The sequence below is a fragment of the Pteronotus mesoamericanus genome, unplaced genomic scaffold (genome assembly GCF_021234165.1).
Source record: "Pteronotus mesoamericanus isolate MK-2021 breed Mesoamerican mustached bat unplaced genomic scaffold, CSHL_Meso_final contig_347, whole genome shotgun sequence".
Lineage (NCBI taxonomy): Eukaryota > Metazoa > Chordata > Mammalia > Chiroptera > Mormoopidae > Pteronotus > Pteronotus mesoamericanus.
The window spans coordinates 11,387,821-11,529,920 of NW_026555137.1; the positions used below are offsets into that span (position 1 = coordinate 11,387,821).

The window sequence follows — 142,100 nt, forward strand, 5'->3', positions numbered from 1 at the left end:
GTCTCAGTGGGGGCTGCCCCTGCAGCGAGAGAGGAGAGAGAGGAGGATGTCATTTTCCTGGCTGGGCTGGGGGTGGCTGCTGAGGGGGGAGAGAAGAGATAGCGATTTATGTCGCATGTTTAGTGACACAATCCAGACACAGGAGGGACTGTTGTTTTTGAGTGACAGATGTCACCGTGAGTCCCAGTGTAGAATGGCTTAATTCGGAGAGGTGTGGACTTGGAAGGACATCTGCACACTTGAGAAGACATTAGGCCCAGGAGGGAGCCCCTTGTCAGGTAGCTGAGGTGTGGCAGACGCCAAGAGGACCCCGCCAGCCTTGAGCAGGGGAGCCTGTGAGCATCAGCACGTGGGCGGAATCAGCTCAAAACAGTGTCATGTCATTAGCCCATATCCTCGGCATTGTCGTCTTCATCAGCTCAGGAGCGCGGCTGGTGCGCTCCCAGTAACCTGAGCTGGCCGCTCGGGCTGTGAGGCGGCCAGAATTCATTGATTAAACCCCAGCCAGCGGAAACTTGGGGTTCTCGTGCCTGCACGCGCTTGGTGGACACCTAGCCCTTTGGGGACAGAGCTGATGGTACAGCACGAAGACGATGGTCCGGAAGTCACAGGGTACATTTCAGGTTTGGTCTTTCATCGGTCAGAATCCCATAGGACATTCCCTGGCCATGGGTGTTGGGGGGCTCACAGGGGTGCCGAGAGCTTCCTAGTGAATGAGGCAACCCCAGGCTTAGAGCGGCGGCCCCTGGGGCCAGAGCGGAACCTGGGGTAGAAAGGAGCCTCCCGGGCGTTTGGGCATGTCCTGTGGGTACAGGGGCTGTGGCTCTGGACCGTAAGCTCGGAGTCTGTTCCAGAGCCGGGCTCCAGGCTGGGAAGGCCAGGCTCTCCGCGGAGCCCCAGGAGGCAGACGGCTCCTGGTCCTGCTCCTGGCCCCCCCACCCCCGACCCTGTGCTGGGGGCTGCAGGTGGGAGCTCCGCGGCCTGACAGCAGCAGGCTGGCCTGGAGCCGGTCTTTGGATGCACTAGAGGGGAGGAAGGGACACAGAGCAAGACGCTTCCTTCGGTGGCCCCGACCCATGCGTCAGCCTCTGTATTAAGGACGGCCTCCCGACGCGGGGCCCTGCCTGCGCGCAGTGCGAGCATTTGGTCTCCTGTGACCGCACACACAGGGTGGGTTTGTGAGGGTCGCGCGGTCGTGCCTGGACCCAGCTCCTCCCAGGCCCGCCGCAGGCTTTAAGGACGCTGGTTGCTTTTATCTGTTAGTGATGTTGGCAAAGAAAGCCCCCTTTCCTGGGTAAACTCCTTGGGCTACCACTTAAAGTTAAACGCAGATCAACCGGGCGGTGGTTTCAGGCCTTGTTTACTGTTCTTATTTTTCCTCCCTCTTGTAGGTTTGTTCGGAGGGCTTTCAACAGAGGGGCTGGAGTGGGGGGAGCAGTTTTAAAGCACCCCTAGCTGTACTGACCCTCTCCCGAGACCTTGGCCTTGTATGAGGTTGGGGGCATCAGGCTCGGGGAATCGTTTGGAGAGGATGCTGACCGTGCGCCATGCGGCCTCCCAACTCCTGGAGCCTGGGCCCAAGGCTGAGCGGCAGCAGGGCTTCCCCTGTGGCTCCTGGCGCTGGCTCACCCCGTGGCCTCCTGGTTTTGCGATTAGGCCTTCCAGCAGGGAAGTAAAGCTGGGGTCAGCCTGAGTGGCGTGGACGTCACTTGGGGTCCTGTGTTTTGTCTGTTTTCTTCCTGTTAGATTCTTAGAGCTTCAGAAGGTTCCCAGGTTCCCAGGGGGGTGGAAGTTCATGCTCAGAATCCAGCCTAAATCCCATCAGAGGAGTGAGCCCGTTTGGTGACAGCTGGGGAACCCCAACCCGTGACCCCGGATGCCCCCGCAAGCCCTGGACAGGAGTTTCAGCCTCAGTGCTCTTTGTCTCTCCTACTGCTTCCTGCCTCAGTTTGACCATCTGTAGGCGGGGAACAAGGAGGGGCCTGAGCAGCCATTATTTTTTCCATTTCTCTCAGAGCGAGGGGCTGGGAGGGGCCCATCCAGTGGAGGGAGAGGGAGGGAGAGGGAGGGGGAGAGGGAGGCGCTGTCTCCTGCACAGGCCTTATGGGCTCGGGCTGGCAGCCTTGCCGTGGGGACTTTTTCTAGTAAAACAGAAACACTGTCCTCCAGCTCCGCGCTCCCTTCCTGATCCTGTGCCACTCGGGTCCCACTTGTATGCATGTGTCTGAGTTTCGGGAACATGCTGTCTCGCACTTTGACTTAGCTGTACAATCTCTGTCCCCCATCCCCTTCCCTCCCTCCTGCCTGGATTTGCCAAAATGCCAGCCACCCCAGCTGGCCTGGACTCCCTCGTGCCCCCCACCGCACGTTCACCCTGAAATGGGCAGAAGCACAGACGCACACTCGTGCACGTGCGCACCCTCGCACGTGCGCACCCCCAGCCCTCTGAGTGCGGCGGAAGGCAGACAGGGTCTGTCTGGAGGCTCAGGGTCGGGACTCTGTCTCCAAAGGGAGCCCAGGCCCCCCCTCCCCGGAAGCCGTCTTCTTCCAGCCTGACCTCTGGCTGGTGGCACCTTTTGCACTTGTCACTCCTGCCCAGCAGCCCAGATTTGCACAGTGTCTCCTCTGCAGGACACCTGGTCTTGGATCTCTCCTTCCCGGGCCCATGGGCTCAGCACCGCCCACGTGCCCGCCCCTCCCGCTGTGGTCACACCCCCCCCCCCCCCCCGCACCCCAGCTTGGCCTTCTGCAGGAGGCGAGTCTGCCCAGAGAACGGGGCAGGGGTGGTTGCTCCCTGGGCTCGTCCTGGGCTGCAGACAAGCCTCTCGTTGGAGGCCCTTTCTGTTCCCACAGCCTCCCACCTGCCCCAGTTAGGAACCGGTGAGGCAAGAAGGGTCACGTCCACAGCACTTCCTGGGTTGTGCTGGGCCCGCATTTCGAGCAGGGAGAGTGTGGTGTTGGCTGTCGCAGGCCTGGGCGCCCTGTGGGAGCCCTTGGCTGGCCCTGTCCACAGGCCGAGTTCCGTGCTGTTGTACGTGGTGCCAATTTTTTTTTTTTAATAACATACATGAAAACAAGACTGGTTCTGTGCGTATATGGATGAGTGTTGTGTCGTGAACTGCAGTGTTTTGATACCGTGACTGGCTTTGTTTGGGTCTTTTTGCTGTTACATTAATCATTGTACATTTCTATCGTCTTCTGACAAAACTGTGCTCTCTGATCTCCCAGGGCTTCTGTGACTCAATTCTGCCCAGACCCACTGGGAGGCGACCCCCCCACCCCCCAGCTTTCCCTGGGAGCCAATCCAGTCCCATCCCAATGACTGGAGCCTTTCTGGTTCCAAGAGAGGAAGAAACCTCTAACGTCAGGGGCCTAGGGAAGCTTCCAGACTTGCCCTGGTCCGAACTTTGCAGCCTGGATCCAGGTCTACCTGCAGCTTTGCTTGCCCAGCGCCCTCAGAACCAGGGCCCCGGCAGACTCGCCACTGCTCCTGGGGTCCCTACGGTGCCCCATGGGCGCTCAGCAGGGTTCCAGTTCCTTCCGCCTTCTGCCAGCTTTGAAATTCATAACTCAAGCACCATTACTGTACATGTCATAAAAAAATACCATGTATGACAATAAAAGCCTTTGTACATACCTCCATGTACATATTTATATACACACACACCTTCCTGTTATAAATATATTCAGCATGGCGTCTCTGGCATCCCAAGTTTGTGGTTTTTTTTAAGTCCTGGAAATATGGTTTTGGAAACCTTTTCTTCCTTTCCCTCTTTTCTATGTAATAAACATTCATGTGACCTTTACAGCTGGCTTCTCAAATCTCTGTATCCTTTCATTTTTGTAATTGAACAGATCTCTGACTGGTCCTGTAATGGCTCCCTCCCTCCCTCTCGGCAGTGTTTGCTATTGCTGTCTTTTCCATTACGAACACCGCCTTTCCCCACGATGGGCCTTGCCTTCATTTAGACCTTCTTATCCACATTCCTGTCCTCCTGGGGGGCTTATACGAGTTGCTCCTCCGGAAATTTGCCCATTAAACTGAGCATCAGGACCCAGACTGGGTTTAGCCAGAATAAGGGTACAGATGAAACTCATTTCCTTGTCTTGATTGCTCGACGGGTTGATGAGGCAAGTGTGTGTGATGTACACATCTGTCGAAGTCTCCCGCGTAAAGAAAGTAGGCGAGAGTGATTAGGAGGATTTATAACTAGCTGCTCAGCTGCGACAGGGGCTGGCTGGACTGGCGTTCCCTTGGAGTAAATGGACCGGGCGTACCTCATGGCCCAGCCAACGTCTCCCTTGGTGACTGGGTGAAGGCCTAGGCAGCTTGTCACATTTGTGGGTGAAGGGAACTAAATATAGGAGAACACATCAGAATTCAGAAAGCTCTTGACAGGCAGAGGCGATCTAACCAGAGGAAATCTAATAACCAAATCTAATAGTAAATGAAACAGTGGTGCTTGGGATTGAGAACCCGCCACGCTTCTCACGTCCAGGGAGGTGCGTGACTGGCGCTCAGTGTTCATCAGCTCCGCGGTGCAGCTGACAGAGCAGGTCACCTGACTTCGGATGCATCAGGAGCAGCAGGCGGGGGTCCAGAACGAGGCTACGTCGGCCGCCTTGCATTCAGCTCTGGGTACTGTGAGGGGTCGGGTCTCACTCCCCGAGGGAAAGGCCCTGCCTCTTGCTGCTTCCTCATGTCAGCCCAGAACCCTTGGGGACTGGCCATCGCGACCCACGTGCTGGTGGTGTCCTGGTCTGTCCATTGAGAGATGCTGCCATGTCAAAGGCCTTGATGGGACCACTGGCCAAAAGAGTGACTCACTTCCAAGGGCAACCTTTCCGTGAGATTCGACGCTCAACCACCAGGGCCCTTTCAAGACCCCAGAAGTGGCCCCTGTGCCCAGACTTGACTTTAGTCACTGGACCAAACCAGGACTCAAAGCCTGAGGCAGCATAACGGCCCCAGGCATTCTCAAGGACAGTGCATTTCTTGATTTTGTGCATCTTCCACACTCTTCCTGTGCTCACATTGTGCCAGAGAGTTCTTTCTGCACAGGCGTCCGGCTCCAGAGCGGCTGGGGGGAAGGCACAGCGGGTGCGCAGGTAGCCCTGCTCTGGAGTCCTGCCCGCGAGGGGAAGGGCCCTCGGGCACCTGAGGTCTCTCCTCTCCCAGCCCCAGTTTGCTTGTCCTCAGGAAGGGTGACGTGGTAGAGCCAGCCAGTGCCTCTCTCCTGGAGGGTGACTGACAGTGTCCTCCCCACCGCCAAAGAGTTTCCTTCAGACCCGCAGGGCAGGGGCCAAGACAAACACGAAGACACCTGCTCCCCAGGACACCCCCAGGCGCTGGGAGAGGCTGGTGCTTGCCTGTGACCCGCCACAGGAAGGGACTCGTGAGGATGGGGGGGAGGGGCGGTGATGGGAGGAAGGTCGGGGGGAGGGCCAGGGTTGGGTCTGTGGGGGACCCATCCTGAAGGAGGGCGGCCGCCAGGGACATGGAGCACACACCTGGGGCAAAGAGGGTCCCCGAGCAGGTGCTCGGCTGGGACGTGCTGCAGTTACTAGTGAGAGGACCTCAGCTCGGGTCGGGCTGGGGAGAGGAAGAAGGACCGGAGTGGGGGAGGGAGGCCGGGTGCAGAGGGAGCCGGGGTGCCTGGGCAGCTCCTTGAACAGGATGGGATGTCCCGTCCCCGTGGCTCCTCCCCTGCGGCCACGTGACTGTCCCTCCACCCCAGGAAGCCGATGCTCCGGGAGATGCTGAAGTGGAAAGCTCCCAAAGTGGAGGATGCCTGCCAGCAAGTCGAGGAGTCCTCACAGGGGCCTAAACCGGGAACTCATGACATGGCCGCCTGGCCGATAGCAGGGGGGAAGGGGGCACCTCAGAGAAAAAAAAGAGGAGCCAGCGATGGCTGGTCACGTGAATGGGGTCACGTTCAAGGCTCAGGGGCAGCAGCATCTACTGGCTAGTGCCCGCCCACTTTGGGGTTCCTGGGAGGCACTGCTTTGCAGCGGCTCCTGTGGCCCGTGGCCCGAGTGGCCTTGTGGTAAACCTGGAGGCCTGAATGGCCCTCCATGTATGCCTTCTCCGCCCACCACCAGTGGCTGAGTTCAGGTCCCCCGGTGGGACGGGCTCTGCGGAGAGGGATTAGAGCAGGAGCCTGCAGCTGTGTCTGGAGTCTGAGCAGTAGCTATTTATATTTCCACCCAAAATAGCTACGTTTTAAAAACAACAACAACAACTCTAGAGAGCAAAGAAACTTTTAAAACTTGGAATGTCGGCGGGGGTGGCGGGGGGGAATGGAGGGAATAAACACTTTCCGAACACTTAGAAGTTGTGCCCCGCTCCTGAGGTTCCGGGACGGCCGGGGAGCCCAGAAGTCTGGGACGGAGGATTTGCCTCCACCGTTGCCTTCTGGGAAACTTGAAACACATCCAGAATCTCTTGAAGAAGCTGAAGTGGTGAGGTACGGATTTTATGACCAAGAAATCAGCGCTGGCGCTTTGGGTCCCCTGTCACCCCGCACGGCCATGACCCTGGGGTCTGCGCGGGGGCCCACCTGAGCGGAGGGCCGCCCTCCGCCCCTCCACATCAAACGCTCCCTGGCTCCCAGGCCCAGCTCAGGTCCGCCAGGCGAGACAGGACGGTGCGGCCCCGTGGCTCTGCTCCTCACCCTGCTTTCCTGGGGCCAGTCTCTTCCCCTACTCAACCCATGTGATTCTGGGGGCACTTGCCAATCACAGAATCCCGCCCCCCCACCCCAGCCAGGCCAATAGCAGGGTCCTCTTGCGGAGCCAACCTGCAAGGATGGGACTTCCCTGAGACCTTTCTAACTGGAGTTATGGGAAAGCTATTTTCCTCCTTGGCCCGGAGGCTATAGCGTGTAAGCCTGAAGCTACCCAGGACCAAAGTTCCCACCTCATGGGCACCTGAGGATGGAGCGAGACGCAGGCACACAGAGAAAGCAGAGATGGGAGATGGAGGGGGAATGTCGTTGCCGTTGTCCCCAAGGCCACCGCTGGCCCTGCCCGCGCCCCGGTTCCACTGTGCAAGCCCTCTGTGCTTCTCCTTCCATCCCTCCCTCTAGTTCCTTTCTACACACTTGTTCAAGAGGAGCTTCTCTCACTAATAACAAGAAAAAATCCTGACTATGTGCTCCCAAAGCCTCCGCTGACTTACTGTTTTCACTATTCTTCCAGCCAAGTACAATAGCCACCACGCACTCAGCTTCTGCAAAGAGCCAGACACAGACCAGACCTTTACGTCTATGACACACACACAGAGGCATACATGCATGCACACACATGAGCACACGTCAGGCCTGGGCACCGTGTACTGTGACAAGCGATGGAGTTGGTGCTTACAGGTGACAAGTGTTCATTCCTTCCGACCCCATCCCCCCACCTCCCCACTCTCCCTGACCTCTCCTGTCTCAAACAATATTGGAGAACAGCATTTAAGGGGAAAAAAAAATGCACCTGTTATACATGCTCGATGATTTCAATTGGAACTGTTGTTAATATTAAAAATTCCAGAAAAGGTTAACGTACTCGGGCTCTTTCTTTTCCCATCAAGCCCAGGCGAGGCAGAGTCTTCGGGCCGCTTGGCGAGGCACCTCAGGCCTGCTGGGACTTAGCTGGTTCGTGGCAGCCAGTTAAGGGAAACGGAGCCTGAAGCCTCAATGCCCACTTGTAAATCTCTCGTCTCTGAGCCCTTGTGAAACCTGGACCCGAGGCTGGCATTCCAGCTCTGCTTCTGGGCTCAGCCAGGGTCCTTCTGCCCAACCTGCCCAGCTCTTCACTCAGCCAGCCCTGTGGCCCAAATCACTTCCCAGAAGGCACTGGGTTTCTCAGACATGAAACTCTCCCCCAGACAGTGCCACCTCCTATAATACTTTTATTCTCCTTGTGCCACCCCTGGCTCTGTTCCGGGCCAATTCACTGCGTGGCAAAGGTGCTATTGGAAACGGCGAGTTGCTGCTGATTGATATGAAGCACACCTGTTTGTTGGCCCCCTCTGCCCACCTCCCACCCTCTCTCCGAAATGGAAAATATTTTACGCAGAATCCTCCTGTACCTACTGTAGAAGCAGACTTTATTTCCATTGGCTTCCTGCCCATCTGAAAGGTTGGCTCCTTAGACATGCAAATAAGCACAAGCCAGCAGGCCTGGGGGCTCCCAAAATTTCATTCGGGCCCAAAAGAAGCCAGACAGAAAGAGAGCAAACATCTGGAAGAAGATGAACAGCCAAGTCTCAGGAAGAGCGGGGGTGTGGGGCACTTCGGTGGCCTGGCAAGGATTTCCAAAATGACTTCGCATTTTAGAGAAAGCATTTCACTTACAGGCTTTGTTCTCTGTTGTGAGGCCCAAGAGGCATTGTTCAATGTGGCTGCATGGCAGCTCCCGGTCACTGTGCAGGGGGTGGCGGGGGGGCAAGTCTGGAAGCATCGCAGAGCTGGAAAATGCCGTCTTCGCCAATGTCCGCAGTGTGAGGACAGAAGTGGCGGCCGGTCCCTGGCCTCGCCTTCTGCCTTGGCCTGGGGGGCCGGCTGCGGAAGATCGCCCGGGGCGTGGGGCCGGGCCGGTGCAGCCTGCGCCTGCCGGGGGACTTCAATCACAGCTATAACACACCTTCACAGCAACACCAGGTTGACAGATAGCAGCGACCGTGACGCTTGGTTTCCGTAAATAATAGCTGTGTTTTAGGATTATGAAGATACCTGCACAACGTCTTCTAGAGCTGATACAGAGCCGACAGAGGATAAACGATGTTGCCCAAGCAAGAGGTGCGGAAAGAATTACTCCCAGACGCGGATGGTGACTGTGGCTGATTTTTCTCTTCTTTATGTTCCAGGCCTTTAAAATTCACATTGAGGGGCCCATTGATCTTTTAGTTAGGTTTTTTTGAGGAGTGATTTATACACAGTAAAATTCACCCTTTATAGTTCTACGCACAGCCCTGTGCACAAGTTGCCAAACACACGCAGCTGTAGACCCATGGCCACAGTGACGACATGGAAGGTGTCCTTCAGACCAGAGTTTCCCGGGGTCCCTCTGTATTCAGACCACCTGGGGCGTTATCCGTGGGGGTGTAAGACTGGTTCCTGATTTGAAAATTAATCAATGCAAGTCATCCTATCAACAGATTGTCAGGCCAAAGATGTAGCTGGGCTGGGAAAAGGCAGGAAAGGAAGGGAACTCTCTTTCCCTTGACATTCCTGGGGGGCAGGGGACGAGCCTCGCTGGGCAATGGGGCTTCCAGACCTGTAAGTTAAATGACCTTCTTACCTCCCTTCTTTTTTTCAGGTACCTTGTAATATACATGACCGTCCAGAAGGGGGCAGCCTCCCCTGACGGGGCCCCCGTGTCTGGATTTCTCTCCAGCACATGTTCTCAGAAAACATAACTAAAACTGGTCATTTTTTCCTCATGGAAATTAGACAGGGCTGCTGGCGGCAGCACATTGTCTCAGTCTGATACCATGTGCCCATGATTTGCAGAAACTATTTTTAAAATAACCCAAATACATGTTGCCACATAGAAAACCACAGAAATTAGCATTGTACCCCACCCCCACCTCCACACCCCAAAACCGCTTTACTCATTCACAAGTTTGGAAGAAGTTACAGGAGAGAAGGTGGAGTTGCAAACAGCCTATGATGTTAGTTAGCAAAGGGGGCGCTGTTAGGGGCTGAATGTGTGCCCCGCCCCCATCACTGCCCAAATTTGCATGTTGAAGCCCTAACCCCCAAAGTGATGGTATTTGCAGGTGGGGCCGGGAGGGCCTGATAAAGGTTAAGTGAGGTCACAGTGATGGGGCGCTAACTGGGTAGGGCTGGGCCCTTTGGAGGTGAAGGAAAGACACCAAGGTTCCTCTCTCCCTGCCACCCAAGGAGAGGGTGGCCGTCTGCAAGCCAGAAAGGGGGTCTCACCAGGAACCAAACCCTGCCAGAGCTTGATCTTGGACCTCCAGCCTCCAGAACTGTGAGGAATGCATTTCTGCTGTTCGAGCCACCAGTCTGGGGCATTTTGCTAAGACCGCCCACGCCGACTGAGACAGGCAGGCACCTGCGCAGGGAAGTGCTTCTCTTTTTTCTATTATTGTTGTTCGCATCATGGCGAACTAGTTTTTTTGTTTGTTTAAAAAATACCTGCGAGCCCTCACATCCTGCTGAAGTGTGAAATTCCTCTTCTCTGGCTGGGGCCTTGGCATTCCCTTCCTCGCTTCTCTGTTGAATTTGTCATCTCAGGCCTGCACAGGGGGCGCACTAAATGCCAGGAGCAGGCCACAGCTGTCACAGCGCAGAGGGGAAAATGACAGGCACGCTGTTTCTGGGTGTTCGCGAGAACTGGGGTGTGCTGTCTGTCCCTCTGTGGAGGGGTATGTGAACCAGCCTGTGAGCTGCCAAGTGAACTTGGTTCTGTAGTCTGTGGAGGGGTTGGGGGGGCGGGGGTGGGAGGGGAATAGTGAATCTGGGTGTCTGTGTGTCACAGGGCTCTGAGGGAACAGAGGGCTGCGTGGGCTGCACTTCCCTGCAGGGTCACACGGAGCCTGGAACAGGCTGTGCTGAGAGCTCCTGATCCAGGGTCCCCGCCCTGCCCCGATGCCCCCGCACTGGCTGTTGGTCTTGGGGGCCAGAGCCAAGGCGGGGCTCCGCCGCTCAGCCCGCACCCCCAGCAGAGGGCTGTGGTTGGGATCAACATTCCCAGGGACTGGTCAGGGTTACAGTCACCAACACCAAGACGCAAGGCTTGACAATGGGCTGTCCCCCCAATCCTGGGACGCGGCTGTGTGCCCCATGTGCTGGGGCCAGCCCTGCTCTCAGACGACTCAGTCCTGCAGGGTCTGGGAAGATCTTGAGCTTTGGTTCAAAGCCAGGGGTTGATGCTTACTGGCTGTGTGACCTCAGATAACTTACTCACCCTCACTGTGCCCCTGCTTTCTGACATACTGAATGTGGCGAACACAGCTCATCCGACAGAGTTTTTATAGGGACTAAACTCCTTAGCCTTAAGTCGCCTGGTATGTGCCTGACAGGTGGTAATTCTTCATCAGTGGCTGCCATAATTCTAAGGCAGGGGCTGGGATACTTTTCTATAAAAGGCCAGAGAGTAAATATCTCAGGCTTTGCAGCTGGTCGTCTCTGGCAGCTCCTCAGCTCTGCTCTTTCAGTCGAAAGCAGCCATGGAAATGGGCATGGTTTTCCAAGTGAAGTTCTATTTTAAACACAGGTGGGCCCCAGTTCAAAGGTGGCACCTGTTCCCAAAGCTGGGTGGTTCGGGGGGCGAGAGGAGGGCAGAGATGCCGGGGAGGTGGGGGGAGGCTCGAAGCACTGCCAGTCAGCCTGGCGAGCGGGCGCAGGAGGCTGGGCCGAGAAGCCCGGGCGAACCTGAGGGACCCCGTTAGGTGAGCCCAGCGGCTGCCCATGGTGGCGGGGGCGGGGGGGGGGTGATCGCAAAGCCTGGAGTCAGGGGGTAACCACAGAGGAAAGGATCGTGAAGTGCAGAGGGACAAGACTCGCCCAGTTAAGTATTTGCGGAGTACCTGTCTCCATCAGTCATCGGTAACGACACTGTCTAGGTGAGACAGAGGGAAGGGACGGCCGCAGGATGAGATCGCTGGAGGAGAGGCCGGGAGCCCACACCGACTGGGGGCTGACCTCCTGCCGAAGAAGAGGCGCCTACGCACCCCAACTGCCATAGTCACCGAGGGTGCTCCGCCACCCCTGCCCAACAGCATTTACTAAGCATCTGTCACATGCGTGGCACTGCTGGACGCTGCAGGAACAAGTTACAGGATCAAGCCCTCGCCTCTGGGGACAACATCCCAGGGGAGGACACAGACCCGAGTCCTGCAGATGGCTGTGGACACCGAGAAGGCCTGTGACAAATAAATAAGATGGGGCAGTGGGGGAGAGCGGCGGGGGTGGCCTTGCTCTGGCTGGGGAGTCAGAGGCCTTTCTATGGCGCCAGCCTCTGAGCCAAGACCGAAAGGGTGGTAACCTCTGTGTTCCCCAGCGAGCCAGCGGCGGGGAGGCTTATTTCCTGCTGCTTTGCTGGAGTGCAGCCCCAAGTGGTGGCAAGGTACAAGGCCAGGGAGCCCTGAAACAAGGACAGCGATCTAAGAGGGGTGGCACCAAGTGCAGCTGGCTGCTCGATCTCCTGGGACCGTCCCCTGGGAAGCCAGCAGGGACGCATCCACCTGGGGGCTGGGAGGTGAAGGAGGGAAGGCCTATCAACCAGCTCCTGCCCGCCATTGGTGCCCGGTTTGCAACAGGCGCTTTAATAAAATCCCCAGACTTCAGGGTCACACAGGCATGAGCCTGGCTGGGTCCCAGGGTGAGCCTGGTGGGAGCCCACCCAGCTGGTTGCGGGGGCACCGACAGGCAAGATACTGACGGGAGAAGCGAAGTTCCCATGGTTACCGCGTGATAACCTGGGGAGCACGCCCCAGGCGGGAGGAACAGAAGGCGCACAGGCCTTGTGGCTTTTCTGTAACTTTTTAAAATGACAAGGATGCACCCACCCCCAGAATTCCGTGCGTGCAGCCCCCAGCCTTGCAGAGCAGGGCGGGGCCTGCTGGGAAGTGTCCAGGGGACATCCTTCAGGTGTTGCGGGCGTGCCTGCTTTCAACTGTCTCCTGGAGAGCCCGGCCAGACGCCGGTCGTGAGGGCGGTGGACCCTCTCCGGGCGGCTGCATGGTGCCAAGCCCATGCTCGGTGCCTGGGACCCGGGCAAAGAGAACACAAGCACCGGCCCTCCCCACGCTTCCCAGGTCGGGCAGGAGGCAGAATTGTTTTGAAATCCAGGCAATTTCTGGATTTAATCCCTGCTTCCTACTTTGATTACCCAGGCGAAGGTGCTTGATTGTTCTAAGCCCCAGCTTCCCCACCTCTAAAACGGAGAAAACACAGCCTTGCTCATTGAGTTGATGTGGGGATAAAAGGGGACTACGGGCCCTGGCCAGGTGGCTCAACGGGCTGGAGTGTCGCCCCCTCCACCAAAGGGTTGCGGGTTCAATCTTGGGTCGGGGCACACACCGAGGTTGCAGGTTCAATCCCAGGTCTGGGCATGTACAGGAGGCAACCCATCGATGTTTCTCCCACATCAGTGTTTCTCTCCCTCCCTTTCTCTCTACAGTCAGTAAATATATCCTTGAATGTGCATTACATAAAAAGGGGGGCTACAGATGTGAGCTCCCCGAAAGGCCGCAGGGGCTCCCCCAGCCGGGGGTGGGGGTGGGAGAGGAAGCGCCTCTTTGTGGCTGTTCAATGTCCCTGAACGACTACGTAAAGGTTTTGAGGAGAGGCAGAAAAGGCTAGCTTTGAAGTGTGCTTTAAATCTTTTGCAAATTAAAACGTGATCCAATCTGATCCCCTTCCCTGGAGTGGGGGGGAGGTCATGACAGCCCCAACTTGGTCCTCCAGCTTCCAAGGAGGCCCCCCCCCCCCGACCCCCGAGCCATGTCTCTGGGGCTGGGGTGTAAGGACCACACTGCAGCCAGCACTGTGGTCTCCAGGGCCTTTATTCAGGAAGGTACAGCGCGTCTGCAGGCTGACAGGCACCGTGCAGGGTTTGTTAACAGTTCAGTTGTCTCCAAGGTGTCGCGGGGAGAGAAGAGCAGAGGGCAGGAGGACCCTCTGGGGATCCTCTCCCACCAAAACAAAGGCACTGGCTCAGGGTGAACGCTCTGCTTCTTCCCAAGGGCCCTGGGTTATGTACACGCAAGGGTTCACCGGATGGATGCGGAGAAACTCAAAGCTAAATACAGCCGAGGAAAGAGTCCATCTGGGGGTAGGGGGTGGGGGGCACCAGGGCTGCCTCCAGGCTCCTTCCACTGGACAGGACAGGAAGTTCCGAAAGAGGGCAGAACTTCAGAGGAGAAACAGGATCCAGCCTCTCAGTCTTAGTGTTTTGTGCAATTTAAAAAACCAACAAAATAAATATAACTTAAAAACTTCTTACACGACACTAAAGGCAAGTCTGGGACGAGCAGTTGAGCAAACTTCCTTGAAGGCTAAGCAGTACTGAACACCAGGATTGCACAGGGGCGGGGGGCGCAAGGACAGGGCAGGAAGGACGCCCACCCTGCTGGCACCGGCATGGCCGGGCCCCTGGAAGTCCCTGCCTGGACTGGGGCTGGGCGGGGGGGGGGGGGGGGGGGCCTTTCAGACAGCTTTCGGGGGCCGGGGGGGGGGTTAGAAAATTCCATTCCAGGATCCATACGAGGCGGCGGGAGGTCAAAGGGGAAAAGGGATTGAGAGAGTCGGCGTGGAGGAAGGGAACTAGCACAGTAAATACAAAACCCAAAACCTTAATAGAATAACCCTACAAAGATGCCACTTTATGTCACTTTCACATACAAAGGTAACCCAAGGCAAAGAATTGCCAATAAGAGGCCCCACGGGTCTCCTTCAATAAACAAATTGTTTGCTTATTAGCACATTGTTTGCAAACAACTGGTGCTTGCTTAAAGTGCTTGTTTGTTCTCTTAAGTAGCTGAAGCTGGTCCCATGTAACTTTTGTTCATAGCATTAATTTGCTTTAGCAAACTTTTTTCATAGAGAGGAGGAAGGTAACTTTTGGCCAGTGCATAGTTGTGGGACCTTGACATCTAAATGAATGGTGTCCCTTCCCACAGGGAGCCGCACACAGGCCACCGCGGTGGGGTCCCTCTGGCCCACAAGTGCATACAGCTCCCGGGCTCCTGCCCTCCAGGATCACATGCTGTCACGCGGCCTCCCGTGCTCCTCGGGGGCGGGGGTGTGACCTTTAGCAAGTCAGCCCACACAGGAGTTCGCCACTGTTTTGAACAAGAGCCAGGAAGTTGAAACGTGATTTCCTTTTAAAAATCTGAACTTGCGCATCCTCGTGTCCCACCCTCCGCCCCCATCAACCGTCACTCACCCGGCATGAAAGGGGAAACAAATGTGTCACATGGGTGAGTTGACAGTTCCCCCAGACCCTGGGGTGATGGGGGAGTGGGGTGGCCCAGGAAGACCTCCCTCTGGATTGGTCCCTCTAGGCATACACACCGGGGCACACACTGTCTGCACAGTGTCCCTGAAGCAGCTCCCTATGGAGCAACTGGCCCCAGTGCCTGCCGGCCTGGTCCCCAACTCTCTTCCAACCACAAAGCGGGGACACCGGGGGGGGCACCGCTCCAAATGGCCATAGCTGGGATTGTCTTTAAAAGTCATGCAAATTTTGCATTCTTCTCAATAATATAAACCTACTTGCTTTACAAGGAGACTAAGTCTCACAAATGGTTTCCCATGAATCTTCGAGCAACCTAGAGGCTGCAGAAGGGAGGCCTGGGCAACCCCGGCGGCCCCCATGTTCCCTGGAGGCTGCCCACACCGCATCGGGAAACACGGGCTTGAGCCCTTCAGGCCGTAAGGCTTATTTCGGGGGAAACCCTGATGCCGGGAAGCCAGCCTCCACCTCCTTCCTCGCTGCGCAGCGCTGGCCTGGAGCCCTGCCTGCAACCGAGCGTCACCAGGGAGGCGGGAGAGGTGCGGCTGCGTGAGAGGAGTGTCCCGCGTAGGTTCTGTCTTTCTTACGTTGGGGGCTGCCTGTGCCCTGGCCCACCCCCATGCAACCCCTGGCCTTGTCACAGCAAGGTCAAGATGGGGCGTGGGGGGCTCACGTGGCTCTGGGGGTGGCTGCAGCCCTGGCAGCTCGGGCCTGCAGAGTCCCCCTGGATTCGGGGGCAATAGTCACAGATCAAAGAACACAGCTCCTGTCCCCCACTAGGGAGGCCAACACCAGAGATCACAGCCAAGTCGGCTCTGGCCTCCTCCCGGCTCTGGGGTCTGGTCCGAAGCTGGAGGGTTTCAATACCAGACCCTAAAGAGTCCACAAAGGCCGCCACACATCCCTGGACCCCTTGGGCTGCTAATCAGAGGGTGCTTTACTCATGGCCAACATGCATCTGCCAGTGATTTTGTGCCCCAACCATGAGAAAGCCTGGCACCAGGCACCTGCTGGAACATGGGCTCTGAACACAGTCCCTGGCCAGGCTGAGGATGGATGGGGCTGAAAACCGCTGAGCGGGGCGGCAGCGCTAACAGCACTGGCCAGCAGGGGGCAGCAGGCCCCCACAGGGAGCCCACCCAGGGGCTCTGGGCTGGACCCCAGGGCCACCTGCGTCCCCATCCAGGTCTGAACACAGCCAACATGCCCCCAGCCCCCGCCCCGGTAGGCAGCCGTGCTTGGCTTGGGCATTCCTCTTCTAGAAGGAGATCCTATTTACAGAGAGACGTGGAAGCCCCAGCGCTAAAGCCCTTCAATCAGGAAAACGAGAAAATCTCGCCTCCTCTTCTACAAAGTGTCTTGTAGTGCAGTTTGGGAGGGTCAGTTCTGGGGCTTGCACCCAGGAAGAAGTCAAAGAAGAATTAAGAAGGAGAAGGAAGAAAAGGGGGAGGGAGGAGGCCAGGGACGGGGCGAGGTGGGCACAGGGGCCGCAGTCTAGGGGGCGCCGGGGCCTTGGCACATTTCTGACAGGATGTCGATGAGGTTGTTGAGGCCCGAGAGGTAGCCGTCCTCCCGGTTGCCTTCCTGCCAGGGGACGTCGTGCTGCAGGGTCTGGCCCTCAGGCAGGGGGGTGGTCTTCCCGAAGTCGATCATCCACACCTTGGCCTGTTCCTTCTTGTCGTGGATGAAGAGGAGCGAGCTGCCGATGACCTGCGGGGAGGTGGGGAAATGAGGAGGGGGTCGCCCGGGCCCCTGCCCCCACCCGCCACATGGCAGCCGGGCTCCTGAGGGCACCCTCACAACTCAGGGGGCGTGCCCCAAGGGCGGGCCCTGCCACGCAGCGTGCAGCCCTCTGCCCAGGGGGGCAGCAGCTGGACACGTACCTCGTGGCCCTTGAAGAAGGGAGAAACTTCGAGGGTGGCCCGAATGTCCTTCAGCCGGTCCCGGTAGGCGATCTGGGAAGAGAAAGAGGACGACTTTTATTTAAACACCTGGGCCTGGGGGGGGTGCGGATTTTAAGTGCCATTTGGTCCATTAGAGTCACTAAGTGTCAAGAGGAGGGAGCTTATGCCCTGACAGTGCACTCCAACTTCTTCATCTTAGAAGTGAGGCCACTGAGGCGCAGGGAAGGCAGGGTGGCCGGGCTCCTGGGCCCATGCCCTGCCCAGTCCGCGTTGCTCCGTGAGCAGGGCGCCGGGGCGGGGGCAGCTCCAGAGCATCGTGCAGCCTCCAGGAGCTCCTCCCCAAGGGTTAAGTTTATTCCGGAAGGCAGTGGAGAGGCAGGCGGCATCCTGGGAGCCCCGTTGCCATGGTACCTTCCCGAATACAAACCTCAGTGCCCTGAGATCTCTGCCAGGGGTCTCTCTGCGGAGCCCTCCAAACCCGGGTTAACCGTGCTGGCTCTGGGGGTGCCCGCCTCCCCTGGGGACTGCTGGGGAAGCCCAGCGCACAGGGCACACACGGTTCCTCCGTGCCCATCTGTAGCAGGGCCAGCCCGGAGCCCAGCACCAAGAATAAACCCCTCTCATGGGGCACCGGAAGCACGCGTTCTGAGCAGGCTTTGATGAGCAGCTGGCAACCCGGCGCCCACAGGCGCAGGCTGCGGAAGAGTCAGGGGGCGTGCCCCACGACTGAAGCCTCGCGCTTGCCAGGGCCCAAGGGAAGCTCCCCAGTGGAAAAGGAAGGGAGGGAGAGGCCCTAGCCCCAGCCAGCGCCGGGTCTCCTTGGAGGAAGCATGTCTGGTCCGCCGCTCCCTGCTCGGCAGCCCCGGGAGCCCGTCCGGGAGAAGGTGCCAGTCTGGGTGCACAAGTGCGTGGTGTGCCCAGGCGCTCTCCGCCCATGGGGTGCAGAGGCACGACACACCCTACATCCGCTGGGGGGTACGGGTCCTGATCCCAGAGGTCAGAGCATCTGTTCAGCCTGTCTGCTGCCGCAGCAGTAAAGCGAGTCCCTTTGTCGTAAACTTCTGCCACTCACGTCTCTAGGCTCAGAGACAGCTGGCAGGTTCTTCCCAGGGACGGTGCTATGACCGCACCCTCCTCCCCCGCCCGCCCCGACCCCAGCCAGGCACGCTCCCCTCACTCAGCCTCACGGCCTGGTAGAGGCCCGGCCAGGCCTGGGAGGATCGGGGCGCAGGGACCAGCAGGCCCCCGGCCCGTGTGGGTGAATCCCGGCTCCGCCCTGTCCTAGCTGTGTCCTTGACCTCGCACAGTTTCCTCATCTGTGGAATGGGGACAAGAGCGTCCACCCCCCGCCACCAGAGGCTGCTGTGAGGACGGGCTGAGCACGTGCACAGTACGTGGCAGGCGGGGGGTGTTAAGGAAACCCAGCGACGGAAAGGGCTGCTCTAAGGACGGAAACTGCTTTCAGGAGCCGGGAAGTTGACGGTGAGGGAAAGAGTGAGCGAGCGTTCGCCGTGCTTCCCTGTTGGCCTGCAGAACGGGCTGACAACCGTATCACCTTCCTCTGCACCTTCCAAGCAGAAGTGGGGGGCCAGGGCTTTGTGTGGGCGCTGTGGTCATGGCTGCTGTGGCCTGGCTCTCCAGAGTGGGCACAAGCGGCCGCCCAAGACCCCGTGGTCGGCTCCCCGTCGGGGGCCCTGACTCACCAGGATGTTCTGGTTTCCTTTAGTGAATTCCCTGAAGGCCTCGATGACCTGCTCCCGCGTTTTGGTTTTCTTGAAGTCCCGGTTCACAGAGCCGTCTTCCTTCTGAGAAGGCGAATCCAGGAGGGGTCAGCAGAGGACCAGTGGCAGGCGCTCTGCTCCTCGCCCCGACTCCCAGGGGTCTGAGACAGCCACCTGGAGCCCGGGCCTGACCTGGGTGCTCCATGCCCGCACGACCAGGCTCAGGGTGGCTCATCGGGCAGCACAGCGGAGGGCAGCCTGTCCTGGGCCCCGGGAGAGTGGCCCCAGCGCCCCAGGCAGAGGGAAGGTGTAGGAAAGGCTTGGAGGTCAGAGGGCCACTTGGGCCAACAGTACAGGGGTGAGGCTGGGGAAGGGAGCACCTGCCCTGCGTGTGAGCAGCGGGGGCTGAAGGGGGTGGACACGCGACGGCTCCCCTGCGGGGCCTGGCCCTGGAACCGAGAGTCGGGAGGCCCCTGCCACCCAGGGCACCCTCACACACCAGGGGAGAGCAGCACTCCTAACCCCAAGTTCAGCTCCAGTCCCCTTACAGCTTGAGACCTTTTATTGCAGGGTCCCTGAAAGCCACGGAATGACGCTGCCCGCCCGCCGCCCGCCCGCCTCTGCCGCCTGGTCCTGCCCAGGGCGCGAGACGGCGTGGTTTTTTTCAGCCCACGCTGTTCCAGGCTGTTCCGGGGCGGCACAGGGAACTCCCTCTCCTCTAAGAGGAAACCAGTTCTTTGGGACAAAGGGTGACAGAGAATGGCTGCTCTGGGGGCCCCACACCAGGGCCTGTGCTAGACCAGCGTGGGGGTTAGGGAAAGCCCGTGGCTGCCTCTGAGAAAACAGGCGGGGCCCGGCCCTAGGCGGGGCACGGGTGGCCTGTCCCACAGGGCCTTTGTGGGGTGTTTCCTGGACTGAGGGAGGGGAGCGGCCGGGTGGCCTGCTGGGGAGACTGCGGCTGCTGTCACAGCTGGTGGCCTTCAGCCCAAGGAGGTGGGCTGCAGGCTGTTCCGCGGCCGGACGAGGGACAGAGCAGAACATCCAGCCTGCGCAGAGATGTGCAGGGAAAGGAGGATAACGGAAAATGAGCAAGAGGAGGAGGAGGAGGCGCATGTAGCTGGCATCCAGTCTGAGGGCTGCGTGTGAAAAGGAAAAGCTGGTTTTGGAAGACAGGTTGGGGGGTGGGGGGGGGCAAATGGCTTTCTCAGCCCAGAGCTCAAAGAGCAGCTGTCCCGGGGGAGGGCGAACACTTTGCTGGGCAGCGAGGCCCCACCGCTGCCGACGGCAGAACCTTACACCTAAATGCCAGCTGAACGAGGCTGCGGAGGCTGCCTGGCTGCGGCCCGCCCGAGTCAGGGCTCCAGCCCTGCCCAGCCCTGACTCTGCGGCTGGACAATGAAGGCCGAGAGTGAATGAACAGACAACAGAAACCTAAGAATGCTGGAGCGGCCGCGGCCACCAGCTCTGGAGGGATGGCTGCCTGAGAGCCGGGCGCCTGGGCCTCACCGCCCTGCTCCCTGGGGTGGGTGCATGTCTGAGCGTGCTCTTCAAATCTCACAGCAAGGGGGGTGGAGGCAGGAAAGGTGTGCGAGGCCCTTCTGGGGAGGCTCAAGGGGGAAGAAGAGAGAACGAGGGGGCCCTGAGGCTGGGGGCGGGGCTTCAGTGCAGCCGCCCCAGGGCTATCTGGGGACGGAGGAGCAGCGCTCGGCCCTCCCTGCCTGGGCAGAGGGCCGCACCCCGGTCTGCCTCTCACCGCCCGCCCCAGGTTTCCAGGCTGTGGGCATCCTCTAGCCTGGCTCCTGGGTGGTTCTCTCGGTGCCTGGTATGGTCTGGGCTAAGGGTAGAGTCCTTAGCAGGGGGCTGTGAGCTGGAAGAAGTAGAAGGCACACCACACCTGCTCTCAGGGCCCAGACCCTGACATGGCCATCCTGCCTGTCCCCAGACTGAGGAATAGGACAGTTTCTCCGTATGTCTGTCCCTGGGGCTGGCTGCCCTCACCCTGGGCCTGTGCAGGGAGCTTGGAGGTCCTGAGACTCCTGAGGTGGATGCTGGAGGAGCCCAAGCCCCCCCCTCCTCTGCGTGGGGGCTGGGTGGCCCAGGGAGCCGCAGGTGGCAGCCGGTCGGCCTCACCTTGATGCCTTCGATCCTGAACCCGAGGGTGGCGGTGGAGCTGATGGTCTCCCTCCACTGCATGTACCGCGGCTTGGTCACAGCCCGCTGGGCCTTCTCCTCCTCCGTCGGGGCCTCCGGGTCCACCTCAATCATCTTCAGGTACATGTCCTTCCGGAGGCTGGGCTTCTTCCGGGCCTTGGTGAGCTCCTCTTCCAGGTAGGTCCTGCGTGGGAGGGGAAGCCGTGTGAGGGCCGTGGGCTGGACCGGCCCCCTTCCCTCCACTGCCGGCCCGGGAGGCTCCGCCAGGCTTTCCGGGTGGTCTTGGAATGAAGCTGCTCCCACCCAGCGGGGCCGCCCCTGCTCTCCGCTGGGAGCCAGCCGCGGCCCCAGCCGCGTGTGCGCCCACCCTGGGAGAGCCGGCTGACGGCAGCACCAGTGGGCCAAGGGCAGGGTCCATCCAGGGCCCCGGCTGCCCCCGCCCAGCTGCCTGGGCCCCGTCCACCAAGTGAGCGCTTCTGCAGCCGGCACCTGAGCTGGCAGGGCAGCTCGCTCTGTGCCCGCACCCCAGCCGCCCTCCCCATTCGCAGGCAGCCCGAGGGGCTGAAAGGTCCCTGGCTCTCTCTGGACAGACGGGGCGGGAGGGGGGATCTTGAGTACAAAGGTCAGGCCAGAAGGCGGCCTCTCGAGGGGCCACAGTCTGGAAGGAGAGGCCCACGGCAGGAGGGAGAGCCTGGGGCTCCGTGGCCTCTCTGTTCTACCGAAGACGCGCCCGGCCCATCCTGCCCTGTGGACGCCAGCCTTAGGCCCAGCCCACGCCTCCTCACACCTGAGCCCCCCGCCCGAAAAGCCAGAAGAAATGTGTCCAGCTGAATAGCTCCCTGCCCTGCCCTCCGCACAAGCAGGCTGGGCCCACCGGCTGTCCCCTAGACGCTGGTGGGGTAACAGGCGCAGGGACGGTACGGGACATAAGCAGCCTGAGGCGGAAGCGCTGGCCCTGGTGGCTTCCCCGACCCCGCCACGTGCCCCTCTTCACCCACATGGCCTCCGTCCCTGCTCCATTTTAAACTCCCCTCCTCCCCTGCTGCACGGTGGGCTCAGCTGCCACCTGTGACCCTTCATGAGACAGAAATGAACAGCGTGACTTGCAGGAGAGGGAAGTTTTGTTCCCCCCGCCCTGCGTGGGTGGGAGCTGCCCACAGGCAGCCCGCTGTGACAACAGGCCGGTCCCCACTCACTGCCTGTCCCCAGGGCCTCGCTCCATACTTCCCCCCAATACTTCTACGCTGCTGGTTTGGGACCCAGAACAGGCTGCATGTCAAAATCACGACATCTTTAAAAGATGCCGGTTTCAGAAACCACTGTATTAACTGACAGAAAAAAAAACTCTAAATCCTTGCGTGTGAACTTGGGCCTGGTCCCTAAGGACCTTCCAGGTGATAAGGAACATCGGGAGCCCCGTTGGCCCTTGGCTGGGCGCTTGCACACACCCCCGCGCCCACGCCCACATGCGTGCTCACACTACGGTGGGTGCAGAGCCAAGTCCCTGGGGGCGAGCTTGAGGGCAGGCCCCGCAAGGTAGAGGCAACCCAGGGAGAGGCGCGTGTGGATCTGGGCGCACGTGACCCGGCTGGGCGGGGGGCCGGCCGCCCGGGGCTCCCCGGGGGCTGCAGGGAGCTGGGCAGCCACACTTCTGCAGAGTCTCGGTCGCTCCTTACACAGGAAGCAGGCCTCCCTGTCAAATCGCTCTTCACACAGGGCTTTTCCAGAAAGGGTGCCTGCAGCTCAGTCTGAGCAGAGCTGCCCTGGCTCCGGAGGGGAGAGGGGCTGGGCAGGGATGCCCACAGCAGGCACCAGCGGGACAGCGGGACGGGACCAGCGGGGACAGACCCACGCCGCCCCAGGGAAACCTCCCTGTCCTGTGGTGGTGGGGGTGAGGCTATGCCGTGGGGGGCGTGGGGGGCGTGGGGGGCGGAGAGCCCGCGGGCGGCACACCTGAGCCATCGGCACACCTGAGCCATCGGCATTGTCCAGCGGGGCGGGGGTCCTGGAGACGGTGCCGGCCTCCACCCCCGGGCCGTGGCCTGGGCGTCAGAAGGACACTTCTGACATTTAGCGCCAGGTCACATACCATAGGTTTACAGTGTCGCATCTGAGAAAACTCCCCAGAGTAGTGGGAGCATGTGTCCACGTGGAACCGGGGTCCCACGCCACCTCCAGTTTGGGACACTGCAGTTTCCCACTGTGCCGGACGCTGGGTTTGCCTCTAGGCCCTCCCACCTCTGCTCTGGGGCAAGTCCCCGCTCCACAGGCCCGGGCTTGGTCTGTGGGCTCCCGCCTCCTCCCTCTGCCACGCACAGGCCACCTCTGGGGGTACCTACGGACTGCTGGTCTCAGGAGGGGCCCTGAGGCCAAGGCTCCTGGACAGATGCAGGTGGAAACGTCACAGCCCCGGCTTGGACGCAGGGCCCGCAGCGCCCCTGTGCTAAGTGCAGGGCGAAGCCCAGGCTGGATCTGCGGGTGGGGCCTGAGGCAAATACGGGCTGTGCGGCTTCTGGCCCCGTGGCCCTGACCTCAGGTATCAAAGCTCAGTCGCCGGGAAGCCCTGAGGAGCACCCAGCCCGCACTCGGAGCCCAGAAGGACCCACCTTGAGGCAGGGAGGGTGGAGCTGGCGGGGGCTGGTTCTGGGGAGGCCTATGCCTTCTCTCCACAAGGGCCCCTCCCTCACCCCACTGCTCTGCCTCCCGCCCCTGGCCAGGACGGGCTCAAAGGTCAGCCAGCCTCGCTGGTCCACTCTGGGTCCCTCCTGAGAGCCCTTGGGTGCAGTGGGGCGGATACTGCAGGCGGCAGTGGGGCGGGGCAGCCCTGGGCAGAGGGCAGGCTCCTGTCCCCGGCGGCCTCCCAGGCACAGACAGGTACCCAGTGCAGCCTTTCAGGACTGACCGGCTACGCGTTCTTCCCATAGGGTGTGCTTTTTTCGGCCACGGTCTGAGTGCACACCAACCAGGTTATTTATATGTTCCCCCTTGAGGGCGCATCCTGGTGCACCCGGTGGGGGGGCGGTGCTTCCTGGGACAGAAATAAGACTCTGGGGAAGAGCAGTGGCCAAGTGGTGGCTGGAGGGACGTTCTGTTTCCTCCCTGTGGCCTGGGGCTGGGGCTGGGGAGGGCCCTGGAGGGAGGCAGGGACAGTGTAAGTGCAAATAGTGGGACCTGTACTCCCTGTCCCCTGTCCTTGGGGGCAACGCCAAGGAATTGGGAGTCAGCCTGCAGCGTCAGAATTTAGGACACAGTTCCCAGGAGTAAGGAGAGAAGGCAAATGGTTGGCTTGGCCTCCTGGCTTCTCTCTGCATCTGTCTCTCGCTCTTTCTTCTTCCCCAATTTCCTTTTGTAAGAAATCAGACTGCTTAAACCATCCAAAGCAAACAAGCCCCCGCTCCAAGCTCTGCTTCTGAAGCCTGGCCTGCCGGAGAGGGGCCGGGGAGCCCCGCGTCTGTCTGGCCCTCCGGTCCCGGCACCTGCAGCCAGGCGGTCCTCCCAGGGGAGCACGGCGCGCAGGGCACCACGGGGCTGGCAGCCCCAGAGGGCTCCTCTACGCAGCCCAGCCGGGGAGGGGGCCCCGTGGTGACTCCTGGGATGGAGTGGTCCACGTTCGGGAGGGGTGAGAAAACTGTGCAGCCAAAACAGGGACCCGCGCTGAGGTGGGTGGGGTCTCGGGGCCTCCACTTCCCATCGCCTTGCACCCCGTTTCCCTCCCCTCCTTCCCTCCTGGGTCCTGGCCTGCCTACGTCTCAGGGCAGACACCAGGGAGCCCGGAGTCTGGGGTGGGGTCCCCATTCTACACGCAAGCCCAAGCACCCCTTCCAGCCAATGTGCTTCAATGTGTGCCGAGTGGGGGTCCCCTTCAGCCTCAGTCTCCACTGGGGACCCACCAGTGCATGTGGTCAGGGCCTCTTAAGGTCCTGGGCTCCCTCCTCCATCGCGTTCTTACGCAGGCCAAGTCTTTTCTGGCAAACCGACATGTCCCACTAACCAGCCCTCTCTCTGCTCCCTGGCACAGGGCCAGGGGTGGGGGAATGGGAAGAGCCTTTATTCCAGTCTCCCCCTCGAAGCTCACATAACAGGAAGCCACCTTCTTGTTACCCCAGCAATGCTCGGTGCTGTGTGCCCCCCCCACCCCGGCCGGCTAACAGGATGGGCTGTTTCCTCTGCCCTCTCCCTGGGGACACACAGCACCAAGCCAGGCCCGACCAGCTACTGGCTCCTGCCCCACCCCAGCTCGCTGGAGAAGGGAGGGGGCCACAGGGGGCAAAACCCACGTCCCTGTCCCCTCTGCAAGGAATGCGAGATGGCCAGGGCGGGGATGGGGGTCCAGGAGTCCCCCCAGGTGCCCCGGCCCGCCCTCGCACATGCAAGGCCTCAGGGGCGGCCCGGATGCCGTCCCGGTCTCTGCCGCGTGGCTGAGCGCCGTTCGAGGCAACGGCACCGCGCCGGGGCCTGGCTCACCTGACGCCCATCTTGCAGTCCATCACGCACGGCGAGTCGAAGTCAGCCAGCAGGTCGTCCATCTGGTTGTAGCGCTCGCCGTCCTTCACCACGTCGCCGTGGTAGGCCGGCACGTAGGGCCTCAGCACGTCGGCCATCAGCCGGTCCAGGCAGCGCTGCTCCGACTCGCAGTGCTTCTTCAGGATCCGGCCGTTGGCCGCCGCCTTGAAACTCCCTGCAAAGCAAGGGGCGGGAGGCCCTTGGTCCTCAGCCGAGGCCCTCCCCACGCCGACCTCCCCACCGGGGACAGCCCCCTGGTGACAGTGCCCGGGCCCCTCGGGGATGCTGCGGGCTTGCTAAGCACAGGGCTGAAGGGGGGCCCAGGTCTCCACTGTGGACCATGCGCTTTAACGAGTGGGTGCAAGTTCTAGCCCCCCACACACTGCCTGCGACGCCGAGGCGGCCCCCCAACCTCCCTGACCCCGGCCCCTCCTCTGGAGATGGAGGAGCACCAGGCCCGCTGCCGGGGGCTGAGCAGGGCTCAGTGAGCGCCTGTGCGAAGACGGGCTCACCCTCTGTGTTACCATTACCACCCCCGCCCGCCTGCATCCTCAGTCCTGCTTCTCGGGCAACAAAGGTGTCTGGTCTCAGGAGAGGCCCCAAGCGGCCCTGGCTCAGGGCCAGGACAGGGAGACTGGCTGAGACACGGGGGTCCCAGACTCGACCCCCCTGGCCACGCTCCTTGTGAGCCATGCCCCTTGTGAGCCACGCCCTCAGGTAAGTGTTTAGGAAGCGTGTCCTTCCACGTCCCTTGGGCTGGGCCAGCGTGGATGGGGATGTAAAAGAAATGTTGGACCCTGTGCTGGCCCGCAGTGGCAAAGGCCAAGTCCATGGGCAGCCGCTGGAATGGCCCTCGGGGACAATGCGCACCGAAGGGCACCTGCATGTGTGCGCTGGGGCTAGACAGCTCTGGGGCTTTGGCTCCAGGGGCCCCGCCTCCCCCGTCACTAAGGGAGCTAGAGGCCCCATGGCTGGCCTGGCGCCCTGGGACCGGCACCCGGCACTCCACCCTGCCTCCCACCTACGAGCCACTTTGGGGCGGATACTACGTTTTCATTAATGTTGTGAGCCCTGGCGATGGGGGTATACAGTAGATGCTCAGTGAAGGAGTTAACGTTGCCTCTTTGTCCAGGATGACAAATGGCTTTCAAGCTCTAAGATCTACGACTTCATCTGTTTTATTGAGTTAAACTAGAAGAGGCAGAGAAAGAGAGGGAAAGAGAGTGACGGGGGGGGGGGGCGCTGTGTGTTTTAGGGAAGAGCTGGCAGTTATCTGTGTGCATTTTCAAGGCAGCATTAGGGCCGCATTTCAAAAGAAGGGCTGCGATTGTCATTGTCAATTCTCGGAGAGAGCTCGTTCTGGGCACTTTCGTCACCAAGGGTCTCCAGAGCCAGGTCGGCCCTCCGCCACCCCCACCAACTCCCCAGAGAGCCAAATGTCCCCACGGTAAGCCCCGGAGGGCCGCGCTACCTGCGTGTCCTGCCAGCTGGATCCAGGGGTACTTCTTCTTGAAGGACATGACAAAGGGAGACCAGTGCACCATGTTTTTTATTTTCCTCCATGATTTGCTCTAGAAATAAGTAAACAGAAAGTTCTACGTTAGAAAGAGAGCTGCTTTCTGGTTAAGGTGAATTCAAAGCAGGGCGACGCGCTGCCGCGGCTGCAGGAGGGGCCACACCCACGCGCAGGTGCCTGGCGTGGGGCCTCACCTCTGCAGAGGGTCTTTGCAAAGGCTGAGCACAGCGTCCAGAAGCAACGGGGTCTTTGGGGATGAGGGTCTCACAGGTTTCGGGGGGCGGGGGGAGTGTTCTCAATGAGGGGCTGGCCCAGTCCCACGCCACCCTGTCTGGGAACAACCAAACCCACACCGCCCTGCTTTATGCCCCTTCCCGGGGACTCGGTTTCTTCATCTCTCCGGTGAGGGGTGGACGGCTGGTCCACTGGGCTCCTTGGGCGGACAGACACCCTAGGACCCTGAAAATGACCTCCCACACCCCAACAGCCACGGCTCCTCAGAAGAAGACGAGGGCTGCTGCACCAGGCTGCAACGTGTCGTTTCACATTTTATTTGTAGACGCGGAACAACAGAGGCACCTCCTGCCTGCGAGTGGTTAGAAGAGCATTTTTAAAGGGAGCTCCCCAGGGACAGCACCTCCCGCCCTCCCCATGGGCACACGGGGTGGGCAGGCCGGCAGGTCTCTCTGTTTCACTGCACTTCTCCTTCTGGGGGCGGGGGCGGGACGGGGGGTGTGTGTGTGTGTCCGTCCATCCTTAGGCAGAAAGGAGAACATTCACTGAGCACCTTCTTTTCCCAAGAAGCATGCAAGGCAGTTGGGGTCATTTATACAACCCGAGCTTCAGAGAAGCAAGCAATAAAATGCATTTACACCCTCACTTATACGACTGTTTTTTTAAAAAACCCCTTTTTGCCCGCTAGCATGGCTCAGTTTGTTGGGTGTCGTCCCATAAACTGAAAGGTCACGGGTTCGATCCCCAGTCAGGAAGTGTGCAAAAGGCAAGCGATCAATATTTCTCTCACATCGATGATTCTCTCCCTTTCTCTCTCCCTCCCTTCCCCTCTCTCTAGAGTCAATAAAAGAAAAAAAATTTTTTAAATCCCTCTTTCCCTCAGCAATAAACTTTGCTCTAGAAAAAACACCCTGAAGTTAACTTTAATCAAAACAGGCTATAGAGATGAAGTTTAAGCACCACCCCCAAAAGATTAAGTGTCCCCAAACACATGAGCCCCTGACGGGGGTGAGGAGAACCTGAACCGAGGAAGATGTGGAATTTCTGATAAAGTGGATCCCTGACCACCAACCCGAGTCAAAGCGGCGAGGCCCCGTGCCAGCAGGAAGGGGAATCCTGCGGAGGTCGTGAGGAGGTCCTGCTTTGACAGGGGACCCTACAGATGCCCCCTCACTCCCTGTCCCACCGGGGGTCAGCAGCTGCCCTGAGGGGCCTGGACAGACTCGGCTGTGGGGGCTGCGGAGCCTAAGGCTGTGTCAAGGTTAAATGAGCCTCCTTTGTTTTTTCTCTGCGGCGCCTCATCATGCCTGTCAACAAGTCTGCAAGTCCAATTCTGTTTGAAGGAAGAATTCTTCCGTCCTGAACCCAGCGATTTTTATCCCCATCCCAGAAGCCCTTGTCCTACTGCCATGACCTGGTCTATCTGAAGCGAGGGCCCCGCTGCGAGGGCATGTGACAGAAGGGCCGGGCCTTTACTGACATGGGTGTTTTTCCTAGATCCTTCTGGTGGCGATCACCAGAGAAGGCTAAGGAAGTCGAGGTATTTCTCATCCAAGCGCCCAGAAGGCTGCATAAACAATCAGGGCAGACAATGCGGAGGCAACAATGGAAAAACCTGATCACATGAGATGAGCCTGGCAGCGCTGGTGGAAGGCGAGGGGGAGACAGCGAGGTAGGTCCAGAGGCAAAGTGCGCAGCTGGCCACTACCTGCCGGTCACGTACGGGCAGCAGCGGATGAGGGTCTCGCGGGTCCAGGGCTGGGGTGGGGGCAGGGCAGAGTGCTTTCAGTGCAGGGCTGACCTCACCCCACACCACCCCGTCGGGGAAGAGCCACACCCACTGTGCCTTTCTTCATGCCTCAGTTTCCTCACCTGTCTAGAGAGGGATGGACAGCTGGTCCACCAGGCTCCTTGGACTGGTTGGTAGACACTCGAGGACTCTGGACAATAACCTCCCACATCCCCACAGCCGTGGCCACTCAGAGGAAGATTAGAGAGGGCCCCCTGTCCCCCGCTGCCGTGTGTCATTTCACATTTCACTTGTAGACACGGTGGCAGCAGAGGAGCCGAGAAGATGTGTCCCAGGGCCAGGGAGGGGCCCAGCCAAGACAGACAGATGGGAAGGAAGGCCCTGAGGCTGCACTCAATGTTGGGGAAAGACTTGGGAGAAGAGAGAAGACATTACTGGCACGTGGCGGGAGAGGAACTATTGGGGACAGAGGGCTGGGACAGGGATTTGGGGCAGTTGGGACCAGATCTGCTGAGGAGGGGAGCTGGGAGCAATGGGAGATGAGGCTGAGCAGGTGAGTGCAGTGCGCAGGCAGCGGGCCCGCCTGGGCCTGAGTCCGGAGTCCATCCGCTCCCACCGACTGCCCTCGCGCACCCCCTGACCCTCCGCGAGGCACTATCCTCTTACCAGGAAAATGGGACTAACACAGGTTCCCCCGAGAGCAGGAGGCAAAGCCCTCAGCAGACCCTGGGGTGTCTGTGGAAGAGTCTTAACTCTGTGATCAGGGAAGAGGGGTCTCTAAGGCTATCCCGGGGGCTGCCAGCCTGTGGCTGGGCAGCGGGGCCTCTGCAGTTACTGGAAGAAAGACCATGGTGCCCTGGGCTGGGCCAGGCCCACCCTGTCGGCATGCAGCTCTCCAGAGACCTGTGGGGACACACTGAGCCTATAACCTGCAACCCCGGGAGGCAGGAGAGAAAGGAGCTGCGTGAGAACAGGAAGGCTGCAGCCCAGCACGGGCACGGGCAGCCACAAAGCCACTGGATGCCGGACGCTCTTCAGAGACTAAAGGCCGGGGTCCAGCAAGGACAGAGGTGCTGGGGGGCCCTCTGATAGTTCACGGGACCCAAGACCCTCCCTTCATCACTGAGCTTGGAGTAAACAGGCATTTTCTGCTTAGCGTGCCCTTTCCCCACCTCCTCCACATGGAAGTATTTCTGCAACATGCAAAGGGGCCCCACATGGCCGAGGCCACGACAGCCTCTGTCCCATGGCCGCCCTGCGCAGTGCAGGGCGATGGAATATTCCCCTGGGGAGGTGGGCTTGCACCAGGGGACTTCGCTGCTGGCAGCGGCAGCACGCAGGGGTTTTTCCCATGGGCTTTAAATAGCGGCGCCCAGGCAGTGCCTCATGGCCGCCGAACATTGCAGGAGAGGCGCTGCCAGGGCCAGGCCTGCGGAAGGAGCCGGCGGGGCGTCGCCCTCGCCCCGTGTCCAGTCCATGGCAGCAGAGACGCGTGAGAGGAGGCCCTGCCCCCGCTGCCGTGTGTCATTTTGCATTTCATTTGTAGACACAGTGGCAGCAGAGGATCCGAGAAGTGTCCCAGGGCCAGGGAGGGTGACTTGGTTTCAGATGATCAGTTCCTTTCTGATGGCCCTGTTCAGGCAACAAACCTGCTCCAGGTGGAAGCTGCTTTCTAGGTGGCGGGCGCGGGCTGGTCGGGCCAACAGTCTCTCTCCAAGACCCTCGCTGGGGGAAGCCACGGTCCTCGGAAATGGATGCGCCCCCACTCCCCACCAGCCAGGACAGGTGACGAGGGTAGCCCAACAACCTGGAGGAACCCCATGTGAAGAATTGATCCCTCTCAGCTCTGGCTTTCTAACACCCTCCCCAGGAGGCTCTCAAGGGCCTCGATCGCTTCTGTGAAACAGGATCACTATCTCAGGTCTCCAGCTTTTCAAGCTGAACTTTGAGAAACATGAGAGCAGCCCTTGGGTGCCTTGAACGTGGCGAAGCTGGCCGCCTGGCTCCCTCCCCTGGGGCAGCGCTGGCCCCTACGGATGGCACTGGCCCTGTTCCTTCGTCGTCCCCATCACCAGGGGCACCTGGCCCCCTCTGCTAACCCTTCTCGGAATGTCCCCAAGGCTCCCTATGTCTGACAGGTCCGTGCGGGCATCTTGCTGGAAGCTGGGGCGGGGGCTCATTTTCCCAGAGGCGAAGCATGGCTGCCGGCCCGCCTGCCGGCCCGAGCCTGGTGTTTGTGTTCAGGACTCTTATCGCTTCTGGAACTCTTACTACGTCACAGGCGCGGGCCCGGGGGCCCCGTATGGCCTTGCTGCTGATCTTCACAACCACCTGATAAGGAGAAGTATCTTCTCAGTAAGAGGAGGACTCCAAGGCCCAGCAAGTTTTGCTGCTTCCCCAAAGTCATTCTGTTCTCCGCCCTTGCCAGTAGGCGGAGGCTCACACGGGGAGTCTCAAACCAATTCGCCAATTGCCTAACCTATTGGCAAGCAAGGGCACCCATCTGTGAGGGCTCCTTGCCTTTGGGGAAGCTCCACAGCTGACCAGTCATGACCCCAGGTACGCCCGTGCTGGGGCCGGGCGAGAGCTGCTTTCAGCTTACTTCCCAGGTAACATGCGGTTCTCCCACGGGTCAGAACAGGCCAGTGAAAAAAACGCTTCTAGACTCTGTGGGAATTCTGCTCTTGGGATGTTCTTGAGAGCACGTCAAAGGAAAGCAAAGCGCCGCCAAGCTGATTACCTGCCAAGCATGCAAGGGGCCTCAGGGTGGGCCAGAGACGCATGGTGTTCACCTTGATTCTGTGCCAGGTGGTTAAGCCCACTGGAGACCAGAGTGAAGGTTTTTGGGGGTAGCACCTCAGGTTTATAGGCTTGGAGGAAACCCAGCTACACAAATCCCGAGGTGGTGGCGCTTTTGGGTCAATAAGCGCTAGTTTTGGCTTTGCTTTAACTTCTACCCGAGTGCAGCACAGTGATTTCTACTGATGTCTGGGAGCATCCTGACCTCATCCTATAAGAGGTACGGGGTCTCCTGCGATCCTCGGGCTGCCCAGCTCGCTCCGAGTGCTTTGGGAGGAAAGAACCAGAAAAATAGCCAGAGTGGGGCTGGGCGCGGGAGGGCTGGTCCTTGAAGACCCAGAGTGGCCCGGAGATGTCTGGGGTCCTGCAGCTGCTCCAGACAGTTCCCCCCGGCCCCCCACCCCGCCCCACTGTCCCTGAGTCGACAGGTGCTCAAATATCCAGAGACCGTGGGGAGAGATTTGTGGTGGGAGAAAAAACCCTTCAACAATGACACGCCAGCCCTCTTCCTGCTTGAGGTGACAGAAGGCACAGAGCAAGGGAATTTCTGAACCACGCAAATGTCTGCCGAGGTGTCTCTTGCCACAGCCGGCTTGTCCCCGCGGCCCACACCCCTCGCACCCCGCGTAACCCGCCAGGAGGGTCGGCACCTTGGGTGGCGCTGGGCAGAAGTGACCCACTGGCCAGGGAGGAGCCCAGCAGCGTCTTGGACGCTGTGTGTGCGTCCGAACCAGATTCCGAGCCTCCCCTCGCACGTGACGCTCATGGCTCTTGGGTCAACGCCGTCCCTGGGCTGCCTCTTCGAGGCAGGTGTCCCCACTCAGGCTGCAGGGAGATGCTGCCTGAGACAAATGAAAGGACGGATGGGGGTCATAACCTCCAGTTTGGCCTTTGTCTGCTATAAAACAGGCCCAAAGGGCTGGAGGAGGAAGAGGAGGAAAGAGAGGACCCAGGGCAGAGGCTGGGGGCTGAGGGGGCTTCTGGCCTCCCATCTCTCATTTTTAGTGGGGTGTGTAAAATGAAACGCGTGCCCCTTGTCCAAAACTCAGTAGGAATATCAGGGTGTCTCGGCATAGCGTAAGGCTGCGCGTGGGGTCCCTTCAAGGGCCCGTGGTGGCTGCCCAGCCCATGCACCCAGGGACTCGGCCCCGGCTCCTGGGTGGGAAATAGCTCTGCTGTTTGGGGGTGACAGGTGACCCTGGGCCTGCCGGGCCTTCTGGGACCTGGCCCGCTGGCTCTCGGCGATGACCACAGGCTGCTCCGTCGCTCTTTAGTGCTGGGGACAGGCGAGGGCCGGAGGCCGCCGGCACCAGAGGCTCCCCTTGGGGGTTCCCAGCAGCCCTCCAACAAGCCGCCTGGCAGGAGGGACAAGGATGGTCACCGGTCTTGAGACCTCCCCTTACTCATCTTCACATGTTCTGCAGGGTCTGGCCTTGCTTCTCGTCCGCCGAGCGGTGGGGGAGCCCCGCGGTGGTGACTGAGCCGGGCCAGCCCAGCCGCCCCCACAGGACGGCGAGCCACCCAGAACCAGCGCCACCTCCTCCTCGGCTCAGCCCACAGTGCCCTGTGAGGTCCGCGTCCCGCCTTCTGTCTAGCCACCACCTGCCCCTCTAAACCAGATGTGTGTCTCTCCACGTAGTTTGGGGTGTGGGGCGGGGAAGAAAGGGAGTGACGCTGGGGACAGATGTCTCTGCTGTGAGCACGGCTTCACGCGCTGCAGATGCTGAGCAGGCCCGGTGCCCTGCCCCTGCCCCACTGTTTGCAGCTCGACACACCCGTTCCCTCAGGCCCCTGCGAATCTGCGGGCGGCTTCTGGCTTGGTTGCCTCCCCCCGCCCACCCTCGGGTGCCTCCCAGGGTGTGGGGGCCTCCGTCAGGGATTTCCACAAGAACGGCCACAGAGGCACAGGGCTCAGCCGCCCCCGACCGGCTCAGGTCCCCCTTCCCCCAGATCCTTCCTCTGCTCGCGCTGCCCGACCTGGGTGCTCCCAACGCGCCGGGCACACCTGCACTGCAGTTCTTATCTGGGTGAGCGAGGCCTCTCCAGAGCCGGGACCGCCCCCCGCCCCGCACCTGGCCCACCAGGCACTCGGCAAACCCGTGCCGGGCGTCCCTGCGAGGACGCCACAGCCAGCCAAGCGGCACGACAGGTGCGCGAGGGGCTGCGCCTGCCCAGCGCGCAGCTGGTCAGAGCCTCCTGCGGCTCATTCCAGGCGGGCGGGGCTCTGCTCAGTGTCTCATCGGGGCCCCTGCCGCTCCTGTCCTGTCAGCCACAGCGACGCCGGGGCCGCCTCCCGGAAGCAGGCCCCCTGAGGACAGCTACTCACAGTCCCACGGTCACCCCCAGGCAGCGGCCCTTCCTCCGGCTCCCTTTCCCACTGACTTGGCCAGGCCAGCCCCCCCACCCCCCACAGTTAAGGCCGAAGCAGCACATGCCTCCCCCTCCGTCTGGATTCTGTCTAAAATCCCCCGCCTCTGAGCCGGAGTGGCAGACCACAGCGTTGGAGTGGATATCCCGATCTAGGGCGTGTGCAGTCCTGGTTTTGCCTTCCCACCTCAGTGTTCCCATCTGTAAATTGGGCGCAACAGTGAGACCTGATGAATACTAACCCACACAGGTGCTGTGGACACTGTCACGGGACAGGCCAGCCTTCTGTGCTCACTCTGCTTTGACTTCTCTGTCTGTTTTGCTTTAAGTGAAACAGTTTTTCTCCTCCAAGCCGCCACGGCCAGGCAAGGATCCAACTGGGCACTTGCAAAGGGTCAGACTGTTGCCTGGTGGCAGGAAGACGAGAGAACTGTGTGATTAATTACTCGCAAAGCTTTCCCTCGGACGCTCGGGGCCTCGGGGAACCCACGGGGCAGCTGCTGTGACTCAGGGAGTCAGCGCCGGCCAGAGTCCAGGTGTCTTCACACCAGTTTGTGGGTCAGAAGGTCAGCAAAGTTGCCAGAAGGAGAAGAGTTTCACAAATAACCCCGTTTTGCAATGGGGAACTCCGTTAGGCGCCACTCAAGAACTGCATTTTGGGGATAAATAGGGAGATTGGTGAACAAATTTCATTTTATAAAGGGTATTTACATACTCTTCTTCACCTCTTTTCCACCTGACTTCTTCCCTCAATTTGCTACTTTTTCTCCCAGCACTTCCCTTTTTATTTAAATAGTGTGATCACTTGGCTCACTTTCATTTTTAGATCATTATAAAAACCTTTTTTTTTTTTTTTTTTTTTTTTTTGAGTAAAATAGGTGAGGGGAAATCTCTAAAATGTCAGAAAAGGGAAATGATCTCTGGACCCTGGGACTCTCCTAAGCAACGGTGCCAGAATTCTTCGCTTTGCTGCACATGTGTGCACAGGGATGGTGAGAGCCTGCCCGACGGGGAAAGAGGCAAAGACACCACCCTTGAGGCATCTGACTATGCTAAGATCTCCTGTAACCCTCACTCACTGAAACTCTCGCCTCCATTCTGCAAACGATCAACGCGCCCAGAGAGGTCAAGCGAGTCGCCTGAGGCCACACAGCTTTCTGGGTCACCATTTAATTCAGAGGACCGTGTTTTCTTTCAGCCAGTGAACTCACTGGGCCCCCATCCTCTCTCCCTGTCCCGGGGCTACCCACCTCTCCCCCAGTTAGAAAATAGCCTCAGATAAACAGCAAGTGCTTTGTCAAAGGGGTGACCTTTCAGATGGGGAGGCCTAAATAAAGACCTGCCCTACCCTCCTTTCAAGTCGGCTTTCAAGTCGCCTCCCAGCAAGCCTGTGACACCCACTCAGGAGAGGCACATTCATCAAAGCCCTAAGAGTGGATGGCAGATGCCCCTGCCCAAGAAGGTTCACGCTGTCTCGGTGCCTTTGTGCTGCTCTTGCAAAAGTCTGAGCAAAAGTCATTGAGTTACCCATGTTTGGAAAAAATGCTTTTTTTTCCTCCCTCCTTCTTCTTCTTTTGGTCTTTCTAAACAGCAGTTAGGGTTTCCCTGGTGACGGGTTCTTCCCTTCGCTCGGGCAGGGCCTTGCCTCTCTCCGGCCCAGGCCAGCCAGCTTTGTTCATTGTGTGCGCCCTGGCAGAGCCTCCTGTGACGGCAGCGGGGTGCAAGCCCCGGCAGGTAGGGGGCCCTGGCTCAGCGGCTCCCTCCCGGTTAGAAGCCTGCCGCTGCCAAAAGCGAGCTGCGGGCTTGGACCGGAGGAGGGAAGGCCTTTCAAAGCCAAGACGCCAAGGATCGGAAAAATGAAGCCCAAGGACTTGGCAGGGCAGGTAGCCCTGGCTAAAAATAGCAGTCTGGATTTGCGGGCAAACCATCTGCCCCCTTTAACAAACAAGAAAACTCCCCTAAAGACCAAATGCAGAAATGTTTTTTGAAGAAGACCCGAGTGATGTGTGATTTAACTGCCACCCCTTCCCGGCCCCGTCACCCCACGATGGTTCCACCAGCAGGCTGGGCCAGAGCGCCTTCTGCAGGGCTTATGGCCAGGCACCGGCTTTTCCTCCTCGGTGTTTCTGAGGGCCAGCGGAGGGGTGAGTGAGGAGCTCCCTCGGGGTCGACGGCTGGCCTAGGGCAGGGCAAGGGCTGTCAGCCCTCAGCTCCGCGGGCGTGGGAGGGACCTGCTCTTCATCCTCAGGGCGAGCCCTGCGTCCCCTCCACCCTTGACTGACCGAAAGGGCTGCTAGGCTCCACGTGGGCCACGGTCGGCACCCATGGCTACAGTTTTAAAATGGCAGCCACCTTTGTCACTCAGCTCCTGGCAGCGACTCTGGCCAAAGCCAGGAAAACCCTGAGCAGCTGTCCAGCTGTCCTGTCTTGATTAGCTGCCTTCTTCCTGTTGCAACCAGAGGCCCAGTTTCTAAGCCCAGGGCAGCATCCAGGCCGCACACAAGGGTCCTCACCGTGGCCACTTGTTCCCCTGCGACCTTCGGCCAGAATCCCCGCCTGCCCGACAAAGCCGCCCCAGGGCCCCACCGAGCGCTCCCTGCCGACCCGGGGGAGCACATGGTGAGCCCCCCCCCCCCGGTGAACACAGGGCCGCCCCAGACCCCTCCGCATCCTCACTCCCCACACTCACTCTCTCTTGAGCCAGCAGGACTGGCCCTCCCCCAGGCCCCCACGCACGCAGGTGCTCTGCCTATAGTGTCCTCCCCATTCATCCCATTGACCCACATCCCACCCACCCCTGCAGGGGCCCCGCTGGAATGTGGGCGCTGGCCCGACCTTCCTTGTACACCGGACCACTCCAGCCGCATGCCCTTCCCAGCATCCTCCCCGCAGCAGGACAGGGTTCGAGCGCTTTGTGGGTCTTCTGCACTGTGTTGTGTCTCCCGGCAGAGGGTAAACTTCTGGGGAACTGGTAATTTGGCCTAACACCGCAGTAGGAGCCCCAGGCCGGACACACAGTGGGTACACGTTACCATCAGCGCCAGACCTGCACGGGGCCAGCAAACAGCAAGCGTGCGAGCCCCACACCCCAGCTCCACGACCCCCCCGATTTCTCCTTATGCTCACCTGCTCCAGCCTGGATTTTTCCAGAGACCTCTCCAGGGAGCAGAGGGAGCCTACTTGTGGGAACTTCCTGTTCCACCTGCCTGGGGTTCTCTCCACGCCCCCATGGCTCCGCGGCAGCTGGCAGGCTGGCTGGCCCTAGGACTCTCTTGACATGCACACATGAGGGTATGGAAGATGCCCCTTTCATTCCGGTTAGCCAGCCCAGCAAAGAGAGTGCTTCCAGTACAGACAGTTCCAGATCCACCCTTCTTCCTCACTTTACAGGAGCTGGCATCAAAGGGCCCCCTCTTGCCAAATCATCTTTTTTTTTTTTTTTTTTTTTGGTTACCCAAGAAGAGAGGTATCCTTTGCCCGAAGTGGAAATGCTTCTAACACTCCCTGGTGCGCAGGGCCCAGCAAATGCTCCCTCTCTGCTCCAGAAGGTTACTCCCCTCCCGGATTCCACCCTCTGCAGAACTAAAAATAATGGAGGTCCGGAGGAAAGAGGCAAGGGAGAGGAAGCAGCAGAAGGCAGAGGAAATGCTCTGGTGCACACAGAGGCCCGGCAAGCCCCCCACGCCAGGAGCCTGTCCTGGCCTCGGAACCTGCTGAGACTAGAGGCTGCGCGACCAACAATAGCAGGAAACCGGGAGTGGCCGGGGCCGGGGAAGAGCCCTGGGAGCGGGGGGTGGCCAGTCGCAGCTGGCTTCCTAGTGGACGAAGCTCACAGGACAGGCAGGCTCGGCCTTTCCTCTGGGAAAGGGCATCCGGGGCTCTGCCCAGCTGGTGGGGGCCACCCCTGCAACACCCAGCAGGCCCCTTCCCTCCCCAGAGGTTTTATTTTTACTTTGGTGAAATGCAAAAACACAAAGCCGAGTCACAGAGCGTGGAAATTTACTGGAGGTCCGCGCTGGGGTGCAGACAACTGGCACCGAGTCTGGGGTTCCCGAGCACCCCCGGGCCCGCGCAGGCCAATGCCTGAGGAGGGCTCCCCACCCCCACGCCCACCCCTCCTTCAGCTTCCCTGGTTTGCGCAGCTAGAGGCTCCCCACGCCTCCTTCTCAGCGCTCCTGGAGACGCCAGGGTGAGGCCAGGCGGGCGGCGGGTGGCGCTGCTCTAGAATCGGTAATAACCAGCTAACACACGTTGTGCACTCACTAGGCAGACACAGCGCTGAGTGCTTGAGAAGGATTATGTATGCATGATACGCGCGACCTATCACCCAGTGTCGCGTAGGCACTCTCATCCCATTTTACAGACGGGGACACCGAGGTGCACAGAGGTTCAACAACGTGCCCAAGGTTCAACAGATGGCAAGTGGCAAAGCCAGGATTTGAACCCAGCCAGTCTGGCTCCAGGGTCCAAACTCTTCGTCACTCGGCTCAGCTGCCAGGTTTCTTATTTCTAACGTGTTAGCTTATAGCCAGATAAACCCAGGCTCAGATCCTGGATGGTGGTATCGGGCAAGTCACCAGATCCCTCGGAGCTGCGGTTGCCTCTTTACCTGTGAAATGGGAACGTCACCCACCCCGCCAGGCTGTTTTCAGTGCCTCCTGCACAGGGAGAAGGGCTCAGCAAAGCCGAGCCTTGCGCACCTCTCCTGTGTCCCGCCTGGCGGCTACGCCCGCTGAGCGCAAGGGCCTGCGTGCACGCGGGATGAATGCGTGGGGCAGGGCCCTGGGTTGGCTCGGAATGTGTCCGCGGCAGGTCAGACCTCTTCCTCTACACCCCGGCCCTGGCCTTCGCATCCCACCTTCCCATGAGGAAAGCGCAGAGGCAGAGGTCATGGCCGGCAGGAAGTGGGTCTCCAACAACTGTCCTCGTCCTGCCATGGAAGGAGCTGTGAGCTTGCCTGAACGGCCTTTCTGGAAAGTCCAGAATACCCAGGAGCCACTTTAAAGGGGGGTGTGAAAGACAGTGGGGGAGGGGGCAGCCTCGAACACAAGCCACCAGCCTGTGCCCGGTGGCTCTTCTATTTCCTGCAGACTCTCCCTTCCACCCCACCCTCATCTTCCCCAGGGACCTGTGGTCTGAAACAAGTCACTCAGCTTGTTTCCTGGGAGACTGGCCCAAGCAACAGGACCCAGGCAGCTCTGCCCAGTGGCCCACGTGGAAAGGGACCTCTTTATTCCATGCTAGAGGGTGACATTTAGAAAGCCAGGAAGCTGAAAGGACATTTTCTACCAAACGGTGAAGGATCTAAAATGTCACCTCCTTTCCCCGTGGCTCTCCCCAGCACAGCCCCGCTTAGGAAGCAGATCCTCCCCTGTCAGTGGCTCAGGGATTTTCCCTCTTATTTCTGGAGGTATTGGCTCAGACTGAAGGCCTTCAGGTTATACATTAAAAAGCCTAAGGTTACGACCAAATGTAGCACAAGGGACAAGATTTCCTCTGCAAGCTTGCTCTGAGTTTACTTCTCTAGGCCAAAAACAAACAGACAAAATACTGCTTTTTAAGTAGTTTCTGAGAACGCGGAAAGCGCTAGAAGAACTTTGGGTAAGGGGGTTACTCTGGACTAACTCCAAAGCCAGGTTTCTGCAAACTCCCACGTAAGGAATTTCTATCAAGGAAACTTTTCAGGAAGCGCCTGAAAACCACATGCGAACTTACAAGCAGTATCAAATATTTCCCTATATTTAGAAAATATTTCCAAGCAAGATACTGCTTGGTGCGATTCAGATTTCTGACAGGCGACACTGATTTGCCTGTGGTGAAACGGTGCTCAGCGAATGGGAACGCGGACGGGCAGAGAGAGGGCCGGGGGCCGGGGCCGGGGGCCGCTCCCCGGAGAGGCAGCTGCAGGCCTGCCCGGCAGAGGCTGAGGCAGAGTCAAGCTTTCTGCTGTGAGTCACCCAGCCGCCCTCTCCCGACCAGAGCTGTGCAGTTAAGCAGTCATGCATCTGTTCACGTGCAGACAGCCAGAGGCACAGGAAACAGGCTGCCGAAAAGACACTCCAGTGAACCCCTAAGACTCGTCAGCTCTCAGAGCACGGCTGTCCCCCGGGTCATCTTGACGTTTGTGTCGGTACGTGTGATTTTCATAAACAGATTGACTCATCGCCCTTCCCCGTGCATCTGTGTCAACTGGGGCCCCGAGCGCTTACGTAGCACTTTCCCATGCAGCAGGAGCCGCGGGGCCCCCAGGGGCAGGCTGCGGACTCAGCTCCCATTCCCGGAGAAGCAAGAGCAGACGAAGGGGCTCACCCAGGCTTGTGTCCTGATCGGGGGACAGGCCAGGGGGTCCTGCTCCAACACCCACCCTGGGCAGCCTGTATACCCAGCAGGGGGGAGGGGTCTCCCAGCCACTGGAAGCAGGGTCCCCCCCAGCCCCCACCACGGCTGTTTCCTTTGCTTTTTGCTTCAGGCACCCATGAATGAGTATTTATTTTATACTGAGGTATTTCACGGTAGTTTTTGGGATAATTATGAACAGGATGGGTTTTTACCAAACTGCAGTGGGACACAGTGCCTTCTGTCTTCTCAGGTTCACAGAGACGCTAACCCACAAAGGCAGCATCAGCATCTGTGCAGGGTGGCCAGGTTTCTATCTGTCTCAGGTGCCTCAAAGCCTGACCCACACAAACCGCCCCGCCCCCCGCCCCGCCCCATGCCTGCACAGCTCACAGAGCGCTTCTGGTTCCCTTAGACGCGTTTGGTCTCTTTCCCACTGAGTTATGGGAAATGAAACGTCATTGAGAGCTGTGGGTGGGTTATCTGAAAAATGCATTCTGGAATGACAGACATGAGCTTAATGACCTTGGAGAGCCCTTCTAGCCTGTGGTCGTGGACCAAAGGAACTAGAGAGGCACTGGGAGGGCTGGGCTGCTCAAGGCTGGCCTCCAGGCACCAGGGAACAGCAGGGGCTGGGGAAGGCCCTTAGTCTGCCGACCTGTGGAGAGGGCGGCGGCTTGGGCCGGCATCTGAACGAGGCAAGAGAGCTGCGCTCCCAGGTGAAGAGAGAACAGCAGGGACTCGGTCTCACGGTGACCATAGCTCTCTCGCGGGCCTGGCCCCTCGGAGTCTCTGGGGACGACCCACATTTAGGAACTGGAACATCACTTCTAGGGAACGGGCCCAGCTGTCTGACTTCTCCCCCTTAACTTTCAATGTTATTATTAGGGCGCATCTGTCTCTGAGTGAGGTCACCCAGGAAAAACCCGGCTGAAGAAAATACTTTCAAGCAGTCGCCATGTCATTCTTTGGAAAAGGAAGCAAGGTGACGATGAACTGCCCAAGGAACCCCGGAATTCAGGGTGGTCCAGGCGGAAAATGGAGAGTATCTGCCTGGGAAATGCAGGTGGCTAAACCATTTCTTTACATAGGACGGGGCCAGCGGAACGCGACGGGGCCAGCAGCTTCTGAAACTGTTTCCTCTCCCCTTTCCCCAGAGTCAGCCAGAAGTTCCCCCTGAACCCAGAATCAGACCCCGAGGAAAGCCAGCTAATGGTAAGCGACCCAGTGATGCAGGGCAGGGATTCCAGCTATCAGCCAGCCAACTTTTTTCTTTGGCTACAACTTTTTTCTTTTCTAAATTAGTTGCCAACATTTACAAATCAGAACATCTTACACACACACACACACACACAACACCTTTTTGGAACTGCTGGGCCCCCATCCCGAGCGGCACCCTCTGCGGGCTGGAGCTGGACAGCACGCCTTGAAAATGGGCCTCCCCTCCCCTGTCACCGAGTCCTGCGCGCCCTCGTCACTTGCTGGGCCCTGCACAGCATTTGTCCTGAGCCCCTGCTCTGTTTAGAGACAGAGGAAAGCGTGCCAAAGTCAGCCTTGGACTTCTGCCGTCTACTCGCGGGCCAGGTAAAGGTGGACAAGTCACCTATTTCTCTGAGCTTCTGCTTCTCCATATACAGAGAAGACAAGGCACAGCACGGCCTGTCCCTCTCAGGCGGTAGGGAGGATTATGCAGAAAAACAGGGGGAGTTCTTGGAACACCCGATTGCATCATCTGTGCAAGGTAAGACATGATCATTCAGGTCTACAGGATCAAATAAAATGCCCGGAGAAAGCTGGCCTCTGATTAGATTAGTAGCTGGGGAGGCGGGAGTGAGGGAACGGAAGCACCAGAGATAGCTCAGTGGTCACTTACTTACAGACTCGGGAATGGAGGCTGGGATTTCTGAACCACCCAATTACGCCACCTTGCCCCGCCTGCTCCATTGCCTGCTCGCTGGAGAAGTGGAATGTCACTTGGTCACGGCCAAACAGAAGGGGCTCCCACTGGCCTCTGCCTCCCATCAGAGCAGTATTTAGAGCTGGGGGTGCGTCGCATTTGAGGCGGCCAGCCGTGACCCCGCCTGGGACAGGAGACACTCCGGTGGCACCTGCGCGGGGCCGGAGGAAGCCTGACATCGCTGGCTGTAAAGCCCAGCACTGTTGAGCTCGCTAGGGAGCAACCAGAGGGCACGGTGGCCTCGGAGCTATTTCACAGTGCAGACTCCAACTGCACTTTCAGCGTTGACTTGCAGAGACCCAGAGGCCCTCGGCCGCCCTCTCGGCTCCCCCACAGCCTGCCAAAAGTGAGGACGCACTGACAGAAACGACTACCAAGGGCGAGCTGGCAACGGGCTTCATGCAGACAAGGAGAGGTTTAAATGATAATGTCTCAGTCCCCTACTTGCTCTAAAGTCTTCTAGAAAACAAGGCACGAGGGCTCAGGCTTTCTGCAGGGAGGCCCAGCGTGTGAGTCCCTGTGATACAAGAAGAGAAGGGAGCATGTGACCGTGTGCCCGTGGCCCGCGGTTGGGGCGGCAGCGGTGACGCAGGCCACCCAATCGGGGCACCTTCCACAGAGCTCTCAGGACCCAGAGGCCGTCGCTCTGCTCACAAGCTCCTTGGCTAAGCATCGCAGATGGCAGGGACTCCATCCACGGCCAGCGTCACACCCAAGTGTGGTCTCTTGGTGGCTAGGAGCTCACGGGGCACCCAACCCGTGAGCCCCTGACCCGCAGGTCTGACGGGACCGTGCTGATCTAATTGAAGATCACAAACTTTATGGGCAACCCTGAGGGCTCCTCTCAGGGGACAGCTAAGGGGACTGTAGCACGGTGTTTCCAGAACGTGCAGCAGGTCACCAAAGTCACACGATCCTACCTCCCGGACAACTCCCTTGTCCTTGCCCCTATCCCCATCGCCCTTGCTCTTTTTGTCTCTCTCTCTCTCCCAGTGTCGGAGCCGTGCCAGACTCCGCGCTTGCCCTCCTGCAGGCCCTCTCTGCGCCTCAGCCTCGGAGACCTTGCTAAAGCAACAGCTCATCACGCCAACTCCAGCAGGACCGTCCCTCTCTGCTTTAAACCTCCCATGGCTCCCCAAAGCCTCTGGGTCAAGACCCAGCTCCTTCAGGGGGGCTCCCAGGGCCCCGGCCCCACCACACCCCTCACCCCTGCGCTGCAGCAAGAGCGGCCTATTTGCCAAGACACTCCTTTGTGTTCCGGGCCTCACGTGCCCTTCCCTCCGCCTGGATACCCCGCCCCTAACGCACCCAGTGGATTAGGCTTCGTTCTCTAAAGCTTTGCTCAGTGACCGCCACCCCCTCCTTGCCCGGTCCCCAGACCCCAAGGCCACGGAATGCTAACTGCTTCCTCCTGGGGCACTCTCCCTCCATACCTTGCACATCCAGTCCGTCCTCCGCTTAGAATGCAAATGATCGGGGGGTAGCTCAGTGTCACCCCCACTAGAGTGAGTGTCCTTGAGGACAGCAAATGGCCAATTCATGGCTGGATCCCCAGCCCCTAGCGCATTACTTTCCCCGGGTCAGGGATCAGCAAATGCCTGTTAAACTAGGCAGCTGGGAGCCCCACAAGACTCAGAGTCCAGCTGGAGAGGCAGAAAAGGCGACTTGCTCAGAACTCCAGTCCTCACCGTGGAGTCTGGGGTTCCAGAACCACAAAGGGAAGCCTTACACACACCCAGAGGACCAGAGGCAGCGGCCTCTGAGGCTCTGTGGGAGGTCCCCGCGCAGGGCCTGCCCCTCAGCGGCAGAGGCAGAAAGAGAGCGCCGGAGCCTGACCTGGCTGCCGGCCCTCCCTGGGATGGCTCCTTGGCCTCCTCCCAAAAGCAGGCTGCCCAGAACTTCGGACGTCCACGTTGTCTGCACGCAACACATGCTGGGCCTGCTTTCTCCCACGGACCTGGGGTGGAGCCAGCAGGGGCTTGGGCCCATGAGAAAGGCAGAGGCCCCCAAGGCAGCTGTGTGAGGCCCGGAGCAAGATGCAGCTGGGGCTCGGATCCCTCTCAGGTCCCACAGGCAGACAAGGCCGCCAGGCCAATGCTGCTCCTTAGACACGTCTCCTTCCTTCATCAGCCCCACCCCCCTCCAGAGGGGCCCATCCTCTTGTTGAGAGCAAACCGGTCTTCCTCTGCTCTCTCCAGGCCCCGGGGCCTTTTCTGCCTGAAACAGCCTCCATTCATCTCTCCTGTCACTGAAACCCCACATCTGGTGGCCCCTGCTGCGTAATTCCCTGTTTGCACTCACCACCTAGGATAACCTGCACCCATCGAAATCCTACAACACGTACTGGATACTATGTACTAAGTTCGGGGCTAAGTCCTGGGGAGCCCGCCGTCCATGACGGGGGACGAGGACGGGCCTGAATAACTACAACAGAGGGTAGGAAAAGGCCGGCGACCTTACAGAGGCACAGATACTGGGCAACAGGGAGTTCCTTTCCTTTGGAGACGGAGGAAAAACACTAAGGAAATGTCATGGAAAAGGTGGCATTTCAGCTAAACATTGAAGGACAAGGAAAATGAGTGTGTGTGTGTGTGTGTGTGTGTGTGTGTGTGTGAGAGATAGAGAGAGAGAGAGAGAAGGGTAGGATTTCAGGTTCTGTAAAAAGCATAAGTAAAAGCAAAGAAACAGAAAAAGTACCAAAAGCTCAGCTAACCTTGGTTCCAAGGGCTGGGCTATGGGTATGGCTTAGAGGCAAGCAACTTAATTAATAAGTAGCCAACGTAAAAGGGTGGGTTGTCTGCAGGGAATTGCAAACAGTAATAAAATCGATCAGCTTTTAAGTATCACCAAGAGCTGGTGATTCTGACTGAACGTAATTCCTACCACCCATTCCCCACAGTTTTTGTCTAATTTTACTAAACAGTTGCTGCATTACTGTTTCATTTACTAGTATACAAGAGCTTCCGACTCACTTACGACTTATCCTCTCCTAAACACTGTATTCTGCATGGAAGTTCATTCGGAGAACGTCCCGTTACGAGGTCAGCTCCCGACACAGAGAGACTCAGCCCCACACGTCTCCAGAGCTAGTTCACAGGACTCAGAGTCATTGAGGCCCAATCCGGAGCACAGTGTGTCGTTGCAGTACAAACTCCTGTGGACTACACGTTCCTGGACTTCAAGAGCAGACCAGAAATAAACTTCGGACCAGAAATAAACAACGGTAGCCCAGCAAGAAGACAAGGAAACAGAACTTCGCTACTTCCATCCTGGCATTCTGTGAGACCACTTGAAGTTTTTATTTGTTTAAAGTTTTTCAACAGCAGAGACATGGAATCAGTCCCAAAGGCATACAGATGGAGACAGTATTACAGTTTCTGAATCTGCTGTGAAATGGGAAAACTGTGAATTTTTGACAAATTTATCTTTGTGTTTAAGATTTTTTTCTCCCTGTTGCTTTACTTGAACCTTTTCAAAGTTAGGGAAGATAGACAAATCTGTCCCCGTCTACTGAACCTGTATATGAAAAGGAGATCCGTTTTTATGAAGTCTGACACATTTATACAAGATCAAAAATAGAAACGATCATGTTATTATTCATTACAGCGATAGACGAATACATAATTATAATTTTCCCCTTTTTCCAAAACATGCATTAATGCAAGTATTAGATCCATTACTACTCCCCCATCTTTTTTTACTGCTATGATCATACACACAAAATTCAATAAAAAAAGTTTCACTGCCTGCTTTTCTGGCCATTTTCATTATTTATTTCTTGATTAGTAGTGCAAATAATTTTTTGTCATACAGAAGAGAAGACTGTTAAAACAACGACACACACTCATCCACGCCAAGTGCCAAATATGCTAGATGCGCCGATGGCTCAAGTTCCTGACCAGCTCTCCAGAGGGGAACAGGTGAAGCTTCTGGAAAGGAGAACTGCGCCGAAACCACCAGGGCCCTGACTTCCAGGCTGACGCACTCAGACTAGCGTCTCTGGGTAAATGGGGAGAAATGACAGAGGAAACTACCAAGAACTTTGACTATACAAAATAGAATATTTTTAAGTACCAAAGACAAAGAGACCTCCAAATTAAATTCAAAGTCAAATAAGCTGGAGAAAATAGTTTACCGACTATATTATGGTTGGGACGGTTAATCCATTTGGTATATAAAGAACTCAAACAAATAGGCGGAAAAAATGCTGACATGTCAATAGACACCAACCGACACATAATAAAGATGGCTATATACTATTTCCTTACTAGCAAAACACGGAAAAATGATCAATAACAGTGTTCTTGAGTCACGCCAAAATGCTGCTGGAGACATCCCAAATGCACATGACCCTTGGGGAAAGCAGCCCAGAGATATATTTCAAAGGCCTTAGGAATGTCTGAACCTTTCATAAATTATTTTACCTCTGGAAAGCTACTTTAGGAAATGTGGAAAAAGTTACAAGCACAAAGATGTTAATTACGCCATTGTTTATTTAACAATAGCATTGAAAATAACCCAACATCCAACAATGGAGGAATGGTTAAATAAATTAGGTGCACATCCTTACGGCTGATCATTCAGTCCGGAACAATAGGGTTAGAGAGAGACATATGCACCTAAGCCATAAAAAAAAAAAAAAAAAAAAAAAAAAAGAGAGAGAGAGAGAGAAAGAAAAAGAAAGAAAGAAACATGGACATTTTTTACTATGTGGCGGGAGGGGAAGCATGATAGGCTTTAAAAATGTACAAACTTTCAAAGGCTAGGAGGAAACACACCCATTTATAAAAATAGCTATATCACTATGCATTTCTGCATTTTAAGTTTACACTGATTTTCACAAAACTATTTGACCTTTTGCTCTGATTTCTTAGCTATTTATTATATTCTAAGGCACTGCATATGTTTGTAAGCATCCTCAAGCCCTCCTCAAAGACAGAATATAAATTAACCAATTAATTAATCATCAACAGAATCAATATGTTTAGTTACAAGGGTAGGGTTATGATGACATAGATCATTATTCATTATTTTCCAAATATCAGGAATGTGGCCAGTTTGCTTTTATGATTTAAAATGTGTACAGGTCACCAGATCAACAGATTACAGTTAGAACTTGCTGCTTGGTCTTCCCCAGCACCTTGGGTTCCTCTCCCTGCGTTGACCTGGAACACAACCCCTCCAGCGTGCGCATTCACCTGGGGGAGAAACAGCGCTTCCTGCTTCTCCGTGGACGTTCCACGAGGTCAAGACTGTCCCCTCAACGGGACCCCATGGAACTCTAGGGTCCCGATGGCCATTTTGCTAACAAGCAGTGAGGATGGTAACAGCGGAGGGGCCTTCCTCATATTCAAAAAGCCATTCAAGGACAGAAGTGGTAAAGGGAGTGTGGGAAACCTTGCACAGGGAGGAGATCAAAACACTCGTGAGCTCCTGGAGAGAGGGTCCTTGAGAGCCATCTTTCCAGCCTTGCTCTCAACTCGATGCCCAACAAATAGCTCCGTCCATGCTGTTGCTAATGGATTCATCTGTTGGTTCACTGTTGGGCAAATATTTACAGAGTTCCCGCCATGTGCCCCGTCCCAGGTGCAGGTGAACGAAGCACAGTCCCTGCCCTTGAAGGAGCTTAGGTCCTATGCGAAGGATGCAAACAATGAACAGATGAATGCAGAGGACATCAGTAACAGCAGGTGTTTTGAAGAAAAATACAGCAAGGTGGAGAGAGGAGTGGTCCAGGGCAAGGGAGGCAGCTGCGCTCCTTGAGGAAGGCCTTGCCTCAGGACCAAGGGGCGAGCCCCCCACTCTCCCAGGAACAGCCAGGAGCGCAGGCCCGAGGCGGCGCACTGGGCAGGCACAAGGCCAGGCAGAGCCGCAGCGAGGCTGGAACCCGGTGAGCAAAGGGGGGTGCGGGATGAAGCGAGGCCCCGTCACACTGAGCTCCTCAGGCTCCGCACGTAGCATTTTGGATTTGATGTGAGTCTCAGGAGTGTCATGGCCTGGCTTCTGTGCTAAAAGGGTAACTCAGTCTGTGTGTAGAGCAGGCCTGAGAGTAGAAAGTACCTGAGAAAAACTAAAACCAAAAAAGATCACTTTCGAGGCCACTGTCAGTGTCTGCGTAAGAGGAAGGTGGATTAGGTAAAAGACACAGCTCTTCGCTGCAGACCATGACTGTCTTTCGGCTGCTTCCCATTCCCGCCGGAACCTGCAGGTGTGATCCCTGTGGAGAGAAGGTGCCTCCCAAGGGCTGGGACAATGGGGAAGTGGGAGGGATCTGGTGCGGAGAGGAAGGGCCTGTCAGTGGCCTGGGGGCGCGGGGGTGGCCTCAGGTGAGCCCCAGTGGGAGGCGGGGCCTGGAAGGAACTCCAGCTTTGAGCAGGTGGTCTAGCCACCTCACTCATTTCAGGAGCTCCTAAGAGAGGTATGAACTAAGGCAGACAAACAGGAAGAAGGTTCCAGAAACCTAGCCTGCACTTGGTTTCTGTACCCCAATTCTAGTGATTGAGAAAACCTGCCCCACTCAGAAGAGTGCCTCTTCCTAACCAGGGTCCTGTCTCCGACGAGCAGAGAACACGTGCTGCACTGTGCCAAGTGCATGAGAAGGGCATTTTTCTGGCTATTCCCGTTTCATGCAGGGACGCACTGGACAAGTTGTGGACACGTAGTTCTGCCTTGCCTCGGAGTGGGGCGGATTGGAGGAAGGCCAACACCAGGCTGCCAGAGCTGCAGGAGGCGCTTGCTCACTCTGCCCAGAGAGCTCTGCCAGCGGCCAGGGGTGGAATCAGCACCAACCAGTTGGGCTGCCCCACAAGTTCTCCTCAATTTCCTAGACATATGGAAATCTGACAGGCCTTTTGGAGTCTGTAGACATAGATCAATACATAATACCCATTACACACATTAGACAGATGCTATATATTTAGATTTCTTGGCCTTGCAGCTTTATCACCTAGCTGCACAAAGTAGGAAACATGACAAGCCTGTTTGCAATATAAGCCTCTATATCTGGAACGTCTTGCAAATCTGCCAGAGCTGCAGGAAGCTCCTGCTTATTCTGCCTAGAGATCTCCACCAGATAGGCTCAGAGACCTGCTCTTTCATTGTTCTGTTTAATAATGCATAAAGGTTAAGCACAAAGAGTGGCTTTACTTTTTCCCCTTTTCTGGCTCAGCCAGGCATGGCTGGGGCAGGGAGTCGAGAGGCTGTACAGCCATCCGTGCCTCCAAGCACGTCTCACTGGGTCTCAGCGCCCCCCCAGAGTCGGGGTGACCAGCTCCCCAGAATAATTCTTCTCATGATGAAATCCCATGGTCTCAAAGACTCTAAGAAAAACTGAGGAGGATTCAGAAGACACTCTTATAACTGCAAAACCAGCAATGACCAAAAAGGTGTTAAAGTATTTTTAAAACATCTAACTAAAACGAATGCCTCTCTCCGGCGCTTCGCTCCACCTTTGCTTCTTTCCCCACGCCCTTTCAGTCTCTGGAGAATCGCGATTTGCTGCCTCTGCCCTGTCACCTAACCACCAAGTCCTGATCTACCTGCCTCGCCACTATCAGAATCACTACTGCGAGGTCTATTCTCTATCATCCCGATGACCCCCAGCCCTGCCACCAGGCTGCCCACCCATATGCTTGGCCTCTGGCTCATCCAGCACCTCCAATAATTAACGACTCTGTATTCCTCCTCAGTTGACTACAACCCAAGTCCCCCCAGAACGAGACAGGATGACAAAGGACCTCAGGAGAACCGCCTGTGACCTATGCGTGGGTTTTCTCTTTTAAAGGCCCCTGCAGGTACTGTGGGAACTGCCCGTCAGCCGGGAAGGAGACCTGTCCATAAGAACCCTGCATGTGTGTGTTCACACTTGAAGACAGGAGAGGAAAGAAAAAGGAACTCACCACGGCTCTCAGAAGGGAATACTCGACTGTAACTGGTGTTTACCACGTTCCACTGGGTGCTGAGGAGGAAGTGGTTACTGTAACCCCAAGGGGGAAATGTTCGCTTGAAACAGGAAAATGGAACTCTTACTACTTTCCACTAGCAGCGTGCAAGAAGCCAGCTGCACTTGGAAACACTTGTACAAGCACTCTCCGGAGGCGAACGTCTAAGACTCCCAAACCCTAAAGCGCAGGTCAGGACAGAGATACAGGTCCCCTTTTTTTCTAGCCACAACTCAGGCACTGGAAAAGTCCTCAGGATCACTACCCTTGCCTCTGAGCGAAGGGGACAGCCAGGAGCCCCCTGGGGGTGCTCAGGGGAGGGGTGGAAGGGAAAGAAGGCTGGAGGGCAGGCTAGAAAGAACGCCGCGTTGGTCGTCCCAGCCCTGCCATGGACTAGCTGTGGAACTTAGGGCAAATTACTCAACCTTCCTGCTTCTCGGTTTCTACTTCCTCTATAAAACGGGGATATTATTAACTGTTCTGCTCACGTCCTGGGCTGCTGTGAGACTCATACGCAATAAGGCAAAAAGATGAAGGTTTTCTTGAAACTCCAATGTGCTCTACAAATGCAGGTTGTTCCTATCAACAAGATTAAAGTCTGCCTGAAACTTTCTTGAGCGCTGAACTTTGGCTTCTCAAACTCATCACCTCAGCCACATTTCCACTTGACTACTTCCCCAACCCGCCCTTTGGAGCCTTGTTATAATTCTATCCCCATTTCTGCAGAATTTTGGTAGACTATTCAATACAGTCTGGGGAGAGGAGGATAAACAAGGTCGAATAGAAGTGAGAAGAAATAAATGAGACTCTCTGAGCCCAGGCCCCCTGCTCCCACATTCTCTACAATCCAGAGACACAGACATCACCCTGAAGGGCTTCATTTGCCTGCCTGGAGGCTCAGATTGGCCCCCATTCTGAGTCATATTTTCCATTTATTAAAATGAACATCTGGCTGCTGCCTGATGCCTTCTGTGAACCGTCTTTTAACTCACGTTTGATTACCTGCAAGGAGATTCTGACGTTTAAAGCAATGCAGAAGGAATGACTGCGGACACCCCCATGCCAACCCAGGCCAGTGGGGCCCATGCAGAAGCAGGTGGGGGTGGGCCCCGGGGAAGTCAGCCATCTTGCTTTCAATCTAGACCCGCCAGGGCTAAGGCAGAAAAGAAAGCAAGGATTCAGGACAGCAAGGACCAGCCGGTTCACACACAATATGAAGAGCTTGTGAGTGAGTTTAAGTTCAAAGGGACCTTGGGCCTCAGGAACCCTTGTGCTGTTTCATCTTAGTGGAGGCAGAAGGGTTAAAGAAAGGCTGAGCTTAGTTAGATGCTCTCTACCTCCCCCTCTCCCCCTGCGACCTTGAACAGACCACTCAACATTCCAAAGCCTTGGCTTCCTCATTTGTAAAACAGGGATAATAACAAGACAGGCCCTGCCCAGTTCCCAAGGTTATTGTGACAACCAAGTGAGAAAACAGATGTGAAAGTGCTTTGTAAACCACAAAACATCGTCCAAGTGCAAGGTATTATCTAGCAAAAGTGCCTGGAAAATAACCCCCAAATCTGGAAGTGTTTCATTTTAATCCCTTAATAGACACATATCCTATCTTGATTTAAAAGGAATTTAAGGTAGCTGTCCAGAGAAATTCTTCAATAATTTCTAAATAAGTTTATCCAGGCATGTTCCCAAACAACCCACTAAATTGGACAGAAGGCTTTTGGAAAAAAAAAAAAAAATTTTTTTTTTTAAAGCAGGAAAACTGAAGGTTTCACTTGTCTTCTTTTATTTTGCAAGGGGCTAAGAGAAGCCTATGGCGTTGCCTTTTACGTAGCACGCAACGCAGGCAGCTCACACTTACCACCCTCCTTCCTCTCAGTTCCCGCTTCTTCCCCCGAGCGCCTTGGCAGGCCCTTGGCCGTGCCAATAAACCCCCCTCCTCCTGGGCCCCCAGGCTGGTCTGGAAGCCTAGAGCTACTTGAATCCATGTTTTCCTAAGATCTGGAGGCCAGAGGCATCCCCATCCTCCTTCCAGGCCTGTGTGGCCCTCAGGCAGGGACAGCAGGAGATCCCCGGACACACAAATGACACACAAAGGCTCATTCTGCTCATAAAAGTTCCTACAAGTCAGCCCGGCCAGAGCCTCCCAGGGCCTCAGAGGAGAGCACGCTGCCTTCTGATTCACTGCCTGGCAGATCTACCCGCCTCTATTATTAGCGTCCCAGGCGAGGTGCCACCAGGCTGGGGACTTGTGTCAAGGTAGAGAAAGCAGGAAGAGGTGTGTGTGCAGGAGGCAAGCAGAAGGAGCTGTTTGAGGTTTCCTTCAGAGAGAGAGAGAGGGGAGGGGAGGGATGGGGTTTAGGGCAGTCTCCTTCCTCCTCCGTTCTCTGACCTCGTTTGAACCTCAGACAAGCCCAGTGCCAGGATCAGAAGCCTGGGACTCAGACCCACACCAGCTGTGGTCCCAGGTGGGGAGGGGAGGCGCGCTCCCACAGGGCCTTCTAAGTCTTCTTCGACTCCGCTGGGCTCTGGGCTGTCCCGGAGGCTGCAAGATGCTGGAGCCCATCAGAAAGAGAGTGGGGAAGTTGGAGAACCCCTCCTTCCATGGCCAAAAGGCGACCTATGCAGCCCTAACTGTGTATGTCCCCTCCACTTAACAGCTGCTATTTAAAGAGCACCTTCTACGGCCATCATCCTCAGTCCTTCAGAAGGGGTGTCACCCTGGATTAGAGACAAGAAAACAACCGTGGAGAGGCGAAGGAAGGTGCCCAGAGGAAGAACGTGGCTTACACCGACTGAGAGAGGGGGACAGGGCCGAGGGGCAGGCGGGTGACTAGCTTCACCTTTAGACATCTTGTAATGTTTATTCCACCCATACAAGTATTTCTTTAGTTGTATTATTTCACTTGCTATATCAATCTTGGACAGGCATTATGTGAATACTCTGAAACATACCAAATAAAAGAATTTTAAAAAAAAGAGAGACACTGCCAGTCAGTAATGGAGTCTGTATTTTAAGAGAGTGGTCGGATCCTGGACTGCACCCTCTCCGGCCACCTTCGTCCAGGACCCAAACCAGGACGTGGGCGCTGATAAGACTATTTCTCTCATATTATTCATATGAAAACTTTTACAAAAGAACCAGGAACTAAATTACAAATAGTTTTTAAACACGACGAAAGTGCCCACCGGACAGTAAGATGACACAGAATGAACACTGGCTGCCACGACTACTCAGGACAGTAAGGCCACTGCCGAGCGGGGACGGGGCTGAGCCCCCTGTAGGGAACCAACTCGTCTAGTCTAGTGGTTGGACACGTGGTCTTTGTGTGAATTCGGGCTCCGCCACTTACCAGCCGCGGGACTGTGGGCAAGCCCTTGTGTGCCCCGTCCACCTCTGCATCTAAAAGTGAGCGCGGGACACTGAGATGGCATGACACCCTCGCTAGCCGTTCCTTTTTATTGTGATTATCAGTCCCACTCAGAGAGCCAGCGTGGGCTAAGACTTTGGTCAGGCTCTTCCATGCTCTTGAACAGACTTATGCTAGGCTGCGCAGAGGCAGGCAGCTTCCTGAGTGATGAGCCATGCTTCCCAGGAAGCGCTGCGCGGAGGTGTCAGTGAAGACTCCCAGCAGGTGAAAAAGGGCAGGCACTGAGCAGTAGTGAGAGAAACGGGGGCACGCCCAGGGGGCAGGCCCCAGCAGACGTGCTGTTGACACAGGAAGAGAGAATGTGGCTGGCCAGGGGAAGGCTCAGCTGTCAAGACTTGGGCTGGGGGTTCATGGGGCCAACTTCTCTAGGATGGGTCCGCACGTCCCCAAGAAAGGGATGCCTCCTCTCTTGTTGGTGTTTTCTTCCCACGGGAACAGCATCTATTTAGAGTTTTAGAAAATGTCCCCTGGTTTCCATTTGTAGAAAGGTACGAGAATGTACCAGAATTTCAAAGAAAACTATCCCTTTCTGTTGTTTCCCATCTCCCCTTTCCTGCCTTGATTTTAAATTTCCAACCTGCAAATGAGTGGACGCGTTCTGTGCTCCTGGAGTTTTGGTGGGACCTCACTTCCCAGGCAGAACGCCTGGTCTGGCTCCAGGGAGTCCACTCATTAATGAGGCAATCCCTAGCAAGTCATGTCACTTCTGAGGCTCAGTCCACAAAACGGAAGGATTAACCACATAAACTCAAAAATAATACCCAGCGCTGAAATTCCGTGGTCTTGGGATAGTCTCAAAAAAAGCTGAATTGTGGGGACTGACCTGTGTTCATATTCCACTTCCCTTTTGAAGTGGTTTTTAAGGGAGAAGGCAGATAAGAGAATGGAAGTTTTCTTCTTTATCAGAGTAGCCCAAAAGGGTATGTTTAAATAGCATTTTGACAGCATGAAAGCAATTTTTAAAACGTGCTTAGCGGAAAAAATGGCCAACTAGCTGAGTATAGGTGGTTTTCATTTCGTTAGCATTTTCTGGATTTATCCAATCTACAATGGACGTCTAAGTGGATGTATGAATAAACTTAAAAGTTATTGTTTTAAACTGTATTTTGCTGACGAGGGGGTTAAGAAAGGGTCTGGCTCCTGAAATCCCCCTTTTCACCGATGTTAACTGCCCTCCCTCCAGACAGGAGAAACTAGAGGAGAGTTCATCAGAGCGATGCCCAGAGCGGTAGAAAGGGAAATGCGGAAAGTCCCCAAAACCCACTGTTTTTCTCTTGATAGTGGCACGTCTGCCCTGCGCTGCACCCTGACGGGCTCACGGAGACCAGCCCCCTCTGGCCTGACACCGCGCACCGGCAGCGGTCACCTCTCGGGCACCCGCAGGCAGGCCCTGGGCCCGAATTTTCAACCCTAAAGGCGGCGGTGCTCGCAGCCGCCTTCTCCCCTCTCTTCGCCTTTTTGGGGCTGAGCGCCAGCTGGGCGTGGCCGAGGGAGGGGACGTGCGTTAAGGGCCCCGCAACCGTGGCCCAAATCAGCGTGGCCCCCAAAGCGCCCAGCTTCTTGAAATTTAATTCGCATCCTTTTAGACTGGAAGGGCAGCACGGAGGCTCTAAGTCCTTTTTGGCAGAGGTGGCCTGTAGGAAAGCCGAGGGCAGCCGGGCACTGGAAGAGGGCCGGCAGCTCTTCGCCTGCAAGTGCTGTTTCGGACCCTGGTCCAGAGCATCCGGTGAAGGGGTTCCTGCGGAGGTGCCTTTATCATCGTGAATTGTATTAATTTACCCGCAATTCTTATTTAAAAGGAAAGCAACATCTCCCAGTTTGGGGAGGAAGAAAAAGGGCACACAGCAAGGACAGCTGCAAAGAGGCTCCCATCGGGGACAGCAGCGTCTCAGAGAACAGGCGCCGCTTAGTTGGGATGTGAGTTAGGATGGCACCGAGCCAGGGAGACGCGTCCACATGCCATTTCCAAGGCCTCCTCTCGCCAGGACTCCTGCTGCCCTCTTGCCTTGAAGCCCACTGGGCCCAAGAGAGCGAGCCTGTCCCTGGGACAGCCAGAGAGGGACAATGCTCCACCCCATCGTGAGTGAATGCAAGACCTCACCCCACCCCAACACATACCCACCGCGACACACACTTTTGTGGATAAGCTAAGTGTGGGTATGTCCCTTCCTATTGCGAAGAAAAAGTCCTAAATGGGAAATGGTCAGCCTGTGAGGTGAAGTCACTGCACGAGACAGTACCCACGAGAAGCACTGCCTCGCAAAACCAAAATTCACCAAGGGCGGCAAAGCTACGCATGCCATCCTGGCGGTCTTGCGGCTGGGCCCCTGTGTCAGACATGGGACCACCCGCCTCCTCTCGGCACATCAGACGGCATCGTCTAGAGAGGAGATCTACGGCCAGTACCTCTCTGCCCAGGGACCGCTGCTGGTCCCCAGGGAGGAGCCAGATGGTTTCTTTCAGGGCCTGTTGAAAGCACTCCCTCCTAAACCTGCCTTTCTGTTCTTGAGGGGTTTTCCTTTCCCTGGGTTCACTAGCAAGTTTACTATTGCAGAGAGAGAAGCCGACACCCCCATCCTTAACACGGGGCAGGGGAGGAAGGGAAGGCGGTTCGCATGCGCTGGGCCCACGCTCTGCGCCTGGCACTATGAGAGAGGTCGACTCCGCTCTCTTTCGCCTTCACAGCCACCCCGGTGAGGGCACGGGGGTGGGGGGCAAGTGTTGCAACTTCGGTAAATCCAGCACCTGATCCAACCCAGGCCCGCCAGATGCCTGGCTGCCTTCCTGCCGTTGCCTGGGGCAACAAGGGAACACCTAGTCCACGTAAGAAGATTTGATTTAAAAGTTAGTAGTCTTTTATTTTAAAACCCGATTTTCATATTTTTGCATTGGGCAGATTTGGATCTGTGCTTTTTCCTTCCCCACCTGCAACATTTAAATGTCCCCACCTGAGCACTGAAGGGCGGTCCAGCTGGCCATCTTTTTGGCAACTCTGCAGACCCAGCTCTCTTGATAACACCCCACCTCTCCCTTCAAAACAAACACCTGTATTCCAGCGTCCATCTCTGAGAAGCCCAAGCTGGGAGTTCGGGTGCTACTTATAAGGTTGTAGGGTGATCGACACCATTAAATAAGAAGTCAGCTGCAGAGCTATCTGGAAACTGTGGCAGCCATGGAGGTGGCCCCCTAAGGGGCTGGTTGAAGGATTTTTTTTGCCTCCTGAAGGATCCCTGGCAGCGGCCACTGCCTCACCTCCATACCACAGTGGGCCCTTAACGCTGGCTTCCCATCAGCCTCACCCGGGAGCTTTACCGTTGTCGGGGCCCAAGTCCCAGGGCTTCTGACTTACGTGGTTTGGACTGGAGTCTGGAGAGGGACTGGCTAGAACTCCCACGTTTCTAGGGGGCAGCCCAGCAGAGAACCCCTGGGCTGCTGCGTGGTCACATTAGCCCGAGAGAGCTAGAAAGCATAAATATATTTAGTGAGGTCATCAGGGTTCTGGGGAACAGGTAAAGCCCAAAGGGACTTCTGTCGATCAGCAGCGAGAGGTGAGGTGGCAAGGTGGAACAAAGGTTTTGGGGCCAAGCAAGCAGCAACGTGAACCCCAGCTCCAGCCCTCTGCCCAGTGGGTGACACAGGCTAAGCCACTTAATTGTTCTGAGCTTTAGTTTCCTCGTCTGCAAAATGGGGATGATGATAATGCTTCCCTCGCCGGGCTGTTTTAAGCACAACCTGTACCGGGACAATGCCTGGCACGCAGGTGTTCAGTGGGTGATGCCTACGACTGCCGAGGAGCCACTGCACCTGGGATCAACCTGTAGGCGGCCTGAAGAGAAGACAGGCTGCGGGCCGACGGTCCCCTTCGAGGGGGACTCTTTGGGACAGCGAGAGTCATACCTCCTTGGGGAGGAGCTGTGGGAGCCACTCAAAGCTAAAAGCCCTGTGGGAACCAGGCGGGGCAGCAGTTCCAGCTTCCAGGGTCCCTCCCGCTCTTGTTCCCACCACCACGCCCTTTTTGCCGCTTCCAAGTTCAGCTTCAGGAGGGGGTGTACTTTTCGAGGGAGAGTCCACAAGCATTTGGTCACAACTCTACCTCCCTAGGTGGGTGGCAATCAGAGTGGATTGTGTCACTCTGGATTGTGTCATCCCAAGCAGCTCTGCCCATGACAAGTCTGTCCGCCCAAGGACCCACGCCTACCCTCTCCCTCCTACTTTAAACCGCGATGCTCTGAGGGGAGCCAGGCCCTGGGGGAGAGGGGGGCGCGGCAGCGCTGGAACCTGTCACCTGTTCTGTACAAACGTGTGTAAACCTGGATAGCAGAGACAGACCTTGGGAATCTGGGACAGTGTCCCAGCGCAGAGGAGAGGGGGAAATCCATGCTGTGAGCAGGTCAGCGTACAAGGCCCTCCTTCAGCGTGATTAGCTCTCCTTCCCATCCTCTCCCTTTTAACGACCGTAGAGCCGTGGAGCTGATGGAGCACTTTCATGTACATTAATTCCTACGATGCTCAAAACAGCCCTGAGGCCGAGGCCAAGACTCCCGTGATTCACTAGTAAGAAAACAGAAGCTCAGCAGATCTCACGCTTGTTCAAGGTCATGTAGCCCGCCCAAGGCAGAACCAGAACTCGAATCCATGTCTGGGTACGGGACCCCATTTCCCTCCACCACACTCTGTCCCCCGGCTCCTACAAGCCAGCTGTGAGGTGGGGGGATGCGGGGAGGAGGCGGCTGCTTTGATTCTCAGTTCCAAAACTGGTTTGGACAACGTACCATTCCCTCTTTTCTGCGCCCCTCTCCTATTCTCATTTGCAAAATGGCAAGGCCAGCAGCCCAAGGCTAAGGTGAAGGAGAACTCAAACAACCTGACCGCCAAACACCTTACAAGGTCTAGGTCCCAGAGCGTAAGCTCTCATCTTACCACATTTCTTACTAAAAAATGAAAGAGGTGAGGGTAGCACAAGGCATTTTGCAAAGAGAGTTTACAAGTTGCCGATCCAAAGTGTTACGTTCCAGCCGAAGAAGACACAGATCCCCTTCTAAGACCAGAGGCATGCCCCATATTGACAAACCATCCGGCTTTCTGGGCCTTGGGGAGGTTTCCAATACCCCAAAGTGTAAATGAACTTGAATAGAAAAATAGCCCCTTTCCAGAGCCCAGTTCTGTCAACTGAGGATTCTCTTACCCTTGGCGTGAAGCACTATGTTGGGGCCCTTAGGAAACAAAGCCCAAGCGGATGAAATGCAGCCAGCACAGTATTACAGGAGGAGAATGTGGAAGCAGGCGCAGAGTCACCCCAAAGAACTCGCACCAGGAGAAGCTCTTGTTCACCGGTTACCAGGCGCTCTCAGCCAGCCTGCCTGGCACAAGGCTTCCGTAAGGAGCAGGGCAGCCGGCCTGTAGGCACCCCCCCGCCCCCCGCCCCGGCCCCGGTCCTCTCTTAGAAGCCGGCGTGGAATGCCTACATGTGGCAGGGAAGACAAAAAGGTGCAGGACCGGGAGAGACACTCACAGGTGCAGCCCAAACAAACCCAAAGTCATTCTTGTCCCAGAACCGGGATCTCTAAGGGCCCTTCTCGGGCACCAAGTCCTTTCCACAATGAGGAGGCTGATGAGTCGGCCCTCGGGACGGCCAGCTACAGGGACACAAATCAATGCACGCGGGGTTCTCAGGCCTCACGTCTGTAAAATGATATTCTTGCATAGTGTTGCATTTGCAGTGAGTCACGTCTAACTGCAGGCACAGAGGGCCCGGCACCTTCCCCGAAGGCACACCGGCGGGCTCGGGGTCCAGAGGCACCAGGGCCAGGGCGCTGTTCTGTCCATCAGAGCCCCCGCCCGCCAGCATTCACGCTCATGGGCCCGCGCTCCTGGGGCGGCAGACACGGAATTCAGAATCAGGCTGATTCACAGGTCCTACACCCAGACGGTAGGTAGAATGCGGTCTGACAAAACTGTTGGTTTCCGGGCCCCGTTTAAGCCCGGGCAGACATGGAGACCCACATGGGGAACGAAGGAGGCGGCCTTCCACGCACTGGGAAGCACAGGCCTTCGGTGGGAACGACGCGGTAAGAGACGCGACCAAAACCCCCGTCATCAGAGTCACCTCTCTGTGCCTAGATTTACTGATGCCACCTTTAAAGCGCGACATGTCCTCTTGCCAAGCTTTAAAGGCATTTTAATTTCCTGAAAGAGCGGCACTTCCAAATTCAGCGCACGCGGAACTCCACAGTCCCCGACCCCCACCCACTCACCATTTCGCGGTCCCGCCACATTCTCTCAGGTCCCTTGGCTGCCAGATCTTTCGACCTGGAATTTTACTTTTCTCCCTGTCCAGCCGCTGAAGTCAAACTCAACCGTGAAGACCTGGCTCAGTCTCCTGCTTCTGGGAAACCACAGATAGTTCTCTACTGGGGCTTCCCAGCACACCCGGGACAGAAGTCACTTCTGCCTGGCAGTGCCACCGCCCTGTCCCTGCACGCCTGGCGTTGGGGTGATTGCACATCTCCGTGGCCAGCTACACCCCCAGCTCCTCCATCCAGGGCAGGCCCTGGGTCTCGCTCGGCTGGAATGTTTAGCACGTCACACATGTTTAGTTCAGTATTGAGAGCTAATGAAAAGCCCAAACACACTGTAGGAGGAAAAAAATCCCCATTCTCGGTCACAAGGTTCTAGATCTGGGGAAATGAAGCAGCTTGCTGCTGAGTGCAAAGGGCTGATGCGCAGTTTTTGGGAAGAGGCTGTCCCCGGGCAGGTAAGTGGGAAGCAACCCAGAAGCTAATGCTGCGTGCACAGTGGGGTGAGGGGTGGGGGAGGAGGAGGATCCCCACCCCAGATGAACAGGGCAAGCTGCTGCAGGAAAGAGAGTAGCCCATCCAGTCCTGCAGAGAGCCCCCCCCCCGCTCCCCCCGCACACAGGAAACCTCAGGGCAGCCCAAGGGAATGCCACGCGGGCCAGCAGGCTTCCCAACCGGTTTAGTCGGCTGTAATGAGATGGAAGAGGTGGGTGAGCAGGGGACAGGCCACAGAGGCACCTGAACTTGAACCGACAGGGGGCTGTGGCTGGCTGAAGAAGAGCCCCCTTCCCTGGCCACTCCGCGGGCCAAATTTCATTTCTGGCCTGTGTGGCATTGACTGAGAAGGTCGCCATGGTTAGTTACCAAAGGAAGTGGAAAAATTCCCCTGGGTTCACAGAAATACAATGGTAGGACTCAGGTCCCCTCACGCATGCCACAGGCCAGAGCTGAGGATGCACCTGGGGCTTTGGGGAAACGGGAAAAGTTCAAAAGCATCAGATGGGTCATATCTCCTTAAGCCGCTCAGAGGGAACACAGAGAGCTCCTGCATTCCTCCCCCAACCCCCGACCCCCACCCCAGAGGCTCAAACCTCCTCCTGCCTGCAGTGTGATGCGCCCTCCGCCCCAGCAGGGACCCAAGACAACAGACCCCCAGCCAGGGTGGCCTCCGTTCTGACCCCGTGCCTCCTGTTGAACGGGGATGGCTTTTTTGAAATGGAATATGTAGCTGTGCACGATGCTGGAAAAAGACATCCCGAAGGGCTAGGGCGGGTGTCCGGTCTTCCTAAGGGGCGTCCTGCGCGGTAAGTGTGAACTTGCCACCGTGACCCGGGGGCTGCTTGTAGGTGCCCAAATGGCGCGGGGTGTGGGGGACGGGCTGGAGCACAGGGTGCCGTGCAGAAGGGCAGGGAGGGGAAGGAAGGGCTACCGTGCAACAGCCGGTGACAGTGAGGCACCAAGAGCCCTTGGGGCGACCAGCCTCAGGCCGAGCCTCCAGGCAGCGCTGCATCCACTCCCGCCTCACGGACGTGGCCCACGTTGCTTGCTGCCTTGGTGTAGCAAAGGGAATCCCTAAAAATGGCATCTTCTTATAGCATCCCTTACCCTTGGCTGAAATAACTTCAGAGGGGAGTAAGACAGACTCTGGTCAGGAAGAGATGCCAACTATTTAAACCGTGAGGTGCAGGACTGTGAATTATTCATAAAGAGAGAGCTTCCAACATCTTGGGTCCACAGCTCCCATCCTTGGAGGCCAACAGGAATCTCACCCACCGCCCACCCCGAGCCGCCCTCGGTGGGCCTAAAAAGGGACCAACAGGGCCTGGGGGCTTATGCGCCGTCTGCCATGAGTCCATGTGCCACCCGGTTTCCCTTGTCTCTGTTCCCCAGCTCAGCCTGGAAAACACTCTACCTTTCGTCCTGGAAGCAGCTTTCTCCACAGAGACCGCTGGTGCCACCCACAGTAAAGGGACATGAGTGAGCTCTGAGTTCAAATCTGCTTCAGAACTTGCCAACCCGAGGCCAGCAAAATGGGGGAGGGCCTTGAAATCCCAATCCTACCAGCTCCACTCAACTGGAGACTCTCCCCGCCCCCCTCAACAGACCCTGCCTGGTGCAGAGACAGGGCCACACAGAAGCCCTCAGCGGCAGGTGCTGTAGCCTGGGCATCACCAAAATCACTCCTCACTTCTAAGGGCAACTTATGTGTGGCCCTCTGCCCAAGACAACAAAGACCAAAGTCAAAAACACCATCCAGCTGCCTCCCGAGGGAGCTCATCAACTCCCACAGGCATCTGGGCGCCGGGAAGGGCTGCTCCTACGAACCAGGAATCTGCCAGGACCCACTGAGGGGGCTTCTGCAACAATGCTTTTCTTTTTTCCTTTCCCATTTTTAATAAGAAACAGAAGAATGCTCCCAGTCTGCCTAAGTTTTCCTTAGGATAAACAGACCTAAGTGGAAGGCAATACCAAGTCTGGCCCAGGTCCAAGGCAAGGAAAAACACTGGGCTTAACCCTTTCTGATAGTCTTAACCCTTCGGAGGAGGCTAAGCAATGACCCGAGCCCCTCTGAAGCCAGACAGGGTGAGTGACGTGACCGTAGAGAAGGTGTCTGCGACCCTTGGGGCCCCAGCGAAGAAGAGCGTCCCCTTTTTTACTGCAGCCCCTACAGGTGACAGGTGCCGTACTTTACAGAGTTGCTCCTGAAGACCCAGAACGTGGACACCCAGACTCTTCCAGGACAGTCCCCTCTGCTCGGGGCCCCCGTATAAGACAAAGAGAAGCGTAGCCGCCATTTCGTTGTAGGAGGGCCACACAGAGAAGAGAGGAAAGGAGGTTTCAGTGGCCGTGGCAACGCCGACAGCGGCAGACGCCCATCCCGGTTAGCCGCTGCTCAGGGGCCGCCCGGACCGCAGAACCGCCGCGGCCTCCCGTGGGCTGGCGTGGCCTCTAGAGTCCACGCGGAGCTCTGATTGATGCTAGAACTTTCTCCTCTGCCTTTCACCTGGCATTTGGAACCCCACCAACAATCCTCGTACCCTTCTCTCTGCCTGAGCCACAAACTACCCATGGAGGCTGGTACGATCCATTGGTCAAACCAGAGACAGGTGCCCTCGGGTGGGGGTGGGGGTTCAGAAAGAATGATTTGAACTCTCTTTTTTCCCATCGCCAACCATTCAGTTTTTCCCCAACACACAAGTCCCCTCCTCCTCGCCGACATCTGGATCCCACACCAGCAGCTTGCGACTGACGACTGAGTGAGTTCTCCGACCTCTTCAGCGTGTTCAGCCAGTTGATCAGACCCACTCTCTCCAAGGAGAGGCACCGAGCTTTATGAAAATCCCTACAGCCATCGGGGTATGTTCTCTTGCCGAGACATCCGACAACTGGCCTATTTTTAAAGTTCCAGCTAATAATCTTTTAAGAGCATTCCACACACAGACAAGGAGATGACGACCCAAAAAGTAAAAGCAACGAGGCCAGTAATTAGTTTTTTGTTTTTCAAACCAGCCAGAATTTACCCATCCCCATAAACAATGCTTTCTTCACAGTGGTCCCCTTAGGCGGCCCCGCATTCGTTCCACTGGAGCTGCGCTTGCTCGGGCTGCTTTTGAAAAGCCCTGCTGTGGGACGGCCCTTGTTCCCACCGGGTGTCCGGCGAAGCGTTCAATAAGCCTTCAACTGTGTCAGGCACAGCTTAGGCCCAGGAGCTGCGTAAGTGGAAAACAACGTCTCTCCCGGCGAGGGGCTCACTGTTTGGTGAGGAAGGGCAGAAAAAGGGAACAAAGATTTTTTAAAAATACGCACCGTAGGCCGGGTCCTGGGCTAGCAGTTTTTGATAATGTTGTGCTACACACACACACACACACACACACACACACATCCCCTTAAAGACAAAGGCTGAGATTAAGAGAGGGCAAGTGACTTAGCCAATGTCACACAACCAGGAAATGGCAGGACTGGTCTGGCCCGAGACCACCAGGCTGCCGGGGTGGGCCTCCCCCCTCCCCAGCCCCGACCCCGCCATCGTTGGGCCCTGCCGTAAGCAGGTCATCCCCGGGAAGGAGGCGCAGGCAAGGCTGGGGGCGGGGGGCGGCGCAGGGAGGCTGCTCAGAGCAATGAAACGCTTTCTGGGTCATCCAGGCCCCGGGGGAGGAGCTGGCCTCTGCTTTCTCCCCTGTCAGTGCCGGCCTCGTGCGAGCCTCCTGTTCACCCTCTCCCGTTGCCGACAATCCAGGTGGGCAGGGAGAGTTTCTCTAGATATACAACGGGACTTTTATACCCTGCTTACATGCATTCAGTCCGACAGATGGACACTCGGACACAGTCCCACGTGCCTCACTCACTCACACAGAGAACACCGTCTATTCAACTTGTCTACCCCACCAGGAAGCAGAGAAAGCAGGCCTTTGCCTCAACATGTCAAAAGTAGTTTCCTACCACAGCCAAAAGGCGGAAGCAGCCCAAGTGTCCATCAGCGGGTGAACGGATGAACAAAATGTGCTATACCCATACAATGGAGTGTTAGTCAGGCTTAAAAAGGAAATTCTGACACATGCTACAACACAGATGAGTCTTGAGGACACTAGGCTAAAGCTAAGTGAAGTAACCCAGTCACCAACGGAGAGATACTACAAGATCCCACTTACAGGAGGCACCTGGAGCAGTCACACTCAGGGAGACAGAGAGGGGAGCGGTGGCTGCCAGGCAACGGGCGGAGGGGGGGTGGAGAGTTAGTGTTTAGTGGGCCCAGACGTTCAGCTGGGACGATGAAACGTTCTGGAGACGGATGGTGGTCACGGTCACACAACAGTGTGAATGTACTTTATGCCACTGAACTGCCACTTAAAAATGGTTAAAATGGTATTTATGTGTATTTCACTGCAAAATTTAAAAACCTAGTTTCTTCTCCTTGGGGGTAAGGACGCATAGTCTCCTCCACGAATTGCCTTCAGACACGTTTGTAAGATCAATTTCTTCTCTTCTCTTCCCATCCTCAGAGCGTACGGCTCCTGAGACGCTGCCGGAGGCAGGCGGTGGCCACGCGCGGCTGGGGGATCTCTGCGCGCATGCTGCGCTGGCATTCTGAAGTCCCCAGAAAGTCCCCCAGGTGTCTGTGAAGGCCTTAGCCTGCGCCCGAATCAACAGAAGGAAGGGGAGGACCTAGAATCTGTAGATGCCCCTTCTCCCTCAATTTGCAAACTAGTGTTTCGGCTAGCGCATGGGGCCCGACATGGAGCAGAGCAGATCATTTCAGCGGAGGCGCAGTGAAAGGAGACTGCTAGTCCTCGGACTGATGTCTTAAAGGAAACTGTCCTCTGCCTCATTTCCACTCGCCCTGATAAATGGTAACACTGGAGAGCCAGGCTCTCCACTACGCCATCTCAACAGCGGCATGCTCTGCTTCCAGAGACGTTCCATCTCTCCCCATTGCGTCGTTGTACTTGATGGGTTCAATCATAATGACCCCAAGCCAAAAACAAACACGCAAGAGCTGCGGGAGCAGCACTAGGTTCCACTGGCCTTCCTCCTGAAGACAGGTTTCAGCGGGTCCCCGGAGGCCTGCCCACAGCCCACGCAGAGTCCAAGGTGCTCTCTGTTCTGGGCTCCCAGGTACCTGCTGAAGCCCAAATGAGGGACCTACCAATGGCCAGGGACAAAATGAAACAGCCCTGGAAAGACAACAATAACAGGCCTGGGAGGAAATCGGTACTCGTCCAGGGCCTACTGTGTACAACGTGCTGTGTTTTTATTTTTCATGGACCCCTCGCCACCCTGCCATTGTCAAGTTTTATAAGGGAGAGGGAATTCGGCAACGTGCTCAAGGAGAAGGGCTAGAATCGGACGCCCAGTCATCTGACCCCAAAGCCTGCACTCTTTCCGTCACCCTAGCGCTGCCTCTCCGACTGCCTTAAAAAAAAAAAAAAAAAAAAAAAAAAAGTCTTCCTTGCCTGGCTTTTTAACTTCTTCAAATTTTCCCTCTCCCTTTGGTAGGTCCCAAACCGGCCCAACCCAACTTTCCATTTGAGTAAAAAGACCATCATTCCAATTGCTATGTCCCATGTCCCACGAAATGGCGGGAAAGTATGTCATAAACACATGCTCAAAAGCCTCTTTAAATAAATAGGAAAGTAGAAATCATTTTTCAAGGGGAAAGCTTCTAAAGAAAGCACTTCCGTTCTGCAGCTCTGGAATCCTTACCCTCACCCAGCACTGCCTTCCACCCTACCAGCCCCAGAGCGGCTGAGCTGAGCTTGGCCTCCAAATCCTACGTCCTCCTGAGGGGCCAGGGTCTGGGCGATACGCACGCTGGCTATTTCTGAGCCAGCCATCATAGGGCCGTCACATCAAGCCGCCACCCGGCTGGATGGGGCCTGTTGTTCAAGAGCTTTATCCTTCAAATATTGAATTGCGCAAACTAAATATAAATTATGCCAACTTGGAGGGAAGGAAGCAAGGGAAGAAGGGAGAGAAGAAGGAAGGGGGGGAGAGAGAGAAACAAAGAAGGAAAGGAAGGCGGGAAGGAGAGAAAGAAAGGAGGGCAGAAGGAAGGAAAGAAAAACCCTCCACAAAACAACACTGCTTTATGTAAGTATTTTTGCCAATGAGACCACTGTTTCTCATTCCTTTTCCTCTTTTTCCTAACAAGGACCAACAATCAGCAGACAACCTCTGGCTCCTATGTCCACAGCTTTAGTCTTCTCCTAGATCTGGGGGCTCTTTTCTCAGCTAAAACCCTGGACCTGAAATCCCTCAGGCCTGACTGGGATGGGGCTCTCGGCTGGTCAGGGAACAAAGCAGGCATTTTGGTCCCAACCCTGCTTTCGTCCGGGGACCCAGGAGCCCTTCAAGGCAGCCCTTTTCCAACAGCCCCTTCTGGCCACCTTCTGTGAGCAGGGAGTCCAGGGCCCAGCGTTTCCAGAAGCTGGACTAAGGCTACTAATGGGAATGGGTGGCACCAGAAGCCAAAACGCAGAGTGTGGAAGACACTCGGCTGTGACTGCCTTGGGCTTCTGGAAGGAGCCAGGCCCCTCCCTCATCCCCTTCCTCCTCTCTTGCCTTTTCCTGGCTGCTCTACACTGAGAATCTCCTGACCACACAGAGACTAGGGGACCCCTGAGGGCCACTTTTTTATGTGCCGTCTAGACTTCAGAACCACCTCTGATGTGGGTCTGTAGAGACTACCGCCTGCTGGTCCCTCAGCCTTTTTAGTTGTGACTCACAGTAAGTAATCAAATTTATAGCATGCCCCAGTATTTTCTCAAATACACACACATAAAACTGAAAACAGACGTTTCACAAAACAGCACTTAACCACTGCTTTGTACAATGCACTCTGATGTTTCTATGCTGTTATATTCTAGTTCATCAAAACATGTTGGCTGTGACCACCTCAATCGAACCCCATTTGAGGGTCACAACCTATAGTGGTTCATGGCAGTCGGTCCAACCTTGCTTAGTTAACGTCATGTGCTGGCTTCCTGGATCAGGCTGAAGGTATAAATTAGTGGATTTGAATCTTATCCCCCTTTCCTGGATAAATCAAGTGAACCCATGAAGCCCCACACCAGCGCTTTTTAGAGAATACAAATGATCCAGTGCCCTCAGTGACAGTGTGTTCTCGTGACTCGCCTTGTCTTCAAGGCGGCCATAAAAGAACTCAGCCACGTGGTTAAAGAGCCGCTGCTGGTAACCTTTAAGACAGCACAGAAAATATGAGACCGGTCAGAGGACTAGAGATGGGTAAATATTTGCCCAGCGTTTTGCCAAATTGGATTCTGGATGCTTCCAACGGGCAAACATAATAGCACTGGATTAGAGAACAAGTAATTTGTGACCATTAACAGGAAAAAGTACGAATCACTAACAGCCGAAATGGGTTCACTAAGAAAAAGGTCTCAAGAAACCAATCTCACTCCTTCTTTTGGGGCAGGCGATAAAACCAGGAAGAATGTCACAATGTGCTTAGGTCTCACCAAGAAATAGCAGAGAAATACAGACCTGCATCAGAGTGTTTTGAATACTTTTAAAGCTGTTTGAACAACTATACCCTGGAGGCTATTGATAATGGAGCCTTGAGAACCTGGAAGAATGTTTCTAGGAGACCCCAGAGGATTTAATCAATGACTTTTTAAGTTTGTGAATAGCTACACTACTAATTGATATGGAGTGCCCACAATCATAACTGATAAATGGACGAATGGGCACCCACACAGCACTTTGCAGTTTCACTACATATTTTCACATCTCAGGAGAGCTTCCCAAGCGGGGAGCCTGGTAGCCCCACCCTCATTTTCAGAAGAAAGCCAGGCTCGGCCATCAGGATTTCTCACCCTCAGCCTGACTGATGTTCGGACAGAGAAATTCTTTGCCTCCCTGTGCACTGAAGGGTGTTTAACAGTATCCCTGGCTTCTACCCACTAAATGCCGGTGGCGTCCCCCTTAGAGTTGTGACAAATACAAACATCTCAAGACAGTGCCAAATGTCCCCTGGCGGTCCAAAGTCATCCCTGGTCAAAACACACTTGAGTAAAGTGGCGTAATCAATGCTAGGGCAGCATTTGAACTTCCGTCTCCTCATTCTCCCTCCCCTCTCAGAGAGCTGGGAGGGATAGGGAATAGGGGAAGTCACCGAAATCAGAAGTCCAATGATCCCCATGGAAATGCCGGGCCAAAAATCAATACCAAAAGAGAATGACGTTCCCTGTTTTGGTTTTAAATATATCTAAGTGCAAAGTAAGGCTGGGGCTGGTTCAACAGCAGCTATGTATGGCAGACTGGGGTCCACGGGTGGGAGCTCAACCTCAAGTTCATGAGCACGAGAGAAGACGAGAAAAGGCGGAGCAGGGGAAAAGGCCAACATCTCCCAGGCATCCTCCTTGCCCTCCAATATCTGTTCCCCCTGCAACCTGCATCCACCTGGCTTCTCCTTGCTCCGCACCCCGGGCGCCCAGGTTAGCCCGTTACCCACCTATTACTGCCCCTCCTGGGCGTCTTTGGTTAAAATCCTGGCTTCACCAAATTCTTAGCTGGGCATTTTGGGCCAATTATGTAAACTCTCTAAGCCTTAGTTTCCCTATCTGTGAAATGGGGATGTTATCTACCTTAGCTTTGCTATGGGGTCTAATGAGAATTAGACTGGCTCCCAGAAAGTTCTCACCAGTAGCTAGTATTCAGCTGCAACAGGAACGCGGGCACGTAGGTAGTAACCATTTTCTACCTGCCTGAGTGACACTCCCCCTCTGACAAGGTCAAGGTTGGGAGAGGAAAGGGCCACAGGCCAAGCCTTGTACTTTCTCCTCTGTTTCCCTGGGGCACATTTTCTAGTTGGAGCATGAACTGCTGCTACGCCTCAGGGTCTCTTTGGAGACAAAGGGACCACTAAGATGACTTAACTTTCTCTGGAGATTTCACTGCTGGCATCAGCAGTGAGAGAAAAACAAAAACAAAACCCACAGCACTATGATACCATAAGGTCCAGTGAGAGCTGTGTATATTTCCTGAGTTTTTACCACACTTAGGAAAGTCACAGAGCCTCAGAGCTGAGACACTGCAGAGGTGATGTGGCCTGAGCCCCCGCTTCAGGTTTGAGTCCCCCTGCAGCCCCTCCCTGGGGTTGGGGGTTCCCACAGCCAGCCCTTCTCCCGGGAAAACACCCCCAGCACAGAGCACACTCCAGCTTCCTATAGGGAGACCACATAGTGTCTCCCTAATTAAACAGAGGACACCCCTGAAGCTCATTCACATCCAGCCCCCTGGGAAGAAATCATACCAGCAACCCCTACACAAACAGGTTCACTTTAATTTGAAGGTGTCACTTATGAGTAACACAATATAATTCACTGACCCAGAAAACCTGGGCAAGCACTAACAGTTGGTAGGTCCGGGAAGAAATCCACTGATTCAGGCTACGTGCCTGTTGCAACTTGGTTAACCTTTCTGAATCTGCTTCCTCGTCTAAAAGGTGATGGAAACAATCATCCTGAGGGATGATTAAGGTATGATGCATTTAACGGCACACTGCAATGTTTGGCAAATATTCAACAAATGTTGAGTACCTTTCCCTTCTTTCCACCAATAAGCACATCTGAAAAAGGTCACAAATACACAGAGCAGGAAACATAGGCAATAGAATTTCCCCCTTTTTAGACAAGTGAGCACTCGCAAAGCAGACAGAGCCCTGGCATCAGGGAACTATTTCCTCTTCCCGTCACCCCCACTGCCTGGAAGTCAGGTGAAGGCTCCCTCTGAGCCTGCAGACACTGGCACCTGGCTTTAGGTGGTGGTAGTGACGGAGGGAGAACTCTCCAGGCCCCTCAGCCCAGACCCCAGAACTGTCCCGGGGACGCTGCCCCAGACACGCCGTGGTTCCCTGGCCTTGCCTGGCCCGTTGGGCACCAGCCACGCCCCATGCAGGGCACTCAGCTAGGGCTGCCTGGTGTCTCCTGGGAGACCTCCCAGGGGTGGGTGCAGACCTTCCCCGCACCGAGCACACAAGGGTGAAAGTAACCGCCCAAATCAAACCCTGAAGGGAGGGCAGAATGTGGTGCTGTGGCCAGTCCTCTGCTACACATTATCCCCCAAAGTGACTTTCTGTGTCCACGAAGGCTGGAGCGCCCATCATTCCAGGGAAGGGTCCTGCCAGACTGAGCAGAAAAGATGTGACTTTCCATCTAGACATAGAGGTCCAGGGAGGAGCCAAAGCCCTCCTGGAAAGTGTGGGTCAACAGCCCCCAGGCCCAGAGGCATGGTGCCCAGCGCTGTGCCTTCCAGACAGATGGCAGATGGCGCTGTCTGCCCCAAGGCAGGGCAGCGCAGCAAGCTGAAAGGCCGCCTTGGGTTTCTCTGCCCAACCGGTTAAATCTTGTTTTCTGTCCCCTAAATGTCACGGGTGAAACGGCCAAGGGAAATCACCACACTAAACAGTTCCTTAAGGACAGGTGCTCTGTTGGATTCTTTTCTGGCCCCGCAGCACCTAGCATGTCCCCTGGCACAGCCTGGGTGTTTGGGATTCACTGTTGACACAAGAGATGAGGAAGGTCCCGCCTCCTTAAGGCTCCTGAAGTGGCAGTTAGGGCTTCTTTCTGGGCTGAACGCAGCTGACGTCAGGGCGGAGGGCCGGGGAGGCTGGCGGCATGGGTGACAGAAGCCTCTCTTAAACGAGCGTGGGTGCTCTGAGCCAGTTAGGGGAGCAGCAGCGACCTTTCAGAATCCTAAGGCTGAAAAGCATGTGCCTTTTTATTTCCTCGTGTGTCCACAGGCTCAGAGCCGGGCCCAGCTAAGCTGCGCCTGGAGAAGAGAGGCTCACCCCGCAGTGAGTGGGTGGTGACTAATCCCCAAACCTAGAGAAGAGTAGAACAGCAGGACCCCTCCTCCAAGTGGCCCGTCCCAAAGCTGGAGGGCTGCTGGCCCAGGTCCAAGGAGGAAGAAAAAGGGCAGCATCGGCAGGAGCTATGGAAACCTGTCCCCTGACGGGGCAGCCCCTCCCCGCCAGGTCCCGGGGCCCGGCTTCCCACCCCGCCCTGCCCACTCGGCACTCACACATCCGCTGGAGGTCTCCAGGGAGGGCCCCGGGCAGCGCCGGCTCAGCCTCTCCGGTCATGTCCCAGGCTGGTGCCCTCTCCAACCCGACGCGCTTATGCGTGTAAAATGAAAGAAGGCTGAGCGTGGCAGCGCAGGGGAGGGCTGGGAAACCAGTACCAAACCAGTGTCAACTGCAAGTTCTCACAGCAACTGAGGAGGACCCAGGGAAGAGCTGCTGGGCCGAGAACAATGCCTTGCGTTTTCCTCCGGTTCCTTGAACTCCCCATGGCCCGCTGGCCTCCTCTCACCCCCTCCATCTCCCATAAAGGACAGCCTTGGCTTTCTAACATGTTGATAATAAGGGCCTATCAGGCCAAGAGGGAGGGAAAGGTCTCCGCCAAGAGGAAAGTACTCAGTGGCCCGTTTGTTCAGTAGGAAGCTGAAAGCGGCGGCCTCCTGGTCACAGTGGCACTGTGACAGAGTGAGCAAAGGTGCAGGGAGCAGGACGCCTGGAGGATGGCCTCGGAGGGTGACAGCGCCGCCAGGCACCCCCGGCTGCCGACAGCGACGACTCCCTGATCTGACTGCCCGCACTGAGAGGCAGGGCAGGGCAGGGCCCCAACTCCAGAACCAGGCTGCCCGTGTGCACGTACTAGGATCTTGTCTGACCTGGAGAAATAACTGAACTGTGTTTCAGTGTCCTCATCTGCAAAAGAGACATCAGAAAACTTACCTCACAGGGCCATTTATGAGGGTTAAATAAGCCAAAATACTTGAGCACTTAGAACAATGCCTGGCACATACTGAGCGCTCAATGGTGAGCCATTACCATTTCCACAGTCAGCTTCCGAGAGCAGCCCTTCCTCAGACATTTTCCATAGCACCCAGTACAGCACAGCCTCATCCATTTAAAAGCAAAAACACTTAGTACCACTCACCACGTAGACAAGGCACTTTTTACTTCCATCACCCCATCCCTACATAATCCCAGCGCAGGACGCATTTTCACCGAAGAGAATTATCTTGCCTGCAATGATATTAGTAACTGGCCAGGCTGGGACTGAAACCCAGCCTCCAACTCCAGAGCCTGACCCTTCCCCCCACAGGCTACGCTGCCCGACCGCTGGACACCATCGACCCTGCGCAGAGCCGGGAGGGAAGAGGAGCCCAGACAGGTGTTAGGCAAGAGAGCAGCAGAAGAGACGCTGGGGATCTCAGAAGAAATTCACAACCTTGTAAAGACCTATATCTTTTTCTGGACCTATGTCTGTCATTTGCAGCTTTCCCTTTGTCTCTGGATTTTAGATTCCACACGGCATTACATGGCAGCACATAGCACTTGCAATTCTTCATGGAAACACACCTCCAAGAACTCCAAACGCTCATGGCATTCGGATCAGAAGCCAGCCACACAGGGACGGTGTGCAGCACAGGCAAGGCGCCCTCCTGGACAAGCCAGAACTCCTGCTTTTGGAAGGAGTGCCACTGAGACAGGACAGAAAACACAATCCCAGAGGAATTCCTGTAAGACTCAGCAGGTTCTAACACCTTGCTAACGACAGCCCTACTTCGAAAACGTGACTTCCCCATTTTCTCCAAGGACCCCGTGCCGTAAGCACCACACACACACACAGGGACATACTCAGTAAACTGTCAGCATGGCAGGGAGTAGGAGCTGCTGCCGGAGCACTCAAGGACCCACGTGGTTCTGATGGGAGGGCTCAATGTCCTGACTAACCAAATCCTTCTAACTGACCTCCCAGCATCAGCACCATCAACACCCCCTAACTGTGCAGAACAATCAGTACCAAATAGCCATTTCCTGCTCCCCAATTGCTCCTTTATCAGAAATCTTCCTTCTCCTTCCTCCTCTAACACCCACCCATGCACACGCAAAAAGAGGATCAGAACAAGCAGGAAATGCTTGCTTGAGACCAGAGAAAATACCAGGGAACAGAATGAGTCGAGAAAACGACGTCAGATATTTGTGGAGCAGGGCAATTATTTCCCCAACAGGAAGATCAACTTGATGTCCCCCCCTCCCCATTTCTTCATGCTGAAGTTCCCAGAAAGAATGACCTGCTGGGCTGCCCATATTCTTCCCAGGGCCGCCCTATGTGTTAAAGAGGCAGGAAGCAACTGGCACTATGGCTAGACAGAGAGGAGCTAAGTTACCCACACACGCACAGTTCAGAGTATAGCTTGAATTCAATCATTAGGCTCCAAGAAATGCATGAAACACAGCTCCTCTCAGTCTCTTTACTTGGCAGATGGTAGTGAAGATCAATTAACAGGTTGTCTTCCCCACTTTGCCAGTCTAGAGCCCTCTAACGCTAGAGTGGGTAGTACTGGGAAGCCTGGAGCAGTAAGAACAAGAAAATAAATTTAAGGGAAGTCAACCGCCAGAAGCCAAGAGGTACTGCATTCCAATAGTGTGGTTCCTTTGGCCCCTGGTATGTTTTGAACTTAATCTATAACTGTTCCTTGGCCCCAAGCTCCCCTGACTTCAAGTAACTGGGCGCTTGAATCACTTTACTTCTTTCCAATTAAACATTTTTTTCCTCCCATAGATAATCTACACTGATCCTATCGAGGAAAAATCTGAGCTGACGTAACTGCAAGACGTGGTTTATTTTCACAACAGTAAAACATCTAAACCAAATATGCCCTGCGTTTCAGCAGCTTAAACACTGAGGTCTGACGAGCACCCGAGACAGCACTTGACCTGCCAAGGGCTAAGCGTGCACATTTAAGTAGAGAAAGTGACTGGGGAATCCTGGGTCGGTGCAGGGAGAAAGAGCGCAGGTGCGGCTAGAGAATGAGACTCTCCAGGCAGCCTTGTCACCTAGGCAGGAGACAACCAGAGGGCCAGCACCCCAAGGTGGAAGGGCTGAGCCTCCCCTGAAACCAGCGAAGGCCCACACCGAGGGGACCCTGGGGACCCCGCCTGATTTCATTTCTCACTCGAGTTGTTTACAATCAAGGACAGAGCAGCCATCCTTCCGCCCCGCCCTCAGCCCGGCCAGGCTCGCACCGCCCGGGGCGGTCGGGATGCGGGGCCCCGCTCGATGGGGCGGGGCGGGGGGGCTCTTCCTCCCCGCGGTTTCTCCCCTGCCGGGTCCCTAGCACGGGCGCCTCCTGTGCGCCCCGCCCGCCGCCCACGCGCGGAAGCCCGCTGGCGGGGAGGGGGCGCGCCTCCCGGCATGCTCCGCAAGGCCACGTGACGGGGGCGGTGCCCGGGGGGCGGAGGCTGTACAACCCCCGGAAGGGGGGCTGGCAATTCTGTGTTAGGCGTTTGCTTTGTACCCTTTAAGGGGGAAGTACCACTGCGTCTTGTTACAGAAAGAATCCCGGTGCCGTTTGCCAGCTCCGTGGTCCTGGAGAATGGCTCTCAATCCCGGTTTCCTCTTTTGTAAACGAGGTAGAATAGAGACGTTTGTAAAATGAGTAGAAAAGCCCTTTTGTGGGGATTTTGTGAGACCTGAAAGGGACAGCCTGGGCCTGCTGGCCTAATTTATTGAGAGTCAACAATAATTTGTAATAGGTATTTTAGGGCATGCTAACTAGATTTTTCTAAAGCGTTTGTACAATCAGTGCTTACGCTAATTCGCTTAGCAGCTCCGTTTTTCGTACTGCAAAGTATATTGCATTCAGCCTGATCGAATTATCAAAATTATCAGCTCTTAGGGCTTCACCCCATCCCTCTCACCCTCAAGAACAACAATTTTTGGTCCCAAAATAAATTAACTTTGTGCAAGGGCTGATTGATTACCGGCCCGAAAAACGACTTCATTTCTCGGACAACGCTGTGCATAACTCCAGAGAGGATTTGGAAAGGGTTCTGGTCCTACATCCAGAGCCGCCAGACTTAAGCTTGTATTTACTTAGACCTCAGTGAGAGGCCCGGCTCTAATACTGTTCAGACCCCAGAGAACTTTTGGTGATTCAGTCTTAGGCTGGGTTCAAAATAGTTCGCACTATGATAAAAGTGGGTTGGCTGCTAAACTAATGAGTGGAATACACATTAACAGGACAAGCACTTCAGAAAAATCATGTTGGGCATGTCATAAAATATCAATCACAAATTACTAATTCTTATTAAATTAAACCCAACTTAATTGTACATAACTGATGAAGTTATTATGACTTACTCTTTTAAAAATTATATAATCATGGCTAGCCACACCACAACACCTACCATAATTGGTCAAATTTCCTGTACAAAACTTCTTGTGTGTGCCGATGAAGATGTATGAGGCTGGAGAAAAACCCAGCTCGCTTCTCTCCTGGGTCACTATGAAAAATCGAAACTCAGGCCACAATGAAAATTGTCTCTCCGGAAGACTTTTTGGAGAACGCAACGTTTTCTCAGTCTGGAGAAACACAGACTGTCTGACAAAAGCAAGGGAGATGAAAAGACACGGGAAGACAGCTTACGGTGGCTTGAGACAAAACAGTGCATCATTTTGGCCACTTTACAGCCAGGCTTAGTTTCAGAGATCACTGGCTACTTGAACAAGTGACGGACGGTCACCGAGGCAGTGCCCAGTCTAGCAGTAACGCGCTTTCACCTCCACAGCGGATCCGGGAAGACCTGCAACTTCACGCAGCTTCAACCTCATTTGAAATCTTGAGCCAGAATGAACTTTCTTAAAGTCACGGGCTCTTTGCACTGTGAAACAAACTTCTCAAAAAACCTAGAACTGGAAGGAGAACCACTAGCAAAACTGCATTGTGTACGTTTACAAAGAACAGCTCTCGCTTGGTCGTCAGTGTTCAATGTTCTGAGATGGATCCCAGACCAGGCGGGTAACAAGAACAGCACCTGTGGTAGACCTGAGTCCACAGGTTCCCACACGCAGGTCATTCTTTGTCATTCTCTCTGAGTTTTACAGGAACATTTTGGTGGCCAGAGGGAGGGAGGAGATTCCAGGAACATAAATTGGGGTTGGCGATTCCGATCTCTCCCTCCTCCCCGCAACCACGTCAGCTTCCCAGGGTCAAGCCAAAGGTTCAGAAGCACTTGTGAACACAGATGCACACACATACCTTCACCATCCCGCAGAGACTTGTATCCGTGACGCTCCGCCCCATTCCAGGAGGCACGCTGGTCTCCCCTCCAGTGACAGTCCAATTACCCTGGGAACGTTCTTCTGACCCCTAAGAATGGATCTTTGAGGCCCAAATGTCACTCCTTCCCAATCCCTCTCTGGCAGGCCATTTGAGGAATTAAAAAAGTTCCTGGGAACTGAGCTGGAAAAGCACTCATCAACCGGAAGGCATGTTCTCTTTTCGGATCCTAAGCACCCATTTCTCACAAAAACATCAACTCCACCAACCCATTCTCTCATGTTCCAAGCTGCTAAAGGCTAAGGGGTCAGCCAGCAAAGGCTGCGAGCTGCTGGCAGTCAGAAGCATGTCTTCCCCTCCTTGTGATGTGAAGGTCAAATATGTATTCGTAACCCATCTTCCCTCCACACAGCTCCCCATGAAACTGGACAGATTTCAACGGTGTCAGTCAGAATTTTAAAAGACTAAGATGAAAGGAAAGAACATAGTAGCACAAAGTGGAACTCAACCCTGAAAAATAACAAACAATAAAAAACATTAAAATATCTGATAGTAAAACCCTTAGAGGGACATCTGTTTCCTCCATTTAATCCCTCAGTTCCTTGACCGGAAACTCTCTAGAACTTGGCCTTTCTGATCTGAAAGGGACCTCAGAGATCAGCAAGTCTTCGAGTTCTGACCCTGCACACTGTGGACTGGAGTTGTGATGGGCTTCTAGCCATAGGTGTCCTGAAAGGGCACCCGAATTGGTTTGTGAAATGTACATTTCCCCAGGGAGGGTGCACACTGCTTCCAAACACTTACCAAAATGGCACAAGACCCAAAAAAAGGGGTTGAAAACCACTGATCTGGTCCAGTTCTTGGATTTTACAGATAAGCCCCAGAAAACTCAATTGAGTATGCCAGGTGACAGGGCAAATTATATGTCACCTTTTAAAGCTGGTTGGGGCGCGTGGGAGGAGGAGGACACCACATGAGCTAAGAGGCCTTTTCCCTTTCTAATTATAAGGATTCCGTGAAGTGTCCAGCCGCCACTCTGTCTGGCTTTCGGGGCCTGGGAATGTTGGTCACCACTCTGTTGTCAAGGTGTACAGATGGCCGGGGGTTGGGGTTGGCTGGACAGGGCCAGTGGCCAGCTAGCTAGCACGCAGGCACCAGCTCGCAGCCAAATTGCTCCCTGGGCGTTCACAAAGGGGTTTTTACAAAACCCAGTCTTCACAGGGTGAGGCACCATTCAGCCCTTGAAGGACCCATCGCAGAAGCTGTATGCATTAAGAAAAATTAGTCAGAACCATTGCCCTCAAGTAGCAGATGATCTCAATTTCCAGGCCAGGGCAATTAAGAAGAATTGCACAAGGGAAATAAAAAGGATCTATTAGTAAGCTGGAATGAGAAGGTTGTTGCAGAATAAGTAGATTTTAAGAGAAAACCATAGAATAGAAGAACACTCGCAATTAAGAATGGACAGCTTACTATATAAAAATGCTCTTGGCAGGTGCTATCTTTACATTTGACTCCCTGGTTGCTCCGCGGGGAAACAGGCAGTTTGCACGGGAATAATGAAAGGTCCTTCTCACAAGGAAACAGGCAGAATCCCACTTGGAAGCTAAAGAATTACAAGTTAAACCTTTAAGGGACAATAGACGATACTAAACTGCAAAGAAAACCCAATGGGGGCAGAGAAGCGGAGCATTTAGACTTTGCGGCTGACCCCGGAGCTGGTTTAGCCTTTCCAGAGAGCAAGGTGGGAAGAGGATACAGCTGGGCATTCGTCTTGGACTCTGAGGATCATGCCCTCGAGAGGCGCATTTCCCAAGGGAGTTACTAATGGGAGAGGGGAAAGGGTGATTTTTACGAAAATACTCACTGCTGCATCTAGTAACGACTACAACTACAGTAAAAGCACGACAGAGGAAATTACATAGTGGTCCAGAGCTCAGGCTCAGGAATCAAGACTCCCAGCTGTTTCTAGGTACGCCGTGCCTCAGTTTCCTCATCTGAAAGTAGGGTGCTGTGAGGATTAGGTAAAATAATCTACGGAAAACTCTGAGGACAATGCCTCGTGCATAGCAGGTATTTGATAAAAGTTAGGTGCTAGTATTGTTATACATTCACTTAAAATGACAAGCAGATGCCCTATGTCAATTCATGAAAATGGAAATGTGAGATGACATTAAGTGATCAAATCAAAGGATAAAATGAGCATGATCGGAGTACAACTATGCAAACAAGGAGGCAGCTTATCAAAGACTGCACACTTAGAGTGAGTCAATCATCCGTTTGGTCATGGTTTGAGTCTTCCTCCGTGATGTTCAAGGTTAGGGTAGAAATCAAAAAGAACAAAGGGAAAATAGGTCAGCACCGCCTCACATCCTTTGTAGGTTGAGGTCGGGAACAGAGCGAGGGGCTGGCTTTGGCTGGGAGTCTACATGGCTCTGAAGGAACTCAGCAAAATGTGTGCTTCATCAAGCTATTCCGGGAGTAAACGTTTTGAGTCACTGTCATGCCAGAGGCTGACCTAGGCAGGAGCATGTGACGCATTCGAGTCAAGGAGGCATAGGGGATGTCTGCTGGGTGTCTTCCGAGAAAAATGCCTTGGACAGGAGGAGGACCCAGCCCTCTTTCCCTCCACAAGGCATGTGTCCACACAGGACACGTGGACCCGCCGTCCTGTGATCCTGAGAAGAGATACGTCCAGATGCCATGGGGCCAGGCAGGCTGATGCAAAGGACACAGGCCCTGGAGTGGCTTTGCCGCACGAATGAACTACCCGACACTGAGCTGCCTATTCTGGGACTTCTTACTGGAGGTGAAATAATGCATTTTCTTTACTGTTCAAGCCAGGAGAGTGGCGGTTTTCTGCCTCTCACCGCTGAGGACACCTTCGCTAATGAGGAAGGAGCCTGAGCAGCCCCTGAGGGAGGACCGGTGAGCCCTCGAAACCCGGGATCGAACTTCTGATTCTGCCAGGACCCCTCACTGTATTCCATCCCGGGAGACAGGCTGCGGGGGTGGAAGGAGAAATGGACCTGGTATTTCCATCCCCATGTACCAAAGGGCCCTCCCCAGGCCGAAGGGCAACTCACACGGCACAGCAAGGAGGGGACAGCACTGGGCGGCAGAGCCCCAGACGCCTGGCCCCTTCCCAGGGGACTCCAGGGGTCTCCTGGCCACAGGCCCCTCGTTTCTAGACTCACGCATTTCACCAAGCCAAGAAAAAGTACAGGACGCCCCGTTCCGTTTGAATCCCGGATAAACAACCAGCGACTTTTTAGTGTAAGGATGTTCCCCGTGTGAGGCTCCCGAGCCCTTGCCCCCGCTCTGAGCCGCCCCTCTCTCTGCCAGGCACCAGACTAGGGACAAAGGCCCCTGCGTGCACACTGGAAAGACATGGTCTCCCTGCCCCATGGTCGCTGTCTGGGCGGCCTGTGCATGTCTGGCCCAGGAGCAGGAGGGTGGCCAGTGTCTGGCCTCCCAAGGTCTCCGGTGATTCCGGGAAGATCTGAGGTGCATTTTATAGTAACGGACAAGACGTGGCGGACACTTAAAATGCACCGGCAGCGCGGGCGTGACTGGGGCCCTGAGAGGTCTGGTAGCTCCGCGGGGGGCCGTGGGGGGGCCGCAGAGGGAGGGGTGGGCAGCTCCCGGCAGCCCGCCCCGCCCGCCCGGCAGGAGCCTCCCAGGTGAAGCTGAGGGGCTGAGGAGGCCCTGACCGACCCGGCTTCGGCTCGGCTCCCGTGCCTTTGTGGACACACGGTGAAGAGCGGCAGCAGGCAGGGCCCTGCCCCTGCACCGTTTGTGGACCCGCCTTATCGGGGCTGGCCTGGCGCTAATGCTCTTTCTCCAGCAGCCTGTGTCTCCTAGCATAGTCCCCCAGGCCAAGGACAAGCTTGGTGTGACACTGTCTACCTGCTCACAAGCAACTCCTCAGCAAAGCTGGCTGGTGGGAGCAGGGCTTCATTTCCTGGAACCTTGCTTTCTGGTTCCTGTCTGATACCCCTGGCAGGGTCCTGCCCACAGCCAGCACCAGCCCAGAACTGGCACATAGTAAGTGCCTGCGAAGAAACAGCTCATTGACTAAGGAAGATTCGGCACCGACTGGCCAAAAAATTCAGTCAAGTCCCAGCGACAGACAGGCCGATGGCCCTTCCCTGTCTCTCTCTGTCCCTGGGTTTGCTGCCTCCTATAGAAGGTGTTGGGCCAACAGGCATTGTGGGAGGAGAGGTCTGGGGCGGAGCAGCTGGTGACCATGACTTTCAGAACAGAAAGGAGAAAACACAGAGATGCTCCTAAGTGTACAGGGATCCCTTTCAATTGCCTTTTTACTTTCTGGAAATGGGAAGGAAAACTCAGAAATTGCAGGTAAGGATGAATGAGCAGGGCCTGCTACATAATTTGCAGGGACTGGTGCAAAGTGAAGATGCAGCACCTCTTGTTCAAACAGCAGGAAGAAAGGCCAAGAGGCCGTCAAAGATAAATGTTTTTTTGTTTCTTCTGCCGTCTCTCCCTCTCAACCTGATGTAGTGTCGCTCCTCTGCTACTCAGCATCTCTGGGCTGGTGCCAACCCTCACGGGACCCAGGAGCCTCACCTCCTGGGACTCGAGGGGTCTGCAGGGGACGTTCCTCCAGCCACCATAAGTCAAGGGCACGGAGGTCCCTCTTCCCACAGGCCCACCCGAGGATGGGAGCATGCAGAGCGACTGCCACCTCCGCACGGTACCCAGGTCAAGAGTAAGCACCAGGCTCATTCCCCACCGAGTCGTCCCTTTGTGGCCTTGCCAGCCTGATGTGGGGGTAGCACTGTACTCTACCTTGTGACCCCAGGGGCACAGACGCTGGCCCTTCTTGATGGGCCCAAGGGCCAAAGGTGTGCGAAGACCTGCTGGGCCAGACAGTCACAAACAATGAGAACTATCCCACCCGGAACGCCAGTAACGCCCCATTTGATAAGCCGCACAGGGAAATGTCAAATAACCACGGAGACCTGTCCATCTGGATCGCCTGTCATTTGCTACGAAGGCAACGAGTGCCAACAGAAACCCCTCAGGAGTTCCGTCTCTCGTCTTCGAGGCCGGAGCTGAACCTCACTGCGGTGTCGCCTTCGCCTGGCCTTCCTCACACTGCGGCTCCCAGCCCCAGCCCAGAGGCCCCATGTGTGAAGTCAAGAAGGGGAAGAAAGAGGGGGTTCACGGCACGCTGGGGGCATGTGGGTCCCCCAGATCAGTTAGTGGCAGCTCACCAGTGTGGGGTCGGCCGCCTCTCTAGGCCCCCTTTGTTCCCTCCCTCTTCCCAAGCAGGCCCTGCACCAGGCCTCCCCGGGACCATGTTCAGTTTCTGAGAAAGGAGGCCCGGCCTGGCCCCTGGGCCTGGAGAAGGGCTTCAGGGAATCCCCGCGGTGCTGCACAGTGAGCCCCCGGGGTGGAAACTTAGCAAGAGTGAGATAACAGTCTCGGTTTATATATAGCGCCTGTGTCTTCCGGAGACCTCAAAGCGCGGGGCGAGAGCGGGGTTTAACCCCCTTCCCTCCACCTGAGGGTGGGCCAGGCTCACTCAGAAACAGCCCTTCTCGGAGCCCTGCTGGTTCCCCGTCTCCAGCAGATGGGAGCCGCTTGCTGGGGGCTGCCGGGCCTTGTGAGGTCCACAGCAGCCCGGTCCCCTGCCCCCTGATCGCCGTGGGCACAAACCCAGTCCTGGGGTAGGTGAAGGGTAGTAAGCAAGCGCTTACAGTCTCCCTTCACCATGTGGGCAATTGAGAAAGACGGTGACGAAAGTTGACCTCCAAGAGCCGCTGCGACCAGCCTCTGTTTCTGATACAAATTCCCAGAGCCGCTGCGTTTGCAGGCACTTCCTGCTCAGCTGAGCGCAACAGGCCCATTTCCCAGCTGAGAAAACAAAGGTGTTGAAAGAGTGGTGGTCACGGTGCAGGGAGCACCGGCCTGGGCGGAAGGCAGGCTGGCCCTTGCCCTGGCCCCGCGCTCAGCGGCCTGTAACCCTCGGGCCCTCCTGTTGGCCCAGGCCTGCGAGCTCAAAGGCTTACTCCGTTCCTACATTGCCTGGTTCTGCTTAGCCTGCTGAAGCTCCGAGAAGGGCCCCTTCGGCCTGGCTGCCCTCAGAGCGAGAAGACCAGAGTACAGGCTGGGGCGGGGGTGCATCACGGAGCACCCCAAAGTACCCGGCGGAGGGAGGAAACACACACAGCCCAGTGGAGGCAGCTATCAGCAAACCACAGGATGGGTGGTCACTGCCGCTCACCCATCTGCACCGCCTTCCACCGACGCCCTCCCCTCGGGGCACACGCATGCACACGTATCCCTACACCAACATGCGTAATCACACACAAGCTTGTGCGCGCATGTTCCAGCAAGACCCCTAAAGTGACGTGCTCTGGTCCTGGCTGGCTGTTCAGGTTCTTCTCATCTGCAATGCCCCCACCTCCGAGTTCCCAGACTGTTACTAACTCCGTCTGCCTTTGAGTCAACGCCTGTGCCCACCCCTCCCCACCTCCCCCATTTCTGCCCACCTCTCTTGCCCGGGCTCCCTACACGCCATGCCGAGAAACAGCTCAGAAATACGGTGGAACGGGTCTGGAAAGAGCCCTTCATTGGGAAGGGAAGTGGCCAATGATTGCTATTTTTACTTCTATTTTTCTAAGACCTCTGTGTCCCCTCTGTCAAGGGGTGACAAGGGCTGCATCCTCCCCACAGGTTTCCGGTTTTATCCCATTTTAGATCCACAGCAGCCAGGCTCTGTCTCTATCTCCTCACCCCAGGGCCTGGGACAGGGCTCCCGTCTGAACACATTTCTGACAAGGAAAACGTTCCTGAGTTTACGAGGAATTTGTGCAGGCTTTCTAAAATCGTCTCGAATGTTCTCGGGGACTCCTGCGTGCTTCCAGCACTTTCTTCTATCTCAGAACAGCCCTGTTAAGTGTAGAGGTTACAAAGGACACCGTCTGCATGACACTGGGCTTGGGCTTGAAAGGGCCTCTGTTTCCCACAGAAACAGCCAGAGAACGCATCCTGTGGGCTCAGAGAACCACTGTTGTCCTGAACAGCTACCCCCACCTCACAAAAACAATCTACCGCAGCCAGGCCCCACTGCCGTGCATGATCTCTCCCACTCCCCACGTCCTAACTCTAAAAATGAGGGCCTGTGATCTGGTCCCATCCCACAAGGACCTCTTGGACTTATTCCAATGTTTTAAAATCTTAATAGTCTAATTTTTTTCCTTTTGCTCATCAAGTCCTTGCTGAGTTTGGCAAAGGTCATTCTTTAAAGCCAAACTAGAAGGCCCTCAAGGAGGTGGCAAGTTGGCCATGCTTATATGCCCCAAGTGTAGAAGACATTGGTGTGGCCCCTCAAATAGTTCCAGGGCTTCGGGGCACATGGTAGGACTCGACACCCCTGCCCCCTTAAATTTAGGTGAGAACATTAGACTTGCTTGGTCTACAATGAGCAGAAGTGATCTGTGCTACTTCTCTGAGATGAGGCTTTACAAGCTGGTATGTGACGTACCATACTCTTGCTCCCTCTGCCATGGAGACCAGCAAAGCTCCAAGAGTGGCTGTGCCATCAGCCGGGGTCACAGGGTGGGGACAACATGTAGCAGAGGCTATGGCTGACCCAGATCAGGTATGTAGCATAGGCAAGAAATAAACCTTTGTTGTCTTAAGCTGCTGATTGTGGGGCTGTTTGTTACTGCAACATAACCTAGCCTATCCTAACTAATACAACACCTTTTCCTGAAAGTAAGAATCATATAGCTGTTGTGAGCCCAGCTATTGCTTGAAAGGAGGAAACAAACAAACAAACAAACAAAAAAAACCAGGAAGAGAAAGGGAAGTGAAGGGCCCGTACAAACTGACATCCCTTAAACCTGCCTTGTTTTCTCATGTTTTTGTGCTTTTGTGCACGTGGGTCTTTCTCTTTCAAATTTGCTTCCCCTTTCTCTGCCTAGGTAGTTGAATTCCTTCCAAATCAACTCAGCACCATTTCTGAGATTTTTCTTCTTGACAACCCCAGATAGAGTGGCATCTGTCCTCTGTTTCCATCAGGAACTGGAGGGCCTTGTCACCCAACACACATGGATACTGCGCTACAGCATCTAACTACCTAGGAGGCCAGAATGAGTAGTGGTTACAGGACATGCTCTAGAGCAGTGTTGTTTTAAAAAAAAATGTTTTTAATCTTCACCCAAGGACATGCTTATTAAGAGAGAGGGGAAAGGGAGAGAGAGAGGAAGAGAAACATCAATGGGTGGCCTCTTGAACACACACCAACTGGGGACTGATGGGGGACCAAGCCCACAACCTAGGCTCATGCCCTGATTGGGCATCGAACCCACAACCTGAGCCTCACCAGCGAGGACTAGAGCAGCGGTTTTCAACCAGGGGCTATTTGCCCCTGAGGGGACATCTGACCATGTCTGAAGACATTTTTGGTTGCCATTTGGTTGTTACAACCGGGAGGAGGTGCTACTTGTCAAGGATGCTGCTAAATATCCTACAGTGCATAGAACAGTCCCCCAGAAGAAAAAAAAAAGTAATCAGTAGTTGTCAGTAGTGTCAGAGCTGAGAAAACACTATTCTAGAGTAAGAATGTCTGGAATCACATCCTGGTTTTCATACTGGTATTTTAGGCACGTAAATCCTCATTCAAGGCCTACCGCACAATGAATGCATCATAGATGTTAGGTACGGTAACCTGCCTCCTCTACTGAAGTGAAAACCCCTACAAGGTAGGGACGAAGCTTTACTTCCTACAGATCCCTACGTGTCAGCATAACTTAGAGGTGGTCAGCGCACAGTGAAAGCGTGGGGACAGCATGAGTAAGGAGTGTACCCTCCCCTGAAAGCTAGCTAGTTACAAAGAGGAGATAAAACCCTCCGCCTGGTACCCAAAAGGCAAAGTTTGTGCATTTAGCAAAACCTCCGCTAGTTGTAGCGTGAAGTATTTTTTTACTTCTAGTTCATTGCAAATAGAAGTACAGTAACTCTTAGTTAACCAGAATATTCAAGCAATGAGATCAACACACATACACACACACACCCCCCACCGACGCCCCCCGCCACCATCCGGGAAGAATGCAAGTTCATGGAAAATAAATTTTATAGCAGTGATGCTATCTGGAGAAGTGACTTGAATCAAAATGAACAGCTCACCAGTGGCCCTGTTACCTTTTATTTATTCAACCTCAAACCAAGCACGAATGTCCAATTTTAATTGGAACCAAGAATGTAACGAAAGTTTTTATTTTTCTTTGAACTCTACTGAACAAGTTCAACCCAGAATCAAACCTAGGTTTTCAAAAAGTTACCAAAGCAGAAAAATATTCTGAACCAATCCACCATGTGATGGAGCTCCATCTTTGGCCTTAGGCTCCATCGAAGGACCGTTAAAATGTTCTGGAATATTCAAATGGCCCACAGGAACTGTGTGGAAAGCCTGTGACCAACTACCTTCACGAGACTATCTCCGCTACCTGGGCTCAGGAGACACATGGAAAACTCCTCTGCCCATTTTCCAGAAATCCTCTAAGTCCATATAGAAAACAATCCCTTCCTTGTGACAGCCTGTCTGTACAAACGCACCAAAGGAGATTTTGCAAATGTTATACTTCATTATACCAAGGGAGAAACAACCATGCCTTTTCATTTCTGATGATTCATTGGAATGGAGACTGAGGATGCTTATTTCATACACTGTGAAGTCCTGTGCACATCAAGCAGAAAAAACAAAATAAATACGCTCTTATGCAGATGACAGCGACCCTACTTCCCCGACAGGCACCGAACCCTCCAGCAGGTCCTGAAACTGATAGCAACCCCAGGAACACTCAAGGCCACTTCCTGCTGCCCTCTCAAGACAGGAGGCGAAAGGCAAAAGACAAAAAAAATAAATAAATAAATCAACAACACTGTCAAGCAGCCTAGGGTGAAAGGGTGCAATTCAGTTTTAAAGAGAAAAACTATTTCAGTCAATACTTTCTTAGCAGTTTCAAATGGTATACATACTTTTCCTTTTTTCTTGATTGACATAAGGGAAGTGCTTCTGGGACCTTCAGTGTGACCATGTTGCAAAACTCAAGTTGAAGCACAGGCCCCGGTATAGACACAGAGGGAAGCGGGAAGGGGCCCCACAGCGCAGAGGCCTGGCCCTGGTCCCAGCCTCCAGGGAGGCCCAGGGGAGGCCAGGCAAGGTGGCAGGGAGACACTCTACGTTTGTGCCTCTGTTTTTCGGTTTATGCCCAGGCCCAATACCCTGTAAACAACTTTCCTTAAATAAACACTTGTGAGTCAGCTTTGGGTAGGGGGGTGGTCCTGTGGACACACCCCTGAGCAGGTAGGGGGTGATGTGGGGGGGCAGCCCAGGGGAGGCTGGGAGGGTTGGGGCAGGAAGGGACCTCAGAGATGACTAAGCACCCTCACCTGAAGCCCTGAGAGGGGAAGCTCACACAGGCTTGGGGGTGGGCGGGGGCTGGGGGGAGTTAACGCCCAAGCTTTTTGACGCCTGCCTGTTCTCACAGCACCTCGGTGGAATTTTTTTTTTTTTTTAAGCCAGATCATTTCAGTGAAGTGGATATACAGATGGCATAAAAAGATGTTCAAGGCCATTACGGAAAAACAAATTAAAACCACAACGAGGCAGACCTGCAAAAGCATCAGAGTGGCTAATATAAAAGCTAGCAGCACGACCTGGTGCTGGCGGAGCTGCGCAGAAACAGGACCACGCCGACGCCGCTGGCAGGGAGGTACAACGGTACGGTCACGCTGGCAGCAGTTTGGAAGTTTCTTAAAGAAACAAATAAATATGCAATGGCCATGGGGCCCAGCAATTACACTCTTCTAAACCATTCAGCACCAAAAAAAAATGAAAGCTTATGGTCACACGGAAACCTGTACACGAATGTTCACAGCAGCTTGATTCATACTAGCCAAACACTGGAAAAAGCACAGAGGTCCCCTCCTACAAGTGACACTCACATCAGCATCTCAGATGACCAGGCTGAGGCTGAGTCATCCAAGCTCAAGTAAAGGAATCCCTGAGGATGTAGCAGTCACTCCACCTGCGACTGAATTCGCCCCTTGACGGGTCGCTCACCATCCCACGTGGCAGCTCCCCGATACTCACACGGAGGCTGCCTGGATGGGTGGCACTGTTGTGATCCCGTCTAAAGAGGTGCGATGGCCACGCCCTTCGCGCTCGGCTCAGCCCACCGAGCAACGCAGAGAAACTTCCTGCAGGTAAAGAACCTGAGACAACCATGTACTGAAAAGCCTGGGCCCCCTGCCCGCCTGCCCCCTTGGAATAAACTCGTTCTCTTTGCTTGTCCAGTGTCTCCTAATGTAACTACAAGTGTCTCCCACTGTAACTGAGGTCTGCAGGCAGGCAGTGCAAGTTGATGCACTCAGTTCCAGTGTGGGCGCTCTTGCTATGTTTGAAATAGAAACCCGACACAGGCTTTTTACCTGGGCCATTTAAAAGGGTCCAGAATGCCGTGGGGCTGCACAGAATAACCTATCCAGCCAGCTGCAAGAAATGAAGAGGCCCTGATGCTCTCTCTGGGTGGCCTGCGGGCACTGGACACGCACAGACCGTGCCCTCTACCTGCTGAGACCCCCGCCTGTAGGCAGCACAGACCCTTCCCTCCCTGCAGGGGGAGGCAGGCGGAGCCCCCAGGGCTCTAGCAGCAGGACCCCTCTCCTCTCTGCCCAGCTCTGTCTGCAGGGGTGAGGAGCTTTAACCTTTCGTTGCCCTTTCAGGTTAGGAGTTCTCCGCTTTCCTCTCTGCTGGGCCCGGGGGCGGCCAGGCCAGTCCAGAAGCTCATTTCTCTGTGGTTCCCCGTCTGCCGAGTCTGTGTTTTTGTACAAAGACCCATTCATTTGGAAGGAAAAGAATCCTCTCTTAGTTCTGTGAATAGAAAACTGATCTTGACCAGACTAAAACGCTACTCCAGGGCAACTATGTAAAAACAATTCCCTTGCCCCCACCCCCCGCAGAAGTACTCTGTCCAGGGCCACAAGCCACCCTGATTCCCCCAGCCATCCCCAAGGCCGTGGTTCAGAACCCCCTCCCCCAGCCCCTATCTGCCTTCAATACAATGAGTCCCCATCCTCCTAAAGCCGAAGCCCAGAATGAAACTCGGTCCCCCTCTGCACGGAGTTCCGCCACATTCCTCTGCTCTCCAGGTGACAGGGGACAGGTAGCAGAGAAGAAGGGGCAGGGATCCCAGCCTGGCCACTGCCCAGCTGGGCTGCTGGGACCAGCACCCTCATCTGTCGGATCCTCCGTCTGCTCGGTGTGAAAGGAGGAAACTAAGACGCACCTTGCGAAAATGAAATGAATTCATTGATGGCGCATGCCTGGAACATGTTGGATACTTCAGAGATCCCAGCTGCTATTATGTTATCATCCTTCCGCAGTCCAAGACAGCTCAGCCTTTTTAACAGCTGCGCTATGGTTTAAGCGCGCTGAACTTTTGCTGACATACCTCCCAGTGAATTTCATAAGAAATATTGATGAGCCAGCCCCTCCGCCCCCCACATGCATCCTGCATGCAGTGAATTTTTTAAAACCTCAATTCAGGACTCACATTCTGTTTTACAAAACCTGGTCATGAGGGGTCATACTGAACTATTTCCTGAAGTTCTTGAAATCTTCTTTCCAAAGTCAGCGTCACGTGTCCACAAACCACAGCTGGAGGCCAGACGAATGGTCCCCAGCAATGGGCCACCTGGAACACTCAGGCTGACCCGCATGCAGTCTTAGGGCCTCTGCAACTCCTGGGTGAGGCTCACCCTCCTGCCTTCCCCTGGGGATGTGGTATTTGAAGGCAATGGTGACAAGCCAGAAAATCTAGGCCAGTCTAGAAGGCCAAAGACGGGGTGCTGGGCGGAACCCCTGGACCTGCAGGGCTTGGTCAGCTTCTCGGTGTGAGCTGGCAGCCAACAGCGAGGCGGGAAGGGACTCTCAGGCGCAGCAGGCTGACGGGATGTGCAGTGTGATACCCCAGCGCAAACTGTGTCCAAACGCTGCTCCCTATGGCTTTAGCCGGGGATCAAAACAAATTACGTCCTGTGTATATTTCCAGGTTGGGGCAATAAGGGAGTTACTGTCCCATGCACTCCCTGATCCGACTGCCTCTGAGGTGAAGCCTGCCACATGCTAACAAGTTCCTTTGGTGGTTTTGTTCCTCCCAGATATCAGCCCATCCATCCTTGCGAAAGGGAGGAGGAGGCTGGAGCTTGGAGGCGATGTTAGTTAGCATAGGCCAGGCCTGCGACCCAGATCTCCAGCAGGGTGCGTGGCCCCAAACAGTCCCACGAGGGAGCCTTTTGCTCAGTGCCTGGACACCCAGCAGCCATGCTGGGGTGCTGGGAAGCTAGGCATTCAGGGAAGATGCGAACCCCAAGGATTAACACTGCAGGCTGCCCTGTATTCCAGCCAAGAAGGAAAGAGGGGTTTCCACGTCACACGACAAGTGTCTAGCAAAGCAGAAAGAAGGCCCCGTTTGGCAGGCAGGGCGCCCAAAACTGTGGGCGGGGACGTCTGGCCGAGGAGCAGCTGAGCTGCTCCGGGGGAACCTGTCACCACCAGCCCCACCTCCGGTCAGACGGCACAGGGTCCCCCCAGCCTTCCCAGGACTCCAAAGTGAGCTGGGTGTTCACGGCCAACGCAGCGGGGCCCAGCCACCTGACCGGGTTTCCTTCCACACCACCGCCCCAGCCCTGAGGAACAGTCCAGAAGGCCCAGTCGGGCCCAGTCTGCAGGCAACTCAGTCAGGACAAGGGCAAAGAATGGCCAGTGACTGGGGAAGTGCTGGGAGGATCTCCTTTGCTCACTTGAGAGAGGAGGAGGGGGGCGGGCAAAGTGGGCTGCAGAGACCCCCAGCCTGGCCCTCAAGGCCTCGGCTGCGTGTGCAGTGAAAGACGGCACCTCTCTAATCTGAGGAAGACCCTGCTTTGATACGCATGTGCCTGGCCTGGACCAGACACGCACAGGGGAGACGCGGGCCGTTCCCACACATGTTCAGAGTCTCCCTGGCAGGAGCGCCACGGCCGTACAAAGTAGTGGTGACATGCATGTATTTCATTCTCGCTCTTAGGAACCATGGTAACTCTAAAAGGTGCACCAAGAAAGCAGAGGAGTCGGGGGAGGGGCGAGAAGAGAAGGACGCTTCCACGCCCCCCAAAGCCAGGCCTTCAGCGCCTGGAGGACTTCAGCCAGTTTCCACCTTCAAAACAGAACAGAGAGGCTGGGGAAGAGCTGGGGATGGCGGTGGGGGCAGGGTGTAACCTGACACCCCTCCCAGCAGCTGAATACAGTGGATTGTTTTTAAACTTGAAGTTCTAAGCCCTGGTAACAAAGTGAGGCCTCTCCTGCAACTGAGAAACCTCCTTGGAAAAATAAATCTTGCTGCCTATTTTGTCGTCATCGGGGACAGGGAGCTGCACTGGGATGAGGTGACTCAGTGAAGGCAAGTTCATGTAACAACCGGGGGGCGGGGGGGGCCGGGACAAGGGGTTCCCTCCATCCACGCCTGCTCTGTGCCAGGTACTTGAGCTGCATGATCTCATTTCATTTTCATAATAGCCCATGAGAGAGGGTCATTATCCTCATGTTAGAGGCAAGGAAACTCGGGCTCAGAGAGGTGGATCCCTGCCAAGGCCTGGGATCACGGAGGGTGTGAATTCAGGTCTGGCTGGCCCCAGCCCCACCTCTCCAGCGGACGGACCAGGTCCCTGCTTCGCTCTTCAAAACAATCCTGCCCCGGCACATCCCTCCAAAACTCAGCGCCGGAACCCGCTTGCTCTTCGAGGGGTAGAAGGCCACCAGCACGCGAGACTCCCCCAGGCATCGCCCTCTGCCATCGCCAGAAGAAAGTGAGGGTGGGAGCGGGGGGGCTCAGCTGACATGCTGGGGAACGACAGCGCGGCTGCTCCTGAAGTCCATGCGGTTGCGTTCATGTTTATTGAGCATTTAGAATGTCCAGACACTGCGCTAGGCACCGCACACATTACCTCATTTAAGGCTCAGCGCCTTGAGGCGAGTATTATTAGTCCCATTTTACGGATGTTGAAACTGAGGGACAGAAAGGTAGGACATTTGTCTAGGGTCACACAGTCAGGAAGTGGTCGCGTTCAAACCCAGGACTGTCGTGACTCCACACCGGGACTCTCTACCACCCCCCTCGCCTCCCTTCCAAACGCGGAGGCTCAGGAAACACCTCCTGTCCCTTTCCAGGTGTGCAGACAATGTCCCTCTGGTCATTTGGGGTGGGGGCGGGGCGTCTGCTGAGGCCCTACTTCAGCCTCACAGCAGCACAGGGACAGCACAGCTGCCCAGGCACCGACCCTTTTGGCAGCTGAGCATCAGTTTGCATGGAGTTCAAAGCAGGGCATAAAGGCTTGGGGGTGACGGGGGAGTTGCCCTGTGTCTTTCCAACCTCCCGGAGTCTTTGGCTCCAGAATAACCCCTTAGCTTGACCACCCCTAACAGACAGCAACCCTCCAGGCCTCTACCCAGACTCCTCCAGTGGCTGTTGCCCTCTTCTCTGTCCGTCAACACACACTGAAGCTCCCCGCGTGTCACGGGCCCGACCAACCCATTATTTATTAACTCCTATTTAATGAATGTGCTTGTTTAGTGGCTACACAACGTGTCCTTGAGTTTTGCAGATCTCAGATATGTCTGTTGGCATCAGCTTTGCTTAGAGGGCAGAGCCCCAAGGACAGGGGCAGCATCAATTAAGCCATTCTCTTTAGCACAAGTATGTGCACACAGAGGTGGTAGATAAGTGCCCACTGTTTGGGCAGCCACTTCTCAGCGTGGGCAGCCACCGGGACAGAGGTCCAGCTGAGTGCTGAGGTGTCCAGATCTAGCTCCGGGCCCAGCCATGCTTAGGAAGCGCCCGGTATATATTTGCTGAATGTCAGGTCTGCTTTAAAAGCTCGAGACTTTGCTGAATTCCTGTCTTTCACTTCCCAGGACACAGAAGAGAAACCCACCACGTGGCATAGGAAGAATCAATGCTCCCATTAAATGTCCTCAAGTTCTAGGTGAAATAGTCTCCTCTCAATTATTCAGAGGCTGAGAGCCCTGTTCCAGAAACACCAGACCCCTGCTTTGCAGCTCCCTGCTCACTTGCTCCCTTCTTCCCTCTTATCCATCATTTGCATCCCCACCTACGAGTTAGCAAACCACAGGGGCAGGAAGCTTCGTCCACAGTCCAGGCTGGTCAGGATGGTCACCAGGGCAGGGGGAGGCTATGCTGAGCTGCGGACGTGGAACCAGGATGGAATCCAGAATGTCTGTCGACTCACCCCTGCTTCCCACCCACGCCGTGCCATCTGTGTCGGAACGGGCCGTGCTGTGCACATAAAGATTGTTTTTGACACAGTCCTTACCAATGTCTCTTTCAGCAATGCAGAGGTGGATTGGGCACAGTGCTTGTTCTTGCCCATCCTCTTTCGGAGAGCTTTGAAAGCAACATCAGGGCGCTCACAATGAAAACTAATCTGGTCCTGGGCAGTGTGGCTCAACTGGTTGGAGTGCTGTCTCATGACTAAAAGGTTTGCCTAGGTTTTGGGTCCAGTCCTCAGAGGTCTGGGTGGGCACATATAATCTCCAGTCCAGGCGTGTTGGGTTGGGGGGCTGCCAATCAATGTTTCTCTCTCACATCTATGTTTCTCTCTCTCCCTTCCTCTCTCTCTAAGAGCAATGAAAAAATGTCCTCGGGTGAGAATTAAAAAAAATAAAAATAAACATTCTCTCAAAAGGACTCTACAAAATCTATCTCATTTGAGACTCACAAAGACCACATTTAGTACGAAGACTTCAGCAATGTACCCATTTTACCAATGAAAAAACCAAAGCCTACAGAGATCAAATCTGAGAGTCGCTAGCCTCCCCAGCTCACTGCACTCCTAGAGCATGCCAAGCCCTGCAAAGTTCTTGGAGGAGACCCCGAGTCTCCTAAGTTACTTGGAATCACCCAAACGCTCAACACTCGGGAGGACTCAACGCTGTGATAACCATGACAATGGTGTCCAAGAGGAAGACAAGATTCCAATGGCCTCATACAGACTAAGCTATCGATTACGACACATTCAAAAAGTCCCCTACATGAGCCAATTTTCTTATCTGTAAGGAGTTTCAATAGTTACTCAAACCCAAAGTCTTCCTAACCTCCCAGCTTTAACACCCAGCGGCCAATTGTCCTACCCTGGCCTCGGCCATCAGGGTCTCCGGATTTGCTGTCCCAACAAACCTCCCGGCCGCTTTTTAAACTGTTGGCTTCAGCTGGATTTTCCACTTGACATTGTTAAGACTGTTTATCTCATTGTCATACACAGGCCCTTTCAGTTTCCTGCTAATAGATTCAGGTTAGATAAGAATTACAGAAGTGATACTCCCAAGTTCCTCTCCATACCTCAGCCCTTGCCCTTTCCCTGCAGTTCTGGTGCGTATCTTCCTAATTCTACTCTTCAGATAGCTAATTTGCAACAAGAAAATAGTCCACAGCCACACAGAGCAGAGGATTAGGCTAACACCCCCTTCTCTACCCCTGTAGAAGAAGCACTTAACAGGACATCCTGTTGAATTATAGTCGACAATTTGGTCATCAATTGCCATAGAAAAGGAGAAAACAAATTGAGCTGAGCCTGGAAAGAATGTCAGCAAAAGTGGAAAAACACTTGGTGGGAGCTGCCTGGGGGTACAGGGCTCTCTTCGGTAACTGCAAGCCCTGCCAGCTCCCAGCATACCAAGGGGGATTGCAGATTGGGCTGGTGGGTGGCCAGGCACCAGGGAACCAAATCCCTCTGCCCTGCGGCAGGCTGAATGCTCCCCAGAGTGTCTGAAAATATTAAGTGCTGGTAATATGAAATGTATTACAGCTTCTTCTTGGAAAACAGTACAATCAGTTCATTCATTCTGATTAAATGGATGGGGCCGGGGGTGGTTACAGAACGCAGAGAATCCCTTAAGGTGGGTTAAGGAAAAAAAAAAAACAAACTGTCGATGCCCAAAAAACCAAAGGCAAAAAAGTACCCCATTTCTGTGCTCAGAGGCATAGAGGCCAATTTTATAAATGCGAGCCAATGGATCACTCTTTTGGAAGCGTTCTCCTGGGCCAGGATGGGACTGTACCCTGCATCATTAATACAGATTATCATTTCTGGGTTAGGCAAACCCTAATCTTAGTTACCAGGTCAACGGAAATAATCTCAATGTCTTTGTTTCAGATGCTGTATCACTTGATTTTCCCTTTCCACCCAGAATCTTACCACAAAAGTAAAACACTAGATTAACAGGATAACAGTGAACTTCATGAGGGAGGATCTTCTTTAGTCGAAAATTAACCATCACCACCCCAGGTTGAGTGTACAGTTCTTTTACATATTCCGAGAAGGGGGGAATAAAAACATATCCTCTTGCGCCCCACCCCACCGCCGGTTAAAACACGGTACAGAAATATGCAGTGCAGAGGTTCATTCTGCTTGCTTACTGTCCATAGCTTCTACTTTTTAGTCACTTATGAAGATTAGCAGCTGGCTGGGAGTAAAACAAGTAAAAATTTCAGGAAGGAAAATTTAAAAAAAAAATTAGTACATATCGACTAGTATCCTTTTGTTGAATGGATTTCCATTAAGGGAGATCATCAGTAAAATAAAGCTCAATGGAGGGGAAAGATCAGGCTTTTAACAGTGACTTAATGAAAATGTTGAGCAACACGCCACACAAGTTAGTCAATACCCAGTGTGTTGGCTTACCAGTAAACTGATGATGATGATGATGATGATGATGATGATGATTCATTCCTCATCAGGGAAAGCTTAGAAGTCCCTGCCTTCAAGGAGGAAATATCAGAGTGGTCTTCCCTGCATACACTCTGCAAAAAGGCTCAGCATTGACCTTATTCCTTGAGGCCTATATACAGTGTGTGCTTCTGCTGAAAGCTGTTTGCCCACAGGTCTCTTTGATTTTCAGCCTTAAAATAATTCTCAACCCAGCCACTGAGCAAAGGGAAACGACACCAGCAAACTGACTAGGTAGAAGGCCAGCCTTGTTCTCAACATTCCATGAAAGACACTTCATAAAACCTGTGGTTCCACAATAGCCTGGGCATGGGAGAAATTTAATTTCATTCCTGCCTTTTTGGCTGAGACAGAATCATTGTCCATGATTGTACCAGAATAAGAGCGGGACCTAAACAAAATCCCAGGATTACAACACAGCATTTCTTCTAAGGGCCTGACAAATTTTCCAGGCAGACATTACCTTACCAACACTCAAGATGTCTCCCAACTCCACCTTGACCAACATTCCTGGAGCCTCTATGATGTGCCAGGTGCTGTGCTAGGCACTTATATACACATTGCGTCACTGAACTCTTACCACCCTATGAAGCCACAGCTACCCCCATTTTTCAGAGGCTTTGCATGCCACGTGCAAACTGGGATTTCACCCTAAGTCTCTTAAACCTGAATCTGTCACCCTTACTCCAGTGGGACAAGGTCACAAGAATAAACAACGGGCTTGCCATTTTCCAGATGGTTCAACATTTCTTTAATTTTTTTGCCATTATTTTATTTATTGATCACCAGTTTATTAATTTGAACCTTTACACACACATGCATGCACACATTATTTCTTTTTTAAAATTATACTTTACTGATTATACTATTACAGTTGTCCTGCTTTTTCTCCCTTTGCCCCCCTCCACCCAGCACCCCCAACTCCCTCAGGCAATGCCCCCACCATTGTTCATGTCCATGGGTTATGCATGTTAAGTCCTTTGGCTACTCCGTTTCCTATACTGTACTATACATCCCCGTGGCTACTCTGTAACTGCCTCCTTGTACTTCTTAATCCCCTCACCTCTCCACCCATTCTCCCACACCCTCCTCCCATCGGGCAACCATCAAAACGTTCTCTGTATCCATCATTCTGTCTCTGTTCTTCTTGTTTGCTTAGTTTGATTTTTAGATTCAATTGATAAACACGTATTTTTTGCCATTTTATTGTTCATAGTTTTGATCTTCTTTTTCTTAAATAAGTCCCTTTAACATTTCATATAATAATGATTTGGTGATGATGAACTCTAATTTTTTTCTTGTCTGGGAAGCTCTATATTTGCCCTTTGATTCTAAATGATAACTTTGCTGGGTAGCGCAATCCTGGCTGTAGGGCTGTAGGTCCCTGCTTTTCAGGACCTTGAATATTTCTTGCAAATCCCTTCTAGCCTGCAATGTTTTCTTTTGAGAAATCAGCTGACATTCTTACAGAAACTCCCCTGTAGGTAACCAGCTTCTTTTCTCTTACTGCTTTGAAGATTCTCTTTATCTTTAAACTTTGGCATTTTAATTTAAATATGTCTTGGAATGGGCCTCTTTGCATCCATCTTGTTTGGGCTCTCTGTGCTTCCTGGACTTGCATGTCTATTTCCTTCACCAAAGTAGGGAAGTTTTCTTTCAATATTTTTTCAAATACATTCCAATTTCTTGCTCTTTCTCTTCTCCTTTTGGCACCCCTATGATGCAAATGTTGGACCCCTTAAAGCTGTTCTTGAGGCTGCTTATACCATCCTCATTTTCTTGGATTCTTTTTTCTTCTTGTTGTTCTATTTGGTTGTTTTTTGTTTCTTTATATTCCAAATCACTGATTTGATTCTCAGCTCCCTCCCCTCTATTGTTGTTTCCCTATAAATTGTTCTCTTATTTCAGTTAGTGTATCCTTCATTTCTGGATCTTTTTTGTGCTGTGGAGGTCCTCACTAAGTTCCTTGAACATTCTTATAACTAGTGTTTTGAACTCTGCATCTGATAAGATTACTTATCTCCATTTCGTTTACCCCTTTTTCTGGAGTTTTGATCTGTTCTTTCATTTGGGCCATGTCTCTGTGTCTCCTCATTTTGGCAGCCTTCCTGTGTTTGTTTCTATGTATTAGGTAAAGCAGCTTTGTCTGACTCTATGTCTTGGTAGTGTGGCCTAATGTAGTAGGTGTCCTGCAAGGTTCTGTAGCACAGCCTCCCCTATCACCCAAGCTGGGTACTCGAAGTGCACCCTCTGTGTGGACTGAGTCCACCCTCCTCTTGTAGTTGAGCCTTGGATGCTGTTGGAAGATCAATGGGAGGGATTTACCCAGGCCAGTCAGCTGCAAGGACTGGCTGAGACCACTAACCGCCACCAACCTCCATCCTCTATGGAGGATCAGCTGTGCAGGGACAGGGTGGTGGTGCTCCAGTGTGATCTATAGCTGCCCACTGGCTACGTCAGCCCTGTGGTTTGCTGGGTGGTGCGGGCTAAGGTCAGCCCCCACCTGTGTTTGGCCCGGGGCACCCCGTCTGAGATGTGAAGCAATCTAAGCTGGCTGCTGTTAGTGCTGGGCCTGGGGCTCCCTGAAGCTAGCTGGTGCTTGTTTGATAGGATTTGAGAAGTTGTGAAGCAAGAGCCAAGACCAGCCATTCACATGGAAAAGCAGGTTGGGTGGGCCTGTAAGTTGTGTTGGGCAGAGTCTCTGGGGATCTCCAAGGTGAGTCAGTGTTAGCCAGGCTGATGGAATCTCAGATATGGCACCAGCTTATCAGCTCTGTGGAGGGAGGGTTCAGAAAAGGGACAATGGCCTCTGCTCTCCTTGATGCCAGACACTTCAGTTTCTCCCTGTGTACCACTGGTGCCTTTCAAGCCACCTCCCTGGTGCTGGAGTCAGCCACAGTGAGTCTGAGTAGGTGAGTCCATGTGTGGGTTCTTTAAGAGGAACTGCTTGAGGCTCCAGAAGTTCCTCCACTGGCCTGATCCCCATTGGTTTTTGCAGCCAGCAGTTGTAGAGACTTATCTTCCTGGCACGGGAACCCTGTGCTGGGGGGCCTGGTATGGGTCTTGGACTCCTCACTCTTGAGATATCCCTCCCCAATTTTTTTTTTAAGATTTTACTTATTTATTTATTTATTTTTTAGAGAGGGGGAAGGGAAGGAGAAAGAGAGGGAAAGAAACATTAATGTGTGGTTGCCTCTCACACATCGCCCACTGGGGGCCCGGCCTGCAACCCAAGCCTGTGCCCTGACTGGGTATCGAACCGGTGTCCCCCTGGTTTGCAGGCCTGTGCTCAATCCACTGAGCTACACCACCCAGGGCTTTTTGTTTTTTCCCCTCCCAAATTTTTATCCACCACACGTGGGTGTGGGGTCAGCCCGTTCTACATCTGCACCCCACTACCGGTCTGCATGGATGTGGTTTCTCTAATTCCATAGTTGTCAGGCTTTCATTCAACTCCATTTCTGGTGGTTCTGAGTGATGGCTAGTCTATGTTTTAGCTGTGATTCTGATGCGGTTGTGTGAAGAGGCGGGCCTCTTCATGCCTGCCTACACCGCCATCTTGACTGACAGTTCAGTTCAACATTTCTTCTATAGACAGAAAATGAAATACTGCCTCTTATCTATCCCTTGATTCATTCACCCATTCCTTTAACAACTGTGTTTAAAGCCAAGGTAGATATCCCAAGGTGAATAAGGAGCTTATCCACTACCTAAGTTGTTTAAGTGGAAAGAAGAATGTAAATGTGGGTCCTGTAACTATACTGAATACTTTCTGGACTTGCTCTCCCGATCTGTAAAATGTGGATATTGGGAGAAAGGAGCTCTCAAGCCTTTCCCAGATTTCCCAAGTTTATACAATGTCAATTATATGAGCTATAGAAAAGTTTGTTATTTTTTTAAATAACAAAACAGAGGCCTAATGAGGTCATATGTATTTATGTTGCCTTTCGGCCAAGGAGACTTAACTTGTCTTTAAAATAACAATCCCACTCCTGGAGAAATGAATGACCAGGTTCTGCAAGGACCACAGTGAGACTCAAGGTTGGTGGCAGAAACGCAGCAAGTCAGGTTTGACTCTAGGGTCACGTGACCAGGTCGGGGGCTGCTTCCAGACCTCGGGAGGGTCTCCAGTCAGGCGGACTGGACCCACTGGTCTGGGGGAAGGCGGCAATTCCGGGTATTTCTTCTCCACAAGACACCCCCGGCCTCCGGAGAACTGGACACACAAAATCCCAAACGTCCAGATAGCAAAACGGCAGTTGGTGTGCCACGTAAGGGGCTTTTCATATTTCCAAATTCCCAGCTGGGTTGGGTGTAATTTCGTAAACAATGAGCTCCCCTGATTCATGAGAAGTGCTTCTGTGCCACTTCAGCCCAGTCAGGAAAGAAAGCGTTGCCAGCATGCTGGTCGCGGGTTTGAGGGCACAACCTGCACAGCCTGTAGCAGCGAGGCCTCGTCTCCCACCGGCCTTCCGCAGCGGAGGCACAGCCGCAACAGGATTCGGGAGAGTTTCTGAGCTCATTCAAGTGTCTGCGGATTACCTGAAGTCTACTGGGGTTTTTTCTATCAAGATATAAAATTCTTCCTATTAAATACTTTAAAATTCTACCTGTCAATAACAAAGTCAAAATCTGACAAAATAAAATAAGTCTAAACAATGTTATCAATGCTCCGAGGAATATAAATAAACTACACAGAACTAATCTAATCTGTAACTACACATAACAGGTAGGTGCCAACAAAATCAGAAACATGACTCCGTAGCAATTCAGCACTCAAAAACAAAAGTTCTGAAAATGATTTATCTTGCACCTGAAATACATTTTTCTCAAAGCAGCAACTGATTGGTTTTATGTTTTTCTTATAAAACCTAAAGACGAGGTATATCTTGAGCTAGTTTTTGCAATGCCTAAACATCAATCTCTCTTTTTCTCTAAATGTGTCCCCCACCTTTATTTGAAAGAATTTTCAGCTGGTTGACTTACTTTTATCTTTGATACAAAACAAGAGACCTTTGAAGTGATGTTTTGGCTTTGTGGAGGCAAAGCCCCAGTTTCCAAACTGAAATACCCGAGGAGGCCAAAGTTCTGAAAAAAGAGCATTTTCTACTTCTCAGGTTAATGTCCTGGCAGCCTACCAGCACTGCCTCTCCTATCAGTCTAATTATTAATGAGAATCTTGGGTATCATACCAATCATTTATTTTGATGATGCTTTTTTACAGTGTGAAATTACAAAGAACCAATCTTCTAATAGAGAGAAGAGAAGCAGATCGATGAATGGCTCTAAAGTAAAAGTGCAAAATGAAATGTGCCCAGTTTCAGCCTCAGTGCCTGAGGTCTACACCGAAGGCATCTTGTCACACTTCCAGACACCCTTGAGGTATCACATACATCAAGTTTTAAATCAAATTTCTAGAATTATATAGTCACAGAGTTAGAGCTAGACAGGCCCCCTCTATGAGAGGACCATCCTCACATGACAGTCACACTTTAAAAGGAGAGAACGATGCCAGACAGCAGAGCCCGTGAGTGTGTCTTCGGGGTCCCTTTGTCTCTGAGTCTTGGTTTCTTTGTCCCCAAACAGATTAGAGTAACACTCAGATCCTCACATAAATGACTTAGGGTCCTCCCAGATCTGGCAGGTTCTGAGGCCTTGCCAGAAAGATCCTCACACATCTGACAATGAAGGGGGCCCCATCTCAAGCCCTGCATATGCAACCTGAGCTTAGGTCCCACCTCCAGATCTGGGTCTTCAACCTTCTCATCAGAAAGGAATTTCCTACTTAAAAGTACTGACCACTACATTCGTTTTTAAAAAGTAATCCCCTAAGGCTTTTAAAATCTAATTTGCTTTGTCTACAAATAAAAAGTTTACACTTTTCAAAACCACATACAATCCTTTTAAACTGTTTGAATTTTTTAGGACTTGTATGAGTTTTTCACTACACAAAGACAACAAAGACGGGTATTAGACTTATTGGAGTGGTCACTTTGTAAGTTAGATAAATGTCTAATCACTATGTTGTTCCCCTAAAACTAATATAATATTGTATGTCAACATAACTGAAAAATAAAAAATAAAAAGACAACAAAATTAGTTAATACAAAACAAAAAAAAAACCGGCAAAAGAAACAAAACTCTAGTGGCTCTTAAAAAATAGTAAGCACAAAAAGCCAAAGATTTTGTATTACACTTCTTTATATATTCGCCTACCCCCAGACCCACAGGTAACTTGGCCTACGTTTTGTTTTGTTTTTTGTAGCCATAACTGATAGCACAATTTTGAAACAAATCAATAAAAGCTACTTTTCAAAGTAATATGCACACATATTTTAATACAGTACTTTAAACTGTATTTAAACTGGCGTTTCAATGGCTCAGATACTCTTAAATGACATAATAGACGAAAGTAGAGAACTGCTGACTAATTTTAAGTTATGTTAAGACACAAAAGAGAGGATACCATCCTTGCTCAGTGCAATTCACTTCTATTCAGATCTCAGTGAAGAATAAATGTGCCCAAATTCAAGCCATTGAACACGAGGCATGTAATACAATTCTTCTGAGCAAACTTCAAGTGTCCAATCCTTTATGAACAGACATCAGGTGCAAGAACTTGGAATGTTCTGTTTCAGGGGCAGACGCATTTGTCGGGCTCATCAGAAGACACAGGAAAGGCCTACAGCACTTCGCATGCTTCTGAGAAGTCTTTACGCTCCTTCCCATGGAAGCAAATGAGAGTGGGCCTTCTCACCACATTCCCTTCCAGTAAAAAGGTCTTTGCTAATTTGCATAATCTAAACGGTGAAGTAATTTTCAGAGCGTACTTCCAAACGGCTTGCTTTTCGCTGGGTTTTTAACAGGAGGGAGGCCCTCTGAATTCGCCGCCCACTGGCTCCGAGGCTCCCAGCCGTGGGGAGCCGCAGGGAGACCAGACAGAAGGCGGGCTGAGGAAGCAAACAGGCTTCGGGCTTCTCTGGGCTGTCCCCGCGGACGCACACAGCATCACACACAGTCATTCCCCCGCAATGCGCGCCTGTCAGGCAGGCCCGAAAGGTCTAACTCTCAGGAAAGGCACAGCAGCGTCAAGACCCACGAGGGCCAGGGGCTGGAAGGCTGAATGTGCCATTCCAAACCTGTGTGTCTGTGTGTGTGTCAGGGTGAACATGTGTGAGGTGTGTGAGCATGTGTGAGAGTGTGTGAAGTGCAGCATAAAAACAAGCAGCAGCCCTGACTGGTGTGGCTCGGTTCGTTGGGTGTTGTCCCACAAAGCAAAAGGTCGCGGGTGCTATTTGGGGCATGTGCCTGGGTAGTGGGTTCGATCCCCGGTCGGGGTGTTTATAAGAGGCAACTGATCATGTTTCTCTCCCTCTTGTTCTCCATTCCTCCCTGTCTCTCTAAAAACAGACAAACAAATAAATAAATATTTAAAAACAAGCCCCAAAGGCTAGAGAAGAGAACAGGGTGTTGGTATTGTGGCACCTAAGACAGCGCTGGCTCAGGTTTTATCTAGAAAACACTGAAAAGCCCAGCCGAAAGGCCCAGCCAATCAAGATGTCTGGCCTTCTGTAGACAAAATGTCAGTACCAGGCAATCAAGGGGTTTTTGACCCAAAGAGCAGATGTGATGGTGTCGCAAATAAGTCTCCACATGACAGTCTGTACAAAAGAAAACTCAGCTTCTCGTGCAAACACTCAACCCAAAGCTCAAACATCCCCAGGATCGCGTAATTTCCAGTTGGCTACTGGCCTCCACCCCACCCCCTGCACTCCCCATCGGCCTCATGTGACTCAGAGAGCAAAGCTGGCAGGGGACTCTTCCCTGCCCCTGCCCTGTGGGTGTCTGGAAACCCTTTTAAAGGTGGGAGGGAGGCTGGACAAAGGGCAGGCCTCATCTCTACCTCTGGACCTGGTAGCTACCTTGAAAACACCACTCAACCAACCCTCTGGCTTCTCAGTCAGCTTCCCTCTGGCGAACGGAAAAAAAAACAAGGATCGCCTGTCACTATTTATCTCCCCTTTAACTCACATCCAGGCAAGAGCCCTTTCCAAACCTCAAGACGCACACACTGTTTTGAGAACGGGCCAATAGGAGCTGCTAATCCACCACTAGGAAGGGCGAATGGAAAGTTGGAGAACAAGTTAAAGCATCTTGGCTGTGCCAGCGATGCTTCGGGGTTTGAAAAGCAAATGGGTGGAGTGAACAGAGGACCACCTCCTTCACTGGGCCTTTAACTGTAGGCAAGAAGGCAGAGAAAGCGGGGCCCCATCTCCAGGGAGAAGCACTTGCCACCTGTCCTTTGCCACCGTCCTCTTCCAGGGGACCGTCCTTCCTCTAAAGGCGGTGTGCCTGTGCTGGAGGGCCCTGTCCTGGCCACAGAATACCAGGCTGATGGGGGCCAGAGTTTGTGTACACATTTGCGTCCCCATCATCGACAGAAAGCGTGGTTCCACGAAAAGAAATGCCTAGCCTTCAAACACCCAGACTGTGATTTCTGCAGTGGGAGTGAGAGAGAAACACGCTTTCAGGCCCAAAATACCTTAGACAAGGATGGAGAGCAGAACTATAAAGTTCTCAGTTGCTGCGGTTTAAGTCATTGAGACACAATGAATAGCAGTATATATTCAAGACGAAATCACGAGGCTACCTACTACAATAAAACGCAGACTTTCCCCAAGGTAGCACAAGAGCCCCTTGCATGTTAAACTAGGAAATTCCCCAGACTCTGGAAAAGCTAAGAGAAAGTCCAGACCTTTTCAGAAGTGCTAGCTTCGACTCTTAAGTCTTCTGTAAAACACTCTGATCCTCCTAAGAGTGAAAACAGCTGAGGACTGAGATTAACCACAGCAGAAATAAACTCTTGTCCATGGTCCCAGCCAGGGCAAGAGGTCAGTGTGACAAAATCTACCTGTATCAACCAACAAGCACATCCATTAAGTGGTGTCTACCGTAGGGATATCACCCAGGTCCCTATCTCAGGCAATTCGACCTAATATAACATTCTATGATTAAGGAAAACAAAGCATGGTTTTCATTTTAATTCATACAGCAAACTGTATCTTAGTTATGCCAGCCCCACAGATGCTGCAATGTCTTGACTTAACTTACTGAGGCTAAGTGCTTCTTCACCCAACAGACCCACCACAACCACATCTACAGGTTTCAGGACGCTGCCAGAGAATCACACCACTCAGTATAGAGCTGAGTGAATTCAGTGATGTCCTGGTCAGTTCTACTGTGCCTACAAGGATCGCAGAATTAAGAGGTTCGCCAGAGAAAAGCTACCCTCAGCAGCTCTGATCACCTGTGGGGATTAACCAGGAAGGTTTGGCAACCTTCACGAATGTAACCTTCCTAAGAAGTGAGTGCTGACCCACCAGAGGTCCCATAAAAATTGTTTTTTAAGATGTATATGGAAAATAGCAATTGAAGAAAGTTGGGTTCCCTGTCCAAGCTACAAAGTGTATGGTCAGAGCCTAGGCACCTGCCCAGGAAACACACCTGGAGTAACTGTGACTGTCCCAAGGCCTGTCAGAGTCTTCATGATTCAGTAGAAAATCAGAAAAGCAGAGGACGCATAAGGCACGAGAGCACTTCTTGAAAAAAATCTCAGGGCAAGACTTACCACTCTGGGCTTCTGCTGGTCCAGGGTATGGAGGAAGGCGGAGTTGGGGTCCAGGCAGCGCTCAGGGTCGCTGGAGATGTCCTCTTCTGAGTCGTCATAGGAGGAGGAGAAGCCAGTGGAGGAGGCGGAGGAAGAGGATAGTTTCCTCAGGGGAAGGCTGCCCAGGGGGCTGCCCTGTGTCTCCTCCAAGACGCCGTCCTCCTGGGCGCCCATGTCCGTGATGATGACTGCAGGTATATTGCTGGGGCTGCAGGCCTCCCTGGGAGAAGCCTTGTCCCTCTGATCCGGGGAGAGCAACTCCAGGCTGGGGTGGGTGGCTTTGTCCTTCGGTGGGCTTCCCCAAGTCCCCTGGGATTGTACCCCAGTGCCACACGTCCAGGCCAGAGGGGCTTGCTCCATGGGAACCAGCCAAGCCCTGGAGCTCCCAGGCTGCACACCCACCCCAGCTCCAAGAAGGCACTGAGGTTCTTTCACATCTTTTGCCGCTTCCCAGCGGGGCAAAGGTTCCAGCATTCCGCCAGCGGGAGTTCCCGCCTCCACCTTCCCTGCACCTGACTGTGCTGAGCTGCTGCCCCCACGCAAGCCCAGTGTCGCAGATTCTTCATCCACTCTGTTGGAGAGCTGCGGAGGCTCCTCGACCACCGAGGCCCCGCTGTGAGTCACCTCGGGCCCCACGGAGCCCAGGTCTCCTGACGGCCTGAACCAGCGCGGGGCCGCAGAGGGCTTTGAGCTCTGCGCGTCCACAGTCCTCTCCTCTGGCCTTCCTCCCAATTCCGGCTCCCCGGAGCCCGGCAAGCCACTAGGCAGATCTCCTTTCGCCACCTTCCCAGGGGGATCTCCACCACGGGGCCCGCCCTTCTCTGGGGCTGGCCTTGTCTCTCTGCCCGGAGACTGCCCCTGACTCTCCAACAGGGTCGGGGAATGTACGCCCCCAAGCTCCCGGGGCCTTTCAAACAGCTCAGCGAGGGCAGGGTCATAGGGATGGTGAGGCCCAGTGGATGTAGCTCCCGCTGCCACTTCTGTGGCCATCACGGAGTTCGCTCCGTCCAGCCCCAATGAGGGAGCTTGGCAGCTCAGAGTTCCCAAGAGAGGGGAGACCCTTTTGTCAATTTCCATAGCGGTGGGTGAGCCACAGTGGGGTCTGGCAGGAACCCCCTTCTCAGTTATCACGGAAGCGGGTGCACCCTGAGCCCCTGAGCCCGACGGGGAGGCCAGGCAGGGAGAAGGTGCCACTCCCACCTTGTCCTTGGAGAGGCTTGGGCTGGACGCCCTTGCTCTCCTTCCGGAGCCGGCCTCTGAGGTCTCTGGACATTGCTCCCCCCAGGACTTGGTCCTCCGTTCCTCGCTCTGAGCCAGGACCCTTCCTGGGGGCTGACTGCTGCTGCGGAAGGGACACGGGGAGGGCGAACGCGCCCTGCCCAGACGCGGGCTGCGGGGCGCTTGAACGGCGGAGCTCTGCGCCTGGATGTGCGCCTCGAACATGCCCACTTTCTGGTTCACCTGCACGTTCTGCAACTCGCGCTGCAGGATTCGCAGCTTCCTCTGGGCCTCCTCCGGCCCTGGAGGGGAGAGGGGACCGGCGGTCACCACCTGCTGCCCGTCCCCTCTCAGGCGACCCGCCCAGCTCGGGCTGCCCACGCTGCTGCTGCTGCTGCCGCCACTGCCGCTGCTGCTATTCAGCCTGCGCCGGCCACTCCGCCAGCGCCCGGGGCTGCCGGGCTCCTCAGGCGACAACGACTCGGTTGGGGGGAAGAGGAAAGAGGAGCCTCTCCCGGGACTGAAAACGCTGCCGGGGCTCAACACGGCGCTCCCCGGCGGCGGGGGTGTCTCGCTGCTGCTGGCCCGGGGGGCGCCGCTGCTCTTCACCTGGTTGGCGCTATTCATGATCACCAGGCTGTTGAGTGCATAGCAGTACACAGCCATAGTACTGGGTCCCGCGCTGCCCGCCGCCGCCGCGGCTCCCGCTCCGGCTCCGCCGCCCGCGCCTCCTCCTCCCGCGGCTCCCGGCTCAGCCCCGGAGGCCCGGCCGCCGCCGTTCCGCGCGCAGACGTAGTGGCATGGCCTGGGCGGCAGGCGAGGGGCAAGACCTCGGGCTCAGCCCCCGCCCAAAGCTCCATAAACAACAGCGCCGCTGTGGAGACACAAGAAGAAAAGTCAGGACCCCAGAGGGCCGGCGTGGATCTGTCGGGGATCGGGTGCCACCGGACGTCTCACCTACTGACTGGGATTGCGCGAGGACACAAACCCTCGTGGCGTCAGTGGCCAGCACGGTAGTGGGTGTGCCTTTCCCGAGCGTGCTCCCACCCCTCACCCTAGATTTTGATGTGTATGGGGCTGCCTTCAAATTCAAAATTCTAAGACTCGTCTCCGAAGCCACGCGGATGGGCGGGGGCTGATGTAAAAGTACTTGGTCCCTAAGTGTGCTGTGTGCGTGGCGTGGCTGCCTCTGCGAGTGAGGACACCCATCCACCCTCTCCGGGTGTTTGGACTGAGCAAATATTGGTTATATTGGGTATAACGGGGCCACCCCCGCCCCCGGACTTCAGGACGTCCCCGCTCAACCCTCTCTGGTCATTGGGGACCGACTCAGACGGAACAAGGGCGGGAGCTGCCTTCCCCCCAGCGGCTGCCTGCGTGCCGGTCTGGGAAGACCCTGCATGCCTGACGTTTACCTTCCCGACCCTGGTCTTAGGACCGTGTTTCTCGGCCGACGATGGTCTGGGCGTGCGGCGGGGCTGCAGCCGAGGCATTTTCCAGCATCGGCTTTGTCGCCTGTCCCCAAACAAGTGTGTTTTGTGAGTGTGGGCGCGCCTGCGCGCGCCCGGGCCGAAGAGCTGCTCGTCCCCCAAACCGGAACCAATACTCGCTGCCCACTGCCGTCGCCCCCTGCGGAGGGGCGTGTGTTAGTGCGTGTGTGCGCCTGTGTGTGTCCGCGCACGGACAGCGAGTCAGTCTCCACATGCCCTGTGCCCCAGCACGCAACTGTCTTTGCGGGCTTCGGGACCACCGCCCACTCGGGGAACTCCAGGGCGTGCGTGGCTGCAGCTGTGCGGGATCCCGGGCTCTGCAAACCTTACGGGGGCCCGATGTCGAAACCCCTGGGCAGCGCGACTATGTACACAGCTTCTCCGCATGCTGGGAAGCCTTGCCCAGTGCCCATGGAGCCACCAGGCCGCCCGCGCCGGGGAAGGCGGCGCGGAGCCGGCGGCCCGGAAGGCAAGCAGGAGAAACGCCGACAACTCGCCTCTGCCTGCTCACCCCGCACCCCAACTCCGCGCTACCCTCCCAGATCAAACTCCTTTCCCAGTTTCCCCAGCCCAGCTCTGTGCGCTTTTTTAAAACCCGGAATGCTCAGATTCTCCCCAGAACTGGGAGGAGAAACAGGGTTCAGAAGCGAGAACCATTAAAAAGCCACCAAACTTACCTGCAATTTCTCAGACTCCAGGGTCCTGTGCAGACGACATGGCCCAAGAACAAGATGGCTTGAAAAGTAACAAAGCTCAGAAATGATTTCCTCTCCGAGCTATGCGAAACAAAACAGGAGAGTGCGAAAGAAAGAAAAACGTTCCTGGGGCTGGAACCCGGCGATCCGGCGGCGGCGCGGGGCGGCCCTGTACGCCCTCCTCGGCGGGGAAGATACCAGTTCTGTCCGCGTCCACTGGGCTACTTCAGAGTTTGTTCAATATGCAATTAAAAAAAAAAAAGTTGAGGCGCGGGGCGGGAGGGGGGGTGCGGTGGAGGAGGGAGGAGGTTGAAAGGCGGGGGTTTGGGGGAGGAAAGCAGGAAGGAAGTTGTGAGCCTGTCTGGGGTTGAACTCAGCGGAACAAGTTTTTCTTTTCTTCTTTTTTTTTTTTTTTTTTCTATTGCTTGGCAAGACCGAGGGAGGGAAACACTTAAAAAAAAAAAGTTTCCATTGTTAGCTAACCAAAAAAAAAAAAAAAGAAAAGAAAAAAAAGGCCTTTAACTTTCGCGGGTTAAAGATATACAATCCATTTTTCCACCCCTCTGTCGAGCCTTGCTAATGTCTAGCTTTATGAAACTTTTTGAAAAATGTTTTTAATAAAATTTTGAGTGTTCATTTTAAGCAAAGCAAATAATGGGGACCATGTTTTAGCATTGAATGGGCTAAAATCCTACTTAAACGGTTTGTGTTCCTGTACACAAATATGCAAATTCAAGGAAGGGACTTTGTGGGCACCTCGTTGCAAAGTTGCAGATTTTAAATGCATCAGGCTAATATTTTGGAAGACAGGTTGGGCTGTGAGCTGCTGATGGTTTTGCAGTGCAATTGCTAGTTGTATAAACAGGCCTTTATCTGTTACTAAATGCACACAGCAAATGTGACACTGGCATATTTTTGCCCTTCTCAAAGTGATTTTTTTAAAAAAAGAACAGTCCTGGAACTAAGAAAGCCCTAGACCCTCTTGCTCAGCCTCCTGTAGCTCATATTCAAAAGCCCCCCCACCCCCATTTAGCTAAAAAGGATGAAGGTGCATCAGCCCATAGTACTGGACTGGGGGTCCCGCCCAATTTAAGCTGGCCCTACAGTGTGTTTTGCATAATTCTCTAAATTCTAAACTACACCATTTAGCGAAAAGGGAAAACAGAGTTACCAGGCTCAGGAGATTTAAAAATCTAAATCCTGAACCAGTGCTCCCATTCCCATGAGCTAGAATTTAAATGAAAATTTTGACTTTGCTGGTAGCAAACCCATCTCTTGCTTATGCAACGCTCTTTAAAGTGAGCAAAGCAACCTGCTGCTCCATCAGGGAAAAACCCATGCTCATTCTGAAACCAAGAGGTCTCCTAGCCAAGAATTCCTGGGAATCAGACATGTCCAGTTCTTTTACATTTTTTTTTAACGTGCTGTAAAAGGATTGAGCCTAATTCCTCTTCCACTCTTCCATGGGCTCGATAAAAAGAGCTCAGAATATATATTTAGGTGTTGACTCAGAATCTGGGTAGTTGTTAAGTCCAAAAAGCCAACACTATCCTTGCCCCTCATTCAGTTCCCCTAATGGCAAGAAAGGGAAGCTGCCAGCTCCCAGGAAACCCACTCCGTGGAGTTTATTTCTGACTAGTCTAAGAGGTGCAAACACCATGTCAAGTGTCGCGGTGGAAGCAACCGGCGGATCCAGCAGTGCATACAGCGAACACAGGAACTCAGCTTGCCAGCCCTGGGAAATCTCACTGTCACCTGACATTAGGGGCCTTTCCCAGAATTAAGAAGTTCAGGCTTCCTGAATGTACAATCAGCCTGAAGAGTTCTTGCGCGCAAGGCAGCCAATGGCTGGTCAGGTGCTGCATAGAAAAGGGATTCCTGCCTTGGTTGGGCTGGAGGTAGGGCTACCGGCCTAAAATTCTAACGCTGCCAGCAAGAATGGCCGGGATTGGGGAAAGGATGGAGCAAAACCCATATCTGGAAGCCAGCATAGTTGACCTGCATCCTGAAACAGAATCTAGTCATCTTTCATGAATTTTAAGTGAACATAAGAGAAAAATTATGTAGCATTTATTATTAGCCAGGCACTGTGCTAAGCATATTATAAATACTTACACATTTTAATCCTCATAACAACCTAACAAGGTAGATTCTGTTATTATCCCAATTTTATAGATGGGGAAATTAAAGCACAAAACAGTGACTAATTTGCCCCAAATTCTATAGCAGGTAAGTGGCAAGGCTAGGATTTGAACCTGGGAAGTCTGGGTTCAGAATCTATGCTTATCACTATTTCTCCATATTCTATACTTGTTATCTAAAACTGTAAAAGCAGTTTGCCTAATTTTTCAGGGTTCTCATCTTCACTCTTTTAGAATGGAATTCTAAAAACCATAGCTATGAAAATACGCACAGAAGGGGATTTTCTCAACTTGATAAAGGATACCTATGAGGAAACCCACAGCTAACATCACACTTACTGGTGAAGGAATGAATGCGGGCCCACTATGATCAGAAACAAGGCAAGAATATCTGTTGTTACCACTCCCACTCAACATTGTACTGGATACCCTGGTCAGGACAGTTAAACTAGAAAAAGAAACGAAAGGCAGCTGAAATTCTCTGAGTCTCCACTTAGCTCAGTAGAGTGGCAAGTATTATAATACCACTCCCATGGTGTTCTTAGGAGACCTCTTAGTTAATGCGCAGTTAGGCACTCCAAAGAATATACTTCTTTAAAAAAGTAGGCTCCCACCCCGCCCCCGGCCAGCATCTCATACCAAAAAAGATTCAAGAGTTAGTGGATCTAAGACTCTGCCTTACACGTAGCAGGTACTCAATCAATAGTTGTTTCTAAATGAGCTTCTTAAAGGCACCCAGAGGCCCCTTCTCCCCATGCTGCCCTGGCCCCCTGGTGACGGTGATGGCACCAGACATGGGGGAGGGGTCTGGGGTTCTCCTGAGCAGTGTGTCTTTGCTCCATCTTCAGAAGCTCTGAAATCTAATGACATTGACATCGAGATGGCTTCGCCCACAACCAGATGTAAAACCACATGAGAGATGCCTGTTTGCAGCCCACCTGCCCTTCCCAGAGGATCTGCCTGCCCTGTCCCCTATTAGAAATGCTGGGAATCAAAGCGCCACTCTGCGCCCGCAGCTAAGTAGACCAAGGTGGGCAAGGGTCCCACAGACAGCTAATGCATGACCTGGTTCAGGACTGGCGTGAAGGCATGAGAACTGAACAGAAAGGCCACGTCGTAGACCTGGGGTTCACGAAGCAGGAGTATGCGCTCTGAAGGAGAAACCAGTAATGAGCAAAGGGGTCTGAGTGAGTAGAGGGGGTAGTGACAGACAGACATGTCTGGACAAAAGAAGCCACAGCGCCTGGTACAAGCCATGGAGAGAGAAAGGCAGAGATCCCCTGGCTAGCTGGTGGCTTCCCAGACTCCACTCTCAGGAGTCTGGCAGGTTCTGTGTCTGCCCTGAGCTTATGTGAGTAGCTATAGCGTTTCTATGAACAGCCTGCCCCCCTCCCAGCCACCTAATACCTTGCCCTACACATAAATATTTATTCATGATTAATTCCTTAATCTTTCAAAAACACTATTTTAAAAAAGATAGCCTTATTTATTTTAAACACACACACAGCCTTGCTGCCCTCTGCCACTACCACTAAGTGACAGAATCTGGAATAGCAAAATACAAATGGCAAACATCATGATTCTAGGCTGATACGGAAAAGGAAAAGTTCACTTTGACCCCCACCGCCCCAGTCCTAGTTAGATGTCTCCCCAGACACAGCCCATAGTCTCGGGGCTTCCTGTATTATAATAGATGAAAATGTATTCATCTGCCTCTCAAACATTTTCCCAACACACTCTGTTGTAATCTGCTTCCTTCTGTTTCGTTCTCGTTGGGGCCGAGAATAAATAATGCCTTGTTCCCATTGGCACCTGCAGTGCCTGCTGTAGGGAAGGTACTCGACAGTGTTTGTTGAATGATCAATGACTCTAACTTGGGCAAAGGCAACAAGCAGAATTTTCTGTGTCTCCTAAACTCAGAGGGTACGTGGAGGGAGGTGCTGGAAAGGGACACAGGCCGACTGAAAATATTCCTGCAGCAAAGCATAGGACACCAGCAGGTATACAGCACTCCACTTACATGTGGACACTGAAGCAATGATCTCGTTTCTTTCTTTCTTTTTTTTTGGTATTGTATTTAATCTTTATTGTATTTTTTTAATATTACCTTTTCATCCTCTTTTACTCCCCTCCCTCATTTAGTTTCAAATAGACTTGTCAGCCATTCAGACAACTGATTCTGCACGGTTGGATTGGCTTTGTTGCAAGTCTGACTCAAACGCAGAGACCCAAAAGCCATGGCTCCGCCATTACCTGAGCCCGGGGTTTTTATATATACCATGCTTTTCATTGTCTGGAGACAATCGTGAACGGCTAAGAGATGGATTAAAAGGATACGATCCTGCTTTTGCTATCTAAATGTGAACTTGGCCAACTTACACCCTCATGTTGAAATGTGGGGTGAAGACTTGTTCAGTCTAAAATGAGCTGTCAAAGATACTGGCTCTTTGCAGCGCACACCCCCCTTCTCCAGGGATCCCCTGCTCGCAGGGCCTGTTTGTGACAAAAGCTGCTCTGGTTGTAGAGGTTACACTTCCCAGCCTCAGCCTCGACACCCTTCTCTGGGTAACTGGACCCATGTGACATCTGTGCTCCCCCAGCGACAAAAGAAAGTGGTGAGAAAGAGCATCAAGGACATGTAAATTGCAAGACATTTACAAGGCTTTTTTTTTTTTTTTTTTTTGAGGTTTTGATGTAATCAGTCTTGGGTTTGAGTGGTCTCAATCGGCAAGTCCAGGAGAACCAGAGAGGGCCATTGGTCAAATCTGTCCCCTCATTTAATATTTTAGGAACAGAAAGGAAGTGTAATGTTTACATCCTGGGTCTTTAAGGGCGAAGTCTTAAAAAGGTCACCATGTAATGTTTTAGCACAAAATAGACGGCTATCTCCAGCAGAAAGAGGAAGTTTCTTGGGCCTCCTTTTCTCCCGTCCTTCACAATGAAGGAACAGTGTTAGCAACATGAGATTTTATCACTAGTGTTTGCAAACCACGCTTCAGCAGTACTTCAGGTGTCTACAGAGTTTGTCTTGTGTACCCACCAACGCAGCCACTTCAGCTCTCGCTTGGCCCATGAGCACCTTGCTTCAGCTTTGGGTGTTGGTATGAATACCAGTCATTCACTCGTTAAACCATCCCTTGGTTTTTCTGGGCAAGGAGAGTGGAAAGAGAAGGACCTGAGGAGGAATATAAAAAAGGATAAGAGAAAGCTATAAAGTTCCTGAGAAAACTCACAGACTAAAAGGGGAGCCAAGGTTAAAAAGAATTATAACTCAGTAAGGTACGTGGTATGGTAGCACTTCAAGTACCAGGACACTGGGGCAGCCCCCTTGGGCTAGGGGAGGAGGAGGGAAGACTCCAGGAGGGGGCGATATTTGAGCTGGGTCATAAAGGATAAGTCGGAAGTCTCTGGGCAAAGAATATTCTTCTAGGCAGGGACACAGCACAGGCAAGGGCGCTGGCTCCTGCGGGAGCCGGGGAAGAATGGCTGGCTGGTGCGGTTGGAGCATTCGGAGGGAGGGGCCGAGCTGGGGAGGAAGAGAGCCTGGAGTAGCAATCTGGGGACATGTAATCATGTTCCTGGATTGCTAAATAGTTTGGATTTTTCTTAAAAAGGATAGGGAGTCACTGAGGAGTTTGAAGCAGAGAGTGACACAATTCAATGAGCATGTTCGAACAATCTCTCTGAGGGAATGTGGAGAATGTGTTGGTGGGGGAGAGAGAGACCAGCTCAGGGGGACCTCAGAAATTCCTAGGGCCCCTGTGCTGGGCACGAGGACATCGAAAGGGAATAGAATACCCGCTGCCTTCCAGGAGCGTGCAACTAAGGAACTGCATTGAGTCTCTGCTGCCGTAAGGTGACCAGAACGTTAGAGGCTTAAAACAGCACAACATAATGATCTCAGAGTTTATGAGATGCGCTGTGGCTTAGCTGAGTCCTCTGCTTCGGGGCACAGTGGAGGTGTCGCCAGCGTTAGGGTTTCATCTGAGGGGCAGCTGAGGAAGAACCTGCTTCCAAGCTCACATTTTGCTGGCTCTGGCCAGAGGCTGCCGTCGGTTCTTTGCCATGGGACCCCCTTAGCATGACCACGTGCTTCCTGAAAGCACTTGAGCTAAGAAGGCAGTAGAGAGAGTGTGCTCACTAGACCGAAGTTCTTATATAACATGTCACAGAAGTGACAGTCCATCATCTTTGCTTAGAAGCAAGTCCCAGGTCCCACCCACCCTTGAGGAGGAGATGACAGCGGGGCGGGAACACTTGGGATCATGTTAGAGTCTCTCTGTACAGTGGGCGACATCATAAACTATCTCTGAATTATCAGGGAAAAATAAGGTGGGGTATTCTCCACGGATCATGCGATCAAGGAAGGGTTTAAATGGACCAGCAATCACGGCGCTGCTTCCTCAAGGAGTTCCATTAGGAGCTTATTGCTGTGGGCCTAAGAGATGTCACATGCCTGTGCTTTTTCTGTTCATCACTTTATTCTTATTAGCCATAGGGTCCTTCAGTTTCAAAGTCTGTAATGGACTCAAGTTTAAATCCCAGCTCTGCTGTGCACAGCTGCGTGAACTGGGGAGTTAGGTAGCCTCTCTGGGCATCCGTTTCTTAAGCTGCAAAATAGGGGCACTGTGGGGCTTTTGAGGGATTAAATGGGGTGGCACATATTAAAAAAAAAAGACAAACCAGTACAGGCCCCGCCACCCCCAATAATCAGTAGTTAAGGCCACATCTTAACCAAGGCCAATAGTGCACATCCGGATGAACATTAAGGGTTTGCTCAGGTCATACACAAAGCAAGCCCTGGCCGTGACAGATCCTGCACTCCAGGTTCTCCTTAGAGGTCAGTGACCAAGTCTCCCAGACACACCCAACGGCAAGGCCACCTCAGTGGTAGAAGGAGGAGGTCCTCGCATCTCCCCGGTGTGGACACTCCATTAACTGCAGATAAATGCTTGCTGACTGCCTCCCGGGCCTGGGCTCTGGGCCACACCCTCCCCTCCAGTGGCTCTGCCGGGGCCCTAACACAGGCTGGTTCCCTCCATCCCTCGGTGCCCCGCAGCTCCCACACTCATCCAGGGGTTTGGAACAGCCAGGCGCAGTGCTGGGCACGGAAGGCCATGAAGCCCACGTGTGGGTGACATCTGTACGTCCAGCACAGTGGCCTTAGGGAGGGGGGAGTCCTGTCAGAGTCACTCCACCTTCCTCTGAACACTCCTATGCGACAAAGTGGCAGACGAGCTCCTACTGCCCCGTCCCAGGCTGCAGCATCCACAGCTTCTGACAACAGACTTGACTCCCAGTCACCGCCCAGTCTTATTTATTCGATTATTTATTTACAACTCTCTCCATTTACTCTTATCTGCTGGCCACAGCCAGCAGCAGAGGAGGCCTTGGATTACTTTGAAAAGTATTTCCTATGTGCCTGGCTCTGTGTTAAACCGAAACACATGATTAAGGATGTGCTGGCCTTAAAAGGAAAAGAGCCAGTTCTTTTACCAGCAAAATGGGTTTATTCAAAAATAGCAGAGGAATTACAATTCAGGACAAGCAAGCTATGGCGAACCATAGGCCAGTCTGAAGAGCAGAGGAGAGGGATTTGCTTTTAGAGGCAAAAAGAAGTTGAGAGGGGCTGCTTTGAAGACTTCTGGGTGGTGGTGGCTTCTCGCTGGCTGAGTGTGGCCATTTCCCATGGGCTGGGCTGTCACCAGAGCCCAAACCAGCTCAAGGAGTTCAGGCGAGGGGTGACCACGGTGGAGGTAGTTTATGGGACAAAGAGAAAGCTTTCCTCCTGCTGTGGCATGTCCTCCTGTTTGGGGCCTGGGTGGTAATACCTGGGAGCTTCCTCTTCAGGGCTTCCAGGCTCCAAATTAAATGAGGGTTCCTTGATCTATTTTTAATAGATGGAAAGCTGGGTGCATGGGGGCGGGGGCAGGGGCAGGGAAAGGAGCTCTTCTCACACCGGGACATGGGCCTCCTCCTAAGGCAGCGCTCAGGAGACGGAGCCAAGGCTAGGCTGGGAACTTCCTCCTCAGTCAGGCCTCCTGAGAGCCACTTCAGTGGCTTGTTGCAGCCCTACCGAGCTCTCATCCCCCAGTGAAGTCCTGGCGTAACGATGCTCAGGCTGAAAACTCATCCAAGTTCTGTCTCCCGGTGGCGGCAAGGCCACCCACCTGGATTGCTCGCATCACGTGGAAGAAATCCATGTGAAGGGGACTCTTGAATGCCCAGGTGCACAGGCAGTACAAAACTACACATTTTTTCCAAAGAGCACAGCACTATGAAAAGCTCAAAGACAGATGACTTCAAACTGAAAAATGCAAAGAATGGAAATTGCTAACATCAACGTAAGGCAGGCTGTAAGAGGTGAGGAAGGCTCATTCGAGGCCACTGCTTCTCCAGCGGTCCCTTCTGTCTCGTGGTCACTGCATGCTACCCCCACCCCCGCCAGTCCCAGAGCAAAGTCCTGGACGGGTCAGAGTTCCTAACGGTAAGCAATGGAAACTGAGTTTTGCTTCCACGAGCAGAAGATATATTCATAATAAAGGATATTGTTGAGCTTATAAAACCACCAAAAATACCAGAAAATTAGGCTTTGGAGGTGGGGCAGGAAACAGGGAAGCTCCTAAATCATCTTCCAGAACTAGTTCAGTGCCACATACAGCATTGTCAACACAGCTTGGACTGCGCCCCTGCTACCCCTGGAGCCTGCTGGCACCACCGCCACTACTGAGGTGGCCTCTCCAGGCCCCTGCTTCTCTGGGTGTGTCTGAGAGGCTGAGCCTAGTCATGCTGTGTCTGCGCCCACCACAAAGGAGGCTGGGTAACCTGCATCTGGGGCTCAGAGGCCAGGCAGCTAACAGTGATGATGTCCACTGGAGCCCCAGGGCTTATATCCAGGTTCTACCGGGTCTCCTCTCTTTAAGTAATTATAAAGTAATTGCATGTAAAGAGGGAAGAAGACAAATCCGTTCCACAGACATTATTGAACAGCTTATGCGTCAGATGGTATACTAGATGGTGAGGATAGAGCAGTGCGCAAAACAGACATGGTTGCTGACCTTGGAGAGAATACACGGTCCTGGGAGACAGGGAGTAACAATCGTGTGTGCGTGCGTGCGTGTCATAGGGAGCACGGAGGTGAAATTTACAGCGGAGATCAGGAAGGACTTCCCTGCTAGGATGCCGTGTGAATGGAGAAGGGAGGGCGGGAGGGAGTCTTGGGGCTCCCCGGGGAAGAGCATAATGACAGAGGAAACAGCTCGAGCAAAGGGCCTGAGGCAGGGGCACCCCAGGGCATTCAAGGGACAGCACAGCCATCGGACCGGGACAGCGGGAGTGAGGGGAGGCCTGGGGGACATGAGGTCAGGGAGGTGGGAGAGCGTTTACGCAGCACAGGGAAGGGGGCTGACGGAAGGTTCCAAACAGAGAAGTGAAATTATCTGACTCCCATTTTAGAAGGAGCCCTCTGGCTGCTGGTGGGGAACAGGCTGTAGGGAGGCAAGCGTGCAGGCAGGGAGAGCATTTAAGAGGTCCCTGCAGTGACCCAGGCAGGAGGGACAGAGGCCGGACCAGGTGGGAGGGTGGCCATGGGGAGAAGGAGGCAGATGCTGGATGCACTTTGAAGGGAGAGTCATCAGGATTTGATGGATTGGGTATTTCATACTTTCTCTTTGTCAGTTTCATATATACAAGGGATATAGATGTATATAAATACACATACACACACACATATGTATGTATGTGTAGGTATATATATGCACAAAACAAGAAAATCTCATTCTAACCAGAGTGCTGTTCCAAAGCTGACATTATATAGTACAAGAGACATAACAAAGAAAAAGGAGATTAGTTCACTTATTAAGCTAAGAGTCGATTAGCACAGGCCTTCGGTTCCTTGCCTCCAGGTAGTAATCACCAGAGAGATATGGGGACCCTTTGAGTGCTCCCTGGTTCCAGGCCCTGTTCTAAGCACCTCGCACAGGCTATTTCCGCGTATGAATCATTTCATTATCGCAGCTGCACCATAGGGAGGTGATGTTATTATTCCCATTTTAAAGGCCTTGAAATTGAGTTATGGAATCTTTTAATAAGTTGGGTAAGAACCACTTACAGAGAAATGATGTTTTGTCTGTAGCGAAAGGTGCAATACTCGTTCAATAGCCCCCTAAACAAATCCATCCCTCACGGGGGCTTCATTGCTCATGTGCAGAGGGAGGCTGTTGGGAGGGGTGACCGCTCTAGTCCTTTAGCTGTGACTGTCCGGGGCCCCTTCACTGCCAGCAAAGCAAGTACTGCCCCTTTGGCCTCCCTGCGTTATAAGCATGCAATAAACAATTCGTGTTTTCTCAATGCCTACAATGAGCAATTAAGGATTATTTTAAAGAATAATGATTTCATAAAGTGTTTATGTTATTGCTTAAATGTTACAGATAACTAGTTGGAGCATGTTCCTTTATTTAGAAATAGTGTACGCTTTCACATACAGAGCCAAATATTCCCCGACGTGAATGAAAGTCAACAAAGAGTGCTATAGTTCAAGCAAGAGATATTTGTGGCACCCCAAATTATTTGTCCATCCATCTATCTATCCATCCATCCATACACCCACCCACCCACCCACCTACCCAAGAGGAAAGCAATAGGTCAGGGTAACTGGAATTGGGGACAGGTTAGTAAAGGCACATTGTAATTTGAAATAGTGCAGGCTGCCATGATTTTGAGTCCTGGTTATTTTACGTCACAGCTCTGTGGCATTGGACAATTCGCTTAATGTCTTAAAGCCTCAGTTTCCCCATACGTAAACATAAGGAGAATTGTAGTCCCTATGGTACGGAATTGTTGTGAGGATTAAATGAAGTTATATGTAAAAGATTAGCATATAGAAAGCACTCATTATACTTTAATTCTCTTTTAATATATTGCACAAAACTATACTATATTGCTTAAAGCTTAAAAAACAAAGCAAAGGAAAGAGAAAATCAAAATCATTAATACTCCCCGCACTCAGGATAACACTTATTTTTGTCAGACAGCCTTGCCTTTTTTTTCTCTGCGTACATATGCATAATATACACATTTAACAAATCAAAATCTAACTATACATATCTATATTTTACCCAATGTCTTAATTTGCTGGATAATGTTCTAAAAAAAATACACTATTTAAGAATACTTAACTCTAAATTTAAGTTGTATACATTAAATCTATATCACTTTCTGTGTGGTGGTTTCACCTCAATAAAGTGGTTTTTTAAAAAATATTTAAGAGACTAATTTTATGACTGGAACATATGATTCACCATAATTCATTATCCCCCCTTAAAAAGAGAAGTATTCTCAAGCACCTCTCAGGACTGACAAACTCTTTTTATTATAGAGTTACTTAAATGTGTACAAACATAAAATTGTGTGTAAACTCCTTATTATTAAAAGTCTTATAGAACTATAACAAAATAAATTTTGAAATGAAGTGTCCCTTCCATTGTCCCTTATTCCCTCAGATAAGTAGCTTTCAAACTTTTTTAAATCGATGGCCAGTAAAGAAATACATTTTATATCATTATCCAGTGTATCCTCTGGCCTATTACCAGCTACCTATAGAGAAATAGATGTGTTACATAGATAGAATAATAAATTCCAATAAAACGTAACAGAACCCACCCTTTTTTAAGTCTGATGTACCCTGATAACTTCTTTTCATTCCATTCTGTTTTATTTATTTATTTATTATTTTGAAATCCTGGTCAGATCCACTGAAGCTGGTTCCACCAACCTCTGATGAGAGATTTCAGTTCTTCAGTTTGAAAAACACTCTGCCTCGCCCCGACCAGCGTAGCTCAGTTTGTTGGGCGTCATCCCCCAAAAGTGAAAAGTCTCAGGTTTGATTCCCAGTCAGGTCACATACCTAGGTGGCAGGTTCTTTCCCTTTTTGGGGAGTGTGGAAGAGGCAACTGATTAACATTTCTCTCTCACATTGATGTTTCTCTCTTTCTTCTCCCTCCCTTCCCCCTCTCTAAAAATAAAAAAAATAAAATCTTAAAAAAGAAAGAAAAATACTGTACCTCTGGAGGTCAAAACTAGGTCTTTAAGTCTTTTTGTCCCCAACACACAGACTAATATGAAAGGTTATTGAAAAAGGAAGGAATGAAGGTCAAAGTATAATATTTCAAAAACCGGTGAGGACCATAGGCCTGGAAAGGTTAATCGACTCACTCAAGATGCCCCACCACACAGACATGTTTGAATACGCATCTGTCTGAAATGAAAGCCTTTACTCCTTCCACTCCCCATTGCCATTAGGAACAGAGCCTGGGACAGAGCCTGCATGTGATCAATGTATAAAGTGCTCCAAAGAGAAAGGAGGCGAGAACAGGCGAAGAACGGCCTGAGGGGAAGGGTGTAGTCTTAACTGGAGACTGGTTCCTCCCGCCCCATCCCACAGGGAGCTCTAGAGCAAGAATTACAGAGTTGGTCCCATCTTGAGACAAGAAGGCAGCCGCCTTTTGTATGTTGCTGGGTCAGGGAGTCCTCGGCCATGGGCTGCAGGTCCCATTTGGGATGAAATCACCACCCCAGCCCTAAATTAAGTCCCATTTGCCCAAAGCAATTCCCTGGAGAAGAGGGGCCGGTGTGGGCATTAGCCATTGCCATGCGTCACAGCCATTGGCGATGACCCCCTGGCCCAAGGAAGGGATGTGGGGGGCCATCCGAGGATCCGTGTCGTGGACACTGCATCCCCACCGCTGACTGAAGGAAGAAATGACTGAACACGTTTCCTCAGGAATAAAATGAGAGTGATAATGTGCACTTCAGGGTCGTTATGAAGAGTGGGATCAAGTGTATAAGTTGCTTAGTCTAGCGCCTAGCACATTGCAAGTCCATAATAAATAATAATTATTAGCTATAGTAAAAATTAGTGCCAATTGAGCAGTAATTAGTGATTATAACTGTGGTGTTCATGACCATTGGCAGTACAGCTTACTCCAAAATCTCAGCTAGCGGACTGCAGTTAACTAGGCGAAAATTCGTAACAGAACCTCCTACCTGTCCGATGGTGCAAGACTTTCTGGCTGAGATCTGCATGTGACAATTCAGTAGCTAAAGCCCCGTGGAGTCCAAGGCGACTCCACTTCAACTCAAATTCCCAGTGTTCAATTCCTGTGATGAAACCCCAGGGGATCACATGAGTCAGAGGGACCTAAGGTGTAGCTCCCAGAGATAGGACTCAATTTGGAGTGAAATCTTCACCCCCGCCAAGAATGAAGTCCAAGGCTGCAGGATAGAGGGAGAGCGGGCATGGGAGACAGTAGGCTGAGAGGTCAGGGACAGCGTCCCCAGCCCTGGGTCTTTGTTCCAAGCAAGAAGAGAGCTGGCTCCATCTCACAGTCACGACTAGGACTGACATCAGCTCCCCGACTCCGAGTCATGGCCCAAGGTAAACCTTCTGGGATCTTCCCTTATCTGACACTCAGCGTTTCCTGCCTGGTGCTTGTCTACACCCACCCCTGTGCCCCACCGATTAGGGTATTAAAATACCTAGTTCCTGCTGAATTTTCAGAACCTCAGATGACTCATACTGTGCACTTTAGTGATTGCAAAAAGAAGCAAGCCATTCCTGCTGCTACAGGCAGTGGTTTCACCTTTTTCGAGATTATGTAAATCTGCATTTTCTTTGAGTATCGTGGAAACACTTGACGCGGGAGTAAAGGGCGGAGGGGCGGAAGACAGACCTTGGAGGAAGCCAAATTGGGTGCAAATGTGACATATATCTGCATATTTTTTTTTTCTGGGACCTGGAGCTTAATGGAATTGGTTTTTGGTTTTTGAGGTTTTGCTTTTTTTTTTTTTTTTTTTTGCTCGGATCTCTCCCCGTTTTAAATGCAGATAAATGTGGTTCACTCCTCTGCCCTCTTCTCTTATCGGACGCCATGGCCTCAACCTCTACCTTTGTTGATGACTCCCCGAAGCTGCCCAATCTTGTTCTCTCCAGAACATCAGCCGTGCGGCCAAGGCAGTGCAGTGATAGCAACCCCAGTGAGTGCAAACTGAACCCAGTATCTTCTGCTCCTTTGGAGTTCCCTTTCTCACTCGAGAACCTAATGACACCATCCATGCCTTCAAGCCAGAAACCTTAGAGTATTCCATGTACCTTAAGGGATAGGCTTTGCTCCTTATCCACAGCCCTTCATCCCATTTGAGTTCAACGCCAGCTTTCAATGTGCCTCATATCCACCCCTTCCTTTCCATTTCTGCTTCCACTGTGTGGGTTCATGTCATTCCTGCATGAAACTACGGTGCTGGCCTCCTAACTGATTTTTCTGCTCCATCCCTCCATCTATCCATCCACCCATCCTACATATGTTTTGAGCACCAAATATATGCCAAGGATCTGGGGATGGGAGGACAAACCAAACAAGCTCCCTGTCCTTATGGAATTTCCTTTCTAATAGGATAGTCAGGTAACGTATAACAAATAAAGGACTTCTGGACCAAGATGGCAGATTGAAACTTTCTCATAGTTTTATTCTGCTAATACCTCAAAAATACCCAAAAGAATAAAGAAGCAAAAAGAATCAAATTCACCAACAGTAATCACTTAAGGAGAGATATCTAGTACAATAAATTTCAAAAACTGTTAACCAAGAAAAGAAGCAAGATTCTGGGGAAGAGCAGAGAAACCTAGGAGGGTTCCTCTAACTGAGTTCCCACTTCCCTGGAAGCTGCAATGGAGAAGCTCCAAAGTCCTGCAGATACTCACGAATGCCCACAACGCTGAGAGGAGCCAAGCGTCTAAGTGTCTGTAGCCATTTCCTCCACTGACTGAAAAGTGGTGGAAACGGCTATGAGAAATGGGTACAAAGAGGGTAGCGAACAATGGGGCTGATTCTGACCAAAGTGAAGGCTTCAGAGCAACAACCTGACTGTGGGCAACCATGCAAGTTTAAGGCTCTGTCCCAGGACGGTGTCTGCTACCCAGCCTTGAGGGGTAGATCCTGGCACGTCTCTGAAATCCCAGCAGATCGAGCAGAGCCCAGGTCTTCAGACCTCCCCTGCTCTGCCCACTGAACTTCCCTGTCCCTGCCCACCCAGTGCCTCCCGCCCTCACAATGAACCAGAGAGAAAAGCAGAGTGACCTCACATACAAGGGGAAGAGGGTCCTGAAGTCACCCACACTTGATCAGAACAAATACAACCGGAGGACGAGTTTCCGTACGCAGCAGCAAAACAAAAAGAAAAATCGTGACAACAAGAGAACCGCACTGCAGAGTGGGGAAACACAGCATGCAAACGACCAGCGACCTCGACGAGAAGAAACCATGACTCGAGCAACAAAAGGAAATTCCTCACCGTTTCTTCACGAATCCTGTGAAGCACAGACCCACAGATGAGATGGTAAGGCAACAGAAATGAGGTGAAAAGGGAGATTTTAGATTGAAGAAAACAACAGAGGACAGCATTATCATAGATTTAAAATACAAATTATAAATGAGGAGAAACTGCATAGATGCTGTTGAAATTGGGAAACATGTGGAGGAAAGTCTTAAGGTAATCACACAAATGTAAATGAGAAAGAGAAAGAAATAGATATGGAAGAGAGAAACACATGATTAAATATAACTGGTGGCCCTTCAGAGCCCAACACTTAAGATGGAAGATATATTTAAATGTATAATCAACTTAATTTGCATGCAAGGAAGGGCTGAATTTACAACTAGATAGAACAAACTATTCCAAGAAAACAGCATGCAGCATGTTAAATACCAAAATATATTCTAATTAAATGAGTGAACTTGGATGATAAAGAAAAATTCTTCATGCACCTTGGCAGAACAAGTCAGTCGCTCCAGGGGAGCAAGACTCACTAGCGAATGTTTATTGGAGTTTATTAGGTGTTAGACACTGTCCAGAGTTCTACGGGAATGTGTTTATTACTCTTCACAGCCATCCCGTGAGGAAGGTGTTATGATCCCCCATTGAAATATTTCTTGAATAAGTTAATAAAAATAAGTCATGGTTTAAAGCAGTTACAAACTGAACCCCACTATAGAGCTCGAGGGATGCCTATCACAGTTGAAAGGACATGGTGATGTCAAAGGGACCTATTGTCTTGCGCGGACTTCCCTGAAGGTATCATGTCTGAGCCCCTAACGTGGGTGGCATGACCTCCACCAAGAGGCTGAGCCAATGGCAGTGACACCGGACAGAGGCAGAGGGCACTGGCTGCCCCCTCTCTGCAATAATATCCTGAAATACCTGGGTTCCCCCTGAAACCAGCAAACAAAAGGACAGCGGCCTTGGAGTAAGTAATCCTGATACTGGATATAGTCCAAGACACACAGAGGGGACCCTTCTGGCAGATAAATGGCACTGCAAGCAAGACAGGCCTCAAAAATCATCCAAGACTATGCCCTTGTTTTCAAGATGAGGAAACAGAGGCTGGTAGAGGTTAAAGAAAAGACCCAAGGTCGCACAGCTAATGAGTACTGAAAGTGGAACCCCGGTCACTTTCTGTGTCCCCTGAGGTTTTACCTTGGCTAAATCTCTACTCAGATGATTCACTGTCCCAACTTCAATACTTCAAGGTGATACCCTGAACCTTGGCAGGTGGCCTCCATGTTTTGGCTTTAGTTTTTTGTAAACATGCTCTGGAGGAGCCTCGGTTCGGGGCTAATTAGAGGCGAGAGCCCCAGGACACACCCATTCTGTCACCTGGAACCCTCCCTCCTCAGGGAGGGAGGGCATTTCACCCGTGAGCGGATGCAGTGCGGCTGGCGAGGACCCTGCTTTTCCTCCAGAGCAGGACGGCAAAGCGCTCTGATTTCACATTCCGATCAGCAGAACAAATGACCCTGTGACACCAGCAGCTCCCTGAGGACCTCCTCCCTGCCAGAGCGTCACGGCCACCACACATTTTCTGACCCTCGCCACTCCACCAGCCTTCCAGGGTGGCCTCCTCCAACCTTGGGACCATGTTAAACTCTATCATAGGAGAGTTTCTAGCTTGATTCCACACTGGTGCTATCTATTGTTCTGAGATTTAGGGCTAGACCTGGTCAGAATATCAGCTTATCCATTAAAAATTACAACTAAAATATAGAAGAGCCATCTCTCAGAACCGACAGAAATTGAGTTGAATGGAGGTCCGACAACTACGGAATTGAAACCATATCCATGCAGGTTGGAGGGGCATGGATGCGAATGGGCCGGCCCCACACCCATGTGGGTACAAATTCAGGGGAGGTATCTCAGGAGTGAGGAGTCCCAGGCTCACACCAGGCCCCCCAGCCCACGGTTCCAGTGCCAGGAAGATAAGTCTACACAACTTCTGGCTGTAAAAACCAGCAAGGATCGAGTCGGTCGAGGAGGCCGCTGGAGCCTTAAGCAGCTCCGTTTGGGGAACCCACACATGGACTCACCTACTCAGGCGCGCTCCCTCTGAGCTCCAGTGCCAGGGTGACAGCTTGAAGGGCACCAGTGGTACACAAGGAGAGGCTGAATTGTCTGGCATCGGGGCAAACAGCGGTCATTGTCCCTTTGCTGAGCCCTCCCCTCATAGAGCTGGTGGGCTGGTGCCGTATATGAGACTCCATCAACCTGGCTAACACTGTGTGGCCCACCTTGGAGATTCCCAGAGGCTCTACGCCACCCAACTTACGGGACCACTCAAGCTGCTTTTCCATTAGAATGGCTCGTCTTGGCGCCCAAATCCTCTCAAACAAGCACCAGCTGGCTTCAGGGAGCCCCAGGCCCAGCACTGGCAGCAGCCTGATTAGAGTCAACGCTTGGCTTCACCTGAGAATCTCCAAGCCCAGCACAAGCAGCAGCCATCTTAGATTGCCTCACATCTCAGGCGGGGTGCCCCAGGCAAAACACAGGCGGGGGCTGACCTTGGCCCACACCACCCAGCAAACCCAAGGGCCAGTGCACCCAGTGGGCAGCTACAGACCACGCTGGAGCACCATCACCCAGCACCTGCACAGCTGATCCTCCAAGGAGGGCGGAGTTTGGGGGTCAGGGGTCACAGCCAGTCTTTGCAGCTGACCGGCCTGGGTAGTTCCCTCCCATTGATCTGCCAACAGCAAGCAAGGCTCTATTACAAGAGGAGGGTGTACTTTGAATACTCAGCTTGGGTTTTAGGGGAGGCTGTACTACGGGACCTTGCAGGACACCTACTACATTAGACCACATTACCAAGACATAGAGTCAGAGCAGCTCTACCGAATACATGGAAACCAACACAGGGAGGCTGCCAAAATGAGGAGACACAGAAACATGGCCTAAATGAAAGAACAGATCAAAACTCCAGAAAAAGGGGTAAACGAAATGGAGATAAGCAATCTTATCAGATGCAGAGTTCAAAATACTGGTTATAAGAATGTTCAAGGATCTTAGTGAGGACCTTCACAGCATAAAAAAGATCCTAATTGAAATAGGTCCGCTAATTGAAGGATACACTAATTGAAATAGAGAGTAATTTACAGGGAAACAACAGTAAAGTAGATGAAGCCAAGAATCAAATCAATGATTTGAAACATAAAGAAACAAAAAACAACCAAATAGAACAACAAGAAGAAAAAGAATCCAAAAAAAATGAGGATAGTATGAGTAGCCTCAGGGACAGCTTTAAGGGATCCAACATTTGCATCATAGGGGTGCCAAAAGAAGAGAAAGCAAGAAATTGGAAATCTATCTGGAAAAATAATCAAAGAACATTTCCCTAATTTGGTGAAGGCAACACACATGCAAGTCCAGGAAGTACAGAGTCCCAATTAAGACGGATGTAAAGAGGTCCGCTCCAAGACACATTAGAATTCAAAGGCCAAAGGTTAAAGATAAAGAGAGACTCTTAAAAGCAAGACAAAAGAAGTTACTTGCCAGAAGGTTGCCCAATGGGAGGGGGAAGGGGAGAGGGGTTGAAAAGGGGAGGGGATTGAGAAGTACAAATAGGTAGTTACAGAATACCCAGGGGGATGTAAAGTAGAGTATAGGAAATGGAGTAGCCAAAGAACTTCCGATCCATGGACAGGAACAACGGTGGGGTGATTGCCTGAGGGAGTAGGGGTTGCTGGGTGGAGGGGGACAAAGGGAGATAAATCAAGACAACTGTAATAGCATAATCAATTAAATTATATATATCAGCATATCCTTAGTCTGGGCTGCTGCTTCTCTTGGATGCATACTCCAAAATCCCCCCCAAAATCCTCAGTCTCCATAGTAACAGGCCCACCCTAACTGTGTGTGGGTCCCAGGGTAAGAACACAAATAAAGCTCTGCCCAACTTATGTCTAAATAGTAAGAAACAATAAGTCAAACCAATACTGTTAAATAAAACGTGTTCCATCCTCCTATTGTGATACATTTATTTTTCTAACAACATAATTTTTAAATATGTGTAAAGCTTTGATTTTTATGTGACTGTAAGTCAACAAAATATCCAAGATATCTAATTTTATCATTGTAGGACATGTCTGGTGTTTGGTTGATGGGCTGAAAATATCTAAGTGAGTAACAAAATAAAGACATATATAATTCACATATTATTATAATATTTATGCCATATAATTAATTTTTCTTATCTTCATTTTAGCTATTTAGATATTGTTAATATTATTGTAATAAAAATGTTCAAATAATTTGTTTTCCATAACAGTAATGATCTAAAAAGTAAATAATAAAAGTGATTCAATTCAAAGCATCCAAAATTTTAATATACTTTCACAAAAGTATAAAGAAAATGTAAAAAATTAAAATTAAGTTTTTAAAAAATTATTTTTTCTTAAAATCCTTACATTTACCTATTAAAATTAAAAGCCAAATTGTAAAGTATAATTAATGAATATAAACATTTTAATCAAAATTCTTTAAAGATAAAATTTTTTGTTTCCTCTCTTGAAAATTTAATGAAACCTTATTACATCTTTTCATAAAAATAAAACTGTTTGCATTTTAGCCTTCTCTGTCCAACTGCTTAATAGACTATACAAAGTTAGTATCTCACTTCACAGAAGTTACATTTAGATTATATACAGTTGACCTCTTTATTCATGAACTGTGTATTTACCAATTTACCTACCTGCTAAAATTTCGTTGTAACCCCCAAATCAGTACTCGCAGTATTTACTTGGCTATCTGGGGACTCCCACAGAGTCACTTGATGCACATGGTCCCAGCTGAGGTGGAACAAGGTGACACTCTGCCCTCTGGTTTCAGCTCTCATACTGTGAACAAGTGTCCTTTCTGCGGTCCATTTAGTACCCCAATTTTTGAACTTTCGTGCTCTGGGTGGGTAACTTTGGCGTGTAAATATTGCCCTGCAGAGCACTGCACTGTTGTCGAGTGTTCCTACGTGTGAGAAGGGTGTGATATTCCTCAGAGCAAGGAGGAAACACGTGTATTAGGTAGACTTTGTTCAGGATGAGTTTTGTTGTTGGCTATGAGTGCAATGTTAATGAATCAACAGTATGTATTAAATAAGACGGCTTTAAACAGAAAACATAGAACAAAGTTACGTACTGATCACTTGATGAAAATGTTTAAGGTGGTGCTTATTATTGCAAAATATTCCGTGGCTGGCACGTGCACCTGTGGCAAACACTGCCCTGGTACAGCCTCCAAACCGCACATGGGAACCCAAAGGCAAGTAAGAAAATGCACGTACAAGGACTCATTGCATTCCCACTGAGAGGAGGACTTGACGAGTTCGTTAATCTGTTATCTAAATTCTCCCACTGCTCAAGTCTTTCCACACTCCCAAAACAGTGTCCGTTTCCGATGTTGACAGTGACACAGCTCACAAACTTCATGACATTCAGCGGTAGTCACTTTTTGTTTCGGAAATAGAGGGCAAGAGACGTAGAAAGGCATTTCTCTGGCGCCCGAACGGTGCTAGTGAATAAAACAGATGTTTAAGGTTACAGACCTCGATGAGCCAGCATTCAGCACTGGATCCTGGTGGCAAAGCCTTTGTTCTGTGTGGTATTTGATGTGTTCCTTTTTGGTGCACGTGTTTGGCTGTGGCCCGGGAGAACCGAGTCCTGACACGGGTACTCCAGGGTCACCTGCAGCCGGGCAGCCTACCCGTGCGCGGGAAGCATCCAAACCAAATGCTGTACTCACGTGGTCCTTCCCCCACTCTTTTGTCACAAGCCAACTAACTCCATCAGCTCCGAAGTTCCGGGAGGGCAGTGAAATATAGTCTGTGAGTTTTTTCCGAGGACGTGTTTCTGTTACATTTTTGCAATCCTCTTCTCACAAAAAGTTTGTTTATTGTTTTGGAAGAAAGAAAGCAGACCATTCTCTTTGGTGGCCCAGTCAATGTATTTAAAAAACCCCCAGTATCTCTTTTTTTTTTTTTAAACAAAATGTACCTTGCTTGGCAGACGATCTCTTGTGCTAACTCTTTGCCCCAGATTCTAGATCAAGACTGTCAGGCAATCCTAAACTTTTTTCCAGGAGGAGTTACTCACTCTGCCATTCTATCACATTTCCCTTCTTCTTTTTTAAAAAAATGTCCACCCTTCAGGGTTTAGCACCCAAGGCTGCCCTTCCAAGTCCCGCGATCTTTGGAAGGTCGCTCCATGTCTCCGTTTCCACATTTGCAGAGTGGGGATGCTCAAGCCCACCACGCGGAATTGTGAGACGTTCATTGACATCGTCTCTGCCGTGAGCTGAGGACAGGGCTAGCCTTGTTGTTGTTGCTGTGGCAGAAGCATTTGACTAATCCTCCCACCCTCCTCCATCGAAAGAATTTCATTGAACTTGGAGCCCTTCCCAGGGTAACAAAGCAAGGAATCATTACAGATTAATGTTGTTCTTTTATGAACCAGGTAAGCCCCCGGGCGGGGCAAGAGGAAACCAAATCTGCTCATGGGTTCATTGACAGCAAGTGCTGGTCAGCCTCCTTTTGAACTAAGAAAATAATTGCTCTTGGCATACGGTGTCGGACAAGGAAAATGAAACATAGGAATATAAGAAAAAAACAAATGACGCTTAATCTAATAGCTTGTCTAGATTTTGCTTCTACCTTACTCTTGGGGAATATCAATGAGGAAATTCCAGCCGGAACACACACGTCCACTCTCACTCAGGGGCCGGCAGCTTGCCCGGCCCCTCCCCTGGAGAAGGAGGGCACCCCCCAGCCCCGGCCCTCTGCCGCCACACCTGAATTTGCAGGTGAAGAAAGTGAAGCTCAGAGAGGTTCAGTGATTATCCCGGGGCACACAGCCAACAGGTGAGGAGCCAAGAGCCGACCACACAAGCCTCCCACTGCTACCCCGCGGCCTCTCTGTACTTCAGCCACAGCTCACAGGCCCCTTCCCACCAAAGAAACAGTCAGCCACATTCACACCAGCGACTGTGCCTAATGACACACACAGAGAGGAAAACAACGCAGGTGCTGGCCCCAGGCCATCGCTTTCCGATGGGAGTTTTTGTCCCCTTGTTCCCATCCTCCCCCTTGCAGCAGCACCATAGGAGAACTGTGAACAAGCAGAAAAATGGCCTTTTCCAAAGCCAAATAAGGGGCTGGGCCCTAAAACCAGGAAAAAAAAAAAACATATCCTCACAAGGTTTAATAAGTGTGAACAAAGTGTAACGTGGTGGGGAGGGTTCCTAGGGCCCTAACCGGAGCCCGTGTGACTCCCAAAGGGCAAGAGGGGGAAAGTGGCTGCCCACCTCCGTTTATTGGGAACAGCCCTTCCTGCAGCCCCAACCGCATTTCCATAATAGGGAAGGAGAGTGCGGCCTTTCAGGGAGTTTTTATTCTTAGGGCTGGTAAAGAGCAGCTGATGTTTCTTCTGTCTGCAATATATCAGCCACGGACTTTTCATTTCCCTCTCCTCTCCCTCCCCCCACTCCAGCCCCCAGTCCGGGTGATTTTGGCCTTTTGCTTGCATGAAAATTTATTTCACATCTTGACACTGTTGAGATGATCCATAGCCCCTTCTTAGAGATGAGTTGAACAGGAAGCTGCAGGGATGGAATCAGAGTTTCCACTGTTTGTGCAGCTGAGCTCCCGGAGCACTAGATGGGAAATCGGAGCTTTGCTGGTGGGAGCACGAAGTCTGAGGGGGCTCTGCGTCCTCAGAGTCACTGCAGCCCCCATCACAACGGAGGGGGACCCTGCTCAGGCCGTGTCTCTCCCAGAGGCGGGGTTGGTCTGAGCCCTGAGAGCCTCCAAAGGATGAAGATGGCCAGCGATGGGTTTCACTCCCAACTTGCCAGTTTTTTTCCCCTAAAAACTGCCTGGCCTTATTGTTATAAGTGCCTAAGAGAGAACGCGTTCGTGTTTTAAGACCGAGAGAGATCCGTGAGTCCACCGTTTCTGGCTTACGGGCAAAGATAGCTGAGCAGTTTCCTGCAGGTGACGTGACCAATGGACGCCATTTGGTAAAAACCAGATCTTCCCAGGCCACCTTGCCCTCCGGTGATCAGGGCTTGATTCAGGGCCCTTCACAGGCGCCGAGACATAGGCTGGGTCAGCCTCCTCCTTTATTTGTTAATAGGGCCCACCCCCACGGGATGTGTTAGATGGTGTGAGTGTATGCTTGCATGTATGCATGTGAGTACGCCTGTGTAAATGTGTGTGTGATTGTGTATGGGCGAGTGAGCGCGAGAGTGCATGTCAGTTGTGAGTGTCGGAGTGTGTGTGTGTGTGTGTGTGTGTGTGTGTGTTTGGGGAGGCATTGGTATCCACCCTGAAGTCAGGTTAAAAGTTACACAAATCCCTATGTTGTCAGAAACTCTTCTAAAAACTCCACGCATTTATTGTCCACTGGGTGAAGCTGAGCATCTTGTATAAAATCTACTTTTTTGTAAGTGTCAGAGGAGACAACCCGTGTGGGTTAATGAGTATTTGTTGCGCCCAGGACATGTTGGGCTTTCTCAGTCTCCAGGGTTTTCCCTCTCTCCCTGCACCTTTCCAGACGGAGGGGCCCGTCTTCCCAAGGGGAGCTCATCTGCACCCTTCCAGGTTAACTCCCTAACAATGAAAGCGCCAAGGCCAGGAAAAATCGTCCAGCCAAGAACAGAGGCCTTCTGTCTGGGCGTGGAGGTGAGCCTTCCATGCTGCCTTCTAGAAACAAACTGTAGGCACACAGAAGGTGGCGGAGATATGAAATCTAGTCTCCCTTCCTTCCAGGGTGCAGAGCCAAACTACATTTCCCTGCTTCTCTTGCAGCTGGTATGCTCATGTGATGAGGTTCCAGCCTATAGGATTTGAGCAGAAGTGACTCGCGTAACCCCTGCAAGGAATGAAGAGAAAAAGCATTCCTCCTCCAGGCTTTTTCTCTCTTTCTTGCAGCAACCAAGCCTTGGCAGGCAGATGACAATAATGTCACAGAGGAATGACTCGAGAGGAGGCTGGGTCACTGAGTGACCAGGCAGAGCAAAGACGCCCACCAGCCTGCAATGCTCACCTGGAACTGTGCAGGAAAGAGGTTTAAACAGATTGGTTCTTTACACCCTCGACATCTTGGGGCTTTTGCTGGAGCGGTCTAGCCTCCACCCTCACTCATGACATGAGAAACTTCTGCAGCCTTTCTTTCCTACAAGAGGGCGAGGAGCACAGGCCTTATTCACGGCCCCTGTTGGGTAGAGATTTTTGCTTTCATTTTCAATGCAAAGAAAATGAGCAGTCTGGCAGAAAAAGTTGCAAGGGATTCAAAAGTACTTTGAATCATATTCATTCGTCCATCCATTCGTTCGTTCATTCGTTCATTCATTCCACAAACATTGCCTACGCACCTATGTGTGTAAGAAGGCAGTGTGGTGCCTGCCTCCCATTCCAAACATTCTCTGCCCACCCCATGCCCACCATATCCAGGATACCACCTTCCAAGGTCTCCAGGAGGCAGGATCCACAGAGATGAACTGTGAGTTCCCGGCCACATGCTTTCCTGTGTGGGCAGTAGGGAGCACAATGAGGACGGAGTGTTTGGGTAAAGAAAAGCATTCTCTGTCCTTGGGTACCAGTCTCATTCCGGCTCCTACAGACTTGCAATTGTTCCCTTCCATTTATTCCTGCCATTCAAATCTCCCACCTACCCAGGTGTCTGTCTTTCACTGTGGTTATTATTACTAGTAAGTGTTTAAAGGAAGCAGGGGCTATATTTGGTCAGATGGCCGGGCATGTGTCCTGACTCAACACTTCCCAGCCAGGCGGTCTGACTTCTAGTCTCTGGAATTCAGGTTCCTCACCTGCAAAGTGGGGATAAGCTTTTCTGTCCCGACTGTCTCATACAGTTGTTGTCAGGTGCGGTAGCAAGTGTGGAGTTAATTAGGATTGTTTAGAGCCCCACTACTTACAGCCCTAGGGGCACTCAAGGGCACGAGACACTCCCAAACCGCAGGTGACATGGGCTGACGCAGTGACCCCAAGTGAACCTTTGTGTGCTATCCATGAGACCCTATCTGTACATTTCCAGATCTGCAAATATTTCCTTTTACGGGGACCTTGCTAAAAGAAAAGGGACCAGCCCAAAGGTCCATCAACACGTGAACAGATAAACAAACTGTTATATACATAGATGGATATTTTCCAGCCATAAAAAGGAAGTACTGATACACGCCACAATGTGGATAAATCTGGAAACATTATGCTAAGTGAAGAAAGCCAGACACAAAAGGTCACATATTGTTTGCATCCATTTACATAAAATACTCAAAAGAGATAAATCCATAGAGACATAAAAAATATTGGTAGTTGCCAGGGGCTGGGGAGGGAGGGGTGTTGGGGACAAACTGCTTAACGGATTTGGGGTCTTACTCTGAAGTGATGGAAATATCTTGGAACTAGAGATGGTGGCTGCAGAGCATTGTGAATTACTAAATGCCTCTGAATTATATACTTTCAGAGTGTGCAATCTTATGGCTAATTTTATGTTATGTGACTTTCACCTCAATGCAAGTCACGCACTGCTTTACAAAGGGGATACATTCTGAGAAATGCATAGGTAGGTGATTTGGTCATTGTGCGAACGTCATGGAGTGTCCAGCTTACCACACACCTGGGCTATGTGGTACAGCTTATTGTATTGCTCCCAGGGTACAAGCCCACACAGCATGTTACTGTACTAAGTACCGTAGGCAACTATAACACACTGGTAAGTATTTATGTGTTTAAACATAGGAAAGCTACAATAAATATAGTATAAAAGATAAAAAACCAGTCCACCAATACTGGGCATGACCATAAATGGAGCTTACAGGACTCGAAGTTACTCTGGGTGAGTCAGGGAGTGCATGGTGAGTGAATGTGAAGACCTGTCTTTATAAACACCGTACACTTAGGTGACACTAAATGTATAAAACAACAGGAGAGTAAATCAATCACAAGAGAAAATAATGTAATAAAGAGGAGTGGTAACAGGAAGAAGTGTGCAGCTGCTGGCACAACACGGAACACTGTTTTCAGCAAACTTCTTAAATATAAGTAGAAAGGGTACCCTCTAAAATAACAGTAAAAAGTATAGCATATCAATGCCTAAACCAGTGACCTGGTCTTTAATTATCATCATCAAGTATTATGTACCGTACATAATTTTATGTGTTGTGCTTTTATACGACTGGCCGCACAGTAGGTTTGTTTACACCTGCATCACCACACACACACACACACACACACACACAAGTAATACATTGAGAAAGGACGTTACAACCATTACGAAGACAATAGGAAATTTTCAGCTTCCTTGTAATCTTTTGGGACCGCCATTGACTGTGCAGTACGTTGTTGACTGAAAGGTTGTTAGGTGGTGCGTGACTGCAATTTTCTTGAATTAAGAGAGCTAATTCAATGGTAGCGTTTCACAATGGAACCTCCGCAGTGGTTGCCTGTGGACCCTGGGGTGAGCTACCCTGTAACCTCCCTGGGGACATCTCTTCCCTCGCCTCCACCCAGGACCCTTCGGACAGACACCTGCCACGCACTAACTACTCCTGTGGTCCTCATTCTTGGATGCGACACAGGCCTGCGTCAGCCCTTGGCTAACTTCACTTGCTGGCTACCCACCTCAGCTTCTGGTTCCACCCGCGGGGCAGCTTGATCGAGACACTGAAATTTGTATTATGTATTCACCACATTCTGCAAATACTGGGACAGGCATCCCAGAGAAATGAGACCCGAGTTTCCAGGCCAAATTCAAAGAAGTGAAACTTACATGCAACTGTGTGAGGATGTCACAGAACTGTTAACGGTAGTTAGGTCTTATCTTTGGGTGTTGCGATTAGGGATGGGAATTTTAATTTTCTTTTTTATGTTGACCAATGTATTTTTATATCATAAACATGACTTGTGTAAAGACTATTAGGTAGGGATGGTTCATTTAAAGATGTAGTATACACATTTATAAAAAATTACACTCATTCATTAGAACTTTGGAAGCCCATGTACATGGGGGCTTATAAAAATGGGAGGAGCTCCACCCTCAGTGTTCACAGGGACGATCCACTTCCTGTGATATCAGAGGCATCCATAGAGCTACAGTGAAGCGCAGCGATGTGGAAAACTGGGTCAAGTCCACCTGGAGTCAGGAAGGGCCTGAGGGATGTATCGTTTGAGCCAGGCTTCTGTTCCAGCCAACTGGCCCACCCATTTCCTTCATTTTTCTTCTCTTCATTGCCGTTCCTTCCTTCTTTTATCATAACCCTATGCTTCCTCCAGCGAGCGTAGTTACTCCCTCTTCTGAATCACCGTATCACTTGCTATGGCATGCTTTTGGTGGCATGCGTCGTACGCTACTTCTCTTTTCATCTCTATTGCTCCAATTTTATCATCATCTTTCTGGGGACAGACACCGCTCTTCTATGCCTTTCAGTAACCACAGCATCCTTTAAAAAAGTGTGTTATTGATGGTTATGAAATCATACACGTGTTCTGAATCTATCAATAACATAATAGATGCGCCAGAAGAATCTTCACTATTTGTTGTGTTTTTTTTAATTCTCCACATGCATTCTTTAAAACGTCACTGTCATAAACTAAGAGGCGTTCAGCACCAAGCCAGGCTACTCATAAATGCTCATGAGGGGAGACCAAAGTAGACTACAAAAGGGGCTGAAAAATGAGAGTTTCAAAAGTTATCGAGCTTATTAGTTGATACCCTGAAAAATGGAAACTCTGAATAAAATATGTTCCCACACGAGTCACTTTTGTTTAAATACTAGATATACGGTTAGGCACTAAAAGAGTCACCGTCTAGGTTGGAAATGATTCTTTCTCTCGAATGAGAGATAATTTCTGGAAACTCTTTAGATAAACAACGCCATTTTCAATCTTTCTTCAGTGAGGCTTGCCGCGTCAGTTTGATATAGGCCTGGTGGTGAGTGACAGGAGCCCAGAATAACAGTAGTTCAAGTTAACCGGAAGTTTATTTTGTTCTCATACTGAAGAATTCTAGAGGCAGTCAGTCTAGGGCTGGTGCAGCCCTCTGCTCTGTCAGGGAACCGGGCCCTCTGTTGTATTGTACGGTGATCTGTGGCTTCCATTCCCAAGGCCCGAGGTAGCTGCCAGAGCTCCAGCCATTATGCCTGCAACCCAAGAAGCAGAAACAAGCAAGAGAGAAAGAGAAATATAGTCCCTCTTTTAAAGGACTCTTTGAGGAAGTTGCAAACACCATTTTTCTAACACTGTATTTGTCAGAACAAGTTGGAAAGTGTGATTTCTTTTCCAGGCAGCAACATGCCTAGCTAAACATCAGGGGTACAGGAATTTTTAGCCTTTCTTTTTCTTTTCTTTTCTTTCTTTCTTTTTTTTTTTTTTTTTTTGGTGCCATGAACCCTTTGGCAGCCTAGTTAAGCCTATGGACTCCCTCTTAGAATGTTTTTTTGAAAGACTTTATTTATTTTTAGAGAGAAAGGAAGGGAGGGAGAAAGGGAGAGAGACATCGATGTGCAAGAGAAACATGGACGGGTTACCTCTCACACACCCCCACCCGGGGATCTGGCCCACAACCCAGGAATGTGCCCTGACCTGGAATTGAACTGACAGCCTTTCTGTTCGCAGGACCACGCCCCACTCTCTGAGCCACATCAGTCAGGGCAGAATAATGTTTTTAAATGACTACAGTAAAATATATAAGATTACAAAAGATTCCAACTGAAATGTGGTTCTAGGACAAAATCTTGGCGGTCGGCGGACCCCAAGTTAAGAATCCCCTCTATAGTAAAGAAAAAGGGGGACCATTATCAGCCTCGGACACTTGACATAAGAGTAAAAGACCCTGCAGAATGACTTGATTTACTCATTAAGCAATTGTTGAGGTCCTAGTCTCAGCCTGGCTCTGTGTTGTAGCGTGTGATGGTTCCAAGGATACCTGGCGTCCCCTCTCGGTCATTCCCAGTCTAAGTCATCTAAAGTACTTCATAAAACGGAAATTTTCAACTTACAGGCAGAGAATCAGATAGGCCAGGTTTTATGCATCAGTATTAGAGGAGTTCAGAATAAGAAAAAAATCCTGTGGAGTGGGTGTGGAGGAAGGGAAGAAAGAAAAGTATAAGATTTATTCTGAAAGAAAAGAGAAGCAACATATTTTGGGAGAAGGGGTCAGGGAATGTGAGGAGAGGCAAGGAAAAGAGGGGAGGGTCCGCAGGGGTCCTATAGAAAATGGCTGAGAAGAAGTGGTTGGCAAAGAAAGGGTTCTGTCTGAGCCGATTAGAAGTAGGGAATTGCTATTCGTTCTGGAACATGAAGGGAGGAAAAGAGCCGAGAAATGTCCATGTGTTCACAGCGTGGTTAATTGGGTATGTAAAAATATTTAAAATGGTCTAAAAGGACAGACATCAAATTTCTGAGAGTGGTGGTTGTTGCTTCTGGCGAATTGAATGGGCTGATAGTTAAAGGGGCTGAAGTTCTTACGCAGAGAAATCATTAAGCTCCTTGAAGGCCCAGCCTCTTACGTTCAGGATAGCAGTGAGGGCTTTTTTTCCCCATCCCATTTCCTTCCCAGGGCAGACGCCGCTAACCAACCACATCACTGTTTCCCCACTGAGCTTGGACACGGCCCACGAGACCTTCTCCTCAGAGGTCTTGGGGCTGCAGCTGCCGATGGACTGCGTAGGTTTGGAATTGCGGAGGAACCTCTTTCCAGCCCTGCCTGTACTTCCTCTGTACTTTTCCCAAAGTACCGGCGTTGTTCGCAGAAGAGACTCGGAAGGAACCAGCGTCATCTTGAAAACCCAGAATTATAAAAACGTCAAGCACATAATTTTGAAGAAACCTCAGCGCTCATTTTGGTGATGTGCCGACGGCTGAGTCAACTGTTTGAATGAGTCAAGGAACTGGTCTGGAAGGGGACTCGGAGGACCTTGTAAAGGACAATAGCGCAAAAGACTAACACGGTCTCAGACTCCAGTACACCTCACTGGGAAAGCTTGGCTGCCAGGCTGCAGGTAAAAAGCTCTAGTCCAAAGGCATGCCATCGTTTCCATCCGTAAGTGGAAGGATGGCCCTCTGCAGGCTCTTCGAGGCCTCGGGAAGGCCCTGGAACAAGGGGAGAGAAGAATGGTGGGAATGGCTTCTTGGTGAATTTGAAAAATGGCTGCAAAACGAGGCCAGTGGGACGAAGGCCTCAGAACGAGCCCTGAGGCTGAGGCCCTTGCGATCTTATTCCTCCCCAAGTGATGTCAAGGCCCTGAAGAAACTGTGCCAACGAACTGATGGTTGCAGCTTTTCCATGGCGCACGACTCAGTGCCGCCTGCCCGGCACAACACCAGCCTGGGGAGAGAGGGGCTGACAGACGGAGTCTCACACGATAGAAACTTGAACTAACCGTTTCCAGCGTGCAGTTGTGCTCTGTGATCTTGGAAAGTGTCCTTACTCCCCTAAGGCCTCCATTTCTCCATCCACACAATGGGAGCAATAGCGGGGCACTTCATGGGCACAGCAAACTGGGAAGAGAGGGCAGACCAGTGGCTGAGGGGACACAGGATGAAGCACAGGGGAGGAAGAGAAGGAGAAGGTTGCAGGTCCCTTGTCCCTTGATCTTCGTGAGTCTACCACAGGAACTAGAAGCAGTTGGGGCTGGCTGCTCTGGGGAGAGCTTCTCTCGCAAGGGCGGTCCTTATCTCTCTGCAAGAGCCACCTCCTTCCTGGGCCCCAGCCACCTGTGGTTGACTGAAGCTCCCAAATGAAGTTTGACCCAACCACACACCTCCAACCTGAACACCGCAAGAGGTATTGGATTTTCCAGGGCAGTACTGATTTTCAATCTTTTGTCTCACTGCCTAAACATGGTATGTTTAACCACATGTTCCAGTGCGAGGACCAGAAATCTGATCAGCTAACAGATGGGCGGTCGCTGGGCGGAAGGTTAAAGTGGACACTTTCCACGTCCCTAGTTATCCATTGCCCTCTCTGAGCTGCAGCCACGTGGGGCCCCCTTTCCTGCTGGTCCTTCATTTCCTTAGCTCTCGGCCTTGGTACCACACGCCCGGGTCTTACCTCGCACTCTCACAGGACTCACCTGGCTGCTATGTCAATGGTGCGTTCACTGGGGCCTCAGAGAGACCAGGACCCTCACTGTCTAACATATTAGGGACTGTAGCGGTGGGGACTCTCAAGTCTTGGCCACCTGCTAGGAGGTGAGAGGAATGCTTTGGGGCTGAGGGGTCTCTTGATGAAGGGCTCTCAGGTCGTATCAGGTCAAAGCCAGGAAAAGCCCTTCTTCCCCCCTACCCTGCGTGGGTGAACAGTAACAGGAAGCAGAGTTGTGTGGCGGGCTCTGGAGATAGCAAGCCGCCTCTGATCCTTGCTCTGAAGTTCCCCGGGGGGCCATTTCCTCATCTAGAAAAGGATCAACGCCTGGAGGGGCCGTGGCGTGGGCTGACCGGCGGCACCAAGAGCAGCAGCTCCCGAAGTTCCCTGAGCATGGGGGACACGGTCTGCCACAAGCGGCCCTGCCTCTGGTGGAGCGTGGGAGCCGGCGGGCGGCCCACACCCACTGCACCGGAGCGGGTGGGGGCGCACCTGCAGGGACTCCCAGGGCTGGGCGCCTGTCAGGAAGAGGGCGGCAAGGAAGCCTGTGAGTAAGCAGAAGCCATGAGACAGAGAAGGGAGGTGAGGCGAGACCAAGGGGGCAGGGGCAAGAGGAAGAGCTGCAGGCGTCGTGGGGACCTGAGTGACCCTACTCACACCTTGGGCAGAAGCCCCGGGCCGGGACCCAGCACCGGCTGGCCGCTGCGGCAGGATCTTGAACAACACCCCTCTTTTCCTTGAGGTCCCGTTGCCTTGACAGCCACAGATCCCCTGTGTTTCTTCTCCTCTAGTGTGTTGTTAGGTAAAATAGCCCTCCCTGGCCCCGTGTGAACAGCACCGGCCCCCACCCATTGCAACCTGAAAAAGTGAAACAAAGTCCTCCCTTGTGAGGCTGTTGTGAAAATCAGTCAATACCATATATGGGAAATGGCCTCTGCGTGGCCCACAGGCTCAGCAGGTAGGTATGCGGTGAAGGGCAGCTGTTATTGCCAGGGAATGAGTGAGCGAACGCGCGCCTGCTGCAGGGCCCGAAGGGCCTTCTCAGCAGACCCCACGGAGCCAGCGGTCCACACCCGGAGACGAGCTGTTTTCTCACCGCTGAGCCGGGCTGTATGGACCCAGCCTCATTCTCCTAGAAACCTCGCAGCTACACAAACAGCATTTTAGAAACGAACCACAGGACAACGCTGACACAAGTCGCACCTGTGCTGCAGCCCCGGGCGAGAGGCCAGGCGAGAGGCCTTCTGAGTCATGGCAGGGGCGCTGAGACGTTGGATTCCTTGACCATTTTGCTGTTCTATGAGGTTGTCTGCAGAGAATATTTGAAAAGAAACCAGGGGTCCTGGGACACGTGCGATAAAATCTTCTGGATTGTCCCTGACCTTGGACCTCACTGGGGAAGGCGGATGAGAAGGGAAGACCTGCTGACTGAGCCCCAGGGGACCAGGACTGGGCAGGCAGTTTGATAACTGATTCCGTCAGTGGTGCGACTGCCTTGATGCTAAACTTTGGGCTGTGCTTCTCTACTTCCAGGATATTTTCACAGTGGCCCTCCCTCTTCTGTGGTGAATGGCATTTGTCACTATGTCTTCCAGCCTGAAAAAGCCAACAGCTGGGCTTGTGGTTCAGGTCAACTTTACAGAGGAGGAAACAGGCTCAGAGGAGTTAAGTGACCCCCGCCCAGGGTCACGTGGGTGCTAAGTGCCAGAGCTGGGATTGAAACTCAGACCAGCTAGGTCCCTTCCCACCATGGCCAGGTCTCACGGCTGGAAAAAGGGAAACCTAGAAGGTTACAGCAAGCAGGGTAGAGGCGAGCTACAGCCACGACCTGGCGTTCGCATCCCATGGACTCCCTTTGACCCTGACGGTGGAAAGTGGAAAAACGCCAGACTGGTTTGGGAAGGGGTGGGGATAGGAAGCGGGAAAGGGGGGGTGTCACGTTCAAAATGTTCTCCGCTGCGTCATTAGGAGAAAGGAAAGGGGTGCTCTTCTCATTTTTCTTAACAAAAGCAACACAGGAAGAAAACAGTTCCTTAAGGTGCTGCATACTTTAGCAAGTATGCAGAAACACTTATTTCAGTTCTTGAGAAGAAATTTTTGCATAAGAAGGAAAAGGGGTAATCAATTG

The 142,100-nt window shown here is 52.9% G+C and overlaps 1 protein-coding gene across 1 annotated transcript; it reads right to left on the reverse strand.

The window, feature by feature from the left end:
* Nucleotides 1-14,188: 14,188 nt before the first annotated feature.
* Nucleotides 14,189-108,563, reverse strand: ITPKB (inositol-trisphosphate 3-kinase B). The gene is made up of 8 exons (XM_054576660.1): nt 108,343-108,563; nt 104,919-107,049; nt 26,727-26,826; nt 25,217-25,430; nt 20,732-20,936; nt 18,584-18,685; nt 16,860-16,931; nt 14,189-16,686 (listed from the first exon to the last, which is right to left on the reverse strand). The coding sequence occupies exons 2-8, from the start codon at nt 106,839-106,841 to the stop codon at nt 16,471-16,473; spliced, it is 2,832 nt and encodes a 943-aa protein (XP_054432635.1). The 5' UTR covers nt 106,842-107,049; nt 108,343-108,563; the 3' UTR covers nt 14,189-16,470.
* Between the last annotated feature and the right edge of the window lie 33,537 nt (nt 108,564-142,100).

Bases quoted from the DNA above. Each gene is read 5' to 3' on its own strand.
- ITPKB (XM_054576660.1), bottom strand. From the start codon at position 106,841: ATGGCTGTGTACTGCTATGCACTCAACAGCCTGGTGATCATGAATAGC. The intron at 26,827-104,918 runs GTAAGTCTTGCC...ACTTATTTCTAG, and splicing joins ACCAGCAGAAGCCCAGAGTG to AGCAAATCATGGAGGAAAAT. The intron at 18,686-20,731 runs GTGAGGCCGACC...TCGCCTTCTCAG, and splicing joins TCAGGATCGAAGGCATCAAG to AAGGAAGACGGCTCTGTGAA.